At 43.6% G+C, this 144179-nt stretch overlaps 3 protein-coding genes across 12 annotated transcripts in view; 2 read left to right on the plus strand and 1 right to left on the minus strand.

Annotated features, from left to right (window-relative positions):
* Positions 1–30776: 30776 nt before the first annotated feature.
* On the plus strand, positions 30777–81069 carry LOC109864675 (protocadherin Fat 4). 3 transcript variants are annotated; one of them, XR_004204207.1, is made up of 23 exons: positions 30777–31191; positions 32272–32503; positions 32961–33308; positions 57822–58249; positions 58941–59156; positions 60805–61074; positions 61578–61749; positions 62121–62301; positions 62416–62666; positions 62803–63028; positions 63185–67308; positions 67618–67719; positions 68095–68244; positions 68496–68647; positions 68793–68878; positions 70388–70567; positions 70809–70936; positions 71170–71396; positions 76346–76405; positions 76539–76746; positions 77406–77549; positions 77643–80488; positions 80530–81069. XR_004204207.1 is itself a non-coding variant. In XM_031797608.1 (22 exons), the coding sequence occupies exons 1-22, from the start codon at positions 31108–31110 to the stop codon at positions 78986–78988; spliced, it is 9315 nt and encodes a 3104-aa protein (XP_031653468.1). In that variant the 5' UTR covers positions 30777–31107; the 3' UTR covers positions 78989–81069. The 3 variants fall into 3 exon arrangements, 1 of the variants encoding a protein (XP_031653468.1); XR_004204208.1 differs by having other exon boundaries at positions 77643–79820; positions 79991–81069; XM_031797608.1 differs by having other exon boundaries at positions 77643–81069.
* On the minus strand, positions 80783–103874 carry LOC109864451 (ATP-binding cassette sub-family F member 3-like). Of its 2 annotated transcripts, none has more exons than XM_031797609.1 (21): positions 103751–103874; positions 91139–91286; positions 90909–90985; positions 90144–90199; positions 89918–90015; positions 88636–88758; positions 87831–88097; positions 87604–87684; positions 86945–87004; positions 86778–86834; positions 86509–86531; positions 86139–86194; positions 85301–85501; positions 84913–84989; positions 84609–84653; positions 84384–84516; positions 83921–84009; positions 83720–83811; positions 83010–83142; positions 82262–82349; positions 80783–82092 (listed from the first exon to the last, which is right to left on the minus strand). In XM_031797609.1, the coding sequence occupies exons 1-21, from the start codon at positions 103836–103838 to the stop codon at positions 81934–81936; spliced, it is 2151 nt and encodes a 716-aa protein (XP_031653469.1). In that variant the 5' UTR covers positions 103839–103874; the 3' UTR covers positions 80783–81933. The 2 variants fall into 2 exon arrangements, with proteins under 2 accessions (XP_031653469.1, XP_031653470.1); XM_031797610.1 differs by lacking the exon at positions 103751–103874 and adding an exon at positions 93498–93642.
* Positions 103875–114941: 11067 nt separating this feature from the next.
* The window catches only part of LOC109864452 (DISP complex protein LRCH3), an 81910-nt gene continuing 52672 nt past the window's right edge, over positions 114942–144179 (plus strand). For 4 of the 7 annotated variants that reach the window (XM_020452244.2, XM_031798591.1, XM_031798592.1 and 1 more), the window contains exon 1: positions 114944–115334. In XM_020452244.2, the coding sequence (XP_020307833.2) occupies positions 115091–115334 (244 nt within the window). In that variant the 5' untranslated portion in view covers positions 114944–115090. Of the gene's footprint in view, positions 115335–144179 lie in introns of all 7 variants that reach the window. The other 3 variants (XM_031798589.1, XM_031798590.1, XM_031798594.1) reach the window with 2 other exon arrangements.

Raw genomic sequence — 144179 nt, forward strand, 5'->3', positions numbered from 1 at the left:
AAGGCTGTGCCACCAGAGACTCTGGGTTCGATCCTAGGCTCTGTCGCAGACGTCCGCGACCGGGAGGTCCATGGGGCCACGCACAATTGGCCTAGCGTCGTCCAGTTTAGGGAGGGTTTGGCCGGTAGGGATAGCGCACTAGCAACTCCCATGCCGGCCGGGTGCAGTGCACGCTGGTGTTTCCTCTGACACATTGGTGTGGCTGGCTGCCAGGTTGGATGCGTGCATGTCTCTCCTGAGCAGGAGCTGGTCCTTGTTTAAGCTTGATGCCACTAGAGGTGAAAGGAACCCCACACACTTTCCCTTTTTCTCACTTTTGCTGACATTGTAGAGCAATAATGTGCAGTGTAGCCCAAAGCTATTGTTTTTGTTGTGTTGAACTTTACAGACACACGTGTATGTGTGTGTGTGTGTGTATGTGTGTGTGTGTGTGTGTGTGTATGATTATTACGTTTTTTGCTCAGAAAACATTACTTTTGCACACATGTAGCCTTGTGCACTTGATCTATGTCTATCGTGGCCACTATAATAGAGCAAAAATAGAATGACTGTTTGTTTCTATTTCTATTTCTACTTTAATTCTATTTCTACTTTAAGATGTTTTTTTCCCAAGTGCAATATTTAGATGTGTGTGGTCACAAGCGTTCTATTATAAAAGCTGTCATGGCTAACTGCCATATTAGTGTATTGAAGTGTTTGTCTTTTTGTCATTTGCAGTAAAGTCTAGGCAACAAATAACATAGCTTCCTTTACATGTTTTAGCTGTGAGATACAGTGCCTTGCGAAAGTATTCGGCCCCCTTGAACTTTGCGACCTTTTGCCACATTTCAGGCTTCAAACATAAAGATATAAAACTGTATTTTTTGTGAAGATTCAACAACAAGTGGGACACAATCATGAAGTGGAACGACATTTATTGGATATTTCAAACTTTTTTTTTAAATCAAAAACTGAAAAATTGGGTGTGCAAAATTATTCAGCCCCCTTAAGTTAATACTTTGTAGCGCCACCTTTTGCTGCGATTACAGCTGTAAGTCGCTTGGGGTATGTCTCTATCAGTTTTGCACATCGAGAGACTGACATTTTTTCCCATTCCTCCTTGCAAAACAGCTCGAGCTCAGTGAGGTTGGATGGAGAGCATTTGTGAACAGCAGTTTTCAGTTCTTTCCACAGATTCTCGATTGGATTCAGGTCTGGACTTTGACTTGGCCATTCTAACACCTGGATATGTTTATTTTTGAACCATTCCATTGTAGATTTTGCTTTATGTTTTGGATCATTGTCTTGTTGGAAGACAAACCTCCGTCCCAGTCTCAGGTCTTTTGCAGACTCCATCAGGTTTTCTTCCAGAATGGTCCTGTATTTGGCTCCATCCATCTTCCCATCAATTTTAACCATCTTCCCTGTCCCTACTGAAGAAAAGCAGGCCCAAACCATGATGCTGCCACCACCATGTTTGACAGTGGGGATGGTGTGTTCACGGTGATGAGCTGTGTTGCTTTTACGCCAAACATAACGTTTTGCATTGTTGCCAAAAAGTTCCATTTTTGTTTCATCTGACCAGAGCACCTTCTTCCACATGTTTGGTGTGTCTCCCAGGTGGCTTGTGGCAAACTTTAAACAACACTTTTTTTATGGATATCTTTAAGAAATGGCTTTCTTCTTGCCACTCTTCCATAAAGGCCAGATTTGTGCAATATACGACTGATTGTTGTCCTATGGACAGAGTCTCCCACCTCAGCTGTAGATCTCTGCAGTTCATCCAGAGTGATCATGGGCCTCTTGGCTGCATCTCTGATCAGTCTTCTCCTTGTATGAGCTGAAAGTTTAGAGGGACGGCCAGGTCTTGGTAGATTTGCAGTGGTCTGATACTCCTTCCATTTTAATATTATCGCTTGCACAGTGCTCCTTGGGATGTTTAAAGCTTGGGAAATCTTTTTGTATCCAAATCCGGCTTTAAACTTCTTCACAACAGTATTTCGGACCTGCCTGGTGTGTTCCTTGTTCTTCATGATGCTCTCTGCGCTTTTAACGGACCTCTGAGACTATCACAGTGCAGGTGCATTTATACGGAGACTTGATTACACACAGGCGGATTGTATTTATCATCATTAGTCATTTAGGTCAACATTGGATCATTCAGAGATCCTCACTGAACTTCTGGAGAGAGTTTGCTGCACTGAAAGTAAAGGGGTTGAATAATTTTGCACGCCCAATTTTTCAGTTTTTGATTTGTTAAAAAAGTTTGAAATATCCAATAAATGTCGTTCCACTTCATGATTGTGTCCCACTTGTTGTTGATTCTTCACAAAAAAATACAGTTTTATATCTTTATGTTTGAAGCCTGAAATGTGGGAAAAGGTCGCAAAGTTCAAGGGGGCCGAATACTTTCGCAAGGCACTGTAGGTTCACATTAATCACTTTTTATTTCACACACCCAGACTGATCATGTAGATCATATTCTGTTGTTTAATTAGTTAACCTGCATTTCCCCCTAGCAGGGATTTATTATATGTTTCAGAGCAACAACAAAAGTGACCCCTTTTTGGTCCCTCAGCAGTTTGCTGATATCCATAACATGATGCAGCTGCCAACATGCCATGAAAATATGAAGAGTGGAACTCAGTGATATTTTGTGTTGGATTTGCCCCAAACATAACGCTTTGTATTCAGGACAAAACACACATTTTTTGCAGTATTACTTTAGTGTCTTCCTGCAAACAGGATGCATGTTTTGGATTTTTAAAATTCTGTACAGGCTTCCTTCTTTTCATTTAGGTTAGTATTGAAGAGTACCTACAATGTTGTTGATCCACCCTCAGCTGTCTCCTATCACAGCCATTAAACCATGTAACTGTTTTAAAGTCACCATTGGCCTCATGTTGAATTTCCTTCCCCTCCGGCAACTGAGTTAGGAAGGCCGCCTGTATCTTTGTAGTGACTGGGTGTATTGATACACCATACAATGTGTAATCAATAACTTCACCATGCTCAAAGGTATATTCAATGTCTGCTTTTTGTTGTTGTTGACCCATTCACCAATAAAACAGTTGCATAGTTGAATGGCTGTGATAGGGGAAAACTGAGGATGGACCAACAACAGTGTAGATACTCTAAATGATAGCGTGAAAAGAAAGAAGCCTGTACATAAAGAAGCTTTTGCGAGGCAATGGAAAACCTCCCTGGTCTTTGTGGTTGAATCGGTTTTTGAAATTCACTGCTTGACTGAGGGACCTTACAGATAATTGTATGTTCTGGGATACAGGGATGAGGTAGTCATTCAAAAATGATGTTAAACGCTATTATTGCACCCAGAGTGAGTCCGTACAACTTATCTTGTGGCTTGAGAAGAACATTTCTACTCCTGAACTTATTTAGGCTTGCCATAACAAAGGGGTTGAATACTTACTGACTCAAGACATTTCCAATTTTCATTTGTTATTCATTTGTAAACATTTCGAAAAACATAATTTCACCTTAACATTGTGGGGTATTGTGTATAGGCCAGTGACACAAAATCTAAATTAAATGAGTTTAAAAATTCCGCCTGTAAGACAACAAAATGTGAAAAAAGTCAAGGAGTGTGAATAATCTCTGAAGGTAGTGTAGATTTCATATGACCATTTCAAATCATCGGAAATTATTGAATACATTTTATTTTTAAATGCTCTAATAAATATAGTGTTAACCATCTAGCAGGTTATATTCTTGTGATCGAGTTGCACAGTAATGACAGTAGAATACAAGTGTATATTAGTACGATGTAAATCCAGCAGGTGGTGCCATGGAAAGGTAGGTTTGTCAAAGGTAGGTTTGTCGCCCAAAGAAGATTATGGAGAAGGACAAATGAGAAGGAGATGAACATGGCAGGAACCACCTGGAAACCACAGCATTTGCTGGAGATGCACTGTTGAGGCCCATTGCTCCACTATGAGCTGAAATTAAGAAAAAAATAACAGTGTCTGAGGATGGATCAACAACATTGTAGTTACTCCACAATACTAACCTAAATGACACAGTAAGAAGAAGGAAGCCTGTACTGGATAAAAAAATATTCCAAGACATGCATCCTGTTTGAAATAAGGCACTAAAGTAATTCTGAAATTCACCTTTCAGCAAAACAATTACCTAAAACACAAGGCCAAATCTACACTAGAGTTGCGTACCAAGACGTCATTGAATGTTCCTGAGTGGTCCAGTTACAGTTTTGACTTAAATTGTCTTGAAGATCCATGGCAAGACTTGAAAATGCCTGTCTATCAATGATCAACAACCAACTTGAAAGAGCTTGATGAATCTTTTAAAGAATAATGGGCAAATATTGTACAGTCCAGGTATGCAAAGCTCTTAGAGACTTACACAGAAAAACTCACAACTGTTATCGCTGCCAAAGGTGATTCTAACATGTATTTATTATTATTTTTATTGACTCGGGGGGTTTTAATACATATCTAATCATGATATATTGTGTTTTTTAATAATGTTACAATTATTCTTCCGCTTTGACATTACAGTGTAGCTTGTGTAAAGCGTTGACAAAAACATTACAATGAAATCCAGTTTAATCCCACTTTGTAACACAACAAAATGTGGAAAAAGTCAACGGGTGTGAATACTTTCTGAAGGCACTGTAATTGTTCAAGGCTTGTTGGTCTTTCAAAGACAGGAATGAATGTGTCTCTGTCTGTCAGTTTTATATATTTGGTGTGTGGATGACTTTTCATACACACACACATAAAGAAAATACTTTTTGAAAATATTATATTCACACATTTGTCACATTTGTGCTTTTTCATCAGAAGTGAATGCTTACGGTTACCTTTATGTGTGAAAAATATGACTGTCCTCAGATTTTTTATGAATAGATTTTAGATGTGTATTACAATTGGCTTTGCTGCAAAACCCTATATATATCCATTATTTAGCTGGAATCGAATGTTCGTATCCTGTATATCTAACATATAAATTCTACACATCATAAATCTAGCTATAGTCTTTGGTTAGTTAGGTCTCATCCCAAAGGGCACCCTAATCCCGATATAGTGCACTACTTTTGACCAGACTCCAGATCTCACATTATTGTGTTGATAAATGTTTTTTTATACTGTATATATATATATTTAAAATATTGATGCCAAAATGTATCATTTGTACAGTTCTTTATTTAAAAAAAATGTAATTGTTTGTCACATTTGACTGTGTAAAACCTTGCAGTCCTACTACTTTATCTGAGAGTGAGGCGGATATATCTCATTTAGCATCAAAATGTGATCGTTTGTCTTTCTGAAATGAAACCATCTAGTGATTGGTTTCAAACAAATACATGTCTGTCATTAAACAACGCCATGTCATGATTAGATGGGGAAAATCTCTTTAATAAGTTCTTTAAACAAAAAAAAGATTATTTACCAATATTTATGAAAATGTATATTTAGTATTTTGGAATGAAACTCTTCAAATATGCTTCGTATCAGCTTGTATGATATCTGCTTGAAGTGTTGCATTAGTTTACTCATTATGTGGATATCTAAAGAGATTTCGACGATGTCAGGATGGGATAAACAGACTCTTAATATCAGCTCAGTGCAAATGTTTTCTCCCTCTGGCCCTCTGGCCCCCTTGGAAGCTATAGCCTTCAAAGACTGGTGGGTATTTTTTTCTCACCTATTCTTCGCATTCACCATCTGTCTGAGTAAATGCCATTCAGCTGAATGAATTCTCCATCTGACACTGAAAGGCAGGATCACCCTTGGCTGGCATAATAGTAGAGGAAGATATTTAAATAGACCATTGTTTTTCAGGATCACAAAGGATATGGCATGGGTCCAGGTGAGGAAGAAAAACAACTAGACAAGACACAGTGATTCTGGGGTTTTGGCTGCCCTGTTCTTTGCATTCAATAGCCTCTTTCCCTCATTGAAAAAGCAACCTAATAGATGACAATAATTTCAAGTAGGAATAATATGTTTATTTTATGAAAAAGTAGCAATGCATTTATTTCTTCATGAAGAAGTGACAAATCATGGGTGAAAAAACATTACATCCAAGTATAAAACATGAAACAAGCATTAGTAAATTAAATGCATCTCTTTCATCTAATGAAAGTGACGACTGGGTTATGCGGGACGCTCACGGGCAGTGGGTGTGTGCCACTGGACCACAGCGCTGACTCACTGAATTGCTATGGATAAGCTACTATCATGAGTGATTCAGGCCTAAATTAAGCCAAATGACTGGGCCGGTGCTTTGCGGTGGTAATGCCGGGAATGGCCCCCCTAGATAGATTTTATGCCCAGCAGCCCCCACCCACAGTTTTGTTTCCCCATAAAACATTTTTTATTTATTTAATTCTTTCTGTGGCTGTGACCTTGAGCAAGGCATTTACCCCTAATTTCTCCAGGGATGCTGTGGTAGTGGCCTGTGGGTGTCTCAGGGGTGCAGTAGTGCTGTAGTGCAGACCAAGACCAAGGCTATATGCCGGGTGTCCACTGAGGAGTGGGAGGGAGGGTGTAATAATGCAATATTTAGTAGTTAAAATCCAGAAATGCATTCTGATTGGGAACCTAGCCATGCAATGTCATAAGGCATCGCTTCATTACCTGGTTTCGGAAGCTCATTGGATCCCAGGGCAGGGTCAAATTGGCAATTTTCTTCTCACAGAGAGGGAAAAAAGTTGGTCACTTTTTGTAGACAGCTAGCAGGCTACAGCTACTAGGCTAGCTAGCACCTAGCTTCATTAAGTTTTGGTAACGCTGAATAATTATAGCGAGTTAATGGCTAAGCTTTGATGAGCATGGATATCCGAAGTCCACCAAGGACAAAAAAACTGAGGATCACCATGCTGAGAGTGATGCCGAGCTCAAGGAGCATTCTACTAGCCTGACCACCAAGGTTGAGGAGCCTAGCAGTAATACCATCCCCCACGCCACCTGCTGACCAACAAGATCTAAAAGAGACCAGCAGGGTTCCATCACATCAAGCACCTGTTCAGTGGGAGAAAGCTGGCTTTTTGTAGCGCCTGGTTCAATCACAGAGAGTGGCTTGAATGCTAGACTTGAGAGTGGCTTAAATGCTAATTCGGGCAGAGCTTTCCCTAAAACTGGCTACTCAAGTTGAAACCATGACAATGGCAACACTAAAGGACTGGGGAAGCATACCTCTTGTAAAGAGCATTTGAAATGCATGATTTAATGGCAGACAAAACAAACACCAAGTGAAAGAAATGTCCACTCTTGTGAATACAGAGCAGCTAGGAAGAAGTAATCTGCATGTGTCGTTTGGCTGATTTTTTAAATGTAGTGTACATAAATGGGCATTCAGAACGTACTCATACTCTTTGACTTATTCCATATTTAGTTGTGTTACAGCCTGAATTCAAAATTGATTAAATATTTGTTTTTCTCTCATCTATGTACACACAATACCCCATAATGACAAAGTGAAAAGTTTTTAATCCATTTTTGAAAATTCATTCCAAATGAAATACAGAAATATCTCATTTACATAAGTATTCACACCCCTGAGTTAGTACTTTCAAGAAGCACCTTTGTCAGAGATTACAGCTGTGAGTCTTTCAGGGTAATTCTCTAAGAGCTTTCCACACCTGGATTGTGCAACATTTGCCCATTATTCTTTTCAAAATTATTCAAGCTCTGTCAAATTGGTTCTTGATCATGGCTAGACAACCATTTCAGGGCTTGCTATAGATGTTCAAATAGATTTAAGTCAAAATTCTTGGTAAGCAACTCCAGTGTAGATTAGGCCTTCTGGTTTAGGTTTTTGTCCTGCTGAAAGGTGAATTCATCTCCCAGTGTCTGGTGGAAAGCAGACTGAATCAGGTTTTCCTCTAGGAATTTGCCCTTTCCTTAGCTCCAGTATGTTTCTTTTTTATCCTGAAAAACTCCCCAGTCCTTAACAATTACAAGCAAACCCATAACATGATGCAGCCAATGTGCTCGAAAATATGGAGAGTGGTACTCAGTAATGTCTTTTATGATAGTTGCCCCAAACATAACACTTAGCATTCAGTACAAAAAATTAATTGCTTTGACACCATTTTTGCAGTATTACTTTAGTGCCTTTTTGCAAACAGGATGCATGTTTTGGAATATTTTTTATTCTGTACAGGATTCCTTCTTTTCACTCTGTCAATTAAGTTAGTATTGTGGAGTAACTACAATGTTGTCGAACCATCCTCAGTTCTCCTAGCACAGCTTACTCATTGTGTCACAAATTCGACTGAAATGAGGCCTATAGATGTATTTTCTTCAAATGATTGAACGTGAAGTTTTGTAGACTATTTCAATCGAATTTGTCTGCCACCCACATACAGGAAAATGGTTCCATTATATTGTGTTCCACCACCCATGTTATTTACATTATTAAATGTCCATGTGGGCTGTGCTATGTAGGTAAAACCTCTCGTTCTCTCAAACAGATAATTAGTGAACATAAACGTTAAATCAGGAGAAACAACAGGGATTAGCCAGTCGCAGTACAATTTAATGACCTAAAGCATGACATTTCTACCTTTAGATTTTGTGGAATGGAGAACGTTACGATATCAGATAGGGGAGGTGATATAAATAATACTCTGAGTAAAATATCATGTTTTTGGATTTTCACCCTCCAGACATTATTTCCTAAAGGTCTTAATGATGAAATGCCTATGTAAGTTATGTTGTGAATTTGAACATGAATTATGCCCCTATATCAGATTACTCTGATGTTTTTCGTACGATGTACCCAATGATTTATGAAAACTTGCTCGGCAGGTCTATGTCCTCATTGGGGTTTTACAGAAGTGTTTAATACGTCTTATTTACACACTTTATTTGAATATTTATGAAATGCATATTGTTATATTTGGGAGCACTTATTTGTTTTTCCTTCGCCTCCAACCACTTCGATGCGTGGAACGGATGTGGGTGGGGCTAGGTCTACATAAGGGTGTTAATTTGAAAAATTCACAAAGGCTCTGACGAAAGCCGCGAGGCCGATACGTAAGCTTATTAAAGATCAGTGATACAGCTCCTTGTTCCTTCATCTTGTTCAACTCTCACCATGCACCTGCAAAAAAGATTGCTCAGATGTGCGAGTGCCTTTTGAGTTTTACGTTGTGTAGACTTGACATTTGAATAGTAGTAGGACCAATCTACCTTGTATTCTAGGGCTCTAAAGCAGTACTAGTTGTGGTCCCCATTGATTTAAAATAACCCCTCAGGCATTTCATCCTGGAGCCGGGCCTGCCCAATGAAGCTACTGATACCTCTCAGCAAGTCACCTAACATCTTACACTTAGAAAAAAAAAAATCTGGATGCAACTAAAAAGGGAACCCCTAAAGGTTCTATATAGAACCCTTTTGTAGTGTTCTTTGATCAGGTTATTCTTCACTGAACCAATATTGGTTCCATATAAAACCCCTGGGCTCCATATAATAGGGTTCTGTATGGAACCAATTTTGGTTCTATATAGAACCTTCAGTGGTGCCATACACTGAGCGTACAAAACATTAGGAACACGTTCCTAAATTTGAATTGCACCCCCTTTGCCCTCAGAACAGACTAAATTCGTCGGGACATGGACTCTTCAAGGTTTCGAAAGCGTTCCACAGGGATGCTAGCCCATGTTACCTTTAATGCTTCTCCCAGTTGTGTCAATTGGCTCGATGCCCTTTGGGTGGTGGACCATTCTTGATACACATGGGAAACTATTGAGCGTGAAAACCCAGCAGTATTTCAGTTCTTGACACACTCAAACCGGTTCTCCTGGCACGGTGGAGGAAATTCATTAATTAATTAGACATACTATGCTGTTTTTTCATTAAAGAATTGTCCTTTGTTATATGCTAGTATTTTTTACTGATACAAACTTGTCTTGTCATCAGAGCACACGGGTTTATGAGCCATTTGGGTTCGACCACAGTATGTGACCTGCTGTGTATATAATTGGCAGGAATTTAGCTATGTGGGAATTGCAGATGAGATAAAGGACTTTTTACAACTCCGTTCCCTGGCCCTGTTTCTGCACATCGGCTAACTGTCACACAGATAAGAGGATGTACTTTCTATAAAAGGAGAGAGACAAATCTGTTTGTTGAGCTTTCATCTCTGAACCATTTTGAGTGATTGTTGATTACGTCATTTTTGCAAATCTTATATTTAAGTTGTTGTTTGACAGAATCTGCAGTGAACCAATATTGGTTCCATATAAAAGCATGTCTAAGTGTATTTTAGGCTGCATAAAGGGTACATAAATGTTGGATGGTTTAAAACAAAAGTGATTAATGAGTGGAGCAAGGACAGAGGCCTCCCTGTGAACAGAAGTTATCATGTTTTGTTTTGTCTGTAATTTAAAACGTTTTGTACACCTGGTAAAGTAAACGTTAGACGGAAAGACAGAGGTAGAGTATAGTATAGATTGTAGAGGGAAACAAGTGTTGGTGTGGAAGAGAAATGTACTGGGTGATGGTGATTGAGAGGTCTTCTGAGTTAAAGGAAACAGAGATGTAGATTAATTGGAAAGCAAATAGGTTTAAAATTTAGCAAAGTGGAAAATAACCAAATTTTTATTTTCTCTTTTAGGAGAGGATGGGGTGTCCCTTTCTCTCCCCTTGAAATATTTCCAGAGGCTGTTTCCTTAAAAGATTACTTTGTGAAATGCTGCAGTTTTATAAAGTATAAAGGTATCCCGATTTGGGCATAAGTAAGGCCTGGCCATTTGTGTGTTTTTGCTCTATATTTTAACACACACACCAGCACACGCACACACAACCCACCGGTTATGAACATTTGTTAGTGGTTTTAACACCGTGTTTGTTGTAAACTGGGTAAGAAGAATGATGGAAATGTTTGAAATGGTTTTAAATGGTTTCGGAAGTACAGGGAAAGAAAAGGGGAATACTTAATAGTGCTAACTGACCTCTAACCTTTGTTCTGACTTCCTGGTGAGACCTGATCACCCTCACTAGAAAGACTGGAGGCATTGGATGAGATTTAAATGGGCTATGTAAACACTAGGTTTATAATTTAGCAATAGTCCTATGTGTGATTCGGAACCCAAGAAGGAGAGAGAGAGTCTTGCCACTGAATGAGGGACACCTAGTCTCTAGTCTATTTACCTTTACCTTATGGCATACAATTTTCCCTATGGAGTTATCAAGAGTTGTAATTTTAATTTAATTAGTTTTTTTTTTTAACAGGCAATATTGTTGTTGTTTTTTATTGCCACCCTTTGTTAAATATGCATGTGCTATCTTTACATGACTGCCTATAAAATTAAGAAATATATGTTGGTAATGGTTGACAGTTACTCCAAATGGATTTAAGTTTTTCCCTCCTCAAGTGATATACAGTGCATTCGAAAATTATTCTGACCCTTGGACTTTTTCCACATTTTGTTATGTTACAGCCTTATTCTAAAATGTATTAAATAGTTTTTCCCCCTTATCAATCTACACACAATAACGGCAAAGCAATTATATATTTTTATACATTTTTGCAAATTTATTTAAAAAAACCTCAAATGAAATATGACATTTACGTAAGTATTCAGACCCTTACTCAGTACTTTGTTGAAGCACCTTGAGTGGTGATTACAGCCTGAAGTCCTCTTTAGTATGATGCTACAAGCTTGACACACCTGTATTTGGGGAGTTTTTCACATTCTTCTCTACATATTCTCTCAAGCTTGGTCAGGTTGGATGGGGAGAGTCACTGCACAGCTACTTTCAGGTCTCTCTAGAGATGTTTGATTGGGTTCAAGTTCAGGCTCTGGTTGAGCCACTACTCAGAGACCCGAAGCCACACCTGTGTTGTCTTGGCTGGGTGCTTATGGTCATTGTCCTGTTGGAAGGTGAACCTTCGCCCTAGTCTGAGGGCCTGAGCTCTCTTGAGCAGGTTTTCATCAAGGATCTCGCTGTACTTTGCACCGTTCATCTTTCCCTTTCTCTTTTTCATCTTTCCTAGACTCCCAGTCCCTGCTGCTGAAACACATCCCCACAGCATGATGCTGCCACCACCATTCCTCACCGTAGGGATTGTGCCAGGTTTCCTAAGGATGTGACGCTTGGGATTCAGTGTTCGACTTGGTTTCATCAGACCAGAGAATCTTTTCTCATGGTCTGAGAGTCCTTTAGGTGCCTTTTGGCAAACTCCAAAAGGCACTCAATAGAGGAACTCTGGAGCTCTGTCAGAGTGACCATCGGGTTCTTGGTCACCTCCCCCGATTGCTCAGTTTGTGCGGGCGGTCTAGAAGAGCTCTAGAAGAGTCTTGGTGGTTCCAAACTTCTTCCATTTAAGAAGGGCCACTGTGTTCTTGGGTACCTTCAATGCTGCAGAAATGTTTTGGTACCCTTTCCCAGATCTGTGCCTCGACACCAGGGACGTTGCTTGGCCTATAGCCTTGGGACTAAAGCCCCCCTAAAATATGAATTAGCCCCGCCTAAATAAATCAATATCAGTCAATATATGTTTTAAGTGGATGTAAAGAATCTAGCTAAATAAAGCATTTACTGCAAATTGAATGTACAATTTTGTAAGCTTGCCTTGCTGATATCTGCCATGCAATGCAGATAGATGAAGTAACAGAGCTAGCTATGTACTTGGTTATTGTGCAGTGGATGATTAAAATCCCTGTATGCCCATGGATGTGTAGCTAGCTATCTAGACGATTTGTGTATGGACCCAAACGTTTGGTATACATATTAGTTCAGAACCGACCTATGAACCTCCGCTATCATAGCCAGTTGTATCAACTTCAAAACAGCCTGAAAGACATTTATGAAGCCTATGGATTGAGTAGAATATAATATCATGTTGTGCCAAGAATGCAAGTCGTATATACATGTAGTTACAGTGCCTTGCGAAAGTATTCGGCCCCCTTGAACTTTGCGACCTTTTGTCACATTTCAGGCTTCAAACATGAAGATATAAAACTGTACTTTTTTGTGAAGAATCAACAACAAGTGGGACACAATCATGAAGTGGAACGACATTTATTGGATATTTCAAACTTTTTTAACAAATCAAAAACTGAAAAATTGGGCGTGCAAAATTATTCAGCCCCTTTACTTTCAGTGCAGCAAACTCTCTCCAGAAGTTCAGTGAGGATCTCTGAATGATCCAATGTTGACCTAAATGACTAATGATGATAAATACAATCCACCTGTGTGTAATCAAGTCTCCGTATAAATGCACCTGCACTGTGATAGGTCCGCTGTGATAGGTCCTCAGAGGTCCGCTAAAAGCGCAGAGAGCATCATGAAGAACAAGGAACACACCAGGCAGGTCCGAGATACTGTTGTGAAGAAGTTTAAAGCCGGATTTGGATACAAAAAGATTTCCCAAGCTTTAAACATCCCAAGGAGCACTGTGCAAGCGATAATATTGAAATGGAAGGAGTATCAGACCACTGCAAATCTACCAAGACCTGGCTGTCCCTCTAAACTTTCAGCTCATACAAGGAGAAGACTGATCAGAGATGCAGCCAAGAGGCCCATGATCACTCTGGATGAACTGCAGAGATCTACAGCTGAGGTGGGAGACTCTGTCCATAGGACAGCAATCAGTCATATATTGCACAAATCTGGCCTTTTTGGAAGAGTGGCAAGAACAAAGCCATTTCTTAAAGATATCCATAAAAAGTGTCGTTTAAAGTTTGCCACAAGCCACCTGGGAGACACACCAAACATGTGGAAGAAGGTGCTCTGGTCAGATGAAACCAAAATTGAACTTTTTGGCAACAATGCAAAACGTTATGTTTGGCGTAAAAGCAACACAGCTCATCACCGTGAACACACCATCCCCACTGTCAAACATGGTGGTGGCAGCATCATGGTTTGGGCCTGCTTTTCTTCAGCAGGGACAGGGAAGATGGTTAAAATTGATGGGAAGATGGATGGAGCCAAATACAGGACCATTCTGGAAGAAAACCTGATGGAGTCTGCAAAAGACCTGAGACTGGGACGGAGATTTGTCTTCCAACAAGACAATGATCCAAAACATAAAGCAAAATCTACAATGGAATGGTTCAAAAATAAACATATCCAGGTGTTAGAATGGCCAAGTCAAAGTCCAGACCTAAATCCAATCGAGAATCTGTGGAAAGAACCGAAAACTACTGTTCACAAATGCTCTCCATCCAAACTCACTGAGCTCGAGCTGTTTTGCAAGGAGGAATGGGAAAAAATTTCGGTCTCTCGATGTGCAAAACTGATAGAGACATACCCCAAGCTACTTACAGCTGTAATCGCAGCAAAAGGTGGCGCTACAAAGTATTAACTTAAGGGGGCTGAATAATTTTGCACGCCCAATTTTTCAGTTTTTGATTAAAAAAAAAGTTTGAAATATCCAATAAATGTCGTTCCACTTCATGGTTGTGTCCCACTTGTTGTTGAATCTTCACAAAAAAATACAGTTTTATATCTTTATGTTTGAAGCCTGAAATGTGGCAAAAGGTCGCAAAGTTCAAGGGGGCCGAATACTTTCGCAAGGCACTGTATTACCATGCATGAGAGCCCCACATTGTAGCCTGTACATTTAATATATTCACTGATCTTGTACTCTACCTTGGCAAATAAAGGTGGAGTTCAGGTATGAATGTCTTTGAGACAATTTTTCAGTCATATCCAATAGTATCAAATTCCAGTCTGAATGATGCTGTGTCTGCATGTATGTATTACAATTATACACCTCAACAGTGTTTACCAATCTTGGTCCTGGGACATCAATGGTTACACATTGTAACTAATAGACTAGAAACAGGATTTAACTAATTAAAGGCTGATTTGTAATTCATATATACAAGAATAGAATAAAAATAAATAAAAAACTGTACGCTACACATCCTATGTGTCATGTCTAAAACCAATTCATCTCAATATCTAATGCCCTTCATCTGCATTGATCTGATAAACAGGATAGGTGTATTTCATCAAATGAGAGACAAGTGCTATAAATACATAATACATGCATTATAATATTGTAATTGTAATCTGCACTTCACTGCACATTTGGTGTGTATTATAAAAACAGAGGAAGAAAGAGGTGGCGAGAAGTGTTAAAGACAAAAAGGGAAAGAGGTAAGAACAGGAGCAGGGAAGACAGTATATGATTAATGAATCACAGTGCTATACTAATATTCTCTCAGTTCATCACAATTACATCGTATCTAGTCGGCCCGAAGGTTATCTTAAGAGTGGGTGATGTGGCTTTGATGAGACTGGGGGCTGGCATCCTCTCTCACATCAAAACATATCTGCAGACGAGAGACAGATGGAGAGAGAGAGCATGTTTAAGCCTTGTTTTTATGTTTTATTCTAACATTGTTAATCATCATAATGATCAGGTGAAATACAAAACTGATCTTGGATCATTATCTCAAGTGCCCTGAATGTAGCCAGTTCAGATGCGGGAGGGGTTCACCGACACAGCCGACACAACCTAGAGCATTTAGGGAGAAGAGGAGATGAGGATGAAGTGAAGGAGAGAGACTTTTATTGAGAAAATAAGGTAGTTAAAGAGACCGTGTTCAACAGGAATCTGTGTGTGGCCTCACCACACTAAGTGGCTGCAGGGTACTTCATGCTGGAAAAACATCAACGGGTATACGAGGACAGACAATATTGCATAGTTATAGAAATAATGAAGTGTCTCCATGGTTGGCCCTCTTGCCTAGTCTTTGAAGGTGGAAGGAGCCACAGTTATACACTTGAGCCTGCTTACTACAGTTATACACTTGAGCCTGCTACAATCCATCAATCAGATTGATACATGAGTGTGTAGGTGTGTGTTATAGGGTGTCTAATTGTTCTACATTTTTTTCAATATGGGTGACTCTTAAAATAGCCTGTTTAGTTTTTGTACAGACATCACACCCTTACCTAAACAGCACCCTCACCTCACCTGAGAAGTAGAAATCAAAGGGAGAGAAACTGTGAATTGAATAACTGCAGTTGACATAGCTAAATAAATGGAAGAATACTCTTATTGCAATGTGAATGTCTCTTAAAAGAGCCTTTGGTTGTGCATAGTGTAGTCTATGGTGTTGCCAGGGAACAGCATCCTCTTCGAAGAAGTAGGAGGTGAAGATCTCCCGCACACTGATTGCCTCTTGCTGAGTTGTTGGAACCCATCCTTGAAACATCCTGCAGAGCAGCAGACTTCTCCTCTGGCACACGGTGTCGAGCTACAGATCCCCTCCTGGTCCTCGTGTCCATCCTCATGAAGTTATGCAAGACACAGGTAGCCTTCACACACCTGAATGATTTGCAATCATCATTTATTTTCAGAATTATTAAAAGTCCATTTACGAGGATGAATATTCTGCTGTGAATCAAAAATACACTTGCAGATTTTGAATCTGCACGCACTCGGAGTTCTGTCACTCTTGTCACTTTACCAAGAGATGCGTAAACTTGTAGAAAGTTGTGAAAATATGTAAAGAGTTTCGCAGGCAACAGTTTGATTTGAACAGCTCTGGGGGCAGGGCCTTTAACTCCTGACCAATCAGTTCCCGTTGCCAAAGCCACAGCCGCCTAACCATTGGCTGGATTGTTCCATCAATCAAATATCAGGAAGTAGCTACCGACATGAGCAAGAGAGGACAAGGTAAATAAAACCAAAACGACCTACTTGAAGGCAATTGTCTCTTTTATCTGTGAACATATATTTTTTGGTGTGAAAAGGCATGACAGTGGTTTGCCTATCATGTGAAATACACTGCTCAAAAAAATGGGGAAACTAAAATAACACATCCTAGATCTGAATGAATTAAATATTCTTATTAAATACTTTTTTCTTTACATAGTTGAATGTGCCGACAACAAAATCACACAAAAATGATCAATGGAAATCAAATTTATCAACCCATGGAGGTCTGGATTTGGAGTCACACTCAAAATTAAAGTGGAAAACCACACTACAGGCTGATCCAACTTTGATGTAATGTCCTTAAAACAAGTCAAAATGAGGCTCAGTAGTGTGTGTGGCCTCCACGTGCCTCTATGACCTCCCTACAACGCCTGGGCATGCTCCTGATGAGGTGGTGGATGGTCTCCTGAGGGATCTCTTCCCAGACCTGGACTAAAGCATCCGCCAACTCCTGGACAGTCTGTGGTGCAGACATGGACATGGCAGACATGGACAGTCTGTGGTGCAGACATGGACAGTCTGTGGTGCAGACATGGAGCGAGACATGATGTCCCAGATGTGCTCAATTGGATTCAGGTCTGGGGAACGGGCAGGCCAGTCCATAGCATCAATGCCTTCCTCTTGCAGGAACTGCTGACACACTCCAGCCACATGAGGTCTAGCATTGTCTTGCATTAGGAGGAACCCAGGGCCAACTGCACCGGCATATGGTCTCACAAGGGGTCTGAGGATCTCATCTCGGTACCTAATGGCAGTCAGGCTACCTCTGGCGAGCACATGGAGGGCTGTGCGGCCCCCCAAAGAAATGCCACCCCACACCATGACTGACCCACCGCCAAACCGGTCATGCTGGAGGATGTTGCAGGCAGCAGAACGTTCTCCACGGCATCTCCAGACTGTCACGTCTGTCACATGTGCTCAGTGTGAACCTGCTTTCATCTGTGAAGAGCACAGGGCGCCAGTGGCGAATTCAATCTTGGTGTTCTCTGGCAAATGAAAAACGTCCTGCACGGTGTTGGGCTGTAAACACAACCCCCACCTGTGGATGTCGGTCCCTCATACCACCCTCATGGAGTCTGTTTCTGACCGTTTGAGCAGACACATGCACATTTGTGGCCTGCTGGAGGTCATTTTGCAGGGCTCTGGCAGTGCTCCTCCTGCTCCTCCTTGCACAAAGGCGGAGGTAGTGTCCTGCTGCTGGGCTGTTGCCCTCCTACGGCCTCCTCCACATCTCCTGATGTACTGGCCTGTCTCCTGGTAGCGCCTCCATGCTCTGGACACTACGCTGACAGACACAGCAAACCTTCTTGCCACAGCTCGCATTGATGTGCCATTCTGGATGAGCTGCACTACCTGAGCCACTTGTGTGGGTTATAGACTCCATCTCATGCTACCACTAGAGTGAAAGCACCGTCAGTATTCAAAAGTGACCAAAACATCAGCCAGGAAGCATAGGAACTGAGAAGTGGTCTGTGGTCCCCACCTGCAGAACCACTCCTTTATTCGAGGTATCTTGCTAATTGCCTATAATTTCCACCTGTTGTCTATTCCATTTGCACAACAGCATGTGAAATTTATTGTCAATCAAATCAAATCAAATGTATTTATATAGCCCTTCGTACATCAGCTGATATCTCAAAGTGCTGTACAGAAACCCAGCCTAAAACCCCAAACAGCAAGCAATGCAGGTATAGACGCATGGTGGCTAGGAAAAACTCCCTAGAAAGGCCAATACCTAGGAAGAAACCTAGAGAGGAACCAGGCTATGTGGGGTGGCCAGTCCTCTTCTGGCTGTGCCGGGTGGAGATTATAACAGAACATGGCCAAGATGTTCAAATGTTCATAAATGACCAGCATGGTCGAATAATAATAAGGCAGAACAGTTGAAACTGGAGCAGCAGCAGTCAGTTGGAAGTTGAAACTGGAGCAGCAGCATGACCAGGTGGACTGGGGTCAGTGTTGCTTCCTAAGTGGACAGTTTGATTTCACAGAAGTGTGATTGACTTGGAGTTACATTGTGTTGTTTAAGTGTTCCCTTTATTTTTTTGAGCAGTGTATAATGGTACACATCAGACAAACTCCAGACCAGCCATTGCATTGACAGCCGCTATTGCATTAGCCAGTTGGCCTCTTCTGGCTGTGCCAGGTGGAGTACATGGCCTTCTGGCTGTGCCGGGTGGAGTACACAGTACATGGCCAAGATGTTCAAATGTTCATTGATGACCAACTGGGTCAAATAATAATAATCACAGTGGTTGTAGAGGGTGCAACAGGTCAACACCTCAGGAGTAAATATCAGTTGGTTTTTTATAGCCAGGCAATCTGAGTTTGAGACAGCACGTGCGGTAGGGAGAGAGAGTCAAAAACAGCAGATAGATAGCACGTCCGGTGTTCCACAGGTCAGGGTTCCATAGCCGCAGGCAGAACAGTTGAAACTGGAGCAGCAGCACGACCAGGTGGACTGGGGACAGCAAGGAGTCATCAGGCCAGGTAGTCCTGAGGCATGGTCTTAGGGCTCAGGTCTGAGGGGAGGGAGAGAGAGAGAAAATGAGAAGGATCTTAAATTCACACACGACACCGGATAAGACAGGAGAACTACACCAGATATAACAGACTGACCCTAGCCCACCGACACATAAACTACTGCAGCATATATACTGGAGTCTGAGACAAGAGGGGTAAGGAGACACTGTGGCCCCATCCGGCAACCCCCGGACAGGGCCAAAGCACAGCCTCCACACCACTAGCGGGATATCCGCAAACCACCAACTTACTACCCTGAGACAAGGGTGAGTATAGTCCATGAAGATCTTCACACCCTTGGGCCAGACTACACTCAAGCATTGGGCCTACTGAAGAGATGAGTCTTCAATAGACATAAAAGTTGAGACTAAGTCAGCATATCTCACATGGATAGGCAGACCATTACATAAAAATGTAGCTCTATAGGACAAAGCCCTGCCTCCAGCTGCTTGCTTAGAAATTCTAGGGACAATAGGGAGGCCTGCATCTTGTGACCGTGGCATACATGTAGGTATGTATGGCAGGACGAAATCGGAGAGATGGGTAGGAGCAAGCCCATGTAATGCTTTGTAGGTTAGCAGTAAAACCTTGAAATCAGCCCTAGCCTTAACAGGAAGCCAGTGTAGAGAGGCTAGCACTGGAGTAATATGATCAAATGTTTTGGTTCTAGTCAAGATTCTAGCAGCCGTGTTTAGCACTAAATGACGTTTATTTAGTGCTTTATCCAGGTAGCCTGGAAAGTAGAGCATTGCAGTAGTCTAATCTAGAAGTGACAAAAGCATGGATTTTTGCAACATTACGAAGATGGGAAAAAAGCTGTCCTTGAAATATTCTTGATATGTTTGTCAAAAGAGAGATCAAGGTCCAGAGTAACGCTGAGGTCCTTCACAGTTTTTTTATTTGAGACGATTGTACAACCATGAAGATGAATTGTCAGATCCAACAGAAGATCTCTTTGTTTCTTTGGACCTAGAACTAGCATCTCTGGTCCGAGTTTAAAAGTAAAACATTTGCCGCCATCCACCTCCAGGCTTCCAGGGAGGGAAATTTTGGGTCTTCACCATGTTTCATCGAAATGTACAGCTGTGTATCATCTGCATAGCAGTGAAAGTTAATATTATGTTTCCAAATTACATCACCAAGAGGTAAAATATATAGTGAAAACAATAGTGGTCCTAAAACTGAGCCTTGAGGAACACTGAAACTTACAATGGACAAACCATCCACAGAGACAAAGTGATGTATTTTCGACAGATAAGATCTAAACCAGGCCAGAACTTGTCCGTGTACACCAATTAGAGTTTCCAATCTCTCCAAAGAATGTGGTGATCGATGGTGTCAAAAGCAGCACTAAGGTCTAGGAGCACAAAGACAGATGCAGAGCCTTGGGGTCTGACGCCATTAAAAGGCCATTTACCACCTTCAAGAGCGCTATGGTTGGGTCTAAGACCAGACTGAAGTGTTTCGGATACAGTATTTGTCTTCAGGAAGTTGCTGCGCAACAGCTTTTTCAAAAACATTTGAGAGGAATGGGAGATTCGATATAGGCCGATAGTTTTTTATATTTTCTGGGTCAAGGTTTGGCTTTTTCAAGATGCTTTATTACTGCCACTTTTAGGGAGTTTGGTACAAATCCGGTGGATAGAGAGCCGTTTATTATGTTCAACATAGGAGAGCCAAGCACAGGAAGCAGCTCTTTCAGTAGTTTGTTTGGAATAGGGTCCAGTATGCAGCTTGAAGGTTTAGAGGTGATGAATAATTTCATGAAAGCTTCAAGGGATATAGGATTAAAAAACTTGAATGTCTCCATTGATCCTAGGTCCTGGCAGTGTTTTGATATTTTTCGTCAAAGAAGTTAATGAATTCATCACTGCTGAAGTGAAAGCCATCCTCTCCTGGGGAATGCTGCTTTTTAGTTAGCTTTGCGACAGGATCGAAAATCAATTTTGGATTGTTTTTATTCTCCTCAATTAGGTTGGAAAAATAGGATGATCGAGCAGCAGTGAGGGCTCTTCGATACTGCACGGTAATGTCTTTCCAAGCTAGTCGGAAGACTTCCAGTTTGGTGGAGCGCCATTTCCGTTCCAATTTTCTGGAAGCTTGCTTCAGGGCTCTGGTATTTTCTGTACACCAGGGAGCTAGTTTCTTGTGACAAATGGTTTTTGTTTTTAGGGGTGCAACTGCATCTAGGGTATGAAGCAAGGTTAAATGTAGTTTCTCAGTTAGGTGGTTAACTGATTTTTGTACTCTGACATCCTTGGTAGGCGGATGGAGTCTGGAAGGTCATCTAGGAATCTTTGGGTTGTCTGAGAATTTATAGCACGGATTTTGATGATCCATGGTTGGGGTCTAAACAGATTATTTGTTGCGATTGCAAACATAATAAGATGGTGGTCCGATAGTCCAGGATTACGAGGAAAAACATTTAGATCCACAATATTTATTCCACAGGACAAAACTAGGTCCAGGGTATGACTGTAGCAGTGAGTAGGTTAGGAGACTTGTTGGACAAAATCCACTGAGTCGATGATGGCTCCGAAAGCCTTTTGGAGTGGGTCTGTGGACTTTTAAATGTGAAGATTGTGACGAACCTCCCAATCTGTCTGCAGTATTCTTTCTCTTTGCTCTTGTTTTCCTTGTTAGGATGTCGGTGGGTGGAGCTGGGAGGGTTGTCAGCGACATGGGACACACCTGGGCCCGGGTGTGTCCCGGGATAAATACACATCTTCCCCATTCATTGAGGAGACTCTCTCCATGCAGAGACAATGTTAGATTTTGGTTGAGCCATTTTTGTGGCCGTTTTGTTTGTTTGTTTGTTTGTTTGTTTGTTTGTTTGCTTTGGCACCTTTCAACACCCCTCATTATCACATCTATGCACACAACCACTCACTTACACTACTGATTACTGACTACACACACCATTGTAAATTGTATTTAGGTTATTTTAGTTAATAAATATATTTTAGTTATTCCTTATCTCTACGTTGTCTCCCTTTTTGTTACGGACTTCGAGACGGTTCGTGACAATATTAAAGTCACCAAAACTTAGAATATTATCTGCAATGACTGCAAGGTCCGATAGGAATTCAGGGAACTCAGTGAGGAACGCTGTATATGGCCCAGGAGGCCTGTAAACAGTAGCTATAAAAAGGGATTGAGTAGGCTGCATAGATTTCATGACTAGAAGCTCAAAAGACGAAAACGCAGTCTTTTTTTTGTAAATTCAAATTTGCTATCATCAATGTTAGCAACACCTCGTATCACAATCACTTTCAACAATGACAGGAATGGAGGAGGTCTTTATTACAGTGAGATTGCTAAAGCGAACACCACCATGTTTAGTTTTGCTTAACCCAGGTCGAGGCACAGACACGGTCTCAATGGGGATAGCTGAGCTGACTACACTGACTATGCTAGTGTCAGAAACCAGAAAGCTGGCTTACAACCTGCTGCCGGGCCTGCACCCTATCTCATTGTGAAGCTAGGGGAGTTAGAGCCCTGTCTATGTTGATAGTTAAGATGAGAGCACCCCTCCAGCTAGGATGGAGTCCATCACTCCTCAGCAGGCCAGACTTGATCCTGTTGATGGATGAGTCCCAGAAAGAGGCCAGTTATCTACAAATTCTATATTTTGGGAAGGACATAAAACTGTTTTCAACCAGCGATTGAGTTATGAGACTGCTGTAGAGCTCATCACTCCCCATAACTGGGAGGGGGCCAGAGACAATTACTCAATGCCGACACATCTTTCTAGCTGATTTACATGCTGAAGTTATGTTGTGCTTGGTTACCTCTGACTGTTTCATCCTAACATCGTTGGTGCCGACTTAGATAACAAAATCGCACAAAATACTCTACACTCGCCTTAGCCAGCACCCTCTTCAGATTATCCTTTATGTTGGTAGCCCTGCCCCCTGGTAAACAGTGTATGATCGCTGGATGATTCGTTTTAAGTCTAATACTGCAGGTAAAGGAGTCGCCAATGACTAGGGTTTTCAATTTGTCAGAGGTAATGGTGGGAGGCTTCGGTGGCCAGAGACCAGAGAAGGCTCGGCCTCTGACTCCGACTCGATGCTTAATGGGGAGAACCGATTGAACGTTTCTGTCAGCTGAATGAGCGACACCGGTTGAGCATTTCCGACAACATTTCTTTCTAGAAGCCTTGAGAAAATTGTCCAGCTGCGGGGACTGTACGAGGGGATTTATACTACTATCTGTACTTACTGCTGTCACAGACACTGTTTCATCCTTTCCTACACTTAAATTACCATTGTCTAATGATTGCATATGAATCTGGGCTTGCAGCACAGCTATCCTCACCATAAGGCAATAGTTTTCCTGTGTATTATGAGTACAGTGACTGCAATTAGATGGCATCATGTTAATGTTACTACTTACCTTCGGCTGGTGGAGGTCCTGTGGAACCAGATAAAGCATCCGGAGTGAAAAAGTTGAATGAAAAAAAGTTGAGCAAGGGGGGAAAAAATTTAATTAAATGGTTATTAAAAATGGAAAAGTAAAAAACGTAAAGTTGGGAGGTAGCCAATTAGCAACAAACTGCACCGCAGCGCAGGGAGACAAGTCCGGAAGTTGTGACATGACTCAGCATCTTGAAACAGCTCTGAAATTTGAGCAGTGAGGTTTATTTCTTCCCACTCTCTGTTCTTTTCCTCAGGTTGAAGCACAGGAGTACACCACGTTGAGGAGTACACCACATCAGTCACTGGCTTCATCAATAAGTGCATAGATGATGTCGTCCCCACAGTGACTGTACGTACATATCCCAACCAGAAACCATGGATTACAAGCAACATCCGCACTGAGCTAATGGGTAGAGTTGCAGCTTTCAAGGAGTGGGACTCTAATCCGGGCGCTTTAAGAAATCCTGCTATGCCCTCCGACGAACCATCAAACAGGCAAAGCGTCAATACAGGAGTAAGATTGAATTGTACTACACCGGCTCCGACGCTTGTCAGATGTGGCAGGGCTTGCAAACTATTACAGACTTCAAAGAGAAGCACAGCAGAGAGCTGCCTAGTGACACGAGCCTACCAGACGAGCTAAATTACTTCTAAACTCGTTTCGAGGCAAGCAACACTGAAGCATGAATGAGAGCAGAGCATCAGCTGTTCCGGACAACTGTGTGATCACGTTCTCTGTAGCTGATGTGAGTAAGACCTTTTAAACAGGTCAACATTCACAAGGCCACAGGGCCAGACGGATTACCAGGATGTGTACTCAGAGCATGCGCTGACCAACTGGCAAGTGTCTTCACTGACATTTTCAACCTGTCCCTGACTGAATCTGTAATACCAACATGTTTCAAGCATATTACCATAGTCCCTGTGCCCAAGAACACAAAGGTAACCTGCCTAAATGACTGCCGACCCGTAGCACTCACATCTGTAGCCATGAAGTGCTTTGAAAGGCTGGTCATGGCTCATATCAACACCATTATGCCAGAAACCCTTGACCCACTCCAACAGATCCATAGATGATGCAATCTCTATTGCACTCCACACTGCCCTTTCCTACCTGGACAAAAGGAATACCAATGTGAGAATGCTGTTCATTGACTACAGCTCAGCGTTCAACACCATAGTGCCCTCAAAGCTCATTAATAAGCTAAGGACCCTGGGACTGAACACCTCCCTCTGCAACTGGATTCTGGACTTCCTGATAGCCCGCCCCGTAAGGGTAGGTAACAACACATCCGCCACGCTGATCCTCAACACAGGGGCCCCTCAGGGGTGCGTGCTCAGCCCGCTCCTGTACTCCCTGTTCACTCATGACTGCACGGCCAGGCACGACTCCAACACCATCATTACATTTGCAGATGACACAACAGTGGTAGGCCTGACCACCGGCAACAACGAGACAGCCTATAGGGAGGAGGTCTGAGACCTGGCCATGTGGTGGTAGGACAACAACCTCTCCCTCAACGTGATCAAGACAAAGGAGATGATTGTGGACTACAGGAAAAAGAGGGCCGAGCACGCCCCATTCTCATCGACGGGGCTGCAGTGGAGCAGGTTGCTTGGTGTCCACATCACCAACAAACTAACATGGTCCAAGCACACCAAGACATTCGTGAAGCGGGCACGACAAAACCTATTCCCCCACAGGAGACTGAAAAGATTTGGCATGTGTCCTCAGATCCTCAAAAGGTTCTATATGTCACGCCTTGGTCTTAGTATTTTTGTGTTTTCTTTAATTATTTGTTCAGGCCAGGGTGTGACATGGGTTTGTGTGTTGTGTTTCGTATTGGGGTTTGTAGTATTTGGGATCGCGGCTGATTAGGGGTGTTGTATAGGCTTGGCTGCCTGAGGCGGTTCTCAATCAGCAGTCAGGTGCTTCTCGTTGCCTCTGATTGGGAACCGTATTTAGGTAGCCTGAGTTCGCTTTGTCTTTCGTGGGTGATTGTTCCTGTCTCTGTGTAGTGTTCACCAGATAGGCTGTAATAAGTTTCACGTTCCGTTTGTTGCTTTTGTATTTATAAGTTATTTCATGTATCGCCGTTTTCTTTATTAAAGATTATGAATAACCACCACGCTGCATTTCGGTCCTCTCTCTCAACAAACGAAGAACGCCGTTACAGAATCACCCACCACATACGGACCGAGCGGCGTGGTAACAGGCAGGAGCAGCGAAAGGAGGACGTTATGGACAGCAATGGCATGGAGTATACGACGTGGGAAGAAATCGACAGGTGGGCGGCAGACCCAGAGAGAATGCCTGAGCCCGCATGGGATTCGCTAGAGCAGTGCGAAGAAGGCTATAGGCGAATGGAGTTGGAGAAAAGAAAGACACGGCGGCGCAGAGCGAAGCCCGAAAAGCAGCCCCAAAAATGTATTGGGGGGGTGGCTCAGAGGGAGAGTGGCTGAGTCAGGTGTCAAACCTGAGCCAACTCTCCCTGTTAATCGTGAGGAGCAGCGATATAAGGACTTCTGGTCCTGGGAGATGATATTAGACGGAAGAGGACCCTGGGCTCAGCCTGGTGAATATCGCCGCCCCAAGGAGGAAGCAGAGGCAGCAGGAGATAGGAGCCGGCGATACGAGGAAACACGGTTGGCAAGGAAGCCCGAGAAGCAACCCCAAAAAATTATTGGGGGGGGGGGGGGCTTACAGGGAGTATGGCTATGCCAGGTAGGAGACCTGCGCAAACTCCCTGTGCTTTCCGGTGGGCTAGAGAGACCGGGCAGACACCGTGTTATGCTATGGAGCGCACGGTGTTTCCAGTGCGGGTGCATAGCCCGGTACGGTTCATACCAGCCCTTCGTATTTGCAGGGCTAGAGTGGGCATCGAGCCAGGTAAGCTTGGGCAGGCTCGGTGCTCAAGAGCTCCAGTGCGCCTGCACGGTCCGGTCTATCCAGAGCCACCTCCACACACCAGTCCTCCGGTAGCAGCTCCCCGCACCAGGCTTCCTGTGCGTGTCCTCGCTCCAGTATCACCAGTGTCCGCACCACGCATCAGGCCTACAGTGCGCCTCGCCTCTCCTGCTCTGTCGGAGTCTCCTGCCTGTTCAGCGCAGCCAGCGTTTTCCTCCTCTCCTGCGCTGTCGGAGTCTCCCGCCTGTTCAGCGCAGCCAGCGTTTTCCTCCTCTCCTGCGCTGCCGGAGCCTCCTGCCTGTTTGAAGCAGCCTGAACTGCCAGTCTGCAGGGTGCTGTCAGTCTGCAAGGAGCTGCCAGTCTGCAGGGAGCTGTCAGTCTGCAAGGAGCTGCCAGTCTGCAAGGAGCTGCCAGTCTGCAAGGAGCTGCCAGTCTGCAAGGAGCTGCCAGTCTGCAAGGAGCTGTCAGTCTGCAAGGAGCTGTCAGCCTGCATGGAGCAGTCAGAGCTGTCAGCCTGCATGAAGCAGCCAGAGATGTCAGTCTGCAAGGAGCTGCCAGTCTGCAAGGAGCTGCCAGTCTGCAAGGAGCTGTCAGTCTGCAAGGAGCTGTCAGCCTGCATGGAGCAGTCGGAGCTGTCAGTCTGCAAGGAGCTGCCAGTCTGCAAGGAGCTGCCAGTCTGCAAGGAGCTGTCAGTCTGCAAGGAGCTGTCAGCCTGCATGGAGCAGTCAGAGCTGTCAGTCTGCAGGGAGCTGTCAGTCTGCAGGGAGCTGTCAGTCTGCAAGGAGCTGTCAGTCTGCAAGGAGCTGCCAGTCTGCAAGGAGCTGCCAGTTTGCAGGGTGCTGTCAGCCTGCATGGAGCAGTCAGAGCTGTCAGTCTGCATGAAGCAGCCAGAGCTGCCAGTCTGCAAGGAGCTGTCAACCTGCATGGAGCAGTCAGAGCTGTCAGTCTGCATAGAGCAGCTAGATCCGCCAGTCAGCCATGATCTTCTAGATCTGCCAGTCAACCAGATTCTTCCAGATCAGCCTGTCAACCAGAATCTTCCAGATCTGCTAGTCAACCAGAATCTTCCAGATCTGCTAGTCAACCAGAATCTTCCAGATCTGCTAGTCAACCTGAATCTTCCAGATCCGCCAGCCAGCCAGGATCTATCGGAGCCTACTACCTACCTGAGCTTCATCTCAGTACTGGGCTTCCTCTCAGTACTGGGCTTCCTCTCAGTACTGGGCTTCCCCTCAGTTCCGGGCTGCCCCTCAGTTCCGGGCTGCCCCTCAGTCCCGAGCTGCCCCTCAGTCCCGAGCTGCCTCAGTCCCGAGCTGCCCCTCAGTCCCGCGTTGCCCCTCAGTCCCGAGCTGCCCCTCAGTCCCGGGCTGCCCCGCAGTCCCGAGCTGCCCCTCAGTCCCGAGCTGCCCCTCAGTCCCGAGCTGTCCCTCAGTCCCGAGATGCTCCTCAGTCACGAGCTGCTCCTCAGTTCTGTGGGGTTCTGGGTGAGGACTATTAGGCCATGGTCGGGGGCGAGGGTGGATTATCCCAGGATAATCATGGATTATCCCAGGATAATCATGATCTTTATTAAAGACGCTGCATTTCGGTCCTCTCTCTCAACAAACGAAGAACGCCGTTACACTACAGCTGCACCATCGAGAGCATCACTGCCTGGTATGGCAACTGCTCGGCCTCCGACGACAAGGCACTACAGAGGGTAGTGTGAACGGCCCAGTACATCACTGGGGCCAAGCTTCCTGCCATCCAGGACCTCTATACCAGGTGGTGTCAGAGGAAAGCCCTAAAAATGGTCAAAGACTCCAGCCACCCTAGTCATAGACTGTTCTCTCTGCAACCGCATGACAAGCGGTACCTGAGCGCCAGGTCTAGGTCTAAGAGGCTTCGTAACAGCTTCTACCCCCAAGCCATAAGACTCCTGAACATCTAATTTGATTTATTTGATATATTTCACCTTTATTTAACCAGGTAGGCAAGTTGAGAACAAGTTCTCATTTACAATTGCGACCTGGCCAAGATAAAGCAAAGCAGTTCGACACATACAACGACACAGAGTTACACATGGAGTAAAACAAACATACAGTCAATAATACAGTATAAACAAGTCTATATACGATGTGAGCAAATGAGGTGAGATAAGGGAGGTAAAGGCAAAAAAAGGGCATGGTGGCAAAGTAAATACAATATAGAAAGTAAAAACCTGGAATGGTAGATTTGCAATGGAAGAATGTCCAAAGTAGAAATACAAATTATGGGGTGCAAAGGAGCAAAATAAATTAATTAATGAAATACAGTAGGGAAAGAGGTAGTTGTTTGGGCTAAATTATAGGTGGGCTATGTACAGGTGCAGTAATCTGTGAGCTGCTCTGACAGTTGGTGCTTAAAGCTAGTGAGGGAGATAAGTGTTTCCAGTTTCAGAGATTTTTGTAGTTCGTTCCAGTCATTGGCAGCAGAGAACTGGAAGGAGAGGCGGCCAAAGAAAGAATTGGTTTTGGGGGTGACTAGAGAGATATACCTGCTGGAGCGTGTGCTACAGGTGGGAGATGCTATGGTGACCAGCGAGCTGAGATAAGGGGGGAATTTACCTAGCAGGGTCTTGTAGATGACATGGAGCCAGTGGGTTTGGCGACGAGTATGAAGCGAGGGCCAGCCAACGTGAGCGTACAGGTCGCAATGGTGGCTAGTATATGGGGCTTTGGTGACAAAACGGATTGCACTGTGATAGACTGCATCCAATTTGTTGAGTAGGGTATTGGAGGCTATTTTGTAAATGACATCGCCAAAGTCGAGGATTGGTAGGATGGTCAGTTTTACAAGGGTATGTTTGGCAGCATGAGTGAAGGATGCTTTGTTGTGAAATAGGAAGCTAGATTTAACTTTGGATTGGAGATGTTTGATATGGGTCTGGAAGGAGAGTTTACAGTCTATCCAGACACCTAAGTATTTGTAGTTGTCCACGTATTCTAAGTCAGAGCCGTCCAGAGTAGTGATGTTGGACAGGCGGGTAGGTGCAGGTAGCGATCGGTGGAAGTGCATGCATTTAGTTTTACTTGTATTTAAGAGCAATTGGAGGCCACGGAAGGAGAGTTGTATGGCATTGAAGCTTGCCTGGAGGGTTGTTAACACAGTGTCCAAAGAAGGGCCAGAAGTATACAGAATGGTGTCGTCTGCGTAGAGGTGGATCAGAGACTCACCAGCAGCAAGAGCGACCTCATTGATGTATACAGAGAAGAGAGTCGGTCCAAGAATTGAACCCTGTGGCACCCCTGCCAGAGGTCCGGACAGCAGACCCTCCGATTTGACACACTGAACTCTATCAGAGAAGTAGTTGGTGAACCAGGCGAGGCAATCATTTGAGAAACCAAGGCTGTCGAGTCTGCCGATGAGGATGTGGTGATTGACAGAGTCTAAAGCCTTGGCCAGATCAATGAATACGGCTGCACAGTAATGTTTCTTATCGATGGCGGTTAAGATATCGTTTAGGACCTTGAGCGTGGCTGAGGTGCACCCATGACCAGCTCTGAAACCAGATTGCCTAGCAGAGAAGGTATGGTGAGATTCGAAATGGTCGGTAATCTGTTTGTTGACTTGGCTTTCGAAGACCTTAGAAAGGCATGGTAGGATAGATATAGGTCTGTAGCAGTTTGGGTCAAGAGTGTCCCCCCCTTTGAAGAGGGGGATGACCGCAGCTGCTTTCCAATCTTTGGGAATCTCAGACGACACGAAAGAGAGGTTGAACAGGCTAGTAATAGGGGTGGCAACAATTTCGGCAGATAATTTTAGAAAGAAAGGGTCCAGATTGTCTAGCCCGGTTGATTTGTAGGGGTCCAGATTTTGCAGCTCTTTCAGAACATCAGCTGAATGGATTTGGGAGAAGGAGAAATGGGGAAGGCTTGGGCTACCAGACTATTTGCATTGCCCCCCACACCACTGTCACTGTCATCTATGCATAGTCACTTTAATAACTCTACCTACATGTACATACTACCTCAACTAACCGGTGCCCCCGCACATTGACTGTGTACCGGTACCCCCCTGTATATATCTTTATTTTTTACTGCTGCTCTTTAATTACCTGTTACTTTTATCTCTTATTCTTATCCATATATTTTTCTCAACTGCACTGTCGGTTAGGGGCTCCTAAGTAGGCATTTCACTGTTTGGTGAATATTTGTTGTATTCGGTGCATGTGACTAATACAATTTGATTTGGTATGATTTGAAACGCAGCGTTTCATTGGAAATTTATGTAATTCTGTTGTACACAAAATGCAATGAAGCTGTCGGTGTGTTCGAAGCTTAACATATATGTGTAAATTGATTTTGCAACGCTTTGCACGTAACGCGACCGGTGTGGTCAGCATGTTCCGGGAGACGTTCAATTGTAGGTGGCAGTAGCTCATTCGGCTCATTGTTAGCTCTTTTCACCCGCGATAGGCTCCAACAAGTTTCCCCTTGCCTGTGCTGCGACCAACTATTTGACTAGGCTACATGAATGCCGCCAGCACGGACCGTACCCCTGGAAACATTTATGTGATCTAAATGCATGCGGTTCTCACTATCATCACTTGTGTGAAAACACCAATGGAGAGGTAACTGCGCTCAAATGGTTAAGAGTGTGTCTTTGATCACGAAAATGGACACTGCTGGATCATTAATCAAATGGAAAACTTTTCTTTTTTATCTAATGGTAAGTTTCCTCGAATTACGACAATCATTCAGGACTTTCAAGAGCTCCATAGACCTACATGTGATTTTGCATTCTATAACATCTTCTGTTTCATTCAACCTGCTTTCATATGATCTCTATTCTTCACCTGAGGTCCTGAAAGTCTAGTCTTGTATTGCCTAGTTGTAGTCCACTGTAGCTTTGGAGTCAGTTCCAAATTCCAGTCAGTGACCAATAGTGTGCCACAATTTTTCAATTGTTTTGTCTTTTTATTCTTCAATGTATGCGTATTTCTCATGAGGAACAAAAAAAACATGTACCCTAAAGCGGCAGTGCAGTCTAAAATGTGATTTCCTGTACTTTATATATTTCCACATTTATTTTTTACCATTTGAATTGAAAACAATTACAGTAAGGTACTTCATTGTTACCCAGAAGTCATTTGATATTGAGAACTGCTGTGTTGGACTTTTTTAAAGTTGGCTGGCTATGAGCTCCTGTTCAAACAGAAAAGTTTTCCAATTGAAAGACTGAGAAAGCAGCAGACAGAAACAGTTATAGAGTTCTCTCACTCTGTCTGAAGTAATAGAACAGGTTGGCATTATAGGGACTGTCAAAGGCAGGATCCCGGGGGAGGGGACGAATGAAACATTCAAGACTGGTCTCTGGTGCTGTGAACGAGAAATAGAAAGAAGTGGAGCAGCTAAAGTGCAGCGCCTCCAATTCAAAGTATAATGTTACTGCCTTCAGAAAAGGTATGCCACAAAGGCTGTTTTCTCCTCTTTGTGTCAGACTGAGGGACTAAGAAGTGTCTGTTCCGGTTGATGTAGGTTTCAGTTTACCATAGATGTTTTGTCCTTCAAAATGTTACTCAATATCAACATGAATTATATAGTGGTATCCACACTGGAGTAGTTATTATTTTGCTTCTATATAAAATACTGAACCACACATATTGGACATTAATATAATATGTTTTGTAAGATTTTTTTTTATTTTTATAAAGTTAAGTCACACTGTTTTCAATGAACTTTTTTTGTATTGCCACGAATGTTACCACTCTAATGCCTCCATTGGGGTGTGCTTTGTCTGTTTTAACAGGTTGTCAACTTCATGTTTTTATATGGAGTGCCATTTTCCAATATGGCCAACCAGGAGAAGTGGTCCAATATGACCTTGGTGAAGCGGCACCCTCTGTCCTCCTGGTATCAGAGATCTCATTGGCATGGCAACAGCAAGCCAGGCGCTACACATTCTCCACAAAGACGCCTCACACCACTGTCCTTCTCCAAACTTGTCTATTCTTTTCAAGTCAAAGAGGACACACAACCAGGTAGAGCAGTGTTTACCCCTTTCCTTCTGTCAGATATTTAAATGTTGATTAGTTAAGCTTGTTCATACATGTTTGTTCTTAAATCCAGAGTCACATGCCTCAGTTACGAAGTCTTCAGGCTGACTCCTACTGACTGATCGGCTTAGGAAGTTATTGGTAGATGTTAATGCTCAGTATTTCTTTTAAACCTCATGGCTCTAAATGAAATTCCACCAACTCCCCTGCCTACTTCAGTTCGAGGATTACATACCTCCTGGGGTGCTCCACCTTCCTCATGTTAGAGAATGGTGATGATGAAACATTGTGGGGAATGAACGCACAACACTGGTGTTGCCAGCACCATACTTTAACCCCACTGAGCCATTGGAACCAGCATTGGTAATAGTAAGCTACCAAACCATCAGACCATTCAGAGAATGTCATCCTGACTGTACCGTCTAATTCCATGTGTTGACAGGAACGATAGTGGGGAATGTGGAAGCAGGAGAGCACAGCAAAGGATCGACAAACACCATCTTCTCTGTGTTGGAGGACGACGGGGAGGGCCTGTTCCTGCTCAGCCGTCTCTCCGGTGACTTTCTGTTGTCACGCTCCCTGGACTACGAAACCCAGAGACTCTACATCCTGACAGTGGGAGTGAAGCACGGGGACTTAGGGGCCAGCAGAGTCCGGGTCTATTTTAATGTGCTGGATGTCAACGATAACTTTCCAGTGTTCAGACTGGACTCTTACTCCGTCTCTGTACCAGAGGACAGCCCTGTTGGAACCTGTTTCCTCGATCTCAATGTCTCTGATGCGGATGACGGTGAGTGTGGAACAACATGTTTAACATACCACCTGACACAGACAGGTGCTGTATAGACCAAGGTTGTGTTTATTAGGTATCAAACAGACAAGGCATTACCAGTTTCAGTCCTATTTATTTATTTACTAGTCAGCCCCATCACACGATCAAAGCCACATCAAGGCTTGTCTGCTGAAAAGGGGCGCTACTCTATACGTTAAATCAATCACAATTATTATTAACCTGGGCATTTGATCACAGATCTATGATCATTTCAACGGTGGTTGAGCTCATTGCAAATGACTAATAAAACAACTCTCTTGAGTGAGAGAGAACAACACAAATGTTTAAAAATCCATTATTATACTGTATACACAATGTTGATTTAAAAAGAAAGTACACGATACAGGTAATGCTGAACAGAATGTAAAAAGCAACATGTCTGTAAATTCTAAATAGCCCCTGTTATGATACAGTAGGCCTGCAGGTAGTGCATCAGTATATGGGTGTGTTCTGTCACTGTCTGGGGTCTGGTTCAGGCAGTCCCAGAAGGCAGGCTGCAGGCCTGTGTCCTGGGGCAAGTCCAGGTAGGTCCTAACTAGCCTGGTCAGCCAGTAGTAGGCAGGCAGCTGGCAAAATGGGATGTCCTCCAGGAAGACCAGGATGAGAATGTCCCTGTGCTCCACCAGCAGATGGAGGGTTGCCAGTCGCAGCTCCAGGGAACACCAGTTACTGTGCAGGTAGTGACGACTCCGCACACACAGGGTTTGGTGGGTGCCGCAGACAGAGACACAGGAATGGAGGCCCGGCAGCAGCTGCTCCATCACCAAGCGCTCGTTTCTCCCACTGTACAACGCAAAGCCATCGTAGCGGTAGCACCCCCTGGGGTTGCCACTCCTCACAGCCTCCACACAACCTCCTCCAGCTAGCCATGGATGATGTGGCAGAAGGCCAGCAGGTAGTCCCCGGCCAGCTGATGGAGCAGCACCGACAGCATGAAGAGGAGCATGCCCAGGGATAAGCAGAGGAACAGGACAAAGCCCCCACGTCCAGGGAACAGTTGGTCTCCAAGTACCTGGGGATGCCATTTACATTTTTACATGTAATCTCCGGTTCGCCATCATTCCATAAAAAGACCTGGATATGTCTCTGTCCTCTGACCTAGTTGTCCAGCCAGGCTTTGGTCTCTCGAGTGGTGCAGTGGTCTAAGGCACTGCATCTCAGTGTTAAAGGCGTCACTACAGACACCCTGGTTCGATTCCAGGCTGTATCACAACCAGCCATGATTGAGAGTCCCATAGAGAGGCGCACAATTGGCCCAGCGTCGTCTGGTGTTTTGGCCGGTCATTGTAAATAAGAATTTGTTCTTAACTGACTTGCCTAGTTAAATAAAGGTTCAATTTATGACCAAAATTATTTGGATCCTGTTTGTCGAACATCTCATCTCATTAATCATGGCCATTAATATGGAGTTGGTCCCCCTTTTGCTGCTATAATAGCCTCCACTCTTCTGGGAAGGCTTTCCACCAGATGTTGGATCATGGCTGCGGGGACTTGCTTCCATTCAACCACGAGCATTAGTGAGGTCGGGCACTGATGTTGGACGGTTAAGCCTGGCTCGCAGTCGGTGTTCCAATTCATACCAAAGGTGTTCGATGGGGTTGAGGTTAGGGCTCTGTGCAGGCCAGTCAAGTTCTTCCACACAACGATCTCAACAAACCATTTCTGTATGGACCTCACTTCGTACACTGGGCATTGTCATGCTGAAACAGGAAAGGGCCTCCCTCCCACAAAGTTGGAAGCACATAATCATCTAGAATGTCAGTGTATGCTGTAGCGTTAAGATTTCCCTTCATTTGGAACTAAGGGGCCTAGCCCAAACCATGAAAAACAGCCCCAGACCATTATTCCTCCTCCCTCGAACTTTAAAGTTGGCACTGGATTCGGGCAGGTAGCATTTCCAGAGTTGTTCGTCGGACTGCCAGATGGTGAAGCGTGATTCATCAATCCAGAGAACTTGTCTCCACTGCTCTAGAATCCAATGGCGGATGGTAATCTTAGGCTTGTGTGTGACTGCTCAGCCATGGAAACCCATTTCATGAAGCTCCTGATGAACAGTTCTTATGCTGACGTTGCTTCCAGAGGCAGTTTGAAACTCAGTAGTCAGTTTTGCAGGACAGGCAATTTTTACACGCTACACGCTTCAGCAGTCACATTCTGTGAGCTTGTGTGGCCTACCACTTCTCAGCTGAGCCGTTGTTGTTCCTAGACAATTCCACTTCACAATAACAGCACTTACAGTTGACCAGGGGAGCTTTAGCAGGGCAGAAATTTGATGAACTGACTTGGAAAGGTGGCATCCTATGATGGTGCCACATTGAGTCATTGAGCTCTTCAGTAAGGTTGTTCTACTGCCAATGTTTGTCTATAGAGATTGCATGGCTGTGTGCTCAATTTGATCCACCTGTAAGCAACGGATGTGGCTGAAATAGTCGAATCCACTCATTTGAAGGGGTGTCCACATACTTTTGTATATACAGTGATTGGGACCCCTTGACATTTAACACATTTTGTTACGTTACAGCCTTATTCTAAAATGTATTTTTTCTTCATCAATCTGTTGAAACCCCCTCGGCGGGAATACCCAATGTGGTATGGATCTCAATTTAGTCCAAGATGGCATAGTAGTCTTTTGTTTGTCCCGTCCTGTGTATATATCGTATACATTTTTTATATTTTTAATCTCATTTTCCATCTACGGACTGAATATACTCTCCTGTAACCCGCCTCACCCAATGTGGTATGGATCTATTTTTATACTTTAGAACCAGAACCCCCATCAGAAGCTAACTAGCTACTAGTCAGTCAGTTAGCGATCATTACCGTTAACTCGGACATTAGCCAGCCTCAGCCAGGTCAATTCCCGTCGATCCATTGCGACTGGTCTGCCGACTTAACCGTCCGAGGGGGTTTCAACAGGCTCTTCCGCAGCTGGTGTGCGCATGCTCTGAGGGCGCGGCTGGGGATGCCGTCTGGGCCTGCAGCCTTGCGAGGGTTAACACGTTTAAATGTTTTACTCACCTCTGCTGCAGTGAAGGAGAGACCGCATGTTTTCGTTGCAGGCCATGTCAGTGGCACTGTATTGTCCTCAAAGCGGGCAAAAAAGTTATTTAGTCTGCCTGGGAGCAAGACATCCTGGTCCGTGACTGGGCTGGATTTTTTCCTGTAGTCCGTGATTGACTGTAGACCCTGCCACATGCCTCTTGTGTCTGAGCCGTTGAATTGAGATTCTACTTTGTCTCTGTACTGACGCTTAGCTTGTTTGATAGCCTTGCGGAGGGAATAGCTGCACTGTTTGTATTCGGTCATGTTACCAGACACCTTGCCCTGATTAAAAGCAGTGGTTCACGCCTTCAGTTCCACACGAATGCTGCCATCAATCCACGGTTTCTGGTTAGGGAATGTTTTAATCGTCGCTATGGGAATGACATCTTCAACGCACGTTCTAATGAACTCGCACACCGAATCAGCGTATTCGTCAATATTGTTATCTGACGCAATACGAAACATGTCCCAGTCCACGTGATGGAAGCAGTCTTGGAGTGTGGAGTCAGCTTGGTCGGACCAGCGTTGGACAGACCTCAGCGTGGGAGCCTCTTGTTTTAGTTTCTGTCTGTAGGCAGGGATCAACAAAATGGAGTCGTGGTCAGCTTTTCCGAAAGGGGGGCGGGGCAGGGCCTTATATGCGTCGCGGAAGTTAGAATAGCAATGATCCAAGGTTTTTCCATCCCTGGTTGTGCAATCGATATGCTGATAAAATTTAGGGAGTCTTGTTTTCAGATTAGCCTTGTTAAAATCCCCAGCTACAATGAATGCAGCCTCCGGATAAATCGTTTCCAGTTTGCAGAGAGTTAAATAAAGTTAGTTCAGAGCCATCGATGTGTCTGCTTGGGGGGGGATATATACGGCTGTGATTATAATCGAAGATAATTCTCTTGGTAGATAATGCGGTCTACATTTGATTGTGAGGAATTCTAAATCAGGTGAACAGAAGGATTTGAGTTCCTGTATGTTTCTTTCATCACACCATGTCACGTTAGCCATAAGGCATACGCCCCCGCCCCTCTTCTTACCAGAAAGATGTTTGTTTCTGTCGGCGCGATGTGTGGAGAAACCCGTTGGCTGCACCGCCTTGGATAGCGTCTCTCCAGTGAGCCATGTTTCCGTGAAGCAAAGAACGTTGCAGTCTCTGATGTCCCTCTGGAATGCTACCCTTGCTCGGATTTCATCAACCTTGTTGTCAAGAGACTGGACATTGGCAAGAAGAATGCTAGGGAGCGGTGCACGGTGTGCCCGTCTCCGGAGTCTGACCAGAAGATCGCCTCGTTTCCCTCTTTTGCGGAGTCGTTTTTTTGGGTCGCTGCATGGAATCCACTCCGTTGTCCTGTTTGTAAGGCAGAACACAGGATCCGCGTCGCGAAAAACATATTCTTGGTCGTACTGATGGTGAGTTGACGCTGATCTTATATTCAGTAGTTCTTCTCGACTGTATGTAATGAAACCTAAGATGACCTGGTGTACTAATGTAAGAAATAACACGTAAAAAAACAAACTGCATAGTTTCCTAGGAACGCGAAGCGAGGCGGCCATCTCTGTCGGCGCCGGAAGATCTTGGTTTCCACAAATGCGATTCAGCTCAACATTGTTATAGACCCCCTTCAGCCCCCAGCTGTGCCCTGGACACCATATGTGAATTGATCGCCCCTGATTTATCTTCAGAGTTCGTACTGTTAGGTGACCTAAACTTGGACATGCTTGTCAACCCGGCCGACCTACAATCTAAGATAGACGCCCTTAATCACACACAAATGATCAAGGAACCTACCAGGTACAACCCTAAATCCGTAACCATGGGCACCCTCTTAGATATCATCCTGACCAACTTGCCCTCTAAATACACCTCTGCTGTCTTCAACCAGGATCTCAGCGATCACTGCCTCATTTCCTGCGTGCATAATGGATCCGTGGTCAAACGACCACTCCTCATCACTGTCAAACCCTCCCTAAAACACTTCAGCGAGCAGGCCTAATCAACCTGGCCCGGGTATCCTGGAAGGATATTGACCTCATCCCGTCAGTAGAGGTTGCCTGGTTGCTCTTCAAAAGTGTTTTCCTCACCACCTTAAATAAGCATGCCCCATTCAAAAAAAAAAAAAAAAAGTCGAACTAAGAACAGATATAGCCCTTGGTTCACCCCAGAGTTGACTGCCCTTGACCAGCACAAAAACATCATGTGTCGTTCTGCATTAGCATTGAATAGCCCCCGCGATATGCAACTTTTCAGGGAAGTCAGGAACCAATATACCAAGTCAGTCAGGAAAGCTAAGGCTAGCTTTTTCAAGCAGAAATTTGCATTGTGTAGCACTAATAACAAAATGTTTTCGGACACTGTAAAGTCCATGGAGAATAAGAGCACCACCTCCTAGCTGCCCACTGCACTGAGGATAGGAGGCACTGTCACCACTGATAAATCTACGATAATCAATCATTTCAATAAGCATTTTTCTACTGCTGACCAAGCTTTCCACTTGGCTACCTCTAACCCGGCCAACATCTCAGCACCCACTGCAGCAGCTTGTCCAAGGCCCCCGCTTCTCCTTCACCCAAATCCAGACAGCTGATGTTCTGAAAGAGCTGCAAAATCTGGATCCCTACAAATCAGCTAAGCTAGACAATCTGGACCCTCTCTTTCTAAAATGATCAGCCGAAAATGTTGCAACCCTAATTACTAACCTATTCAACCTCTCTTTCGTATCGTCTGAGATCCCTAAAAATTGAAAAGCTGCCGAGGTCATCCCCCTCTTCAAAGGGGGAGACACTCTAGACCCAAACTGTTATAGACCTATATATATATATATATATATATATATATATATATATATATATATATATCCATCCTGCCCTGCCTTTCTAAAATCTTCAAAAGCAAAGTTAACAAACAGATCACTGACCATTTCGAATCACACCGTACCTTCTCCGCTATGCAATCTTGTTTCCGAGCTGGTCATGGGTGCACCTCAGCCACGCTCAAGGACCTAAAGGATATCATAACCGCCATCGATAAAAGACAGTACTGTGCAGCCGTCTTCATTGACCTGGCCGAGGCTTTCGACTCTGTCAATCACAGCATTCGCAATCATCGGCAGACTCCATAGCCTAGGCTTCTCAAATGACTGCCTCGCCTGGTTCACCAACTACTCTCAGACAGTGTTCAGTGTGTCAAATCCGAGTGCCTGTTGTCCGGACCTCTGGCAGTCTCTATATGGGTGCCACAGGGTTCACTTCTCGGGCCGACTCTTTTCTCTGTATATATCAATGATGTCGCTCTTGCTGCTGTTGATTCTCTGATCCACCTCTACGCAGATGACACCATTCTGTATACTTCTGGCCCTTCTTTGGACACTGTGCTAACAAACCTCAGACGAGCTTCAACACCATACAACACTCCTTCCTTGGCCTCCAACTGCTTTTCAATGCTAGTAAAACTAATTACATGCTCTTCAACCGATTGCTGCCCGCATCCTCCCGCCCAACTAGCATCACTACTCTGGACGGTTCTGACCTAGAATATGTGGACAACTACAAATATCTAGGTGTCTGGTTAAACTGTAAACTCTCCTTCCAGGCTCCCATTAAGCATCTCCAATCCAAAATTAAATCTATAATCGGCTTCCTATTTCACAACAAAGCCTCCTTCACTCATGCTGCCAAACATACCCTCGTAAAACTGACTATCCTACCGATCCTTGACTTCGACGATGTAATTTACAAAATAGCCTCCAACACTCTACTCAGCAAATTGGATGTAGTCTATCACAGTGCCAATCGTTTTGTTACCAAAGCCCCATACACTACCCACCACTGCATCCTGTATGCTCTCGTTGGCTGGCCCTCACAACATATTCGTCGCCAAACCCACTGGCTCCAGGTCATGTATATGTCTTTGCGAGGTAAAGCCCCACCTTATCTCAGCTCACTGGTCACCATAGCAACACCCACCCGTAGCAACCGCTCCAGCAGGTATATTTCACTCGTCATCCCCAAAGCCGACACTTACTTTGGCCGCCTTTCCTTCCAGTTCTCTGCTGCCAATGACTGGAACGAATTGCAAAAATCACTGAAGCTGGAGTCTTTTCTCCCTCTAACTTTAAGCATCTGCTGTCAGAGCAGCTTACCAATCACTGTACCTGTACACAGCCCATCTGTAAATAGCACACCCAACTACCTCATCCCCATATTATTACTTACCCTATTGCTCTTTTGCACCCCAGTATCTCTACTTGCACATCAATCACTCCAGTTTTAATGCTAAATTGTAATTTTTTGCCTCTATGGCCTATTTATTACCAACCTCCCTACTCTTTTTCATTTGTACACACTGTACAAATACTTTTTTAAATTTTCTATTGTGTTATTGACTGTACGTTTGTTTGTGTAACTCTGTTGTTTTTGTCGCACTGCTTTGCTTTATCTTGGCCAGATGTAAATGAGACCTTGTTCTCAACTGGCCTACCTGGTTAAATAAAAAAAAATATTTTTAGCAAATGTATTAAAAATACAAAACTATCACATTTACATAAGTATTCAGACCCTTTTCTCAGTACTTTATTGAAACACCTTTGGCATCGATTACATCCTCGAGTCTTCTTGGGTATGACGCTGCAAGCTTGATACATATGTATTTGGAGAGTTTCTCCCATTCCTCTCAATGTTGGATGGGGAGTGTCGCTGCACAGCTATTTTCAGGTCTCTCCAGAGATGTAAAATCGCGTTCAAGTCCGGGCTCTGGCTGGGCCACTCAAGGACATTCAGAGAGTTGTCCAGAAGCCACTCCTGCATTGTCTTGGCTGTGTGCTTGGGGTTGTTGTCCTGGTGCAAGGTGAACCTTCACCCCAGTCTGAGGTCCTGAGCACTCCGGAGCAGGTTTTCATCAAGGATCTCTCTGTACTGCTCTGTTCATCTTTCCCTCGACCCTGACTAGTCTCCCAGTCCCTGCCGCTGAAATACATCCCCACAGCAAGATGCTACCAGGTTTCCTCCAGATGTGACGCTTGGTATTCAGGCCAAAAAGAGGTCAATCTTGGTTTCATCAGACCAGCAAATCTTGTTTCTCATGGTCTGAGAGTCCTTTAGGTGCCTGTCGGTGAACTCAAAATGGGCTGTCAAGTGCCTTTTACTGAGGAGTGGCTTCCGTCTGGCCACTCTACCATAAAGGCCTGATTTAGTAGAGTGTTGCAGAGATGGTTGTCCTTCTGGAAGGTTCTGCCATCTCCACAGAGCAACTGGAGCTCTATCAGAGTGACCTTCAGATGCTTGGTCACCTCCCTCACTAAGGCCTTTCTCCCCCAATTGCCCCGTTTGGCCTGGGGGCCAGTTCTAGGAAGACTCTTGGTTGTTCCAAACTTCTTCCAAGTTTTAAGAATGATGGAGGCCACTGTGTTCTTGGGGACCTTCAATGCTGCAGAAATGTTTTGGTACCCTTCACCAGATCTGTGCCTTCCAAAATATGTCCAATCAATTGAATTTACCACAGGTGGACTCCAATCAAGTTGTAGAAACATCTCAAGGATGATCAATGGAAACAGGATGCACCTAATGTCACGTCCTGACCATAAAGAGCCCTTATTTTCTATGGTAGAGTAGGTCAGGGCATGACTGGGGGGTTTTCTAGTTATTCTTTTCTATGTGGGGTTCTAGTTTAGTTTTTCTATGTTGGTGTTTGCTATCGTTGTCTCTAATCAGGGATCATTTTTAAGTAGCATTGTTTCCACCTGTGTTTTATGGGATATTGTTTGAGTTAGTGTATGTTACACCTCTTTGTTACGGTTCGTTGTTTGTTTTGTTCTTTGTTGTTTTGTGCGTTTCTAATAAATAATATGTGGAAACCATATCGCGCTACAGCTTGGTCCGATAATTATTCCAGCGAACGTGACAGAATATCCCATCACAACGGGACCAAGCAGCATGCCCAGGAGGAGATGGCATCCTGGTCTTTGGAGGAGATCGAGGAGAGAATATCCTGGACTTGGTAGGAAGCCTTGGCAAGACACGAAAGCCAGACGACAGGAGAGAAGGGAGGACAGCGACGACGCCGGGGTTCGCGGCCAAAGAGAGAGCCCAAAAGACAGCCCGTTTTTGGGGGGGGTGGGCACATGGGGTGGTCGGCGGAACCGGGAAGTGAGCCAGAGCCTGTGTGGGAGTCGATTAGAAGAAGGTAATGAGAGATACCGGAGAGAGGTTGTGAAAGGAGTATGCTGCAGCGGAGGCGCGTTGAAAAGCACCATCTGTGTCAGCTCTACGCACCAAGTCTCCAGTGCGCCTTCACTGCCCAGTACGACCTGTGCCAGCTCCTCACACTTGCCGTGCGAGGTCTGTCATCTAACCAGTACCATTGATGCCGGCTATACGCACCAGGTCTCCAGTACGCCTCCACAGCCCAGTACGACCTGTGCCAGCTCCACTCACCAGGCCTCCAGGGCGCCTCCCCAGTCCGGTACGTCCTGTGCCTGCTCCACGCACTCACCCTGAAGTCCATCTCCAAGGCAGGAGCCTTCCTCTGCTCCGATGCCCAGTTCAAACACGGCGTCCAGTCCAGCTCCAAGGCAGGAGCCTTCCTCTGCATCTAGGTCCAAGCACAGTGTTCAGCCTGGGTCCATGGCTGGATAAGCAGGTTCTTCAGCCCGCACCAGAGACGCCCCCGATGCTGGCGGGATGAGCGGGTACTTCGCCCCGCACCAGAGCCGACACTAGACCCCCCCCCCCACCAACCCTCCCTTTTGGTTTCAGGTTTTGCGGCCGGAGTTCGCACCTCTGGGGGGGGGGGGGGGGGTTCTGTCACGTCCTGACACGTCCTGACCATAGAGAGCCCTTATTTTCTATGGTAGAGTAGGTCAGGGTGTGACTGGGGGGGTTTTCTAGTTATTCTTTTCTATGTGGGGTTCTAGTTTAGTTTTTCTATGTTGGTGTTTGGTATGATTCCAATTAGAGCCGATAATTATTCCAGCGAACGTGACACCTGAGGTCAATTTCAAGTCTCATAGCAAAGGGTCTGAATACTTATGTAATAAAGGTATTTTTGTTTTGTATTTTTTTTAAATTAGCTCAAATAAATTAAACCTGTTTTCACTTTGTCATTATGGGTTATTGTGTGTAGACTCATAGTCTTATTCTCAAATGGATTAAATAAATAACACATCTAACGTAACAAAATTTGGAAAAAGTCCAGGTGTCTGGAATGCATTGTATAGTGTATAGTGTAGTGTATAGTGGGGATATCATTCACATCTAATTCCATCTGTTCCAGATTAATCAAGCAATAGAATAGTCATAGGAAGTCTCTTCAGCCATGTGACATGACTCTTTAGAAAGTCAGAAAGCAAATGGAACTCCGGGTAAACATCGGAATGAACAGAAACTGATGTCTGTGAGATCCTACAACTGAATCAAGCTAAGATTAATGCTGGAATTAACACCAGGACAAACTTACCAGTGACCCCCTGACAGTTTCTCAATAATGACGTTGAGTACTTTTCATGTTTTTATGGTGACTTACATCAAGTTGTGTGATCAATAGGTCAAATATAATTTCACAGACACAAAATAAATGCTTTTCTTGTCGAGAGAAATGATCCAATCTGCTGATACCATATTGCAGCAGCTGTGTCTGTGGCTCATCAATACCAGCCAAATAGGGAAGTGATATGTTATCAAAGCATTTAAATCCATCATTATCCAAACAACATGCATTAGGGAAGTAAAGAAACACCTTGGAGACAAGAACAGTTCCATTTGTGTCAGAGCAGTTTTGGTGTTTCAAAATGACTATACCCCCTGATTCAAAGTCCAGGGTCATCAATGACTGACATATTTACTATCCTACAAAGCAAATCCTGTGTACAGCTTTCAACTTTGTGTTTCTTTAAAAGAGGGATCCCTCCCAATGTGCCGCGTACCATGACTGAAAGCCTATAGTTCATAATGGACAGTTCCTCCAGATTAATCTGGTCATTGAAGGTGTTAGAAGTGATGAATTGTAACACATATAGCAGGACAGAGAGTGTTTCCTCACACTGGACAGCCACTTGAAGGTGCCAGAGACAGCCCTTTAGGTCAAGTTGCTATAGGGCGTACAATGGAGAGAGAGCGGCACAGATCCTAATTGCTGTTCCTGATGACTGTGTGATCACGCTCTCCGTAGCCAATGTGAGTAAGACCTTTAAACAGGTCAACATTCAGAAGGCCGCAGGGCCAGACGGATTACCTGGACGTGTAACTCAGAGCATGTGATGACCAACTGGCAAGCGTCTTCACTGACATTTTCAACCTGTCCCTGACTGAGTCTGTAATACCAACATGTTTCAAGCAGACCACCATAGTCGCTGTTTCCAAGAACCCTAAGGTAACCTGCCTAAATGACTACTGACCCGGCACAATGACATCTGTAGCCATGAAGTGCTTTGAAAGGCTGGTCATGGCTCACATCAATACCATTATCCCAGAGACCCTTGACCGACTGCAATTTGAATACCGCAGTAACATATCCACAGATGATGCAATCTCTATTGCACTCCACACTGCCCTTTCACACCTGAACAAAAATAACAATTACATGAGAATGCTATTCATTGACTACAGCTCAGTTCAACACCACAGTGCCCTCAAAACTCATCACTACTTTTTTATTTAACGAGGCAAGTCAGTTAAGAACAATTTCTTATTTGCAATGAAGGCCTACCCCGGCCAAACCCTAACGGCGCTGGGCCAATTGTGCGCTGCCCTATGGAACTCCCAATTACGGGCGGTTGTGATACAGCATGGAATTGAACCAGGGTCTATAGTGACACCTCTAGCACTGTTACGTTCTTAAACTGAGACGCAGTGCCTTAGACCGCTGCACCACTCGGGAGGACCCTGGGACTAAACACCTACAGTTGAAGTCGGAAGTTTACATACACTTATGTTGGAGTCATTAAAACTTGTTTTTCAACCACTCTGCAAATTCCTTGTTAACAAACTATAGTTTTGGCAAGTCAGTTAGGACATTTACTTTGTACATGACACAAGTCATTTTTCCAACAATTGTTTGCAGATACAGTGCCTTGCGAAAGTATTCGGCCCCCTTGAACTTTGCGACCTTTTGCCACATTTCAGGCTTCAAACATAAAGATATAAAACTGTATTTTTTTGTGAAGAATCAACAACAAGTGGGACACAATCATGAAGTGGAATGACATTTATTGGATATTTCAAACTTTTTTAACAAATCAAAAACTGAAAAATTGGGCGTGCAAAATTGCTGCTTACAGCTGTAAGTCGCTTGGGGTATGTCTCTATCAGTTTTGCACATCGAGAGACTGAAAATGTTTCCCATTCCTCCTTGCAAAACAGCTCGAGCTCAGTGAGGTTGGATGGAGAGCATTTGCGAACAGTAGTTTTCAGTTCTTTCCACAGATTCTCGATTGGATTCAGGTCTGGACTTTGACTTGGCCATTCTAACACCTGGATATGTTTATTTTTGAACCATTCCATTGTAGATTTTGCTTTATGTTTTGGATCATTGTCTTGTTGGAAGACAAATCTCCGTCCCAGTCTCAGGTCTTTTGCAGACTCCATCAGGTTTTCTTCCAGAATGGTCCTGTATTTGGCTCCATCCATCTTCCCATCAATTTTAACCATCTTCCCTGTCCCTGCTGAAGAAAAGTAGGCCCAAACCATGATGCTGCCACCACAATGTTTGACAGTGGGGATGGTGTGTGTTCAGGGTGATGAGCTGTGTTGCTTTTACGCCAAACATAACGTTTTGCATTGTTGCCAAAAAGTTCAATTTTGGTTTCATCTGACCAGAGCACCTTCTTCCACATGTTTGGTGTGTCTCCCAGGTGGCTTGTGGCAAACTTTAAACAACACTTTTTATGGATATCTTTAAGAAATGGCTTTCTTCTTGCCACTCTTCCATAAAGGCCAGATTTGTGCAATATACAACTGATTGTTGTCCTATGGACAGAGTCTCCCACCTCAGCTGTAGATCTCTGCAGTTCATCCAGAGTGATCATGGGCCTCTTGGCTGCATCTCTGATCAGTCTTCTCCTTGTATGAGCTGAAAGTTTAGAGGGATGGCCAGGTCTTGGTAGATTTGCAGTGGTCTGATACTCCTTCCATTTCAATATTATCGCTTGCACAGTGCTCCTTGGGATGTTTAAAGCTTGGGAAATCTTTTTGTATCCAAATCCGGCTTTAAACTTCTTCACAACAGTATCTCGGACCTGCCTGGTGTGTTCCTTGTTCTTCATGATGCTCTCTGCGCTTTTAACGGACCTCTGAGACTATCACAGTGCAGGTGCATTTATACGGAGACTTGATTACACACAGGTGGATAGTATTTATCATCATAAGTCATTTAGGTCAACATTGGATCATTCAGAGATCCTCACTGAACTTCTGGAGAGAGTTTGCTGCACTGAAAGTAAAGGGGCTGAATAATTTTGCACGCCCAATTTTTCAGTTTTTGATTTGTTAAAAAAGTTTGAAATATCCAATAAATGTCGTTCCACTTCATGATTGTGTCCCACTTTTTGTTGATTCTTCACCAAAAAATACAGTTTTATATCTTTATGTTTGAAGCCTGAAATGTGGCAAAAGGTCGCAAAGTTCAAGGGGGCCGAATACTTTCGCAAGGCACTGTATATACCAGGCAGTGTCAGAGGAAGACTCTAAAATTTTCCAAGGACTCCAGCCACCCTAACCATAAACTGTTCTCCTTGCTCCCGCACGGCAAGCGGTCCCAGAGCGCCAAGTCTAGGCCCAAAAGGCTTCTTAACAGCTTCTACCCCATGAACAGTTAATCAAATGGCTACCCGGGCTATTTGCATTGTCCCCACCATCCCATTTTTACAGTGCTGCCACTCTCTGTTTATTACCCATGCATTGTCAATTTACTTACATGTACATATTACCTCAATTACCTCAACTAACCGGTGCCCCACACATTCCCTCTGTACTGGTACCCCCTGTTTATAGCCTCGCTACTGTTATTTTATTGTTGCTCCTTAATTATTTGTTATTTCAACAACAACAAAAATCTTAAAACTGCATTGTTGGTTAATTAAGGACTTGTAAGTAAGCCCTTCTGGTCTACACCTGTTGTATTCGCATCATGTGACAAATACAATTTGATATAATTTTAGATCCATTCCTAATCTCGAGACAGAGTTTGAGGGAACAATAGAGTAGTTGAGTTTGGGGAATGCGCTTCCAGTACCGGATGGACTGATCCTAGAGGATGCATTTTTATTCAACCAACCCCAGGATCCAAAAGATCCAAACAAACCGCGAATAGTCCCAATTGAACAAAGACCAGCCTCATTTTTATTGTGAAATAGAGACACTGACCAGTTAGAAGGTAATGGTGATGCTGGTCCTGGAGTTTGTCCAAGGGAATTACGTTCAGTCTTGTCCAGTTGAGTTCTGTTTTATCCAGTGAACGTGAATTGATCCAATGAGATAAATGACTGAGAAGCAGAATGATGCACTATCCATGATGTTGGTGGGATTACTTTTCCAGTGGATTGAATTCCTGGAGTAGTTCCACTGCTTTCTCTGTGAACTGTGTTGTCTGTGTACAGCTTCTTTTAGTATGGTCACATATTTTACTATATGTGTAATCCCTTTCATACATGAAGGGCACATTTTGGCATTTGCTGAATGATCAATGAGAAACTCCATATTGCAAATGTACGGTCCATTACTAGATGTCTGTGAATGTTTGTAAAATAAGCCAATGGCGGCTGGCCATGCACCGGGGCCAGATCTTCCGGGAAGTCATCGAACAAAGTCTCTCTGACATTCGGTTTCCGTTTTATAAAATGTTCACATTTTGGTCATTTTTCCGCTGTCCCGGTAAATTCCACCAGATGGCGAATGGAATCTTATTGCAAATGTACAAAACATCACCAATCACGACATGGCCATTTCTCCTAAACGGAAAAGACTTCGAAGACAAAACTTAGTGAGCATAGGTTTGGACTAATGGGCTGTCAGCCCTGAAAAAGATGGCGTCAAGGTCTCAACGCTTTTTGAGTTATGGCCATTTTTCTGGGATTAAAGGTCAAAAACGAAAATAGAGCACTAATTTGACCACTTCACATCAAAGTAGTTGAACCTACAGTGTCAGGAAAAAAAGAACCAGCCATTTATCTATCGTAATTTAAGAGAAATCGTACAATGTACAATTGGTGATGCTCAAAGAAATGTGTTTTTTCCCCCAAAAAGTTACAGATCCAGTTTCAGTGTGTTCAGACAAATCTGTTAAGGTGGGTTTCGGAGCTCTGCGAGATCTGTGATTTTTTTAAATCACACACACTCATTCAACCCTCTGTAAATCAGTCAGTTCTTAATGTAAAGACTTAAAACTCAATATTCTATAAGAGCCTATGCCAAGGAGGATATTTATTCACTTCCTGTGTCAACCGGAAGTGCCTTAAATTGGGGTCATAGGGGCTGTTTCGAAGAGTTAAAAAGGTCAGATCTTTCCAAAACTTCATGTGTTTGATTAGGCAACCCTCATGAACTGTAAATCAGTCATTTCTCCCATCAGATTTCCAAGAAAAACTCACACACACAGCAAGGATGGAGTGACACAGTGTGGGGCTTACAGCCACACAGAGCCTGCAATAGTTTGAACTATCAAAGAACCGTCAGACCTAGAGTTCTGAAACTTTAGAAACCTGTTCAAGTCAATAGTGCACGGTGAGTTATGTGGCTCTAGAAGGTTTTCAGACCGAGAAACAGCCTTGTACATTTGCAATAGCTTCAATTCATTTTGACCATCACGAAAATGACTACATTTAGAAATGTCCCAGAGTCGCAAGACTAGGTGCATTGAAACCGCCTCGGCCCACAGAAATGGACCCCAACGTTTCTGTCCGATAGCTCATTCAAGGACCCCATAGTAACACCCGGAAAATATGGATTTTCAGCACCAATTAAGGTCGCTGCTCGGGTTCCAAATGACCTATCGAGCCTAAACTTGGGATTCGAGGTCGCCTCAGCTAGACCTACACATTATGTCAGAACTGAACCCGCAGCTAGAATGTAACTACGTGTTTTATGTATTTATTATGGTTTAAACAGAAGGCGCTGTGAATTTTGGGCCTGCTCTGAAATATGTGATAGTTGGCTTCTAAACGAGTTGGAAAAAGTGGGTGTGGTGTCAGTTTGGTGTCAGAATGATATCTAATTGACTGATGGATGGTGACTTGCTGGCTGACTTTTGTCAGCCAGCAAAACTTCTCAAAACTTCTTAAAACTTCTTGGCGCTACCCATCCCGTTAGCGGGATCATTTGTCAGCAACCGCTGAATAGCATAGCGCCAAAGTTGAATAATATTACAAAAAAATATTCATATTCATGAAATCACAAGTGCAATATTGCAAAACACAGTTTAGCCTTTTGTTAATTCAGATTTTTAAATTATGCTTTACAGCGAAAGCAATCCAAGCGTTTGTGTAAATTTATCGATAGCAAGCTTAACATTATGTACACTTAGCGTCAGGAAGCTTGATCACGAAAATCAGAAAAGCAATCAAATTAACCGTTTACCTTTGATGATCTTTGGATGTTTTCACTCACGAGACACCAGTTACACAACAAGATTATTTTTATACCCAAAATACCTCCATTTTTTTGTCGCGTTATGTTCAGAAATCCACAGGAAAGAGCGGTCACGACAACACAGACGAAAATTCCAAATATTTATATATTATAATCAATCCTCAGGTTGTTTTGAAAATATATTTTCGATAATATATCAACTGGGTGTGTAGGTTTTTCAGTAACACCGGGAGAAACAAATGGCTGCTTTACTCTGTAGTGCAAAACTCACTCTGAGAGCCCCCACCTATCCACTTACGCAATGTGATCTTTCATGCTCATTTTTCTAAATAAAAGCCTGAAACTGTCTAAAGACTGTTGACACCTTAGGGAAGCCATAGAAAAAGGAATCTGGTTGATATCCCTTTAAATGGAGGATTGGCATGCATAGGAACAGAAGGGTTTCAAAATAAGAGGCACTTCCTGATTGGATTTTCCTCAGGTTTTCGCCTGCAATATCAGTTCTGTTATACTCACAGACAATATTTTTACAGTTTTGGAAACTTTAAGGTGTTTTCTATCCTAATCTGACAATTATATACATATTCTAGTTTCTGGGGCTGAGAAATAGGCCGTTTCAAATGGGTACGTTTTTTAGCGAAAAACAAAAATACTGCCCCCTACACGCAAAAGGTTAAACAGTGATGAACCATCACCAAAATGACATTCTGAAATCAACACCAACGAGCGATGGAGAGGAACCAGAATCACTCCCCGGCCAACCCGAGTTCAGTCAATTTCGCATTCCTGCAGTTTTTTTGAGCATGTCAAATTCGGGATGGTAAATGCCCATTGAAACATTTTGCAAATGGACAGCCGGGCGCCTGGTAATTGGAACGGGTTACCAGGAGCACATTTTTTTATAGTTTAAAAAAAGCCTTTAGGGGGGAGCAAGGGGTCCATGGTTGGGTAGGGAGCAACCCCCGCCCGTGCCCATCCAATAGGGGGTGCCCCTGGTCATTTTGGATGTTTTTCAAAAAATCGTCCCACTTCTCTCATGTCACCATCGAGCGATGGAGAGGAACCACTATCACTGCCCGGCCATCCCGAGTTCATCGGGCCAGTCAATTTTGCATTTCTGCAGTATTTTTGAGCATTTCAAATTTGTGATGATAAATGCCCATTGAAACATATTGCAAATGGACAGTACATTTGCAATAAGATTCAACATTGAAAAAACATCACCAAATTGACTTTTTTATTTATTTTTTATTTCACCTTTATGTAACCAGGTAGGCTAGTTGAGAACAAGTTCTCATTCACAACTGCGACCTGTCCAAGATAAAGCAAAGCAGTGTGACACAGACAACAGAGTTACATATCTAGTAAACAATAAACAAGCCAATAACACAATAAACAAGTCAATGACACAGTAGAAAAAAATGAACGTCTATATACAGTGTGTGCAAAAGGCATGAGGAGGTAGGCAATAAATAGGCCATAGGAGTGAATAATTACAATTTAGCAGATTAACCCTGGAGTGATAAATGAGCAGATGATGATGCGCAAGTAGAGATACTGGTGTGCAAAAGAGCAGAAAAGTAAATCAAATAAAAACAGTATGGAGATAAGGTAGGTAGATTGGGTGGGCTAATTACAGATGGGACTATGTACAGCTGCAGTGATCAGTGAGTTGCTCAGATAGCTGATGTTTAAAGTTGGTGAGGGAAATAAAAGTATCCAACTACAGCGATTTTTGCAATTCGTTCCAGTCACTGGTAGCAGAGAACTGGTAGGAAAGGCAGCCAAATGAGGTGTTGGCTTTGGGGATGATCAGTCAGATATACCTTCTGGAACGTGTGCTACGGGTGGGTGTTGTTATCGTGACCAGTGAACTGAGGTAAGGCGGAGATTTACCTAGCATAGACTTATATATGACCTGGAGCCCGTGGGTCTGGCGATGAATATGTAGTGAGGGCCAGCCGACTAGAGCATACAGGTCGCAGTGGTGTGATAGACTGCATCCAGTTTGCTGAGTAGTGTATTGGAAGCTATTTTGTAGATGACATCGCCGAAGTCGAGGATCGGTAGGATAGTCAGTTTTACTAGGGTAAGTTTGGCGGCATGAGTGAAGGAGGCTTTATTGTGAAATAGAAAAACGTTTCTAGATTTGATTTTGGAATGGAGATGTTTAATATGAGTCTGGAAGGAGAGTTTACAGTTTAACCAGACACCTAGGTATTTATAGTTGTCCACATATTCTAGGTCGGAACCATCCAGGGTGGTGATGCTAGTCGGGCGGGCGGGTGCGGGCAGCGAACGGTTGAAAAGCATGCATTTGGATTTATTAGTGTTTAAGAGCAGTTGGAGGCCACAGAAGGAGTTTTGTATGGCATTGAAGCTCTTTTGGAGGTTAGTTAGCACAGTGTCCAAGGAAGGGCCAGAAGTATACCGAATGGTGTTGTCTGCGTAGAGGTGGATCAGGGTATCGGCCGCAGCAAGAGCGACATCATTGATATATACAGAGTAAAGAGTCGGCCCGAGAATTCAACCCTGTAGTACCCCCATAGAGACTGCCAGAGGTCCGGACAACATGCCCTCCGATTTGACACACTGAACTCTGTCTGCAAAGTAGTTGTTGAACCAGGTGAGGCGGTCATTAGAAAAATCAAGGCTACTGTTGAGTCTGCCGATAAGAATCCGGTGATTGACAGAGTCGAAAGCCTTGGCCAGGTCGATGAAGACGGCTGCACAGTACTGTCTTTTATCGATGGCGGTTATGATATCGTTTAGTACCTTGAGCGTGGCTGAGGTGCACCCATGACCGGCTCGGAAACCGGATTGCACAGCGGAGAAGGTACGGTGGGATTCGAAATGGTCAGTGATCTGTTTGTTAACTTGGCTTTCGCAGACTTTAGATATGCATGGCTTGATGGATATAGGTCTGTAACAGTTTGGGTCTAGGGTGTCACCCCCTTTGAAGAGGGGGATGACCGCGGCAGCTTTCCAATCTTTAGGGATCCCGGACGATACGAAAAAGAGGTTGAAGAGGCTGGTAATAGGGGTTGCAACAATGGCGGCGGATAGTTTTAGAAAGAGAGGATCCAGATTGTCTAGCCCAGCTGATGTGTATGGGTCCAGGTTTTGCTGCTCTTTCAGAACATCTGATATCTGGATTTGGGTGAAGGAGAAGGAGAAGCTGGGAAGGCTTGGGCGAGTAGCTGCGGGGGGGCGAAGCTGTTGGCCAGGGTTAGAGTAGCCAGGAGGAAGGCATGGCCAGCCGTTGAGAAATGCTTATTGAAATTTTTGATAATCATGGATTTATCAGTGAGTTAGAGCTTCAGGATGCAAATTTCTGCTTGATAAAGCTAGCCTTTGCTTTCCTGACTGACTGCGTGTATTGGTTCCTGACTTTCCTGAACAGTTGCATATGGCGAGGACTATTCGATGCTATTGCAGTCCGCCACAGGATGTTTTTGTGCTGGTCAAGGGCAGGCGGGTCTGGAGTGAACCAAGGGCTATATATGTTCTTAGTTCTGCATTTTTTGAACGGGGCATGCTTATCTAAGATGGTGAGGAAATTACTTTCAAAGAATGACCAGGCATCCTCGACTGACGGGATGAGGTCAATATCCTTCCAGGATACCTGTGCCAGGTCGATTAGAAAGGCCTGCTCGCAGAAGTGTTTTAGGGAGGGTTTGACAGTGATGAGGGGTGGTCGTCTGACCACGGACCCATAGCGGATACAGGCAATGAGCCTGTGATCGCTGAGATCCTGATTGAAAACAGCGGAGGTGTATTTGGAGGGCAAGTTGGTCAGGATAATGTCTATGAGGGTGCCCATGTTTATAGATTTATGGTTGTACCTGGTGGCTTCCCTGATGATTTGTGTGAGATTGAGGGCATCTAGCTTAGATTGTAGGACTGCCGGGGTGTTAACATATCCCAGTTTAGGTCACCTAACAGAACGAACTCTGAAGCTAGATGGGGGGCGATCAATTCACAAATGGTGTCCAGGGCACAGCTGGGAGTGGAAGGGGGGGGGGGTGATAGCAGGTGGCAACAGTGAGAGACTTATTTCTGGAGAGATACATTTTTTAAATTAGAAGTTCGAACTGTTTGGGTATAGACCTGGAAAGTACGACAGAACTTTGCAGGCTATCTCTGCAGTAGATTGCAACTCCTCATCCCTTTGGCAGTTCTATCTTGACGGAAAATGTTGTAGTTGGGTATGGAAATCGCAGAATTTTTGCTGGCTTTCCTAAGCCAGGATTTAGACACAGCAAGGACATCAGGGTTGGCGGAGTGTGCCAAAGCAGTGAGTAAAACAAACATAGGGAGGAGGCCTCTGATGTTGACATGCATGAAACCAAGGCTTTTTCGATCACAGAAGTCAACAAATGAGGGTGGCTGGGGACACGCAGGGCCTGGATTTACCTCTACATCACCCGAGGAACAGAAGAGGAGTAGGATGAGGGTATGGCTAAAGGCTATCAAAACTGGTCGCCCAGAGCTTTGGGGACAGAGAATAAAAGGAGCAGATTTCTGGGTGTGGTAGAATAGATTCAGGGCATAATGTGCAGACGGGTATGGTGGGGTGCGGGTACAGCGGAGGTAAGCCCAGGCACTGAGTGATGATAAGAGAGGTTGTATCCCTGGACATGCTGGTTATAATGGGTGAGGTCACCGTATGTGTGGGAGGTGGGACAAAGGAGGAATCTGAGGCATGATGAGTGGAACTAGGGGCTCCATTGTAAACTAAAACAATGCTAACTAACCTAAACAGCAGTATGAAAGGCATATTGACATTTGAGAGAGACATACAGGGAGGCATAAAGTAATCACAGGTGTTGATTGGGAGAGTTAGCTAAGACAACAACAGGTGAGACAACAACAGCTAATCAGCTAAAACAACAACAACAGATAAAATGGCGATGACTGGGCAGAGCGGGTCGGTTAACTACACACAGAGCTTGAGTTCGCAACTGGGGCCAAGAGATAAACGTAAAAATAAACAGAATGGAGTACCGTGATGTAGCCAAGTGATCATAGAGTCCAGGGTGTAGCCGCGGTGTAGCCGCGGTGAAGTCGCTACTACGCTAGCAGGCGGGTGACACAACGTTTAAAGTTAGTAGCCCGGGGCTAGTAGAAGCTTCTGCTCCGACGTCCAATGGATGCCGGTTGAAGGCACAGCGGATGGAGTATTTGTCGGCAGACCAGTCGTGGTGGTGCGGCGGGAGTCGTGTTGACAAAGGATCCAAGCCAGGTGGCGAAATCAACACAATGAGCGATGGAGAGGAACGACCATCACTGCCCGGCTATCTCGAGTTTATCGGGCCAGTCAATTTTGCATTTCTGCAGTATTTTTGAGCATGTCAAATTCGTTATGGTAAATGCCCATTGAAACATATTGCAAATGGACAGCCGTAAGCCTGGTGATTGGAATGGGTTACCAGGAGCACATTTAAAAAAATTTTTTTAATAACTTTACGTTCGGGTAGGGAGCACCCCTTGTTTATTTTATTTTATTTATTTTACCTTTATTTAACCAGGCAAGTCAGTTAAGAACACATTCTTATTTTCAATGACGGCCTGGGAACAGTGGGTTAACTGCCTGTTCAGGGGCAGAACGACAGATTTGTACCTTGTCAGCTCGGGGGTTTGAACTCACAACCTTCCGGTTACTAGTCCAACGCTCTAACCACTAGGCTACCCTGCCACGGTTTTAATTTTTCTTTTTAAATAACAGGAGTCCCACTTCTCCCTCATCATACATGATAAATAGACCATCTAGGTTGATTCATGGCTTAACATAGTGCTATATATCATTTGGGCAGTATAAATGCCATTTGGACATGGTTCACTGACTTTTGGGTTTGGAAACCGACTTCCTATGATCGTACATGGCAAATGGACATAACATCCTGATTTGGCACTTTCAATACTTTCATATTGCATTTGGACATTTCTTATGGCATTTGGCAATGGTTCACTGACTTTTGACTTCTTATGAAATCATATTGCAAATGGACAAAACATATGCCTTATGGAAATTTTTTTTTTTATGACAAAATATGACAGAAGTATGTTCATACAGTTCTTATACATGTATAATTGACCCCAAAAATGGAAAGATTTTTTTTTAAACGGTCCAGAAAGCACTTTTTTTAAGGGGGTGATACGATTTTGAAAACAATTTCAAATGTTGTAAATTTGACCCTTGGGTCTTGACTTGATGTGCCTTTACAGTATGAACATTTACTGTGGAGCGCACTCGCCATCTATTGGATTTTTGCTGTGTGACACTTGGCATTTGCCATATGGCATTTGCAATAAGTTTTGAATTAAACAACGTCCATTTGAGTGGTATTGTACATCGTGTGTATGTTTCATACGGTGCCAATAAGTTCTCTTTAATTTTTGTCCATTGCAGGGGTCTATTCCCTTTCATATAAGTGTCGTTTTAACAAGACACTTTAGGTTCATTTTATTTGAACTCTTCTTCACTTCCTCTTAGCCTCTATGTGAGAGTAAGTGGTTTGCAGTGTCTATATGCAATACAAAGATGCCAGACAATCATAGTCTAAAGGCAGATCACACACAACATACAGTGCATTTGAAAAGTATTCAGACCCCTTGACTTTTTCCACATTTTGTTACGTTACAGCCTTATTCTAAAATGGATTAAATACAAATAAATCCTCAACGACAAAGCAAAAACAAGATTTTCGAAATTTTTGTAAATGTATTAAAAAGAAAAAACAACTTATTTACATAAGTATTCAGACACTTTGCTGAGACTCATTTGAGCTCAGGTGCATCCTGTTTCCATTGATCATCCTTGATTGGACTCCACCTGTGGAAAATTCAATTGATTGGACATATTTTGGAAAGGCACACACCTGTCTATATAAGGTCCCTTCAATGCTACATTTCTGTAGCATTGAAGGTCCCCAAGAACACAGTGGCCTCCGTCATTCTAAATGGAAGAAGTTTGGATCCCACCAAGAATCTTCCTAAAGCTGACAGCCCGCTTGGAGTTTGGCAAAAGGCACCTGAAGGACTCTCCGACCATGAGAAACAAGATTCTCTGGTCTGATGAAACCGAGATTGAACTCTTTGGCCTGAATGCCAATCTGGAGGAAACCTGGCACCATACGTACGGTGAAGCATGGTGGTTGCAGCATCATACTGTGGGGATGTTTTTCAGCGGCAGACTAGTCAAACTAGTCAAGATCGAGAGAACGATGAACGTCCTGTTGGACGGTGAACCTTCCAACAAGGACAACGACCCTAGGCACACAGCAAAGACAACGCAGGAGTGGCTTTGGGACAAATTGTCCCCAGCCAGAGCCCGGACTTGAACCCGATCAAACATCTCTGGAGAGACCTGAAAATAGCTGTGCTGTGACACTCCCCATCCAACCTGACAGAGCTTGAGAAGGTCTGCAGAGAAAAATGGGAGAAACTCCCCAAATATAGGTGTGTCAAGCTTGTAGTGTCATACCCTAGAAGCCTTGAGGCTGTACTCGCTGCCAAAGGTGCTTCAACAAAGTACTGAGTGAAGGGTCTGAATACTTGTGTAAATGTTATGTTTTTTTTTTCGTTTTTAATACCTTTGCAAAAGTCTAAAAACCTGTTTTTGCTTTGTCATTATGGATTATTGTGTGTAGATTGATGAAGATTTTTTTTTTAAATTATATTTTAGAATAAGAAGATGGGGTCTGAATACTTTGCGAATACACTGTACTTTACACATTTGTATTCAAATTATGATAGTTATCCATCCATCCATTTTATTGGTAGACTACATGATATTATAGATGATGTATCTTTCAGATATCCTATCCTTAGTATTGAATAATCCTCCTTGATGTTGTCTGTCAGGTATGAACGGAGAGGTGGACATAGAAGTGACAGGCGAAGATGGCGACACTACATTCTCGGTCAATCCAGACGGTGCTCTCTGCCTAAACATAGAGTTAGACAGAGAGAGCAGCTCAGACCACCGTCTGACAGTCCAGGCTACCGATCGTGCTCTGTCCATTTCTAGACGCCTGACTGCCACAGCACGTGTTGTCGTCAATGTAGACGATATAAATGACAACATGCCGTCTTTCACGTCAGCCGGTAGTGTCACCATCCCAGAAGACACTGCTATCCAGGCTGTTGTCATGGTGATACAGGCAGTGGATGTGGACTCAGGATCCAACGGGGACGTCATCTACACCCTGGAGGACACGTCAGTCAGTGTGTTCAGTATCAACAGTACTAATGGTCGTCTGTACCTGCAGCAGCCTCTGGACAGAGAGCAGGTAAATTGACTACTTTTACATTTTTTACTCTTTCTAGCACTGATTTTGCTGATAGTGGCATGGTTTCACTTTCATTGATCATTATTATGTGGTAGTGTTACCTACTTAAGTAGGTTTCTTTCTATTTAGAATCTATTTATTGGGATAGGGGATGTGATACATCTGAGACAGATAGAGGACATACAAGTGGTAGACCTAGGGATCAAACCCCCACTGCTAGAGGCCATGCATAGTACAGGGTTGGCAACACTACCACTAGACTAGACCCCAGTACCTTACCTCTTTTAGTTGAATATCTGCTAATAAACTGAACTCACTTTATATTTTCCTCACCCCGAAAATTGTTTATGGGTCAAGAGAAACCGTAATCCATGGTTTGGTTTTCTTTAAAAATCCATTACTAACTTCAGTTAACTTTAGCCATCACTAGCTAAAAATCTATGGAAGTGATAGGGTCAGGCACTGAAACCTACTAAAATCAACGCAATTACTCGGTTTGATGTTACTTGTCACCTGTGTGCCCCATGCCCCTATCACTCCCACAGATTTTTTGCTAGTTAAAGTTAGCTGAAGTTTAAACTGGCTATTTAAAGTAAACCAACCATCTAACATTATATAGTAAAATAGTAAACTTCCCCTTTAACGTAATGATCTGCTAAATGACTGAAATGTAAATGTCATGTAAATTCAGTTGGATACGCTGACTGTCACTGTGACAGCCACAGACAGAGGCTCTCCTCCGCTGGCCTCCTCTATGAACCTAGCAGTGCATGTAGAGGACGTCAACGATCACAACCCAGAGTTCACACACAACTACTACAGCCTGGCAGTCCGAGAGGATACCCCCAGAGGAACCAGCCTGTTGCAGCTCCGTGCTCTGGATGAGGACATTGGCTTTAATGGACAGGTGTGGTACAATGAGCTGTCCCAGGGTCACAAGAAAGACAATGGGTCTAATGGACAGGTGCAGCAATGAGCTGTCCCAGGGTCAGACAAGAGATATTGGGATTACATTTAATGTACACTATATATACAAAAGTATGTGGACACCCCTTCAAATTAGTGGATTTGGCTCTTTCAGCAACACCTGTTGCTGACAAGTGTATGAAATCGAGCACACAGCCCTGCAATCTCCATAGACAAACATTGGCAGTGGAATGGCCTCACTGAAGCCTCCCGAGGGCACTGCATTGACGTGTTGCGGCGTCACTACAGCCTGGGGTTCGATCCCAGGCTGTCTCATTGCCGACCGTGACCAGGAGTCCCATAGGGGTTTGGCCGGGAGGGCTTTACTTGGCTCATCGTGCTCGATCGACTCCTTGTGGCAGGCCGGGCGCCTGCAGGCTGACTTTGGTCATCAGTTGAACAGTGTTTCCATCGACACATTGGTGCTTCTAAATTAAGAAAGCAGGTGTTTAGAAGCGCAGCTTGGTGGGTCATGTTGCAGAGGTGAGACAAGATTCTAATCATGAAATTGGGGAGAGAAAGGGGGTATCATTTTTTTTTTAAATAACGAATGGCCTCAGTGACGCGCTCAGTGACTATCAACATGACACCGTCATAGGATACCACCTTTCCAACAAGTCAATTCGTAAGTGCTGCTATTGGCAAGTGGAAGCCGCAAAGTAGTAGGCCACACAAGCTCACAGAACGGGACCGCCGAGTGCTGAAGCGCGTAGAGCCTGAAAATCGTCTGTCTTCAGTTCCAAACTGTCTCTGGAAGCAACGTCAGCACAGGAACTGTTCGTCGGGAGCTTCATGAAATGGGTTTCCATGGTCGAGCAGCCACACACAAGCCTAAGATCACCATGTGCAATGCCACGCTGTAGTGGTGTAAAGCTCACCACTATTAGACTCTAGCAGTGGAAACGCATTCTCTGGAGTGATGAATCAAGCTTCACCATCTTGCAGTCCGACAGACGAATCTGGGTTTGGCGGATGCCAGTAGTACACTACCTGCCCGAATGCATAGTGCCAACTGCAAAGTTTGGTGGAGGAGGAATAATGGTCTGGGGCTGTTTTTCATGGTTCCAGTCTAGGCCTCTTGGCTCCAGTGAAGGGAGATTCTGTGCTTCCAACTTTGTGGAAACAGTTTGGGAAGGCCCTTTCCAGTTTCAGCATGCCAATGCCACCATGCACAAAGCGAGGTCCATACAGAAATGCTTTGTCGAGATCGGTGTGGAATAACTTGACTGGCCTGCACAGAGCCCTGACCTCAACCACATTGAAGACCTTTGGGATGAATTGGAACGCTGACTGCGAACCAGGCCTAATCGCCCGTCATCAGTGCCTGACCTCACTAATGCTTTTGTGGCTGAACAGAAGCAAGTCCCCGCAACAATGTTCCAACTTCTAGTGGAAAGCCTTCCCAGAAGAGTGGAGGCTGTTGTATAGGGGGCGGATCAACTCCATATTAATGCCTATGATTTTGGAATGAGATGTTCGACCAGCAGGTGTCCACATACTTCTGGTCATGTATTTGTTTTTAATGTTCTGAAAGGTCTGTCTGTTTTTGCAAACATGACCAATAAGAACTCTAAACTCTAAATTGACAGGTGCGCTATCAGCTGTCTCAGGGGAGTCCGTTCCTGGTGGACTCAGTCCGAGGTGTCATCTCCCTGATAGACAGGCTGGACAGAGAGAGAGACCCCTTTCACCTGCTAGCCGTCACAGCCATGGACCAGGGCAGCATGCCCAGGTCAGCCACTGCTGTGGTCAACATCACTGTCCTAGATGTCAATGACTGCAGCCCGTTGTTCTCTCCAGACACACTGACGCTCCATGTGTTGGAGAACGGCGGAGACCCGTCTCAGCTCACCCACCAGGTAACTGCTGTGGTAGGGTTATTGGTTTATTATTAAACCCTTATTTAGTTAGGTAAGTCATTATAATAAGGACCTGGTTAGGACCTGGAGTAATCTGACTGAACTACCCTCCAGCTTCATATGAACAAACAGATGATGTGGCAGCTCATCTCAGAACACAGAACCAAATCTTCCATCATGCATTGGCCAGCTCCTCAATATGTCTGTCACGAGAGGCTATGATTGATGTTATGACAGGAGACAATCACATCATGTTACCAATATAATTTTGATGCGGCCATAATGCATTGTAAGATTTGTCATTTAGTGTAATCTCATAATGATGATTGAGTTATTATTAGCCATTTTGAGTCTGTTAAACAATTGCCACATGACATACAGTAGGACATGGCATACAGTAGTATCATGAGTTGAATACAATACAAGTAATACATTAGTAATATATTATACCTGTTGCCTTTCAGTAATATCTTAACCCCCTCCCCCTCCCCAATTGTGACCAGGTGTCAGCTAGGGATGATGATCTAGGGGTGAACAGCCAGATGAGGTACTTCATAGATAGAGACTGGGAGGGTCTCTTCTCTCTGTCGCCAAACGGCACCTTTCACATACTACAGAGCCTGGACAGGGAGGTGACATCTCTCTACAAGTTAGACATCATGGCTGTCGACTCAGGTGATCAGGATCTCTGCTTCCGTATGACAAAAACATGTTGTTCCTTTAAGAAATATCAGAACTCAGTTTTTTCTGCTTTACAAGTATAATGTATACACATGAGAGCTGTACCTAAATTGTACACTGTATGTCACATTGTGAAATCCGGCTGCAGTTATTTGTGTGTGATGTAGGATTTAGCTAAGCTATCTCTGAGCAGTAATGAATATGGAATAAGATGTTATTTTATGTTTGTCGAGACATCACCAAATAATAAAATAATAATAAAATAAAAAATCATACATGCTTATAGCAAGTAATAAAGCATAATACCTGCAGGCTGTTTATCTTTTTGTTGCTGTTGATATTGTTCTTTTGTTTGCTCTCTTCAGGTTTGCCACCTCTGACAGGGACTGTGACAGTCCATGTTGTAGTGGATGATATGAATGACAACCAGCCAGTGTTTAGTGAGGAGGTCTACACCACCATTGTCTATGAGGATAGCCCTGCAGGCACAGTGTTTGCCATGGTCACTGCCTATGATGCGGATGAAGGTGTCAATGGACAAATAAGGTACAGTTCCCTTGACTGAAGTCCTGTGGATCCTCATCACTGGAGTTGAGAAAGAATATATGGTCAGATCCTGTTTGATTCACTGCTGTAATGTGATGGTTACCTATATTCCAGGTACTCCATAGAGAGTGCTGATGGACCCTTCTCTATTGAGGACACGTCTGGGGAGCTGTTGACCACTGGCGTGCTGGACAGGGAGGCGGTGGCAATCTACAGACTGACTGTGGTGGCCAGGGACACACACCCCACACAGCAGCTGTCCAGCTCTGTACAGGTGTCTGTCCTGGTTGCGGATGTCAACGACCACTGGCCTCAGTTCCTCTACAGCCCCTATGTGGCTAACATGCCGGCTGGATCTGCTCCGGGTGAGGGGGTTTAGTACCAGCAGCCATTTAAATAATAAATAATATTATTACAAATGCCCTTTATTAATGCGATTATGATAGGTGTACAATGTGTTTATGATTTGTTTCAATGCTGTTTTGTGCCCGTGTTCTGCAGGGTCTGTTGTGTGTATGGTGAGAGCAGTGGATGGGGACTCAGGGATCAATGCACAGCTTCACTTCTTCTTATACGGGCAGAACACTGGCCAGTTCTTCATCAGCCCACACAGGGGAACCATTTTCACCACTGGTGCCCTCGCAGGGACAAACGACTTCACTATCAACGTGCACGTGGAAGACGGGGGAGACCATCCTAAATTTGACACAACAACTGTTACCATCAGGTTCAAAGTTCTAATCTGTATTTGTCTGCTTTGGGAGTTGTGGGGAAGGTCTGTATAAAGGGGGGGTTGCTCTTTAACTGTGGTGATGACCTGCCAGCCGGCACATCACCAACTCATCTCTGCATTTTCCTCTTCTTCTTTTTCTCTCCTTACCAGATTCCAGAATGCCTCAGAGTTCCCCACAGTTGGTGTAGATGTTCTCAGACCATCTCTCTCTGAAGAGGACCCAGAGGGAACCTTGGTAGCTCTGGTCTCAGCCGGGACTTCCAGAGCAGGTCCAGTCTCCTTCTACCTGGTGTCTGGAGACTCTGACCACCTGTTCCGCCTCCACCAAGCCACTGGCCAGTTGACCATCCACCACCCTCTGGACTATGAGACCAACAAAGAGTTTCTACTGCTGGTGGAGGCCAGAGATGCAGGCTCCCCACCGTTCTCTTCTTATGCAGAGATTCACGTGAATGTCACTGATGTGAACGATAACGCACCGCAATTCACTCAGCGTGAATATAGGTGTGAGGTACTGGAGAACTCTCCAGCGACGTGGGTGTGTGACGTGCTCGCCATCGATGCGGACTCTGGGAGTTATGGAAAGGTGCAGTACAGCATTTTAGAGCGGAACAACATTGACCTTGTTTTTACCATCGACTCAGAAAATGGCATGCTGAGCACAACAACGAGTTTAGACCGCGAAGAAATACCTGAGTACAATTTAACCATCGTAGCGGCAGACAAAAACAACAGTTTCTATAAAGACATTGCAGTCATGCTAGTGGTGGTTGTGGACACAAACGACCACGCACCTCGGTTTACACAGATCTTCTTCACTGAGGTAACTGAGGATTCTCCTATCGGACACACCATTTTACAGATCGTCTCAACAGACGACGACATCGGTGCCAATGCTGTGATGACTTATTCCATAATTCACCAGAGGGATGACGTTCTTCCCTTCAGTATTGATAAGACTAGTGGGTGTATAACAGTGTTGCTGTCCCTGGACAGGGAGACCCAGGACCATTATGTGGTGAAAGTCAATGCCAACGACTCAGCTTGGACCATTAGTACAGACGTGACAATAGACGTAACCGATGTTAATGACAACAAACCTGTCTTTACTAAACAGGTCTACACCGCTACTGTCACTGAGACCAGGGCCCAGGAAGTATTTGTTATGCGAGTTCTCGCTATGGATGCTGACCTGGGACAAAACAGTCAGATTGTGTATCTGATCGACCCTCCCAGTGAGCACTTCTGGGTCAATGCGTCTACTGGGGATATTCTCACCAAGCAACCCATATCTTTACTACATCAGTCTGCCTCTCTGAGCTTTAGTATTACGGTTGTAGCCTCTGACTGTGGCAATGTTCGTTCATACAGTAACTCCATGGTCATTGTAACCATTGTTCAGTATAACCACTTCCCTCCCAGCTTCCTGCCTTTCCCGCCTCTCCTGTCCATCCCCTTTAACATCACCATGGGAACTGAGGTGGTGCGGCTAACAGCCGTGGACCGGGACTCCAATCGCAGCAAAAGCAGTACTACTATAGAATACAGTCTCGCCGGAGGTAACGCATCAGATTTTTTTGTAATAAACATGGACGATGGGAGACTGATGCTTAATAGGACATTGAGGCAAAACATTAACTCACTGTTGATGCTCATAGTTACAGCAAAGGACCAGGGGTTCCCTCCTCTCTCATCACAGGCTGTTGTTCAATTTGATGTTACAGGAGAGAATCAGTTTTCCCCGCAGTTTTCAGAGATGTATGTTACATTCTCCGTCCCTGAGGATCTGCTAGTGGGGTCAGTCATTGGGAAAGTCCAGGCCGAAGACGGAGACGATGGTGTCAATGGTGTGCTCTCATACTCTATAACGTCAGGAAACAAATATTCACCGTTCTCTTTAGGACAGAGGTCAGGGTTGATTACCCTAGTCGAAAGGCTGGACTATGAGAAACAAGGAGTTTATCGTATTCAGATCACCGCCAAAGACGGAGGCTGGATCTCTAAGACTGGGACGGTAATCATGACCGTGAATGTCAGTGACGTGAATGACAACCCTCCGGTCTTCACATTGTCACAGTACACAGCCTCAGTGCTGGAGAACTCTGCGGTTGGGACACCGGTCCTCCAGGTCGGTGCTACCGATGCAGACTCAAGCGCCAATGCATATATCACCTACTCACTGATGGCCAGTGGACACTCTGGCCAGTTTGCCATCGACTCCAGGAACGGCACTGTCACCACTCTGGATATCTTTGACTTTGAGCTCAAGCGGTCCTTCGAAATAACTGTCAAGGCCTCAGACGCAGAAAACCGCCATTCATTCAGCATCGCGCACGTTAATATCCAAGTCTCAGGAGTCAACGAGTTCAGCCCAGCGTTCCTGCAGCACAAGTTCAACCTGTCAGTCTCCGAGAATGTATCTATTGGAACTAGAGTTGGCAAGGTAACCGCCACTGATTCTGACGAAGGCCTGGACGGACTGGTCTTCTACCTGCTCATTGGACAAAGCCGATGGACAGGCTTCGACGTAGATGAACAGAGCGGAGAGATCTACATCACCGCTGATCTGAGGAAGCAGGGCTACAGCCATGTCACCCTGAGAATCCTAGCTAAGAACCGAGGCGTCATCACAGGGCTAGACGTGGACGAAGCCTTGGTCCACATCAATATAGTGGACACTAACGACCCACCAGAGTTCTCCTCGGGGCTCTACAGTGCGGAGATCAGGGAGGACAGCCTTGTGGGGAATTCTGTTATCAGAGTGGTTGCCCTGGACCAGGACTCTGTCCCAGAGTGGAGCCGCTTCTCCTACAGCATCCCGGATGGAAATGTCAACTCATCCTTCTTTGTAGACCCTGTCAGTGGACTTGTGTCTGTCAGTGCCCCCCTGGACAGAGAACTGTGGCCCCTATACAACCTGACTGTGACAGCCACAGACCAGGGTTCTCCGCCAGCCACTGGGACTGCTCAAATTGTGGTGACCATTACTGACGTTAATGACAACGCCCCCACATTAGTCAACATACATGGACAGGTGAAGGAGAACCAGCCTGCTGGTACCATAGTGGCCAGGCTCAACACCTCTGATGCTGATCTACCTCCCAACCAGGGGCCATTCTCCTACTGGATCGTCCAGCCTGCCTCAGGGAGGAGCTTCACCCTAACTTCTGATGGAGTCCTTTCCACCTCCAGACCTCTGGACCGGGAGGTCAACTCTGTGTTTCATCTGTCGGTGGTAATCAGTGACGCAGGGACTCCTCCGCTGTCCTCCACCACGATGTTTAACGTCAGAGTCGAGGATGAGAACGATAACCCATCGGTCCCGAGGAACGTCTACATCGAGGTGAAGTACTATGGCAGTGCCTTCCCCGGTGGCTTCATCGGCGACGTCAGACCCGAGGACCAGGATGTGGTGGACACGTTTAACTGCAGCATCAGAAACGGACCTCTTAACATGTTCACGATCCCTGACGGCACCTGCGATATCTGGTCTTCTCCATACCAGGGAGAAGCTACGTACAACATCACAATTGAGGCCACCGACCACCTCCACCCTCCCGTTAACAACAGTATCTACGTGAACTACAAAGGCTTCACCAACGCTTCCATGGACAGCTGTATACTGTTCTATGTGGCGTCCACCTCGGTCGAAGACTTTTTGTCTCTCAATTATTTGAAGTTTGTCAAAGCCCTGGACAGCCTGTTCAACCTGCAGGCCTCCAAGACTCACATGTTTGGGATTAAGCCTACAGGTGATAAAGTCCTGCTCCTGGCTGCGGTGAAGAGTTACAATGGTCAGTACCTGAATGGAGAGGTCGCCAGCAGTATCTCTGCTGTGCACCAGAAACTCCTGGAGGCTCAGAGCAACATCACTCTGTCCTACATCACCAGCGACCCCTGCCTCGTCAACCCCTGTCTGAACGGCGCCACCTGCAACAAAAATGTCCACATCGGCTCAGAGGTGTTCGTCCTGGAGAGCCCGTCGGTCATCTTTGTGTCGCCGCAGAATGAGATCTTTAATTGTTTGTGTTCAGCGGGCTTCGCCGGCACCCTGTGTGAACTAGACGTGGATGAGTGTGACGAGAGACCCTGCGAGAAACAGAGCGTGTGTGTTAATAACCCAGGAGGGTTCCGTTGCCACTGTAGGAGGGGCTTCTCTGGCCTGTACTGCTCAGCTGACCTGGATGTTTGCCTAGGGGTTCACTGTCAACATGGAGGGACGTGCCTGAACACGGAGGATGGGGTTCACTGTGACTGTAGTCCTGGATATGAGGGTAAGTCATATTGAACCTGAATCTCAACATTGACTCTATAATGCATGTAATCCAGTCACGGCAAATTCATGTTAAAACTGAGGGTTGAGAATTGGAGGTTCCAATTCTCAGATCAACTTACTAATAGACAAATTGTTATCACAACACTAAGATGTCAGATGAACACCGGCATTCTACAATGGCTTTACACACAAACAGTACTGTAGCAATTCCAAATACTGTACGGGATTATTTTTGACATTTGTCTGAAAACAGAGAGAGAGAGAGAGGATTTGGAGTGTTAACTCTTTGACCCGTTGTTCTTTTCAGGAGACTTTTGTGAGCATTCCGTTAACCACTGCGCATCAGCACCTTGTTTCCAAGGCAACTGCACCAATGGTCTGACAGGATACACATGTCATTGCCCTTTTGGTGAGAAATAATACAAGCTGTTAACGTACACACTTCTTGTCCAGGCTGGGCAGCACATTGGTTAAGTCACTCATATGATTGTATTTGTGGTTATTATGTCGACCTGGCATTAAACTAGCTGTAAACGCTTGTCACACCAACATACATACACTTGACTTAATTGTTGTGCTACACTGTGTAGCGAACCATTAATGTAAACTCGTGAGATCAGGCGGCTTGCGAGGCTACTGAATGGGTGCTCAGTCCTTAAAATGTGTCATCAGAATGCTGAAAGGATTTCTTTGAATCCCTACAAAATGTCAGTCCTGATCCTCCTCTCACAATGATTTTCAGGTTTCTTGTTAGTTCTAGATTTGCCTTTGTCTTCTCCCTCAGGTGTGAGTGGCATCCACTGCGAAGAGGACAGCTATGGCTTTGAGGAGTTGTCCTATATGGAGTTTCCTCCTCTAGATCCCAGGAGTAACTTCATCTCCCTGGAGCTGGCCACGTTGCAGCAGAACAGCCTGCTGCTGTATAACCCTGCAGGTAGATGGATTGGTTTATTGGACTTATTTTCTATTAATAAAAAACTAAGTGTAAAAACTACACAGTGAAACACTGCATTTAAAAACTCTGTGTTTGATGTGTGCTGTCTGGGGGGGATTGAGAATGGAGCAGAATTTTTTTGTTGTTGTTTGGTGTAATTAATGGACAATAACGTTGTATTGTTGTAAAATTATTGAGGATAACACCAACAAAAATAAATGTTCCTTTATGGTCCTTGACCATGGTATCAGGCGCGGGCAGTGTAGAGTACCTGGCACTGGAGGTTGTGAAGGGGAGGGTCCGTCTCTCATACGACCTGGGCTCTGGAGCTGTCCGTCTGCAGACGGAAAGGCAGGTGGCTGATGGACGCTTTCACAGCATCACTGTCAGGAGGATAGGAAATGTGAGTCCCAAGGGCATGCATGTGCGCGGCCCACACACGCACACACACGTTAATAGTGCATGCAGACATAAACACATATGGTACATGCAGACATAAACGCACACACATATGCACGCACACACTTATTTTTGTTTTCATCTTACAGATAGGCTCTCTACAAGTGGACCACTGTCCTGATGTGAAGGCTACTGGATTTTGTTTCTCTCAAAGTAATGGCATTGGCTCCAAAAGGTACTCGTCTACTCATTATTACATTATAAACTCAGGAGAAAAAAAAGAAACGTCCTCTCACTGTCAACTGCGTTTATTTTCAGCAAACTTAACATTGTGTAAATATTTTTATGAACATAACAAGATTCAACAACTGAGACATACACTGAACAAGTTCCACAGACATGTGACTAACAGGAATTGAATAATAATGTGTCCCTGTGGCCACCAGCTGCATTAAGCAGTGCATCTCCACCTCATGGACTGCACCAGATTTGCCAGTTCTTACTGTGAGATATTAAACCCACCTCCCTAGCCCTCACCCTCTGATCCAACAGGTCCCAGACATGCTCAATGGGATTGAGATCCGGGCTCTTCGCTGACCATGGCAGAACACTGATATTCCTGTCTTGCAAGAAATCACGCACAGAACAAGCAGTATGGCTGGTGGTATTGTCATGCTGGAGGGTCATGTCAGGATGAGCCTGTAGGAAGGGTACCACATGAGGGAGGAGGATGTCTTCCCTGTAACGCACAGCGTTGAGATTGCCTGCAATGACAACAAGTTCAGTCCGATGATGCTGTGAACATACCGCCCCAGACCATGACGGACCCTCCACCTCCAAATCGATCCCGCTCCAGAGTACAGGCCTCGGTGTAACGCTCATTCCTTCGACGATAAACGCAAATCTGATCATCACCCCTGGTTAGACAAAACCACAACTCGTCAGTGAAGAGCACTTTTTTCCAGTCCTGTCTGGTCCAGCGACGGTGGGTTTGTGCGCATAGGCGACGTTGTTGCCGGTGATGTCTGGTGAGGACCTGCCTTACAACAGGCCTACAAGCCCTCAGTCCAGCCTCTCTCAGCCTATTGCGGACAGTCAGCACTGATGGAGGGATTGTGCGTTCCTGGTGTAACTCGGGCAGTTGTTGTTGCCATCCTGTACCTGTCCGGCAGGTGTGATGTTCGGATGTACCTATCCTGTGCAGGTGTTGTTACACGTGGTCTGCCACTGCGAGGACGATCAGCTGTCCGTCCTGTCTCCCTGTAGAGCTGTCTTAGGCGTCTCACAGTACGGACATTGCAATTTATTGCCCTAGCCACATCTGCAGTCCTCATGCCTCCTTGCAGCATGCCTAAGGCACATTCACACAGATGAGCAGGGACCCCTGGGCATCTTTCTTTTGATGTTTTTCAGAGTCAGTAGAAAGGCCTCTTTAGTGTCCTAAGTTTTCATAACTGTGACCTTAATTGCCTACTGTCTGTAAGCTGTTAGTGTCTTAACGACCGTTCCACAGGTGCATTTTCATTGAACAAGCATGGGAAACAGTGTTTAAACCCATTACAATGAAGATCTGTGAAGTTATTTGGATTTTTAAGAATTATCTTTGAAAGACAGGGTCCTGAAAAAGGGACGTTTCTATTTTTGCCGAGTTTATTTGGGTTGTGTTTAATTTAATGTCATATCAATGTGTTTTATTCATTCTCACTTACAACACTGTGTTCTTGGTCCCCGCTGTCCCTCCCAGGACCCTGAACGTTGGCGGCAGTAACATGACGTTTGGGGGAGTCAGGTCTATTGAGTCTGTTCTGCTGCGTCCTGGTCAAGTCCAGACTCATGACTTTGTTGGCTGTGTGAGAAACATGAAAGTAAATGGTATACCTTTAGGGCTTACCAAAGCTCTGGCGGCCTACAACTTCTTGGAGAGGTATGAGCTCAGATTTACATCCTCTGTGGGACCAAAATAAGTGTACTATATAGGTAAAGGGTGCCATTCAGGATTTAGCCTAAAATGGTGGGATGTAACAGTTGTCGTAGCTGTAGAGGAGCCACCTGTTGTTGTCAAAATCTTAAGTCAGATGAGGGAATCCATACAGTACAACAGATAGATGGTATAGTCCTATTGACAGTTAACATACAGTATAACCAATGGATGGTATGGTCACTAGGTGTCCTCGAGCAGCAGTGTCTCCGTGTCTCAGTGGTCCGTGTCTGAACGGAGGAGTGTGCCAGGACCTCTGGTCTCACTACATCTGTCAGTGTACACACCACTACACTGGAACCACCTGTAACACAGGTACTGGCCTACACACATGGGGACAATTCCGCTTTCAATTCAAGAAAACATTTATCAAAAACAATGGGCAATTTACACAATTTACTCCCTGAATTGACTGAATTAAAAACCAAATTAACCCCAGCCTTCCTGGTACGACAGTACCACTAAACCTGACTGTGCTTCTGTTCATGGTGTGACCAACCTGTTCAATGACTCGCAGCTCCACTGACTAAGTATTTTATTTCGGACAGAGATTTCAGAGGAGCATGTGTTACGGCTGGGCAGTAGCGGCTACATAGAATATGTGGTCAGAGAGAGCTACAGGAGAGAGCAGCAGCTGAGAGACCTGCTGGACGAAGACAGAGGACAGACAGAGACCAGCAGAGATCTCTCTGAGATAGAAGTCAAGGTGAAGACTGTGGAGAGAGACGCAGTGTTGCTGTTCGTTTTGGGAAGGAAAGGACGCTTTGAGCTCAGGGTGAGCTGAACATTTATTATTTTTTTTTTAACCTTTATTTAACACGGCAAGTCAGTTAAGAACAAATTCTTATTTTCAATGACAGCCTAGTGGATTAACTGCCTTCTTCAGCGGCAGAACGACAGCTGGGGGATTCGATCTTGAAACTGTTCGGTTACTAGTCCAACGGTCTAATCACTAGGCTACCTGCCGCACATGAGACTTTCATGTGAGATTAGAGATATTTCTCAGTGAAATACCGATAATGTTTACACCGGTATGTGTTCAGAGAATGTGCAGGGGCAAGAAAAAGTATGTGAACCCTTTGGAAATACCTGGATTTCATCAAATTTGATCCGATCTTCATCTAGGTCACAACAATAGATAAACACAGTCTGCTTAAATAAATAACACACACAATTATATGTTTTCATGTCTTTATTGAACACACCGTGTAAACATTCACAGTGCAGGGTGGGAAAAGTATGTGAACCCTTGGATTCAATAACTGGTTGACCCTCCTTTGGCAGTAATAACCTGATCCAAACATTTTCTGTAGTTGCGGATCAGACCTGCACAACGGTCAGGAGGAATTTTGGACCATTCCTCTTTACAAAACTGTTTCAGTTCAGAACTGCTCTCTTGAGATCATGCCACAGCATCTCAATCGGGTTGAGGTCAGGACTCTGACTGGGCCACTCCAGAAGGCGTATTTTCTTCGGTTGAAGCCATTCTGTTGTTGATTTACTTCTGTGTTTTGGATCGTTGTCCTGTTGCGTCACCCAACTTCTGTTGAGCTTCAATTGGCGGACAGATAGCCTAACCATCTCCTGCAAAATGTCTTGATAAACTTGGGAATTTATTTTTCCCTCGATGATAGCAAGCTGTCCAGGCCCTGAAGCAGCAAAACAGCCCCAAACCACGATGCTCCCTCCACCATACTTTCCAGTTGGGATGAGGTTTTGATGTTGGTGTGCTGTGCCTTTTTTTCTCCACACATAGTGTTTCATGTTCCTTCCAAACAACTAAACTGTAGTTTCATCTGTCTACAGAATATTTTGCCAGTAGCCCTGTGGAACATCCAGGTGCTCTTTTGTAAACTTCAGACTTGCAGCAATGTTTTTTTGGACAGCAGTGGCTTCTTCCGCGGTGTCCTCCCATGAACACCATTCTTGTTTAGTGTTTTACGTATCGTAGACACGTCAACAGAGATGTTAGCGTGTTCCAGAGATTTCTGTAAGTCTTTAGCTGACACTCTACGATTCTTAAGTTCATTGAGCATTCTGCGCTGTGCTCTTGCAGTCATCTTTGCAGGATGGCCACTCCTAGGGAAAGTAGCAACAGTGCTGAACTTTTTCAATTTATAGGCAATTTGTCTTACCGTGAACTGATGAATATCAAGGCTATTAGAGATACTTTTGTAACCCTTTCCAGCTTTATGCAACTCAAAAAGTATTCATCTTAAGTCTTCTGAGATCTCTTTTGTTCGAGGCATGGTTCACATCAGGCAATGCTTCTTGTGAATAGAAAACTCAAAAATTTTTATAGGGAAAGGCAGCGCTATCCAACATCTCCAATCTCGTCTCATTGGTTGGACTCCAGGTTAGCTGACTCCTGACTCCAATAAGCTTTTGGAGGTCATTAGCCTAGGGGTTCACATACTTTTTACAACCTACACAGTGAATGTTTATATGATTTATTCAAAATAGACAAGAAAAATACAATATCTGTATTGTTAGTTTAAGCACACCGTTTGTCTATTGTTGTGACTTAGATGAAGATCAGATCAAATTTGATGACCAATTTATGCAGAAATCCAGGTAAATCCAAAGGGTTCACATACTTTTTCTTGCCACTGTAGACAGTTTAGTTATAGGACACGGAAAATTGAGTTTGCAATGGAGGGGAGGAGCTTCTTAAATGACATTCTTTGGGTGATCTGTGGTTCCAAATGGCACCCTATTCTGTAGTGCACTACTTTTGACAGAGCACTATGAGCCATGGTCAAAAGTAGTGCACTATAAAGTCAATAGGGTGCCATTTGGGATGAATCCTATACACTGTATTCGGAAATTATTCAGACCCCTTCACTTTTTCCACATTTTATGTTACAGACTTATTCTAAAATTGATTAGTTTTTTTCCCTCATCAATCTACACACAATACCCATAATGACAAAGCAAAAACTGTTGTTTAGAAACTACTGCAAATTTGTAAAAAAAACAAAAAACAGATCACATTTACATAATCATTCAGATCCTTTACTCAGTATTATGTTGAAACACCTTTGGCAGTGATTACAACCTCGCGTATTCTTCGGTATAATGCTAGAAGCTTGGCACACCTGTATTTGGGGAGTTTCTCCCATTCTACTCTACAGATCCTCTCAAGCTCTGTCAGTTTGGATGGGGAGCTTAGCTGCACAGCTATTTTCAGGTCTCTCCAGAGATGTTAGATATGGTTCAAGTACGGGCTCTGGCCGGGCCACTCAAGGACATTCAGAGACTTGTCTCGAAGCCTTTCCTGCGTTGTCTTGACTGTGTCCTTACGGCGCTGTCTTGACTGTGTCCTTACGGTCGTTGTCCTGTTGGAAGCTTAACCTTCGCCCCGAATCAAATCAAACTTTATTTGCCACATGCGCCGAATACAACAAGTGTAGACTTTACCGTGAAATGCTTACTTACAAGCCCTTAACCAACAGTGCAGTTCAAGAGGAAAATATTTACCAAGTAGACTAAAATAAAAAGTAACACAATAACGAGGCTATATACAGGGGGCGCTGGTACTGAGTCAATGTGCAGGGGTACAGGCTAGTTGAGGTAATCTGTACATGTAGGTGGGGGTGAAGTGACTATGCATAGGTAACAAACAAACAGCGAGTAGCAACAGTGTACAAGAGGGGGGGTGTCAATGTAAATTGTCCGGTGGCGATTTTTATGAATTGTTCGGCAGTCTAATGGCTGTTGAGAAGCCTTTTGGTCCTAGACTTGGCGCTCCAGTACCGCTTGCCGTGCGGTAGCAGAGAAAACAGCCATGCGTCCCCCGAAACACAACCCAACCAAGCCGCACTGCTTCTTAACACAGCGCGCATCCAACCCGGAAGCCAGCCGCACCAATGTGTCGGAGGAAACACTGTGCGCCTGGCGACCTGGTTAGCGCGCACTGCACCCAGCCCGCCACAGGGGTCGCTAGTGCGGCCAAACCCTCCCTAACCCCGGACGACGCTAGGCCAATTGTGTGTCGCCCCATGGACCTCCCGGACGCGGCCGGCTGAGACAGTGCCTGGGCTCGAACCCAGAGTCTCTAGTGGCACAGCTAGCACTTCGATGCAGTGCCCTAGACCACTGTGCCACCCGGGAGGCCTAGCCGTAGAACCTTTTGAGGATTTTGGTACCCATGCCAATTCTTTTCAGTCTCCTGAGGGGGAAAATATTTTGTAGTGCCCTTTTCATGACTGTCTTGGTGTGTTTGGACCATGATTGTTTGCTGGTGATGCACAACAGCCCGTCGATATTAATGAGGGCCTGTTACACCCACCTTTTCCTGTAGTCCACGATCAGCTCCTTTGTCTTGCTCACATTGAGGGAGAGAGCGGTCTTAGTGCCAGCTTCGCTTTGTGGTGGTAAAAAGACGGCTATGAATAATACAGATGAGAAGTCTCTTGGTAGATAGTGTGGTTTACAGCTTATCATAAGGTACTTTACCACAGACGGACAATACCTTGAGACTTCTTTAATATTAGACATCGGGCACCAGCTGTTATTAACAAAAAGACACACACCTCCACCCCTCATCTTACCAGAGGTAGCATCTCGGTTCTGCCGGTGCATAGAAAATCCCGCCAGCTCTATATGGTCTGTTTCTTCGTTCAGCCACGTCTCAGTGAAACATAGGATGTTACAGTTTTTAATGTCCCGTTGGTAGGATAATCTTAATAGTAGGTCATCAACTTTATTTTCCCCAGTCAGAGGGCCTGAGTGCTCTGGAGCAGGTTTTCATCAAGGATCTTTCTGTACTTTGCTACATTTATCTTTCCCTCGATCCTGACTAGTCTCCCAGTCCCTGCCGCTGAAATACACACCCACAGCATGATGCTGCCACCAAAATGCTTCATCAGAGCAGAGAATCTTGCTTCTCATGGTCAGAGTCCTTTAGGTGCCTTTTGGCAAACTCCAAGCGGGCTGTCATGTGCCTTTTACTGAGTAGTGGCTTCCGTCTGGCTACTCTACCATAAAGGCCTAATTGGTGGAGTGCTGCAGATATGGGAGAACCTTCCAGAAGGACAATCATCTCCACAGAGGAACTCTGTCAGAGTTACCATCGGTCACCTTCTTGGTCACCTCCCTGACAAAGGCTCTGCTCCCCCGAATGCTCAGTTTGCCTAGCTCTAGGAAGAGCCTTGGTGCTTCCAAACTTCTTCCATTTAAGAATGATGGAGGTTCTTGGGGACCTTCAATGCTGCAGAAATGTTTTCGGTACCCTTCCCCAGATCTGTGCCTCCTATCTCGAAGCTCTACAGACAATTCCTTTGACCTTATATACACTGCCTTATATAGACAGGTGTGTGCCTTTCCAAATCATGCCCAATCAATTGAATTGACCACAGCTGGACTTCAATCAAGTTGTAGAAACATCAAGGATGATCAATGGAAACAGGATGCACCTGAGCTCAATTTTGAGTCTCATAGCAAATAGTCTAAATATTTATGTTTAATAAAATTGCAAACATTTCTAAAAAACTGTTTTTGCTTTGTCATTGTGGGGTATTGTGTGTAGATTGAGGGAAAAAAACAATTTAATCCATTTTAGAATAAGGCTGTAACATAACAAAATGTGTAAAAAGTCAAGTGGTCTGAATACTTTCCAAATGTACTGTACATTCAGAGTTCTGTTGGAGTCTGCACTTCCGGAGTAAAGTGTTAACTCTTAGCTGTCCGTATTCTAAACCAAGTTTCCGTTGACACGTTCAGGTGATGGATGGAAACCTTCTGTACGTCTCCAGAGACAGAAGGTCAGACGTCCTCTCAGAGGTAACCACCAGCGTTGGAGCATGGTGCTGCTGACAACACCAGAGTTGGGGTTCAATTCCTGCATGGGCCTCTTTCTCAATATATGTGTTAGCTGTCGGTGCTTTAACCTAAATATCATTATTTATCATGCTAGATAGCCTCAGAGACCAGCATTGCAGACGGGGACTGGCATGTCCTCCATCTTTCCACAGTTGGACAGAGCACTGTCCTTCTGATGGACGGCCAGACAGTCACGAACACCAGCAATGACGGAGCTCTGGACCTAAGTGCTGTCAATGTGGAGAAGATCATCCTTGGAGCAACTCCACCACCACCCCGAGACACGAGAATCAAGCGCCCAGGTTGGAAGAAATGGTGTAGGATGAAGTTGCCCGTAGATGATGATCTTCAGTCAGTTTAGCATTTTCCCAACTAATGGTTAAGGTTAGAATTAGGAAGGGAAATCCTAGACTTCACCCCGGATCGGAATACCTTTCAGTTTGTCAGTCAATGACATACTGCTGAGCTGTGTATTCATTAACAGTGTATTACTGTAATCGTGTTCTCAGGGTATTAAGTGTTCATGTGTCGTGACCTGCAGTGTGAAGATGTACAGCCAATCCCAAATCCTACCTCCTATGTAGTTTAATAGATCCGAGTGGATTGGATAGGTGTTGCAATATGGTCAAAAATGCACATTATTGTGCTGGAGTGTCTGGTGTAGCAGTCTAAGCTCCCGACTCTGAACTTGTTTCCCCCTTAGCGACGGGGGTTCAAGCCCCGGGTCTGCCAACTGTCTGCGCTTCACTCAATCTTTACTTATATCTGTCTTGTCAAAAATAAATAAAGTGATGAACTCCCATCTCAGAAATACACTTGACCTCTTTGAAGGCAAAGTGGAGCAATCATACCATATTGATTTACGTTCAGTTTAAAAAACATCTACAAAGCTACCTAGGGGGTTAGCAGTTAGGGGCATGTTTTGGGATCAGGCAAGTATGTTTCCTCTGTCTCCCCTCAGTAGGGTTCTCTGGTTGTGTGGAGTATGTCCGATACAATGGCCATTTCCTGCCAGTCAGCGGCTACAGTCTGATAGTGGAGGTTAGGCCCAGTTCTACCCTGCTTCAGTCCAGCTGTGAGTCACCAGGCTCATGTGTTCCCTCATGTGAGTCACTGACGCACACACATTAAATCTAACAGATAGGCTCCTCCTCTTACCTGTCCATACTGTAACACACATTTCCTCTGGTACATCCAGGCTCCTGTGTTTCCACCACTTGCCCTGAGGATGTCCCCACCAACGCCATACTACCTTGCCTCTCTCTGCCCTGTCCCACTGCTCCTGCCTGCGGTGGCTCGCCTGGCACTAGGAACAGCTCCTGTATCTGCCTCACGGCTGGCTCCTGTGAGCTCTGCTCCTCCCCTCCACCAGAGGACTTCCGTGGAGGAGCAGGAGTGTGTTCTGATAAGGAGGCCCTCAGGGGCCCCTCCGCACCTTTGTGGGTCATCGGCGTGGTTCTCCCCATCACCTCCTTCCTCCTCTGCCTGGGCCTGGGTGTGTTCCTCTGCCTGGGGAGACGCAATGCTAACGCCTGCTGCCACCGGCCACAGAAGCGTCAGGCTGAGAGTGGCTCACCGCAACGTGGAGAGGAAGGGACGGACAACGGAGCGTTTTGTTTTGAAGGCCCGAGGACCACTAGTTCTGTACCTGCGGTGAGAGGGAAGCCACCTGACGGGATCCGGGCGGACAAACCGAGGGAGGCTGTCCAGGACGGCTACAGTACAGCCAGGCCAGGTGTGGAGGCTGGTGGACACAGTGAGGAGCTGGAATACTACGAGATAGACAGTGTCTACAGTGTGTTCCAATCTGACACTGGCTCTCTAAGGCTCACTGGGTCTCTCCACAACACAGATTGGGAGAGGACAGAGACTGGAGTGAGGGGAGGATTGAGGGGATGTCAGAAGAAAACGCCAGATTCCCCAAATCCAGATGACCAAGAGAGGCCAGTGGAGCTGTGGCAGAGGCCCCTGACACACCCTGACCAAAGAGTCTCCAGAGACGGAGGATGTGGTATGGCCAGTGGGCCGCTGAGCCAGGTAGCTGATGAAGAGCAGCGCTTCCCCGGGAGGTTGGTAGTGCCAGGGCTGAGGGGTCCTCCTCACTGTCTCTCTGTGGAGGAGGTGAGGAAGCTGAACAGCCCTGTGGGTGTTCAGTTACATCAGCTGGCTCAATGGCCCAGGCCTGGCAGACCTACCAGAGGGATAAACAGAGGGATGGACAGCAACACCCACAGCTCCTTTACCTGCTCAGAGGTCGACTTTGACAGGGACTTCGCTCTACTAAGCGCCCAGGGCTTGTTACAGGAGCGGACACTGATCACCACCCCCAGAGAACCAGTGGAGAGCCTGCCTGTGGCCCCCTCTCAGGCCCAGTACAGGACTAGGATGGCCGACTCTGAAGATTCCCCTCAACACTGGGAGCAGCTCCTGAACATGTGTGTGTGTTTCCACACCTACGCCCCAGTGTTTGAGGACATAGCAGGGCTGCCAATGGAACAACCACCTGACTGGGACAGGCAAAGCGATCTGGAGGAGATCATATGACAGGTCATGAAAAGAAATGTACAAGAACTATGGTAAAGATTGTTTCATTGTAAGAGCTCTGCCAGGGAATGAGTTTGCTTTTATTCATGCAGGTGTTTGCATCGTAATTGAGGGTAAAGTACATCCCTGGCAATGTGTGTTGACAGTATTGCGGACAGCAGAATGTACTGTATGCAGAATGACTATTTATATTGTAATGCAATGCTCTCAAACATCCTATCCCACCCATTTATTTTCACTGACTGTTGCATTGAAATAGTCTCATGTTTTACTCATGTCACTTAAAGCTGTGCATCATTGTGTTGTTTACCTTCCATTTGGTTAGTGTTTTGGATTTAGATCACTTTTGTCTCACTTTAATAGGCAACAGTACAGTTGAACGCAGAAACAGTTCAGCACCAGGGCTACTGTTCTTTACATTGAGGGAGTTTTATTACGCTGGCCCGGGTTGAACCGGGCAACGGCCCGTCACATCATCGGGCGAAAGCTGGGAGGGAGGAGCACCCTTCTCAGATCTAACAGTAATCTGCGCAGCTCGGTCATGTTGTCAACAAGGCAGCATGGTGCATCGTCCAGAAACATACATCTCTTTGCCAGAAAATGAACTAGTTTTAATTTGGATAAAGCATTAAGAAATCCTACGCATCACTCCATGTGCTTAATTACATCACTTTTGTTTTGAGCCGACTTTGCCATTGGCCATAGCGGGGTACCTTGCTCAAGCCCGGGGGGCAGTCACTTTTCACCCAATTTAAACTCCTCCCACCGGGGTAACCCGGGCCAGATAAACAACCACCCCCCAGTGTCAAATGACTAGCTCCACTTTCTATAGGTATGCGCCAATCTGTAGAGCTGACTAGCTCTACTTTCTATAGGTACGCCAATCTGTAGAGCTGACTAGCTCTACTTTCTATAGGTACGCCAATCTGTAGAGAGCTGACTAGCTCCACTTTCTATAGGTACGCCAATCCGTAGAGAGCTGACTAGCTCTACTTTCTATAGGTATGCGCCAATCTGTAGAGCTGACTAGCTCTACTTTCTATAGGTACGCCAATCTGTAGAGCTGACTAGCTCTACTTTCTATAGGTACGCCAATCTGTAGAGCTGACTAGCTCTACTTTCTATAGGTACGCCAATCTGTAGAGAGCTGACTAGCTCTACTTTCTATAGGTACGCCAATCTGTAGAGCTGACTAGCTCTACTTTCTATAGGTACACCAATCTGTAGAGCTGACTAGCTCTACTTTCTATAGGTACGCCAATCTGTAGAGCTGACTAGCTCTACTTTCTATAGGTACGCCAATCTGTAGAGCTGACTAGCTCTACTTTCTATAGGTATGCCAATCTGTAGAGCTGACTAGCTCTACTTTCTATAGGTACGCCAATCTGTAGAGAGCTGACTAGCTCTACTTTCTATAGGTACGCCAATCTGTAGAGCTGACTAGCTCTACTTTCTATAGGTACGCCAATCTGTAGAGCTGACTAGCTCTACTTTCTATAGGTACGCCAATCTGTAGAGCTGACTAGCTCTACTTTCTATAGGTACACCAATCTGTAGAGAGCTCTGAAGTAATTGACAATTCTGTATGGCACCATATACACACGCACAGTCCACTCCTTTATGAACTCAACCTGTGAATGATTAAGCATCCATTTACAATTTTCACAAAACATTTATATTATTTGAGTGTTTTCTGTCGCTTGTATATGGACTCTATCCATAGATCTTCTCTAGATTGTTATGAAACGGGGTCCACTTTGTCAAAATAATAAAGTCACGAACATCAGACCTGGCGAATGGATGATTAAAGCTTTTTATTTAGCATGGTGTTATGATTGAATAGTTCTTTAAACAGCTATTTATAAGTTAGTGATATAACATTGAAGCAGAAGGAATTTCGTTTTTTATTCTGATAATTGTCTTTAAGATGTATATATAATATAATACCCCTCTTTACTTGGAGATACTGCTGCTTCTTCCCAAAAGACCTGGAGCCAGCTGCTGCTGTTGTACAAGTTGTTGTTGTGCTGGTGGGTTCCCATGCTAACACATATGGATGTTTCCAGGATCGCGTTCATTAGGGAACGCAACAGAAAACATTTGGAACAGAAAAGGAGCGTTTCTTATTGAACAAGTCCACGTAGTCCCCCCGTTTCAGACTGTTTTCTTCTGTTTGGTGCCCAGTGAACACGACCAGGGGTGTCTGAAATGACGCTATGGTGCACTTTTGGCTTGTTCCCAAAATACTGCACTATGTAGGGAACAGGGTGCCATTTCAGCTCAGCCCCAGGTTCCACTGATTAAGAGATGATCCCTCTCCATCACGAGCACACATGTTCAGGAGAAACATCATCCCATATCACTTGAAATGTATCCTCTCTCGCACTCAATCACACACATATTCAACATGGATGAAGAAATGGAGACATTCATCCCTTCACTGATATTAATGAGAGCTAAAAGGATGTAGCGTTATTCCAAGATGGCTGCCCACATGGGGTTAACAGTTAGAGGGTACAGCACCCCCACCTTCACAGGATGGAATATCCTCCTTGATGTTAAGTGAACCAAACCAGCTCCAACTATTATGATCAGAAAGGTTTAGTGGTGAGGCCGGAGCAGTTTCGGAGTACGCACACAATCGACATTCCATGTGGACAGATTTTGTACCCTCCATGTACCCTAAAACGTGTTTGCTTCAGGACAATGGACAAGAGTACGCCACTTTGAACTGGCGGGCCGAACTAAATCACAAACAAAACAAAAACGGTAGTGTGGGGGAGTAGAGAGGATGCCGGGACAGTTAAACTCAGTTCTCCCCCCGGGGATGATGATTGGCAGTCAGGGAGTGAAGAGTGTGGGGGGGGGGGGGGGGCTTTAGGTTATTGAAGTCAATTGGCAACTTGGCATGCCTGTCATAGTTGGCGTAATGGGTGAGTTACCACTCACAGGTAGCCCTCTTTGCGGAACTGTTCTTGCAAGATATCCCGGTACTCGTCGAAGCCCCCCTCCACTCGCCGCACGTTCCCGTGCTCACAGACCCACAGCTCTCTGCACACGAGCCGGATCAGACGCTCGTCGTGAGAGACAAGGACCACTCCACCCTGAGGAGAGGATAGAGTTGTTAAGTGTATGAACGCAGATTAAAACTGTTTAAGAGCTATAATTTCCATTGATTGATAGCTAGAGGCCAAAGTGAGCTTATAAAGAAAAGCCATCCATGATTTACTCTACTGATAAAGGACATTTTCTCTTCTAGTTTAACAAGCTTACTTTGAATTTGTTGAGCGCTTTCGCTAGAGCCTCGATCGTTTCCATGTCCAGGTGATTGGTTGGCTCATCAAGGATATAGAAGTTGGGGCTGAGAGAGAAAGAGAAAAAGTGAGTAAGAGATAAAACTGTAGCTACAAGCAGCAATGAAACGGGGGGCAGTTGCTGGCTTATGAGCAGGCTGAAACAGATGAACGCATTGAAGCATTACTATGTACTATATGCAAGTGTTTACAAAATCTAATAGTACATTATTTATAGCGCCATGCAGTGGCTGTTTGACGTAGCAATTATTCCCTTGCAGATTTGTAGGGACGAACAAACACTGTAGTCGCCAAATCTCTAGATTTAGTGAAGATTTTTTAAAATCGTTTTAGCATTAGCATAAATGCTAGCTGTTTGAGGTTCACAACTGAATTGCATGCTGCTTCCATTTTTTAAATATATATCAACACCTGTTTTTAAATACAACTTCCGACTAGTGTCAGTCAAGACCCTTAATCAGTTATAAGGTGATAGAGCGAAGATAAGAACCGACCAGAGTCGGTTTAACATCTGAAGGATAGAGAAATGTAACCCAGCGGGCTAAGCTGGTCACAATGCCATTATTAAAAGTCATGGTCGGTAGGCTATACACTGCTCGTACAACTTACGAGCTCGTTTTTCCAACTTAACTAAAACCAGTTTACTACTACAATATGACAATCCTGTGTACAATTTTGCGGCCATGGAGTGTAATAAAAGGCATTACCAAGGCATTGTCATCTGAGCGAAGGCAACCCGGCTCTTCTGCCCTCCTGACAAACTGGCCACAGGCCGAGTTGCCAGCTCCCCTGTTATTCCATAGCCACCCAGCTGGTGTCTGTACTCCTCCTCGTTACGACCTGGGAGGGACAAAAAGGGTTACAGATGACAAAGACTGCAGGCTATAGATGGGTTGGTTGTTAAGCAACATGGGCCAAAACAGACAGGGTTGGCTTAGACGGTTGCCAGAATGTAAATTATAATTAGTCCCCAACGTTTATTGAAAACCTAAATAGCACTTGTCTCAAATACATCTTTACAGTTCTTGGTTAGCTAGCTAGCTAATCTTAGCCACATCAGCATCAGTTAAAACACCTCAAAACAAGACATGGTATCAAGAACAAGATAAAACTAGCTGAAACGATTCACCAACGATTCCTCACATGGCAGCTTTCTTGTCATTGTTGCTAGCCACCTGGTCATCCAGAATCACAACACACTGCCTTTTGCCCCATTGTTTTCGTGACGTTGTCATCTAAGCCGCCATAGGGACTCGTAACAACCACCTGGGTCGTGTTCATTAGTGCACGCAACGGGTATTGGGTCAAGTCCAGGTAGTGCTGTTCCAATCAGTTTCCTTTGCATTTGGTGCCTAATGAACACAGCCCAGGCTTTGATAATGATCAGTATTGATATGTTTTGGTGGTGGGTGGTCACCTGGGAATTTGTTGAGTAGCAGCTCAATTGAACACACGTTAAGGTCCAGTTGATCCACGTGGTGCTGACTGAAATAACCGATCTTCAGGTTCCTGAGCGAGAAAGGGAAATAAAGCTGTCGTTTACTTCCCTGCACGCACACCCACCGAGACACACACTAGCAGCAAAGGAACATGGCTAACGTCAAGCATAGAACCTCACCGATGGGCGTGTCTGATGCCGTTGACAGGCGTTAACTCTCCCATCAGTAGCTTGAGCATGGTGGATTTACCCGCCCCGTTCTCACCCACCTGAGAGAGAGAGAGAGAGAGAGAGACTGTAGGTACTACTTTAGCAGTTGGAAGGTTGCACAGAGCGTTGTCTGTGGAAGTGTTTCACAGGTTTAAAGTACAATATTAATGGAGGCACAATATATCAGTGACGATGTGGGGGCGAAGATATGTTCTTACTAGCCTTATGAACATAGGAAGTGCAACAACGGTTCTATCTGTGCTAGGACATTTAAACGGGCCATAAAATGAAAAAAATATCTAAATCAGTTGAAATCGCAAAGAAAATATTGGCATCAGCCCAGAATGATCACATCGGTGCATCCCTAATTATTAGCAGTGCATGTGATTTAGAACTAGTCATCGGGATTGAGAGCAGTGTGATTAATACGTACGATGCAGATGCGAGACTCCAGGTCTGCAGACACAGACAGCTGTGTGAAGAGGCGCTGGTCAGTGTTATAGTAGAACTCCACCTCATCCAACTGGAGCACCGGGGGAGACAGCTTCTCAAAGTTATCAGGGAACCTGTGGACAGACGCACGTACGCACGTTAGCGCTCAGATTAATATGAGAATTGAAACCTGACTTCATTCGGGACAGGAGGAGCGGTCTCTTACTTTAAGGTGACTTCGGTTTCCTTCTCCAGAGGTTTGAGTTCAGGCCTGCAGGAGACAAGAGAAGAGCAGCGGGGGAATGGATGACAGATGACAATAGATATATTCTTTACACTGACCATTCATTCCCCTGTGCACCTGTTCTGTTTGCACAGGCAAACAAACATGCAGAGGTCATCATGCATGTGCAAGACGGAAGTTATCCTTTACAATTAATTGGACTTTCAGGCTGTAATTCCCAGGGAGCCCTACATGAGAGAAAGCAGGGTGGGGTGCGTGTAACATTTTGAAATAGATGGTTACTCACAGTTTTTCTAAGAGCTTCAGTTTGCTCTGCACCTGTGCCGCTCTGTTGGCGTTGTATCTGAACCGGTCGATAAACACCTGGCACACAGAGGGAGGGGATCAATCCACGATAATAATGTATAGTAATAAGATACTATAATATATCATCTAGTATTTAGCAGGATGTTGATACGTTTGGCATTTCAAGATCAAATAAAATAAACATACTAATCAGCAAAGACAAATGCTTAGAGAGTGCATTGTTATCACACTTGCCATAGGCTTTTTAGTTTGTATGTGCATAACTCAATGTGAGAGAAAATGTGTGTGTGCAGGACAGTGTGTGTGTGTGTGTGTGTGTGTGTGTGTGTGTGTGTGTGTGTGTGTGTGTGTGTGTGTGGGCTCCTAACCTGGATGTGCTCTCTGTACTGAAACTGGGCCTCGTACTCCCTCTGCTGGTTCTTCAGGCGGTCCTCTTTGGTCTTGACAAAGTTCTCGTAGTCACCGCGGTAACTCTCCAGCCGCTGCGAGTGCAGGTGGATGATGTCAGTCACCACGGCATTGAGGAAGTTCCGGTCGTGGGACACCACCAGGATGGTGGTCTGCCAGGTCTGTGGGGGGCGGAGGAGTTAAACGGGCCATATGGAAGTTGAACAAGTTGCTCTTGATTTAGTTATGTCACAATTATCTCTCCTTCCACCCAAAGTGTGCATTCATTCACTTCCATTCAGTGATTTGGATGGAAATAAGTGGTAGAAGAAATATGGTGGTAACTCCAGCTAGCCCATGCCTCCATTAATCCAATGTCTTTAGACTTGTAGAAGTACTAAATGAGTGCACACTTCAGGAGAAGGGAAATATTATTGGGACACAACCTTAAAGTCACATTTTGGCTTGAGTGTTGTTCGCAATTTCCTAACTTGTGATACAACACAATCCATTTGAGAATAACCATGTATGCTTGGCTCATGAGCGTGAGCAGGTGTGTCCCTTGCCAATGTAGAGGACCCCTCTTGTCTCAAGGACACCCAGAGGCAAAATTTGAATTACCCAGCACGTTCTGGAAATTAAAACAATTTAACGTATGCTCTCCTATTTTCTACCCTTCTCCCTGAAATGTACACCCATTCACACCCATTGACCTGGACTCGGGTAAGGAATATGGTAGAAAGTCCCTATTGTCCCACGCTTGCCTGTGCTTTCACCAATCGGGGACTGAATTTGATTCGGTAAGCAGGAGTAACCTACCTGCAGGTAATTCTCCAGCCAAAGAATGGCTCGGACATCCAACATGTTGGTGGGCTCTGAGAAACAAACAGACAGACCAACAGTCAGTCAGAGGGCTCTGAGAAACAAACAGACAGACCAACAGTCAGTCAGAGGGCTCTGAGAAACAAACAGACAGACCAACAGTCAGTCAGAGGGCTCTGAGAAACAAACAGACAGACCAACAGTCAGTCAGAGGGCTCTGAGAAACAAACAGACAGACCAACAGTCAGTCAGAGGGCTCTGAGAAACAAACAGACAGACCAACAGTCAGTCAGAGGGCCTTTGCACTGACTGCTGGACACCATTGAACTGATCAAACAAAAATACTTCATGTGGTTTAATCACTCACCATCAAGTAACAAAAGATCAGGCCTAAAAAGAGACAATACAAATATACACATTACTTAGAGGCTTGAAGCTAGCTTTAGAATATTTAGCAGAGCCACATTTATGTCTTGATAATCTGTCTATGGAATTGATGGTCTATAATACATTGAGATTCAGGAAATAGCTCATTGGAGATTTATAAATGTACAGAAATATTCTAATATAATCTCTGTCCTTGTATTTTAATTGGGAAGACTGTCCTCAGGATAAAAGCGACAAGCAGAGACTCACTTGGCGAAGAGCGCTCTAGCCAGAGCTAATCTCATTCGCCACCCTCCAGAAAACTCCCTGTGAAGAGAACACAGAGAGAGATCAGTTAATTGTGCACACACACACAGACACACAGACACACAGACACACAGACACACAGACACACAGACACACACACAGCAACTTACTTGGTTGTCAGCGTTTGCATTTTGGGAGAAAAACCTAAACCACATAGGATGATTGAAGCACTGTATAAAAGAGAGGAAAAGAGGGGGAGGGGGGGGGGGGAGAGAAACAGAAAACAATTATCAAACCAGAACATGCATCGGTTGTCATCTGTTGTACAGTATACACACAGATATGACATTATGTACATATCTAAATACACTGCTAATGTAAGGTACACCGATATGACATTATGTACATACCTAAATACACTGCTAATGTAAGGTACACAGATATGACATTATGTACATATCTAAATACACTGCTAATGTAAGGTACACAGATATGACATTATGTACATACCTAAATACACTGCTAATGTAAGGTACACAGATATGACATTATGTACATACCTAAATACACTGCTAATGTAAGGTACACACAGATATGACATGTACATACCTAAATACAATGCTAATGTAAGGTACATACAGATATGACATGTACATACCTAAATACACTGCTAATGTAAGGTACACACAGATATGACATGTACATATCTAAATACACTGCTAATGTAAGGTACACACAGATATGACATGTACATACCTAAATACACTGCTAATGTAAGGTACACACAGATATGACATTATGTACAGACATGTTTAGTGTGGCTCTTTACCGGGCAGGTGCCTTGTCTGCTTCAATCTCCTCCAGTTTAGCATAGATCTCCGATAGTCGAACAGTCTCCATTCCTTCAGCACTAACATGGAATAGAATAAACTGCAGGTTTAGTGACTGTTGCAGTTTCAAACCCAAAAGTGTAAAAATCCTGCAAAAACATTTAAATCTGCCAAGGCTGCCAGTATTGACTCCTTCCAATGTAAGGAGTAAGTAAGACTGACGTACGTTCCGTTGGCTATGCGCGCATTCAGCAGGCGTTCCTCCGTGAGGAGCCCCTCCCGGACCATGTCGCTCTCAAGCACGCTCTGCAGCGCCCCTGTGTCGTCGCCAGCGACCTCCTGCTCCACGTGCAGGATCGTGATGTGGGCGGGGACGCGCAGGCTGCGGCTCGCCAGCATCTTCAGTAGCGTGGTCTTCCCAAGGCCGTTGCGGCCAATCAGGCCGTAGCGGCGACCTGTCGACAGCGACAGCTCCGCCCCCTGCAGCAAGGACCTGGAAAATCAGAGAGAGACAATTTGCTTGCATATTGCTTTACGGTTCAGACTTAAATGCCTCTGTCTCTCTCCTACTCTCTTTGTCGCTCTCTCGCTGTCTGGTATTAAATAAGAAATAACAATAAAAGGGTAATTACACAGGAATAACCTATGATTTACTCATTTAGTTGTTTGCCATTCATTTAAACAAGCACTCCTTCGCACCATTTGATATCAGGTAGTTGTGTTGAAATTCTTTAAAGTAATTTGCAGAAAGTAACTATCATAACCACATCAACTCATTTGAAATAGCAGGTAAATACTGGTGGAAACGGTGTCTAGCAAACACAGCATTGAATGATAATGATTAGAATGAACCATCTGCTCCAGTGCTGGATATAGTAGGAGAATGAGTGGGTATGGCTTCATCCCAAATGGAACTGTATTCCCTATATAGCGCGGTACTTTGGACCAGATCCCTATTGGCCCTGGTCAGAAGTACTGCACTTAAGAGACATGGTGCCATTTGGGACGCAGCTTAAGAGTGAACCCCTCACCGCTCGCCAAACGACACGTCAAAGTTCTCGATGCGGATGTCGTAGGTGCGATTCTTCCCGGACAAGTCGACGCGACTGTCCTTTTTGCTACTGGCCTGGCTGGCTGATGCCTCCTCCAGTACCCTGAGACAAACAGCGGTAGGCAGAGCGGACGAGAACAGAGTGAGACAGACACAGAGGGAACCAGAAGGAGACAAATTAGATAGAAGTAGAGAGAATGAGTACAGGAAGGAAGACAGTGGAAGAGAGACAGAGGAATGACAGACAGGCAGAGGTGAAACATCAGTCCAAATCATATCACTCTGACACGGTAACCGAACTTCATCATACATCGGTGAATAGAAATCTGTATTTTTGCTGTCACAATACCAAACCAATGATCAGTGGTGTAAAGTACTGAAGAAAACATACTTTTAAGTACTACTTAAGTTATTTTTGGGGGGGTATTTTATACTTTTGTACTACCAGTAAAAGGTTTGGACACCTACTCATTGCAGGGTTTTTCTTTATTTGTACTATTTTCTAAATTCTAGAATAACATCAAAACTATGAAATAACACATAAGTAATCATGTAGTAACCCCAAAAAATGTTAAAGAAATCAAAATATATTTTATATTTGAAATTCTTCAAAGTAACCACCCTTTGCCTTGATGACAGCTTTGCATACTCTTGGCATTCTCTCAACCAGCTTCATGAGGTAGTCACCTGGAATCTATTTCAATTAACAGGTGTGCCTTGTTAAAAGTGAATTTGTGGAATTTCTTTCCTTCTTAATGCATTTGAGCAAATTAGTTGTGTTGTGACAAGGTAGGGGTGGTATACAGAAGGTAGCCCTATTTGGTAAAAGACCACGTCCATATTATGGCAAGAACAGCTCCAATAAGCAATGAGACACGACAATCCATCAATAAGACAGGAAGGTCAGTCAATACGGAACAATTCAAGAACTTTGAACATTTCTTCAAGTACTGTCGCAAAAACCATCAAGCGCTATGATGAAACTGTCTCTCATGAGGACCACCACAGGAAAGGAAGAGTTACCTCTGCTGTAGAGGATAAGTTCATTAGAGTTATCAGCCTCACAAATTGCAGCCCAAATAAATGCTTCACAGAGTTCAAGTAGCATTTTACGGGGTGGTTTTCAATTTTACTTGATTCATTTTCAATTAACGTATCTTTACTTTTACTCATGTATGACAATTGGGTACTTTTTCCACCACTGCCAATGATAAACTGTTTGCATGGTCTTCGGGTGTAGATGAAAAGCATATGAAACTCACAGTGGACTAGTTGTTTTTTGCGAATCCCGTTCATTCCTCCTCCCTTGTTTTTGCTTCAGCTTGGCTTCGGCCTTCTCTAGCTTCCTCGCGTCCACCGTCTGAGGTGGTGTGTGGAAGAAAAAGTGGATGAAGTTGACAGGAGAAAAACATAGGTCCAAGTCAGGCCTGTAGCTTAGACAAAGAACATAATACACAAGAAGATACGATGCAACAAAAAATACTTTACTGTATTCTGGCCCCTCTTCATCATCCAGATCCCTTGGACATCGTTAGTGACAGATACTGAGACAAGAAAGACAGAAGGAGTGGAATGAGACGAAACAATAAGTCAGGGAGGATATTAAAAAGACATGGGAGAGGTGGTAGGAATGGTAGAGAAAATAGAAAGTACGAGCAGTAGAGGACGGGAAAGACAGAAGGAGTGGAATGAGACGAAACAATAAGTCAGGGTGGATATTAAAAAGACATGGGAGAGGTGGTAGGAAGGGTAGAGAAAATAGGAAGTACGAGCAGTAGAGGACGGGAAAGACAGAAGGAGTGGAATGAGACGAAACAATAAGTCAGGGTGGATATTAAAAAGACATGGGAGAGGTGGTAGGAAGGGTAGAGAAAATAGGAAGTACGAGCAGTAGAGGACGGGAAAGACAGAAGGAGTGGAATGAGACGCAACAATAAGTCAGTGAGGATATTAAAAAGACATGGGAGAGGTGGTAGGAAGGGTAGAGAAAATAGGAAGTACGAGCAGTAGGGGATGGGAAAGACAGAAGGAGTGGAATGAGACGCAACAATAAGTCAGGGAGGATATTAAAAAGACATGGGAGAGGTGGTAGGAAGGGTAGAGAAAATAGGAAGAAAGGCTAAAATCAGTAGATAGAAAATTACAGGCTACCAGAATGAATATCAAACGTATACATCTCTACATATACACCTCTGTATACTGGACCGTAAAGCTGACAACAAAGAGCAAGACCTAAGTCCCCTGCAGACGTACCACATTCTGCAGATATCTGAGACAACTGCACCGGAGTGTCGAGCAACACTTGCTTTGAAGCGGCATGGCCGTTACTCCTGATGGAGAAGACATGAGTATATTTTTGATGAATCAGCAAGCGAATTACATAAATTATTAGCCTTTGGTGTGTGGCAGTTAGTTAATGTTTGTGTTGGACGCTGGTTGTGAAAGAGGTGGGTGTTAAGGTTTTGTGTGTTTGTTGCACTTACAGTTTAAGAGTGTTGAACATCTGCTGACAGATGTCCCGGATGTCATCCTCGTTTTTACAGTCAGCCGATGACCCCTGCAGCAGCCCACCAATCGCATCATACACCTCCTCTCCATCCTCAAACTCTGCCCCTCCACAGTCCAACACACCTATCACACAGGATAGAAATATAGCTTAGAAATGTCCATTTCCAGTTGCAGGTGGTTCTACAGAAACCATAGAGAATTCAGAAAGATATTCAATTCATGTTTTTGCGGGGTGGGGGGGGTTGGGTATCCCTTGAAGTATCAAAAAAATATATACAAACATTATTTGATGAAAAAATGTATTTTGGGACTGAGTGCGATAAGCCCACACAAACAGATTCACTACATGGAACAACAAAAATCTAAACAAAGCTTGTTCTTAAGTGTCTATCCTATATCTGAGAGATAGAAGATCAGGAAACACTATATTTTTTATTTTAACAAGTATTTGTCACTAAACAGTCTCCTTGTATACAGTATTTCCATAAATTGTTTTCAGCTGGTTCCAGGGGACCTCCAGACGAGTCTTGTGAGGCCTGTTGGAGTCCTAGAGTAAAACACAGTTTCACTTTTGCACAGATGGGTCATATTAGTGTGTTGACCAAACTGTTTGGAGGTTTCAGACAGAAGTTCCCAGATTGTCTGTACCGACTTTAGACGTGTCCCAAGACGCTTGAGTTCGTGAGTGTCATATTTTGTGATTAAACCTAATTTCGGGACATCTCATGGACTGACAGACACCTCTCTAGCGCTGTCATCTTTCACTGCAGATGCAGAAGTGCGACATAGGCAGATGCGGTGGATTGAGACGCATCCATTGCAAAAACAGATGCACTACATGACCAAAAGTATGTGGACACCTGCTAATCGAACATCTCATTCCAAAATCATGGGCATTAATACAGAGTTAGTCCGCCCCCTTGCTGCTATAACAGACTTTACTTTTCTGGGAAGGCTTTCCACTAGATGTTGGGAACATTGCTGTGAGGACTTGCTAGCTCCATTCCGATACAAGAGCATCAGTGAGGTCGGGAACTGATGTTGGGCAATTAGGCGTTCCAATTCATCCCAAAGGTGTTCAATGAGGTGGAACTATGAACAGCTCCAGACCATTATTCCCCCTCCAACAAACTTTACAGTTGGCACTCTGCATTGAGGCAGGTAGCATTGTCCTGGCATTCGCCAAAACAAGATTCATCCGTTGGTCTGCCACATGTTGAAGCATGATTCATCACACCAGAGAACGCGTTTCCTCCAACACATTGGTGTGGTTGGATTACGGGTTAAACTAGCAGTGTGTCAAGAAGCAGTGCGGCAGGATCTCTCTCTCTCAAAAATGTTTTGGTACCTACTGGAGAGCTTTGTCTACACCCATTGAGCATCGTTCACACCCTCCTAAGCTTTAGCCCCACCCATCTCTTTAAGGATTCACATGTGAGTCTATATACTAAACAACCAAAACAACCAAAGATTTAAAGACTAAAGGCTGGCTTATACTACAGGTGTGTTCGAACATTTAATCTGCAGTGCCAGAATGTGCTCAGGGCGTTCGTAAACTCAGAGTGGTCAGATTGAATTTACAAACGGACAATCTGACCACTCTGAATTTACAAACGGACAGAGCGTTCTGACCTAACAACAGCAGGCAAGCACCCAAGCTAATTGGCTAACTTATGCTAGCTACTTCCAGACACAAATGACAGCTCACTGACCATTTTACTCTCCCTAGCAGAGCTGGATAGGCTGTTTTGATGTTATCCAGAGCGTTGGTGACTGCAACTGTGCTGCTGGCAAAAATGTGATTACGCTTTTTTTCTCCAAAGTTTACTGACACCTGCCATGTTCAACGGGTGTTGAGCGTTCGTAAATTCATAAAATATTCTGCTCTCTGGCACACTCAAACGAGTGTTTCTGAAATCAGAGTAGATAGCCAGAATGAATTTACCAGCTACCTCTATCGACAATTGTCACAATGACATCATAGACATATTCTATTGAAATAGTTACTTGCATTGTGTAGTCTTTTGTTTAGACATGTAGCTAGCTAAACAATTAATCATAATCCCAGCTCATAACGTTACTACCCTGCATGAATCTGCAGGTAGCTAACCAACCAGGTTCAATGTTAGCTAGTTAACATTAGGCTCTTTAACTGGCAATGCAAATGGCTCTGAGATACTAATAATATTACTACACAGATCAAACATGTAACATTAACTAGCTAGTCAGCTAACGTTAGCTAGCTAGCAGTACACTTCAACTTAAAATGAAAACGATTTTGACAACATTAGAAAGGTGTAATATCTGAAAATGTAGCTAGCTAGACTCTTTTACCCGTATACATGGATGGACGCTTTCTCCCTCTCCGTCACGGATGTCATGGTCACCCTTAGTTTTAAGATGTAATCCGGAGAGGTGTTTTATACATCAGCCTTCTGTTCTCTTTCCGACTCCGTCTGCATATTTGCAATCAAACGCCAGAATTTTCTCCATCTCCTTAGCTATCATACTCTAATCCCACTGATTTCAAAACTCGGTCCTCTAGAAAGTGGAGAGTAACTCTATTGCAGTTCAACTACCTGATATCTTTCATAAAAGCCACGTTAGAAAGGATTATCTACACATACTGACAGCTCATATTATAGACAGAAGCATGCTAGCATCTACAAGTCCATGCTAGGTAAAGCTCCGCCTTATCTCAGCTCACTGGTCACGATGGCAACACCCATCCGTAGCACGCGCTCCAGCAGGTGTATCTCACTGATCATCCCTAAAGCCAACACCTCATTTGGCCGCCTTTCGTTCCAGTACTCTGCTGCCTGTAACTGGAACGAATTGCAAAAATCGCTGAAGTTGGAGACTTTTATCTCCCTCACCAACTTCAAACATCAGCTATCTGAGCGGCTAACCGATCGCTGCAGCTGTACATAGTCTATTGGTAAATAGCCCACCCTTTCTCACCTACCTCATCCCCATACTGTTTTATTTATTTACTTTTCTGCTCTTTTGCACACCAATATCTCTACCTGTACATGACCATCTGATCATTCATCACTCCAGTGTTAATCTGCAAAATTGTAATTATTTGCCTACCTCCTCATGCCTTTTGCACACATTGTATATAGACTCCCCCTTTGGTTTCTACTGTGTTATTGACTTGTTAATTGTTTACTCCATGTGTAACTCTTTGTTGTCTGCTCACACTGCTATGCTTTATCTTGGCCAGGTCGCAGTTGCAAATGAGAACTTGTTCTCAACTAGCCTACCTGGTTAAATAAAGGTGAAATAAAATAAAAATAAAAAACATGGCAGACCAATCCGACCTCATCTCTCGGCATGTCCATCACACTCATTAACTCAGCCAATCATGGCTAGCGGGAACATTAACGTCTTTTTCCTTGGCTAAACCAACTAGGCTAGTAATTCAACAACTGCATTCATATTTACAGATGGCATACAAGTTTGTTATTAAGGCAAATGAAAGTTCACATGTTCCAGAAGGCATTTCTGCCAAAAACCACCTTTTGATCAACAACAAAAAGTTTACGTTCAAATGCCTCTCCTGTAAAGTAGTAACACAAAACATACGCCTAGTTTCCCGAAACGAGTCACACACAATTCGATATCACGAAAAAGGGGTAAAAAGTCACAAAGAACCTGCTACATTTTCTCTTACCCTCATGACAAAATGTGTAGAATACCATTATAAAACTGCAAATGTCTCTTTCTGCACCAGGCAAAATGTCTTGAAATACAATAAGTTAATTGATGTCCAAAAATAAATAAAAATACCCCCCCAGTGGTTTTTTTTGGGGGGGGGGGGTGGGGGGGGCCCTGAAGGTCAGTGCCCAGGGGCCCAAAATGTGGTAGAGCAGCCCTGCCCTTATTACCCCAATGGTACGTTTTGACCAGAACCAGCACCTCCTCTTGACAAGATTGGCCGCGTCGTAGGCATGAACCTATTCAAGTAAGTAAATAAATAGATTTTTCAAAATGTATGTATTATTAGCTAGCTACAGCAGGCCACTCTGTGCAGGCTAATAAGCTACTAGCTAGCCAACTCCACATACTACAGCTAGCTAAATTCATATTGACATTAGCTTGATGTAAGCCTATTAATTAAAAACTCATGCTCCAAATGCATTTGTAGATAACAGCAATGGAAGAGGTTGAAAGGATTTGCTGCTCCAGCCATCAGTACTAGTTAGATAGGGCGGGTTGTGGGAGGACATTATGAAAAGATTCTCCAGTTCAAGTCCCTAGAAAGGAAAACCATTGTCTGTCCTCATATATAAAGCTGCGAAAGCCTGTCTGCAGATGAAGAGGGCCCAGTGAATGTCCCAAGAGACTGCACATCAGGGTTTCTGATGGCTTTTGTAAAAAAAAAAAAAATATATATATATACTATTTAAAAAAAAATTTTTTTTAAAAGGCAGGCTACCTGCACGTCACCCACCACTTTACAATTTGAGCTGGAGGCCGTATACATTTTGAAAACATACTTAACCCTTGTGTAGTGTTCATGTTTTTGTTATTCACCCAATGTTTGTGGGTCTGATGGACCCACAACATTATTGGGTTTTTTAAACAATACAAACATAACAAGTTACGCAAAAATACTTAAGAATTACAGTTGAAGTCGGAAGTTCACATACACCTTAACCAAATACATTTAAGCTCAGTTTTTCCACAATTTCTGACATTTAATCATAGTAAAAAATTCCCTGTCTTCGGTCAATTAGGATCACCACTTTATTTTAAGAATGTGAAATGTCAGAATAATAGTAGAGAAGGATTTATTTCAGCTTTCATCACATTCCCAGTGGGTCAAGAAGTTTACATACACTCAATTAGTATTTGGTAGCATTGCCTTTAAATGGTTTAACTTGGGTCAAACATTTCAGGTAGCCTTCCACAAGCTTCCCACAATAAGTTGGGTGAATTTTGGCCCATTCCTCCTGACAGAGCTGGTGTAACTGAGTCAGGTTTGTAGGCCTCCTTGCTCGCATACGCTTTTTCAATTTTCTATAGGAGTGAGGTCAGGGCTTTGTGAGGGCCACTCCAATACCTTGACTTTGTTGTCCTTAAGACATTTTGCCACAATTTTGGAAGAACGCGTCAGGTCATTGTCCATTTGGAAACCCATTTGCGACCAAGCTTTAACTTCCTGACTGATGTTGCTTCAATATATCCACACAATTTTCCTACTTCATGATGACATCTATTTTGTGAAGTGCACCAGACCCTCCTGCAGCAAAGCACCCCCACAACATGATGCTGCCACCCCCATGCTTCACAGTTGGGATGGTAATCTTTGGCTTGCAAGCCTCCCCCTTTTCCTCCAAACATAACAACAGTCATGATGGCCAATCAGTTCGATTTTTGTTTCATCAGATCAGAGGACATTTCTCCAAAAATGTACAAACTTTGTCCCCATGTGCAGTTGAAAACCGTAGTCTGGCTTTTTTAATGGTGGTTTTGGAGGAGTGGCTTCTTTCTTGCTGAGCGGCCTTTCAGGTTATGTCGATATAGGACTTGTTTTACTGTGGATATAGATACTTTTGTACCCGTTTCCTCTGGCATCTTCACATGGTTCTTTGCTGCTGTTCTGGGATTGATTTGCACTTTTCGCACCAAAATACGTTAATCTCTAGGAGACAGAATGCATCTCCTTCCTGAGCGGTATGAAGCCTGCGTGGTCGCATGGTGTTTATACTTGCGTACTATTGTTTGTACAGATGAAAGTGGTGCCTTCAGGCATTTGGAAATTGCTCCCAAGGATGAACCAGATTGAAGGTCTACAATGGTTTTTTCTGAAGTCTAGGCTGATTTCTTTTGAATTTCCCATGTGAAGCAAAGAGGCACTGAGTTTGAAGGTAGGCCTTGAAATACATCCACAGGTACACCTCCAATTGACTCAAATTATGTCAATAGCCTATCAGAAGCTTCTAAAGCCATGACATTATTCTGGAATTTCCCAAGTTGTTTAAAGGCACAACTTAGTGTATGTAAACTTCTGACCCACTGAAATTGTGATACAGTGAATTATAAGTGAAATAATATGTCTGTAAACAATTGTTAGAAAAATTACGTGTCATGCACAAAGTAGACGTCCTAACCGACTTGCCAAAACTATAGTTTGTTAACAAGAAATTTGTGGAGTGTTTGAAAAACTAGTTTCAATGACTCCAACCTAAGTGTAATGTAAACTTACGACTTCAACTGTTGATGTTGACTTATATAAATTACAAGCCGTATTGACAGCATACATGGTTAATATTTGCTCACACACACACTACCGTTCAAAAGTTTGGGGTCACTCCTTGTTTTTGAAAGAATCACATTTTTTGTCCATTAAAACGACATCAACATTTTCAGAAATACAGTGTAGATATTGTTAATGTTGTACATGACTATCGTACCAGGAAATGGCTGATATTTAATATCTACATAGGTGTACAGAGGCCCATTATCAGCAACCATCACTCCTGTGTTCCAATGGCACGTTGTGTTAGCTAATCCAAGTTGATCATTTTAAAAGACCATTTTAAAAACCCTTTTGCAATTATGTTAGCACAGCTGAAAACTGTTGTTCTGATTAAAGAAGCAATAAAACTGGCCTTCTTTAGACTAGTTGAGTATCTAGAGCATCAACATTTGTGGGTTTGATTAGACTCAAAATGGCCAGAAACAAAGCACTTTCTTCTGAAATTCGTCAGTCTATTCTTGTTAATCGGAATGGCCGATCAATTAGGGCCAATTTCAAGTTTTCATAACAATAGGAAATCTGTATTTTTGGACACCGATTTGGCCAATTTTTCCCCCCACCTTTATTTAACTAGGCAAGTCAGTTAAGAACACATTCTTATTTTCAATGATGGCCTAGGAACGGTGGGTTAACTGCCTCGTTCAGGGGCAGAAAGACAGAAAGACCTTGTGAGCTCGGGGGATCCAATCTTGCAACGTACAGGTAACTAGTCCAATGCTATAACCAACTGCCTTTCGTTACACTCCACAAGGAGACTGCCTGTTACGCGAATGCAGTAAGCCAAGGTAAGTGGCTGTTGTCGTTGTGTTCCTGGTTTGAGCCCAGGCAGGAGTGAGGAGAGGGACAGAAGCTATACTGTTACACTGGCAATGCTAAAGTGCCTATAAGAACATCCAATAATCAAAAGGTTAATGAAATACAAATGGTATAGAAGGAAATAGTCCTATAATAACTACAACCTAAAACTTCTTACCCGGGAATATTGAAGACTCATGTTAAAAGGAACCACCAGCTTTCATATGTTCTCATGTTCTGAGCAAGGAACTGAAACGTTAGCTTTCTTACATGGCACATATTGCACTTTTACTTTCTTCTCCAACACTTTGTTTTTACATTATTTTAACCAAATTGAACTTGTTTCATTATTTATTTGAGGCTAAATTGATATTATTGATGTATTATATTAAGTTAAAATAAATAAATATTCAGTATTGTTGTAATTGTTATTATTACAAATAAATAAAAATCAGCCGATTAATTGGTATCAGCTTTTTTTGGTCCTCCAATAATTGGTATCGGTGTTGAAAAATCATTAATCGGTCGACCTCTAGTATGTACTGCCTGAAGGGGGACCGGCCCCTAAATGGCCTAAGCTGTTCATCAACAGTAACGTTATGCACAGGGTTGTAAAACAGGGGAAGGCGGTCCACCCACATGTCTCACATTGACCTGATTGCAGCTAGCTTGTCTATCTGCCGCAGAGCTGGTCTGGTGTCTTGCTTATCGAAGCGGATAATCCTGGAAATAAATGTGGAAGTTTTCCCAGAGACATTGTTGCACTGAAAAGTTCTCTGCATCCCACAAGGATTCTGTGGATCTGAAAACACCAGCAATGATAAGAACCCCAAAGTATGCATGCAAACGAGTTTGGTCCATCTCCCTCCAAAAACACGCCTTCCCTCCAAATGAATGCCGTCCAGAATGAATTTCTGGATGGTGTCTGGGATAAACAGTTCAAAGGAAGACTATGTCCTGCAGATGAGTAACCGCACTCCTAGTTGGCCCTGGTTGCATCTTTATCACATTGGCAGCCATGCTCATTCCTTGGGAAATAAGTTTTCCCATCCATATTTATCCAGCTCATCAGCAGCCTGCAGAAGGTTGCTGACATGCTGGTCCTAGGGCTGGTTGAGGGTCAATCTCATCCTCTTCTTACAACTCACTGAGACATTATCCTCATATTCGGAAAATTATTCATCTTCCAAAGTGGAAGACGCTCTTTCCACACTAGCTTCTCTCTCTGCAAAAATTATTTATAAGGCCCTCTGAGCAGAGATAATTCTTGCCATACGATTGATATGATTGATTGTGTAAGGAGCCAGACATGCAAAGCTATTTATTTGTTGTGTCCCTCCCCCAATTTGCGCTCATTTAAGATATTTAGCATCCAATGATCACGGTTTAACAGTGTCCATATGGCAGACGCTGGTGCTCCTGCAGTTAGTTGAACTTTTACTTTGATTTTTATATCATTTTAATTAAGATTTTTATGATTAACCATGTGATAATGATTTTGAGAAACAAAGACATTTGAAAAACTGTTCCATGAAAATGCACCTAGCTGGGGTAGTGTGAGAAAACTGAATTCTTTACAATGTATCGAAATAATGTATTGCAATAACATTGTGCAGGTTCCCGCAAGACATTGTGTAGTTTCACACACTACAAAGGATAAAGAAAAAAGCGGGAGACAGACAGGTTCTTGGTGCGGTCTCCCTGTCTATGTTGAAACAGCAGGCCCAAAGGAGGAAGAAGACAGAATGAAGGCACACAGCAAACCTTTTTGTTAATTTTTACCTGTTTTCACCTACACACACTTTTATTACCCCCAAGGTAAGACCCTCGGGTCTTACCTTGCTTGAAAATAGAAACAGAGGCAATTATTTTATAGACTTCATAGGATGTGCATGAGTTTCCAGTTTGGGAATACATACAATTTATCCTACCATTTCTACCTATCTGCGTGCCAGTTATGATTTTCATATGCGTATTTTCATGGAACAGTTTTTCAAATGTCTTTGTTTCTCAAAATCATTATCACATGGTTAATCATAAAAATCTTAATTAAAATTATATAAAAATCAAAGTAAAAGTTCAACTAACTGCAGGAGCACCAGCGTCTGCCATATGGACACTGTTAAACGGTGATCATTGGATGCTAAATATCTTAAATGAGCGCATGGAACTCGGAGACGGACAATGCAACCGTTGGCCTATAACGTCCATTGTCAACTAAGTTAAAATACATAAAGCCGACAAATAAAAAAGGTCGAAAATAAAAGGATGAAAATAAAATTTATTTCAATCATATTCATCTCTCTACAGCCAGTCTGCCCTGACCTATTGCTAGTGAAGTGCAACATTGTATCAAATCAATCAACTGGATCAGGCCTGAAGCCGTCTCTATCAACTAGCCTATTCCGCCCCCAGAGTTTTCTGTGCAAGGGAAAGGTGATTTAGAATGTTTTCACTGGATATATGGGATAATCAGCAATGTTCACGCTAAACTGCGCACCTCCTCCGGGACTGCTGTGCAACAGAAATGCCAGGCCACGCAGACTCAAGACTGAACTTCACTGAGTTCACCCCATTAATTTGCACTGTGTGTATAATTCTATTGGTGGGGTAGCCCGTGAGCAGCCTTTCCATCACCCAAGAGTGAATGCACTTTTCAGATCAGTTCAGAGTGAAGAGTCGCAAATGTGTACATTTGTTGACATTCTTTGCTAGTTACCGAGTTATTAGTCCAGTAAGTAATAAGTATAGGTCAGCAATCAAATCAAATTGTATTTGACCCATGCGTAAATAGCCCACCCAACTACCTCATCCCCATATTGTTATTTATTTTTTTGCTCCTTTGCACCCCGGTATCTCTACTTGCACATTCATCTTCTGCACATCTATCACTCCAGCATTTAATTGCTAAATTGTAATTATTTCACCACTATGGCCTATTTATTGCCTTACCTCCCTAATCTTACTACATTTGCACACACTGTATATAGATTTTTGTATTGTGTTATTGACTGTACGTTTGTTTATCCCAGGTGTAACTTTGTTCTTTGTGTCGCACTGCTTTGCTTTATCTTGGCCAGGTCGCAGTTGTAAATGAGAACTTGTTCTCAACTGGCCTACCTGGTTAAATAAATAAAATCTAAATAAAATTGTCCCGAGCACAAGGTGCACCTGTGTAATGATCATGTTGTTTAATCAGCTTCTTGATTTGCCACATGTGTCAAAAGGATAGATTATCTTGGCAAAGGAGAAATGCTCATTTACAAGGACGTAAACAAATTTGTGCACAACATTTTAGAGAAATAAGCTTTTTGTGCGTATGGAAGGTTCCTGGGATCTTTAAACATGGGACCAACACTTTGCCTATTGCGTTCATATTTCTGTTCAGTATGTGAGAATCATAATGTTAACCTAAGATGCCCTCATCCACTAGGTAGCATTATACATGGGAAATGAATGCTTTGTGTATCATTTACAATGTGTGTGTTACTTGTGATTTCTATCCTTTGGTGGGCCAATTTAATTGTCAATACAGTCATAAATGGTGGCTTTGATCACAATTTTGAGGTTTAGGTTGATCAATGTTCATAGCTAGCTAGCAGCACAAGTAAACATTGTTGTTAGTGTTCAGCGATTAGTGTTTTGAGGTCAGGTTGGTTTCGGTTCAATTATTTTTTTAAATTTAGGTTGAATGCTGTAACAGAATAAAACAACTAATACAAAAGTCACATTATGGTAGTGACTGCCCATTACTGCTTATCAACCATAATTTATTCACATTACTTTAATTAAATATTTCAGTTGTGTATATTATATTAGTTTTATTTGATGACTATTACTTCATTCCAAGTCATCATCCCATCTCAGAGCTACTACCTGTTGTCTGGAAAAAAAACTATTTGAATAGTTCTTCAAAGTAAATAAAGCAACCTTTTATGACTGCTGAATACCAACTATCAATCACTTTGAGCAGGTATTTTCAGGTAGAGATACCTTATGAAATAACAGCTGCTCTCTATAATCCCCTCACAATCACACATTATTTTGTCTCTTCAATGGCAGGCCTAAAAGAAACACTGACCAGACAAGTAGATGCGCAATGGATTATGGTCATTGTAGGAAATGATGCACTTAAACTATGTAGAATATTGGCCTGTTGGAAACTTCAACTCCCTACTACGGTGCACAGTTTGGCTGGATCTGATTTATCAAGAGAAACCGTGCAATTTGCACATTGAAATCACAGAAAAAAACATTTACGAAATAGAATTCAAATAATTGAACCAACATTGGTCAATTCGTTATTTAAAAAAACTAAAAATAACCGGAATTTAGGGTAATCACTAGTTTCTAATTGTTTGTGCAAATCTCTCTTCACTCACAATCCTCCTCCATGCCACTTACCTTCCGATTTTGTCTCTGTATTCTATCTAACAAAGTGACATAACATAGAATTGAAAAACCAGACACTGCGATGATTGGCCGTCCTCCATGTTTTTTAGTTTTGCTTGCCCAAAACAAATGGTGGGAAACGGTTTCATGAACTGAAGATTTTCAAGCAAACATTCGCTCCTCGCCTGATTGGTTAACGGCAGCAGTGGCAGCGTGCAATTTGCATAAAGTAGAGCAGAGCTTAAGGCCTTCATCACACCGACAGTGAAATTGTTTATTTAACTTTTGTTTATTATCTACTTCACTTGCTTTGGTAATGTGAACATATGTTTCCCATGCCAATAAAGCCCTTGAATTGATAGCGCAAAATGGTCACGCAAATTCACCTTCTGCGACCATTTATGTCAAGCAGTTTATATGAACGCTCTGCAACGCTTCAAGGCAAACTCAGCGTGTCCTTTGGAAATGAATGCACTTCCGGTGTACCAAAATGCATTCCCTGTCGGTGTGATCGAGGCGTAACTTTTTTTATAGCGCTTGGCTTGTAAGGGTTCTCGCCGCACACCTTCCCACAATCCCCAGCACCGCGTGCCCCCAAAATGAATACGGGAGGAACTTCGTCTGACGAATTCGGAAGTAGTGAAAACTATGTAAGCCGGATTCATACCCAAAACCCAAACTTCCCATACATAGATAAGATTACGCGTTCCCTTCCTTGAGCCCCCCCCCCCCCACTCTTTGTTCATGTTTAGGTTGATGTTTTGTGACTTTGGGTCCTTAAAGCGCTATATAAAACGAATTCCCATGTACTACTACATGCCGGTAAATCCACACAGAAGCAGCTGATTGGCTAGTAATTCAAGGCAATAAATTAGCTAGTCTAGCTCACCCGGTTATAGTTAGTTGTTCAACCGGGCCGATAAGTTAACTAATGGCATCTTACTTGTTAGCTACAAGCTAACGTTAGCTAGTCTCCCCTAACTTGGCTTGACTGAGCGTCAACGCTGTGGGACGGCTATGCTAGCTAACGTTACTTCACGTGGAGAAGAAGCCGTCCGCCACTCATCTAGCCGCTGGCATTTTAAAGTGTACGAGATCCACACACCCTCTCCATTCATTTACAGTCTCTTACCCGTGATATATTCGAACACTTCGGTGTCAATTTCGGGAAACTCGCTCTTCAGAATATCCACGTATGTCGCCATGATACACCGGCTCATCCACAAGAACAGCGCATGTGCCCACAATATGCGACAAGGTATGTCCTCAAACTATGAATTATGGGTATTGTAGTATTTTCTATGTGATATTTTGCTTCCATTTTTATCTCTCTTGTGTATTCACATTACATCCCCCCAAATAAGAGTTGTTGTTTTGGGCTGTTATTGCATCCCACGATTAAATTGGGGAAGGGACTGTGGGATCATTATCTGTTTTAAATTATGTAATATGCCAGGGAGATATGTATACTGTAGTTGAGAAGTATGTTGTGTAGTAAGCTGTTAGTATCCCATGTGCCTCACCTTAATCATTTGGTCCCTTTCCCCCTCATAACTTAGCCTACTGTTCTAACTTGGTGTTGCCTGTAGCCTGTTTTAGAGAAATGTCATCATCAAATATTGTAAGAGCTTTCATTGTCTGCTTATATACCCCTTTATTTAATATATGGTTCTTACTTAGTGTACAGGGAGAACACTGTAAGAACGGCTCATGTTCTGAATTCTGTTGCTGTACATTTCAAAAGTGCTAAACAAATGTTGTTTTTTTACTATGTCCATCTTAGCTCGCTCATTAATGTTTTAATCGAAATTACGGATTGCCTCTTATCTGCTCATCTTTCCCTTATGGCATAGTTTGTAGATCTCAATTGTCAGTAGAAATCACATTTATTTAAGCTAGTCAGCTATGTTTTTGTTTTTTTAAAGGCAGTAAATGAGGCACTAAATGAGGCCGAATGAACTGTTTCTCTGCCAGACAAGGCTCTGCTGATAGGCCGGTGTAGTGGTGATAAGGAATCACTCCATGGTGCTGAAAAGAAAGCTCTGCTGTTGGGACAGAGCTGCTCTGACAGCTGGTGCTTAAAGTTTGTGAGGAAGATATGAGTCTCCAGCTTCAGTGATTTTTGCAGTTCATTCCAGTCATTGGCAGCAGAGAACATGGAAGGAAAGGTGGCCAAAGGAGGAATTGGCTTTGGGGGTGACCAGGGAAATATACCTGCTGGAGCGCGTGCTACAGGTTGGGTGCTGCTATGGTGACCAGTGAGCTGACATAAGGTGGGGCTTTACCTAGCAAAGACTTATAGGTTACCTTGAGCCAGTGGGTTTGGTGACGAATATGAAACAAGGGCCAGCCAACGAGAGCATACAGGTCGCAGTGGTGGGTAGTATATGGGGCTTTGGTGACAAAACAGATGGCACTGTGATAGACTGCATCAAATTTGCTGTGTAGATTGTTGGAGGCTATTTTGTAAATGACATCGCCGAAGTCAAGGATCGGTAGGATAGTCAGTTTTACGAGGGTATGTTTGGCAGCATGAGTGAAGGATGCTTTGTTGTGAAATAGGAAGCCGATTCTAGATTTAATTTTGAATTGGAGATGCTTAATGTGAGTCTGGAAGGAGAGTTTACAGTTTAGCCAGACACCTAGGTGTTTATAGTTGTCCACATGTCAGAACAGTCCAGAGTAGTGATGCTAGATGGGCAGGCAGGTGTGGGCAGCGATTGGTTGAAGAGCATGCATTTAGTTTTACTTGCATTTAAGAACAGTTGGAGGCCACGGAAGGAGTGTTGTATGGCATTGAAGCTCGTCTGGAGGATAGTTAACACAGTGTCCACAACTTGCAGGCTTGTTTTCGAGTTGCTGTGCGTTTTGTTGCTAACCTGTTTTGCTACCTGACAACTTTACGGTTTTCACTTTTTAATTACCGTTCATATATTTATTTATTTTTTCCTCAACTTTTTCACTCCGGACGCTTTATCTGGACACGATTCGTCAGGACCTCCAACAGCCGAAGCTAAGTAGTAACATTAACATGATGCCTTCTAATTGCAGCCGCTGTACTCGCCTTCCGGCGAGGATAGCTGTGCTGCAAGCCCAGCTTCAGACGCAATCGTTAGGCAAGGGTAATTTCAGTGTAGGAAAGGATGAAACAGCGTCTGTGGCACCAGTAAGTACAGATAGTAGTGTAAATCCCCTGGCACAGTTCCCGCAGCCGGACAACTTTCTCACGGTTTCTGGAAGGAAATGCTGTAGGAACGCTCAACCGGTGTCGCTCATTCAGCCGACAGAAACTTTCAACCGGTTTTCCCCATTAAGCAGCGGGTCGGAGTCAGAGGCCGATTCTTCTCTGGTCTCTACTCCTCCCGTTACGGGGTCTGAGACGCCGAAGCTTCCCACCATTAGCTCTGACAAATTGAAAACTCTAGTCATTGGCGACTCCATTACCCGCAGTATTAGACTTAAAGCGAATCATCCAGCGATCATACACTGTTTACCCGGGGGCAGGGCTACCGACGTTAAGGCTAATCTGAAGATGGTGCTGGCTAAAGCTAAAACTGGCGAGTGTAGAGAGTATAGAGATATTGTTATCCACGTCGGCACCAACGATGTTAGGATGAAACAGTCAGAAATCACTAAGCGCAACATAGCTTCTGCGTGCATATCAGCTAGAAAGATGTGTCGGCATCGAGTAATTGTCTCTGGCCCCCTCCCAGTTAGGGGGAGTGATGAGCTCTACAGCAGAGTCTCACAACTCAATCGCTGGTTGAAAACTGTTTTCTGCCCCTCCCAAAAGTTAGAATTTGTAGATAATTGGCCCTCTTTCTGGGACTCACCCACAAACAGGACCAAGCCTGACCTGCTGAGGAGTGACGGACTCCATCCTAGCTGGAGGGGTGCTCTCATCTTATCTACCAACATAGACAGGGCTCTAACTCCTCTAGCTCCACAATGAAATAGGGTGCAGGCCAGGCAGCAGGCTGTTAGCCAGCCTGCCAGCATAGTGGAGTCTGCCATTAGCACAGTCAGTGTAGTCAGCTCAGCTATCACCATTGAGACCGTGTCTGTGCCTCGACCTAGGTTGGGCAAAACTAAACATGGCGGTGTTCGCCTTAGCAATCTCACTAGGATAAAGACCACCTCCATTCCTGTCATTACTGAAAGAGATCATGATACCTCACATCTCAAAATAGGGCTACTTAATGTTAGATCCCTTACTTCAAAGGCAATTATAGTCAATGAACTAATCACTGATCATAATCTTGATGTGATTGGCCTGACTGAAACATGGCTTAAGCCTGATGAATTTACTGTTTTAAATGAGGCCTCACCTCCTGGCTACACTAGTGACCATATCCCCCGTGCATCCCGCAAAGGCGGAGGTGTTGCTAACATTTACGATAGCAAATTTCAATTTACAAAAAAAAAATGACATTTTCGTCTTTTGAGCTTCTAGTCATAAAATCTATGCAGCCTACTCAATCACTTTTTATAGCTACTGTTTACAGGCCTCCTGGGCCATATACAGCGTTTCTCACTGAGTTCCCTGAATTCCTATCGGACCTTGTAGTCATAGCAGATAATAGTCTAATCTTTGGTGACTTTAATATTCACATGGAAAAGTCCACAGACCCACTCCAAAAGGCTTTCGGAGCCATCATCGACTCAGTGGGTTTTGTCCAACATGTCTCTGGACCCACTCACTGTCACAGTCATACGCTGGACCTAGTTTTGTCCCATGGAATAAATGTGGTGGATCTTAATGTTTTTCCTCATAATCCTGGACTATCGGACCACCATTTTATTACGTTTGCAATTGCAACAAATAATCTGCTTAGACCCCAACCAAGGAACATCAAAAGTCGTGCTATAAATTCACAGACAACACAAAGATTCCTTGATGCCCTTCCAGACTCCCTCTGCCTACCCAAGGACGCCAGAGGACAAAAATCAGTTAACCACCTAACTGAGGATCTCAATCTAACCTTGCGCAATACCCTAGATGCAGTTGCACCCCTAAAAACTAAAAAAAATTCTCATAAGAAACTAGCTCCCTGGTACACAGAAAATACCCGAGCTCTGAAGCAAGCTTCCAGAAAATTGGAACGGAAATGGCGCCACACCAAACTGGAAGTCTTCCGACTAGCTTGGAAGGACAGTACCGTGCAGTACCGTAGAGCCCTTACTGCTGCTCGATCATCCTATTTTTCTAACTTAATTGAGGAAAATAAGAACAATCCGAAATTCCTTTTTAATACTGTCGCAAAGCTAACTAAAAAGCAGCATTCCCCAAGAGAGGATGACTTTCACTTTAGCAGTGATAAATTCATGAACTTCTTTGAGGAAAAGATTATGATTATTAGAAAGCAAATTACGGACTCCTCTTTAAACCTGCGTATTCCTCCAAACCTCAGTTGTCCTGAGTCTGCACAACTCTGCCAGGACCTAGGATCAAGAGAGACGCTCAAGTGTTTTAGTACTATATCTCTTGACACAATGATGAAAATAATCATGGCCTCTAAACCTTCAAGCTGCATACTGGACCCTATTCCAACTAAACTACTGAAAGAGCTGCTTCCTGTGCTTGGCCCTCCTATGTTGAACATAATAAACGGCTCTCTATCCACTGGATGTGTACCAAACTCACTAAAAGTGGCAGTAATAAAGCCTCTCTTGAAAAAGCCAAACCTTGACCCAGAAAATATAAAAAACTATCGGCCTATATCGAATCTTCCATTCCTCTCAAAAATTTTAGAGAAGGCTGTTGCGCAGCAACTCACTGCCTTCCTGAAGACAAACAATGTATACGAAATGCTTCAGTCTGGTTTTAGACCCCATCATAGCACTGAGACGGCACTTGTGAAGGTGGTAAATGACATTTTAATGGCATCGGACCGAGGCTCTGCATCTGTCCTCGTGCTCCTAGACCTTAGTGCTGCTTTTGATACCATCGATCACCACATTCTTTTGGAGAGATTGGAAACCCAAATTGGTCTACACGGACATGTTCTGGCCTGGTTTAGATCTTATCTGTCGGAAAGATATCAGTTTGTCTCTGTGAATGGTTTGTCCTCTGACAAATCAACTGTAAATTTCGGTGTTCCTCAAGGTTCCGTTTTAGGACCACTATTGTTTTCACTATATATTTTACCTCTTGGGGATGTTATTCGAAAACATAATGTAAACTTTCACTGCTATGCGGATGACACACAGCTGTACATTTCAATGAAACATGGTGAAGCCCCAAAATTGCCCTCGCTAGAAGCATGTGTTTCAGACATAAGGAAGTGGCTGGCTGCAAACTTTCTACTATTAAACTCGGACAAAACAGAGATGCTTGTTCTAGGTCCCAAGAAACAAAGAGATCTTCTGTTGAATCTGACAATTAATCTTAATGGTTGTACAGTCGTCTCAAATAAAACTGTGAAGGACCTCGGCGTTACTCTGGACCCTGATCTCTCTTTTGAAGAACATATCAAGACCATTTCGAGGACAGCTTTTTCCATCTACGTAACATTGCAAAAATCAGAAACTTTCTGTCCAAAAATGATGCAGAAAAATTAATCCATGCTTTTGTCACTTCTAGGTTAGACTACTGCAATGCTCTATTTTCCGGCTACCCGGATAAAGCACTAAATAAACTTCAGTTAGTGCTAAATACGGCTGCTAGAATCCTGACTAGAACCAAAAAATTTGATCATATTACTCCAGTGCTAGCCTCTCTACACTGGCTTCCTGTCAAAGCAAGGGCTGATTTCAAGGTTTTACTGCTAACCTACAAAGCATTACATGGGCTTGCTCCTACCTATCTCTCTGATTTGGTCCTGCCGTACATACCTACACGTACGCTACGGTCACAAGACGCAGGCCTCCTAATTGTCCCTAGAATTTCTAAGCAAACAGCTGGAGGCAGGGCTTTCTCCTATAGAGCTCCATTTTTATGGAACGGTCTGCCTACCCATGTCAGAGACGCAAACTCGGTCTCAACCTTTAAGTCTTTACTGAAGACTCATCTCTTCAGTGGGTCATATGATTGAGTGTAGTCTGGCCCAGGAGTGGGAAGGTGAACGGAAAGGCTCTGGAGCAACGAACCGCCCTTGCTGTCTCTGCCTGGCCGGTTCCCCTCTTTCCACTGGGATTCTCTGCCTCTAACCCTATTACAGGGGCTGAGTCACTGGCTTGCTGGGGCTCTCTCATGCCGTCCCTGGAGGGGGTGCGTCACCTGAGTGGGTTGATTCACTGTTGTGGTCATCCTGTCTGGGTTGGCGCCCCCCCCTTGGGTTGTGCCGTGGCGGAGATCTTTGTGGGCTATACTCAGCCTTGTCTCAGGATGGTAAGTTGGTGGTTGAAGATATCCCTCTAGTGGTGTGGGGGCTGTGCTTTGGCAAAGTGGGTGGGGTTATATCCTTCCTGTTTGGCCCTGTCCGGGGGTGTCCTCGGATGGGGCCACAGTGTCTCCTGACCCCTCCTGTCTCAGCCTCCAGTATTTATGCTGCAGTAGTTTATGTGTCGGGGGGCTGGGGTCAGTTTGTTATATCTGGAGTACTTCTCCTGTCCTATTCGGTGTCCTGTGTGAATCTAAGTGTGCGTTCTCTAATTCTCTCCTTCTCTCTTTCTTTCTCTCTCTCGGAGGACCTGAGCCCTAGGACCATGCCCCAGGACTACCTGACATGATGACTCCTTGCTGTCCCCAGTCCACCTGGCCATGCTGCTGCTCCAGTTTCAACTTCCACCTGACTGTGCTGCTGCTCTAGTTTCAACTGTTCTGCCTTATTATTATTCGACCATGCTGGTCATTTATGAACATTTGAACATCTTGGCCATGTTCTGTTATAATCTCCACCCGGCACAGCCAGAAGAGGACTGGCCACCCCACATAGCCTGGTTCCTCTCTAGGTTTCTTCCTAGGTATTGGCCTTTCTAGGGAGTTTTTCCTAGCCACCGTGCTTCTACACCTGCATTGCTTGCTGTTTGGGGTTTTAGGCTGGGTTTCTGTACAGCACTTTGAGATATCAGCTGATGTACGAAGGGCTATATAAATAAATTTGATTTGATTTGTCCAAAGAAGGGCCAGAAGTATACAGAATGGTGTCTGCGTAGAGGTGGATCAGAGAATCACCAGCAGCAAGAGCGACATCATTGATGATCATTTCTCTGTATACACCATAATTTGCAAATAAATTCATTAACAATCCTACAATGTGATTTTCTGGATTCTTTTTCTCATTTTGTCTGTCATAGCTGAAGTGTACCTTTGATGAAAATGACAGGCCTCTCTCATATTTTTAAGTGGGAGAACTTGCACAATTGGTGGCTGACTAAATACTTTTTTTGCCCCACTGTATGTAAGGTGCCTCAGTCGAGCAGTGAATTTCAAACACAGATTCCACCACCAAGACCAGGGAGGTTTTCCAATGCCTTGCAAAGAAGGGCACCTATTGGTAGATGGGTAAAAATAAAACAAGCAGACATTAATAACTTCACCATGTTCAAAAGGATATCAATTACACTGTGGATGGTGTAGCCTAGCCGTTAAAAGCATTGGGCCAGTAACGAAATTCCCTAGCCAAGGTGGAAATATCTGGCGTTCTGCTCTTGAGAAAGGCAGTTAAGCCCCAAAAACAACTGCTTCCCGGGTGAAACAACTGCTTCCCTGCCAAAACATGAACGTTTTGGCAGAAGACACATTTCGGTTGAATGCATTCAGTTGTGCAACTGACTAGGTATTCCCTTCCCTTTCCCAATAAACCCAGTCCCTACAAACATACAGGCGTCCTTCCTAACTCAGTTGACGGAGAGGAAGGAAACCGCTCAGGGATTTCACCATGAGGTGACTTTAAAAACAGGCTGTGATTGGAGAAAACTGAGGATGGATCAACAACATTGTTCGTTACTCCACAATACTAACCTAATTGGACAGTGAAAAGAAGGAAGCTCGTACAGAATAAAAATATTCACATACATACATCACATTTGCAACAAGGCACTAAATTAATACTGCAAAAAATGTGGCAAAGCAATTAACTTTTTTTCGCCCCCTGAATACAACGTGTTATGTTTGGGGCAAATTCAATACAACACATTACTTTGTACCACTCTCCATATTTTCATGCATAGTGGTGGCTGCATCATGTTATGGGTATGCTTGTAATCATTAAGGACTCTGGAGTTTATCAGGATAAAAATTAAACGGAATGGTGCTAAGCACAGGCAAAATCCTAGAGGAAAATCTTTTTGTCTGCGTTCCACCAGACACTGGGAGGAATTCACCTTTCAGCAGGACAATAACCTAAAACACAAGGCCTAATCTAATAAATAATCCACTGGAGTTGCTTACCAAGAAGAAAGATCCTGAGTGACAGAGTTACAGTTTTGACAGATTTACTGGAAAATCTATGGCAACTCCTGAAAATGGTTGTCCAGCAATGATCAACAGCACATTTGACAGAACTTGAAGAATTTAAGTAGAAGAATTGGCAAATATTGCACAATCCAGGTGTGGAAACACAGCTGTAATCGCAACTAACGGTTATTTTACAAAGTATTGACTCAGGGGTGTGAATACTTATGTAAATGAGATATTTCTGTATTTCATTTTCAATACATTTCAAAAAATGTCTAAACATGTTTTCACTTTTTTATTATGGGTATTGTATGTTGATGGGTGAGGAAAAACATATTGAATCAATTTTGAATTCAGGCTGTAAGTCAAGACATATGAATTAATACTTTCTGAAGGCACTGTATGTGGCATCTATGGATCTAAGATCTCTGAACACAATCATTTCCAGACTTGTACCTAAAACAACATGGCCGCTACTGACCAATTTTTATTTTACCTTTATTTAACCAGGCAAGTCAGTTAAGAACAAATTCTTATTTTCAATGACGGCCTAGGAACAGTGGGTGTTCAGGGGCAGAACGACAGATTTGTACCTTGTCAGCTCGGGGGTTTGAACTTGCAACCTTCCGGTTACTAGTCCAACGCTCTAACCACTAGGCTACCCTGCCGCCCCAATACAAATTCATATGGACATGGTCTGCCACATAGATACATAACAACATTTGGTACACGTTACAAACACTGTCAAGACTCAACATATCCAAGAATGGTAAGAGGGTGCCGGAGAAGAAGGCAGACGTTTTACTTGACCCCAACCGAATGTGGTTTTTTTTTGTGTTTATTTGCATGGTTTTGTGACTTATTTTTGTACTTATTTTGTACATAATGTTGCGGCTACCGTCTCTTATGACCGAAAAATAACTTCTGGACATCAGAACTGTGATTACTCACCACGGACTGGCAGAATCATTTTTTTCCTTTAACGAGTCTGACGAGGCCAATGCGAACGATATACTGACTAAACACCTCCCTCTGCAACTGGATCCTGGACTTCCTGATGGGCTGTCCCCAAGTGGTAAGGGTAGGTAACAACACATCCGCCACGTTGATCGTCAACACAGGGGCCCCTCGGGTGCGTGCTCAGTCCCCTCCTGTACTCCCTGTTCACTCATGACTGTACGGCCAGGCACGACTCCAACACCATCATTAAGTTTGCAGATGACACAACAGTGGTAAGCCTGACCACTGGCAACAATGAGACAGCCTATAGGGAGAAGGTCAGAGACCTGGCCATGTGGTGCCAGGACAACAACATCTCCCGAAAACGTGAAAAAGACAAAGGAGATGATTGTGGACTACAGGAAAAAGATGACCGAGCACGCCCCCATTCTCATTGACGGGGCTGCATTGGATCAGGTTGAGAGCTTCAAGTTCCTTGGTGTCCACATCACCAACAAACTAACATGGTCCAAGCACACCTAGACAGTCGTGAAGAGGGTACGACAAAACCTATTCCCCATCAGGAGACTGAAAAGATTTGGCATGGGTCCTCAGATCCTCAAAAGGTTCTACAGCTGCACCATCGAGAGCATGGTTGCATCACTGCCTGGTATGGCAACTGCTCGGCATCCGACCGCAAGGCACTACAGAGGGTAGTGCGAACGGCCCAGTACATCACTGGGGCCAAGCTTCCTGCCATCCAGGACCTCTATAACAGGTGGTGTCAGAGGAAGGCCCTAAAATGGTCAGTCACCCTAGTCATAGACTGTTCTCTCTGCTACAGCACGGCAAGCAGTACCGGAGCGCCGAGTCTAGGTCCAAGAGGCTTCAAAAACAACTTCTAGCCCCCAAGCCATAAGATTCCTGAACACCTAATGAAATGGCTACCCGGGCTATTTGCATTGAGCCCCCCCCCCCCCCTCTCTTTTACACCGCCTGTTGTTATCATCTATGCATAGTCACTTTAATAACTCTACCGACATGTACATATTACCTCAACTAACCGGTGCCCCCGCACATTGACACTGTACTGGTGTCCCCCTGTATATAGTCTCACTATTGTTATTTTACTGCTGCTCTTTAATTACTTGTTACTTTCACTCTTCTTATCTGTATTTTTGGTTGCATTGTTGGTTAGGAGCGTGTAAGTAAGCAATTCACAGTAAGGTTTACACCTGTTGTATTCGGCACATGTGACAATTACGATTTGATTTGAACATTCGTATCGAACCCCAAACGGTGGTGCTATAACGGGCACATGTTTATATCTCTTGATCTATTTGACTCAAGAGTGTTGAAATTTGGCTAACATGCTCACAATGAAATTGGGGAGGGGACTGTGGATCTATCCTGGTCCGTTAGTAGGTTAGTCACACGCAACATCTGACGGCACTGGCGAAAACTTTGGTGAAGTAAGCGTTTTGCCAAGGAGATCTGGCATTTACAAAATTACCCTGATTGGCAGGAGCTATACTAGTTAACTGATATGTAATACACGCAATATTTCAATTGGGCCAATTTGTTTGTATTATTCTTCAATTTGATTTGATCTAGTTACCTTTGGGATTAAAAAAGTTTAAACCAATCAAGCTGTTTTCAATAGTGGTCAGGCAGACACACTTGCATTCTTGGGCTATAGTATCATTATAGGACACTACCTAAGTACTATTGTTGGTGTTCTCAAAAGTTTCCTTTCTGAGACCCACCAGTTCGTTTGTTCTATATTATGGTTCTTCTGTTTCATCTCTGCTTTTTCAGGGACCCCTGTAATCAACTTCCTGGGGCTCCTATGCCCCCTATTGAGGACCACTATCTGTCGTTTTTAGGCTTTAAAATGCCTAATAATTGTGACAAAGTTCAAAGTAACACAAAATGATTTTGAGAAGAAAATCCAAAACAGCCAGGAACGTCATACCAGCAGATGGATGACGTCATTCATATCTCGTTGCTTTGAAAGTATGTACGGCTCGGGTGGGGAAATCTTTCTTCTTTATCATCACTGCGCATGACGAATTCCCAAACTAGCCTCTCCCTTCCTCAACGCTTTCAGTCTGCCCTCACATTATGCGCCTGCGTACTACTATCTAGGGGCTCCAGAATAGGGAGAATCGGTGGGAGTTAGCAAGCTGTGTAATGGCGGCCTCGGTGTTGCTGTCTGCGGAGAACACCGGACTTACTTTTGCGGTCGGTAATTCTGGAACTGTAGGGGCTCCCGGGAATGGAGTAGGGGTACCGGTTCCTGTACCTTGGAATCGGTCACTGGACAGGGCATTAGACGAAGCCTCGGCAACTGGTTGCCTCAACCTCAGCGGCAGGAAACTGAAGGAGTTCCCGAGGAGCGCCGCAAACCACGACCTTACAGACACAACTCGGGCCGGTGAGTGGGGATCGAGACTCGCGCAGCAGAATAGATGGAACTTGTCTTTAAAATGTTGATAATACAATTACATGGAACAACCCCAAAAAGACACCTCGACGGTGGGTGGGTAACTAGCCAGCCAGCCAGCGGCTCGAAAAATAAACTTGTTTTGACTTGGAGTACCAAGTTATCCTGCTAGCTAACGCCAGGACACTGCCTGGCCAACAACATTAGCAAGCGAGCTAAGGCTAGCCAGCGTCCAGACCTTTCCAGAGACAGTAGACACGGGTGTGACTGAACGAGAATTACGGTTTGGCTACTAGCAAACTAACTAGCTAATTTAGTTACAGTTAACTATTTGCTTTGGGAAGTGAGCAAATTATCGCTCAACTAGCGCCATGTTAAATAAGTTAGCTATATGGCAATGTTCCTGTTTATTTGTAGCGTTAGCTAACGTATGAGGTTATAGTTAACTGACTAGCTTGAAAGCAACGTTTATTTGACTGGTGGCTTGTTGACGCTATCTAGCTACGCCCAACTTTCGTCAGTTCATATTTTCATATGGATGTAGCTAGCTAGTTATAAAATTGTACATGTGTCTGCTGCAAGTACATTCCCAGACACTCAACGTTATAATACGTTGAGCGAGAACTGGCAAATCGGGACGCCTATTGGATGTGTAAGGATTTGAATCAACAACCAGTGTTGTCGCCATTACCTGTTTTTGCCGTCAATTTGTGGTTTTGAAAATGACAGAGGGAATACTGTACGGGGATTTATTTTTGTTTGTGATGCGATGCTCATTTTTAGGCATGGTACGCTGCACCGTCGTGACTGTTTATGTGCGGTGGACAGTCAGTGCAGATGTTGAGGGATTGTGGTTGCCTGGGGGGGTTGGGCTTTGACACCATGTGGCAATTTCATGAACCCTGCTCCAGACGGTCACAAACGGCCACTAAACACACGTATAGTTTGGATGGCTCATGACATAACAGTACTTCTCTCTTCTATAGTTTTCCCCTTCTTTCACCAATTTCACGTTTCTTCTCAGTCTCCTATAGGCCTATTGAATGCAGGAATTAACCTCTTATGAGTTTTTTTTGCCCTGGACCCTGACCCCTAGGGCAGGTTGACTCATAACCTGCAGTTATATCTGCAGGGCAGGTGGGTTTAGGGTCATTAAGCAACATGTAATCTTATTAAAATCTATTCATATACACCCCAGGAAGAATATGACACCTTTGAAAAAAAAAACTGCAAATTCTGACAAGCGAACAATTATGGCCATTTTACATTTTCATAAATTCTTAGTATATGTAATTCCCAAATATTCTAAGGGATTTGTGAAAATTCTATAGCAATATAGAGTGGGAATGCAGCTGTGCGTTTTAACAATTTATAGGCACTGCAGTAGATAAATGTTTTTATCTCGTACAGGAGCGGAATCTGGCTATGGCGCACCAGTCTGCATAATCAGAGCTACAATAGGTCTTTATGAAAACAAGTCAGTTGCCACATGGGCCTGTCATCATTCACTTTGAACAGGACTGTGTGTTTACAGTCAGTAGCAACAGCGCGACTTTAGATCATTAGAATGCATTCGCCAAAAGCCACAAAATACACCTGAATGGATTTCTACAAATACCACCGGAGTCCTCTTCCATTTGGGAACTCTACAGTCCTATTGATGAAACAAACATGAAAAGGCTGGCTCTTTCTCCCTGAGTTATGCACATCAACAAGATCAAGATCAACAACTAATGCCAGCCAGAGAAAGATGTGCTAAAATCTAATGAAGGACCATTAGATAAACCCCCTCAAACTTTTTCAGCTAGTTGACCATGAAAATTACACTGATAAATGTTGGGGAATTCTATTCGTCCTTCTGCAGCTGACCTGCCAATCCATGCTTGTCTCAACCAAGCACCCAAGCTAACTGGCTAAACTTGGCTAGCTTGCTAGCTTTTTCCTGACACAAATGAGAGAGAACCTCATTGACCATCTTACTCGCACTATGAGAGTTGGTTAGGCTGTTTACATGTTATCTAGAGCATTCGTGACGTACTTTTTTTGCCTACTTTATTGACACCGGTCATATTCAGTGGGTGTTATGTGTTTGTAGCAGCTAGCTATCTGGCGAGTATTAGGCTCCATGTTTTTAGCTTGCTACATGAATAGATACACTAGCCTATGTACCAGGCCAGCTGTGATTTACAACCTGATAGCAATATTTTTGGGGACTACCCAGAAATGTATTGGTGAATTATATTATTCATGCATTGAACTGCATCCATCTTTTCTGACAATAATGCCTTAGTGTAGGTCATGGAATGTTGAGTCAGTTATAATCCGTGAAGTTGGTTTTGGAGCATAAACTGGGAATTTTATATTTTTGGCTGATATTATTTTTGTCTGTTTCATATCTGCAAAGTAGTTAATGCTGTCAGTTCCACTTTAAATATTGTGTGGATGAAGGGCAGGTGTGTGGCGGCTGGGTTGAATAGCCTAAAGACAAAACAATCATGTGCCTTTTATTGAGGAGAGGCTTCTGTCTGAGCACTCTACCATAAAGGCCTAATTGGTGGAGAGCTGCAGAGATGGTTGTCCTTTTGGGTGGTTCTCCCATCTCCACAGAGGAACTCTGGAGCTTGGTCGGAGTGACCATCGGGTTCTTGGTCACCTCCCTGACCAAGGCCTTTCTCCCCCTGTTGCTCAATTTTGCCAAATGGCCAGCTCTAGGACGAGTCTTGGTGGTTCCAAGCTTCTTCCATTTAAGAATGATGGAGGCCAATGTGTTCTTGGGGACCTTCAATGCGGCATACATTTTTTGGTACACTTCCCCAGATCTATGCCTCAACACAATCCGGTCTGCAAGTTTTACGGACAATTCCTTTGGGCCTCATGGCTTGGATTTTGCTCGGACATGCACCTTAAATAGACAAGTGTGTGTCTATCCAAATCATTTGAAATTATCACAGGTGGACTCCAATCAAGTTGTAGAAACATCTCAAGGATGACCAATGGAAACAGGATGCACTTATGCACTGAAAACTTATGTAAAGGTATTTCTGTTTTTTATTTGTAATACATTTGCAAAACATTTCTAAAAACATTTTAACTTTAACTATGGGTTATTTGTTGTGTGTAGATTGAGGATTATATATCTTTTTAATCCGTTTTAGAATAAGTCTGTAACAAAATGTAGAAAAGGACAACAACTAACCGAGCCACTGCCTGTTAACCCCGCTACGTCCAGAAGGCGAGGTCAGTACAGGTGCATCAAAGCTGGGACCGAGAGACTGAAAAACAGCTTCTATCTCAAGGCCATCAGACTGTTAAACAGCCATCACTAGCACATTAGAGGCTGCTCCCTATAGTCATAGACTAGAAATCACTGGCCACTTTAAGGAATGGAACACTAGTCACATTAATAATATTTACATATCTGGCATTACTCATCTCATATGTATATACTGTTTTCTATACTATTCTACTGTATCTTAGTTTTTTTTTTTTTTTTTTAATTTTTAATTTCACCTTTATTTAACCAGGTAGGCTAGTTGAGAACAAGTTCTCATTTACAACTGCGACCTGGCCAAGATAAAGCATAGCAGTGTGAGCATACAACAAAGAGTTACACATGGAGTAAACAAATTAACAAGTCAATAACACAGTAGAAAACAAAGGGGGAGTCTATATACAATGTGTGCAGAAGGCATGAGTAGGTAGGCAAATAATTACAATTTTGCAGATTAACACTGGAGTGATGAATGATCAGATGGTCATGTACAGGTAGAGATATTGGTGTGCAAAAGAGCAGAAAAGTAAATAAATAAAACAGTATGGGGATGAGGTAGGTGAAAAAGGGTGGGCTATTTACCAATGGACTATGTACAGCTGCAGCGATCGGTTAGCTGCTCAGATAGCTGATGTTTGAAGTTGGTGAGGGAGATAAAAGTCTCCAACTTCAGCGATTTTTGCAATTCGTTCCAGTCACAGGCAGCAGAGTACTGGAACGAAAGGCGGCCAAATGAGGTGTTGGCTTTAGGGATAATCAGTGAGATACACCTGCTGGAGCGCGTGCTACGGATGGGTGTTGCCATCGTGACCAGTGAGCTGAGATAAGGCGGAGCTTTACCTAGCATGGACTTGTAGATGACCTGGAGCCAGTGGGTCTGGCGACGAATATGTAGCGAGGGCCAGCCGACTAGAGCATACAAGTCGCAGTGGTGGGTGGTATAAGGTGCTTTAGTGACAAAACGGATGGCACTGTGATAAACTGCATCCAGTTTGCTGAGTAGAGTGTTGGAAGCCATTTTGTAGATGACATCGCCAAAGTCGAGGATCGGTAGGATAGTCAGTTTTACTAGGGTAAGCTTGGCGGCGTGAGTGAAGGAGGCTTTGTTGCGGAATAGAAAGCCGACTCTTGATTTAATTTTCGATTGGAGATGTTTGATATGAGTCTGGAAGGAGAGTTTGCAGTCTAGCCAGACACCTAGGTACTTATAGACGTCCACATATTCTAGGTCGGAACCATCCAGGGTGGTGATGCTAGTCGGGTGCAGGCAGCGACCGGTTGAAAAGCATGCATTTGGTTTTACTAGCGTTTAAGAGCAGTTGGAGGCCACGGAAGGAGTGTTGAATGGCATTGAAGCTTGTTTGGAGGTTAGATAGCAGTGTCCAAAGACGGGCCGAAAGTATATAGAATGGTGTCGTCTGCGTAGAGGTGGATCAGGGAATCGCCCGCAGCAAGAGCAACATCATTGATATACACAGAGAAAAGAGTCGGCCCATGAATTGAACCCTGTGGCACCCCCATAGAGACTGCCAGAGGACCAGACAGCATGCCCTCCGATTTGACGCACTGAACTCTGTCTGCAAAGTAATTGGTGAACCAGGCAAGGCAGTCATCCGAAAAACCGAGGCTCCTGAGTCTGCCGATAAGAATATGGTGATTGACAGAGTCGAAAGCCTTGGCAAGGTCGATGAAGACGGCTGCACAGTACTGTCTTTTAGTACCTTGAGTGTGGCTGAGGTGCACCCATGACCGGCTCGGAAACCAGATTGCACAGCGGAGAAGGTACGGTGGGATTCGAGATGGTCAGTGACCTGTTTGTTGACTTGGCTTTCGAAGACCTTAGATAGGCAGGGCAGGATGGATATAGGTCTGTAACAGTTTGGGTCCAGGGTGTCTCCCCCTTTGAAGAGGGGGATGACTGCGGCAGCTTTCCAATCCTTGGGGATCTCAGACGATATGAAAGAGAGGTTGAACAGGCTGGTAATAGGGGTTGCGACAATGGTGGCAGATAGTTTCAGAAATAGAGGGTCCAGATTGTCAAGCCCAGCTGATTTGTACGGGTCCAGGTTTTGCAGCTCTTTCAGAACATCTGCTATCTGGATTTGGTTAAAGGAGAACCTGGAGAGGCTTGGGCGAGGAGCTGCGGGGGGGGCGGAGCTGTTGGCCGAGGTTGAAGTAGCCAGGCGGAAGGCATGGCCAGCCGTTGAGAAATGCTTATTGAAGTTTTCGATAATCATGGATTTATCAGTGGTGACCGTGTTACCTAGCCTCAGTGCAGTGGGCAGCTGGGAGGAGGTGCTCTTGTTCTCCATGGACTTCACAGTGTCCCAGAACTTTTTGGAGTTGGAGCTACAGGATGCAAACTTCTGCCTGAAGAAGCTGGCCTTAGCTTTCCTGACTGACTGCGTGTATTGGTTCCGGACTTCCCTGAACAGTTGCATATCACGGGGACTATTCGATGCTATTGCAGTCCGCCACAGGATGTTTTTGTGCTGGTCGAGGGCAGTCAGGTCTGGGGTGAACCAAGGGCTGTATCTGTTCTTAGTTCTGCATTTTTTGAACGGAGCATGCTTATCTAAAATGGTGAGGAAGTTACTTTTAAAGAATGACCAGGCATCCTCAACTGACGGGATGAGGTCAATGTCCTTCCAGGATACCCGGGCCAGGTCGATTAGAAAGGCCTGCTCACAGAAGTGTTTTAGGGAGCGTTTGACAGTGATGAGGGGTGGTCGTTTGACTGCGGCTCCGTAGCGGATACAGGCAATGAGGCAGTGATCGCTGAGATCCTGGTTGAAGACAGCGGAGGTGTATTTGGAGGGCCAGTTGGTCAGGATGACGTCTATGAGGGTGCCCTTGTTTACAGAGTTAGGGTTGTACCTGGTGGGTTCCTTGATGATTTGTGTGAGATTGAGGGCATCTAGCTTAGATTGTAGGACTGGCGGGGTGTTAAGCATATCCCAGTTTAGGTCACCTAACAGAACAAACTCTGAAGCTAGATGGGGGGCGATCAATTCACAAATGGTGAATGTATTACTCATCTCATATGTATATACTGTATTCTATTCTACTGTATCTTAGTCTGTGCTGCTCTGACATTGCTTGCCCAAATATTTATATATTCATAATTCATTCCTTTACTTTAGATTTGTGTGTTGTGAAATATGTTTAATATTACGACACTGTTAGAGATAGAAACTCAAGCGTTTCGCTACATCCGCAATAACATCTGCTAAACATGTGTATGTGACAAATACAATTTGATTTTTATGTGAAAAGGGTTTAGGGGTCTGAAAACTCTCAGAATGCACTCTAGGCCCACCCATTTGGGAGCCATACCAACAGATACTCCTGTGTACCCCCACCCTTTTCCCCCTTTTGACTATCCCGCAGGTAAAGAAGCCAGATATGGAGGTCCGGTCGGTTGGATGTACTGCCAAGTATGGTACAGAAATTAACATTAAATTATATGGCAACAGCTCTGGTGGACATTCCTGCAGTCAGCATGCCAATTGTGTGCTCCCTCACCTTGAGACATGTAGCATTGTGTTGCATGACAAACTGCACAGTGACCTTTTATTTCCCCCCAGCACAAGGTGCACCTGTGTAATGATCGTGCTGTTTAATCAGCATCTTGATATACCACACCTGTCAGGTGGATGGATTGTCTTGACAAAGGATAAATAAATGCTCACTAACAGATGTAAACACATTTGTGCACAACATTTTAAAGAAATAAAGTTTTTTGTGCATATGGAACATTTCTGTGGTCTTTTATTTCAACTCATGAAAGATGGGACCAGCACTTTACATGTTGTTTCATATCTTTGTTCAGTATATATTACAGACAAGTGGACTAACACAAATCCGGCACCCCTGTTACAATTCTTGCCATTACTGACTGTAGCCTACAGCGCATTCTCTGTATTAGCTGGTTAGGGTTCTGTGCAGGCCTCAGATTTTTACTTATAGTCAGGCTGTTGCTAATAGGTTATTAGCAATTGCGGGCGGGTGCGGATGACCCTTGCACAACTAACACACACTCAGTCTCACACTGAGTGTGTGTTGGGATGTATCTGGGTCAATATCGATTGTCTGGAATGGCGGAAGTGACCTCTAAGTTCAATTGTTTCTCTTCTGCTCTACTGGGTACCAATTAGTGGCATGGCCGTGGAGGTGTGCTGTATGTTGTTCAGACAACCATGTTCATAATAAGTTACCTTTCATAAAACCTGAAGGCTCACGTGGCTTGCTCCTTCTTTCTAATGCCTAGGCCATAGTTCAGCAGGCAAACTAAAATAGTATTTTGGCAGACAACCTGGGTTTAATTACCAATCTGTAACAGTCTGGGGGGTGATTTTGGGAGATGGAATCAGGGGCAATGGTAGACAGACTGATATGAGGTCTGAAAAGTGATGTTAAATGATGAAGAGTAAAGAGATGTTTGGGAGGCAAGGGCCATTCTTTTCTCCCTAGCAGGGACCTATAGAAGAATAACTGATGGCTCTCTTAGTGGAAGTGTGATGCTTGGGAGGAGGAGGATGATAGGGCAGGGAGAGGAAGACTGACAGGGCCAGTGTTGTTATGATACCTCTTCCTCCTGTTTGTCACATGAAGATATTGAGTAATCCCATCAATTCTGGGCCAAACAACAACAGAGCCAACTTGTTTGGCCGGCCTGGCAGCACACACACAGCTTCAAGCTGTTGAGCCCCATACAGCAAAAACCCACACGCACAGCAACAATTTATAGGTTAACAAAACACTGGGGGAATGGGGAATTTACCTAAGACTGATAGTCAATGTTTTGACATAGATCTTCTGTTATAGTTTGGCTATCCATTTCTGTATGAGTCATTCCACCTCAAAGTGCACAAGGAAGAGGATTTAGACGCACACCATCTCAGATTGTTTTAAAATAGTCTGGAGTTAGAAACCCTTGAGATTAGCATTCCTGAAACATTATTTTGTTTAAATATAATTTGATCTCTGAGAAATTAAGCTAATTGATTGCACCCAAATTGGCCATTTTTAATTTATAGGATTCATGTCTTCAATAAATATAGTACCTAACATCTGATTTGTAATATAACATGATTTTGAGCATAATTCTTCCTAATAATGTATTAGACATGAGGAATCGAATAAAATGATCAATAGCCACCTACAAGCCCTCCACACACATCCCACCCCAACAACCAGTATACGATATTAGTTCTGTCTGACAACCTAATGTAATGTTCTCTCTGTGAGTCTGGTGATGGTTATTTTCCCCTGTTCAGACAAATTAGACATTGAAGTTACTGGCATTCTTAGTGTGAAAGTTTTGCTCATTAGATGCTGCTGTTCCTACTACCACCACACCCTTTTTATGAATTTAATGTCTCTTGTTTCTTAAATGGATCACATTTTCTTTAACTTTGGGTAGAAAACTCATTGCTTTTACCGAAATCCCAACCAATTAAATATATATTTTTTTGTAATTTTTAATTGTACAATTTTTTTAACCCCTTCGTCTCCCCTATTTTGTCATCCAATTACGATCTTGTCTCATCGCTGCAACTCCCCAACGGGCTCAGGAAAGGGAAAGTTTGAGTCATGCGTCCTCTGAAACATGAGAATGCAAATAGTACCTGCAAAACACCAGTCTCAATGTCAACAGCGAAGAGGTGTCTCTGGGAAACTGGTGTTTTGTGGGTACTGTTTAATGAAGCTGCCAGTTGAGGACTTGTGAGGTGTCTGGTTCTCAAACTAGACACACTAAAATACTTGTTATCTTGCTCAGTTGTGCACCGGGGCCTCCCACTCTTTCTATTCTGGTTAGAGACAGTTTGCTCTGTGCTGTGAAGGGAGTAGTACACAGCGTTGTACGAGATCTTCAGTTTCTTGGCAATTTCTCACATGGAATAGCTTTCCTTTCTCAGAACAAGAATAGACTGAGTTTCAGAAGAAAGTGCTTTGTTTCTGGACATTTTGAGCCGGTAATCGAACCCACAAATTCTGATGCTCTAGATACTCAACTACTCTAAAGAAGGCCAGTTTTATTGCTTCTTTAATCAGAACAACAGTTTTCAGCTGTGCTAACATAATTGGAAAAGGTTTTAATAATGATCAATTATCCTTTTAAAATTATTAGCTAACACAACGTGCTATTGGAACACAGGAGTGATGGTTGCTGATAATGGGCCTCTGCACACCTATGTAGATATTCCATTAAATATCAGCCATTTCCAGGTACGATAGTCATTTACAACATTAACAATGTCTACACTGTATTTCGGGTCAGTTTGTTATTTTAATGGATAAAAAATGGTCTTTCCTTTCTAAATCAAGGACATATGTAAGTAACCCCAAACTTTGAACGGTAATGTATAAAAGCAGCAAATGCCATTTAATAAGAAGGGGCTAGAGGCGTCTTATATGGTGAACAATGATGGGGGGAAAAGGCCCCAAAAAACTATACAGACAATGCCTTCATCAAACAACACTGTTTCATGATGCATCAGTAACATGGCAGGCAATGTTTTGAAACAATTACTGCTTCGCATACAAGCCAGTGAATTCTATGCATTACAGCTGGATGAGTCAACAGACATGGGGGGGCCTGGCACAGCTCCTGGTAAATGTCCGTTAGGTTTATGGGGGGTCAATTAAGAAAGACATCCTCTTCTGCGAACCACTGGAAACCAGGACAACATGAGTGGATCTTTTTTAAGTACTGGGCAGCTTTGTGACATCAAATGGACTTCAGTGGTCAAGATGTGTTATCTGTACTGATGGCGCAAACGCCATGACAGGGAGACGTGGTAGAGTGGTAATGCGCTTGCAAGCAGTTGCTCCCGACGCCACTTAGGTACACTGCAGCATCCACCGAGAGGCTCTTGCTGCCAAGGGAATGCCTGACAGCTTGAAAGACGTTTTGGACACTACAGTGAAAATGATTAACTTTGTTAAAGCAAGGCCCCTGAACTCTCGTGTATTTTCTGCACTATGCAATGATATGGGCAGCGACCATGTAACACTTTTACAACATACTGAAGTACGCTGGTTATCAAGGGGCAAAGTATTGACATGTTGTTTTTAATTGAGAGACAAGCTTAAAGTTTACTTTACTGACTGTTATTTTCACTTGTCTGACCGCTTGCATGATGACGAGTTTCTTATAGTAAAAAGCACAACCCAACATTGCAGAGTTATGTGCATCCTTTCAAGCACACCCTTCTCATTAACCTGTGGTGAGTTATTCACCAATTTCTTTATGAACAAATAAGGTTCTATATGTAAGATGGTTAAATAAAGAGCAAATTGATTGATTATTATATTATATTGTGCCCTGGTCCTATAAGAGCTCTGGTTGTGACGACAACTCACTCATTCTTATGTTTAATAAATGTATCATACAGTGTGTGGCAGGCTTACAATGATGGCAAAAAACAACATTGGAGATTGCGCTCATCCTGGTGCTAGAGGGGGTACGCAGCTGGAGGTTGAGTGTTTAAAGGGGTATGGGTCTATAAAAAGTTTGGGGACCCCTGGAACCACCACTACATATTTCCGTTAGTAGCCTGCATTTACTGTTAATTTCCATAATTTCTAATCAGCCATGTTTGTTTGGTTATGGTAATTTTTGTTAGTTCTGTTGTTATTATTACTATTATTATTACAGTCGTTTACTGTTCTTATTGTTGGAGTTCACACATTGTTTGCAGAGCTCACAAACCTATATGCTACAGGTTTTGGTTATTTTATTACATTTATGAGTTTTGTCAATTGATTCATTGTCTTTTGTTTGGAGCGCTCTTGTCAATGTTGAATCAGGACGTACACCTGATTACGCATATCGAAGTAGGCCTAGGCTACCTGTCCTGCACGCAAATGTAGGCCTATAAATGTTACCATTTGGGGATGTCTGATTAGTATTTCTGTCACCACCACTAATGTGCTGTGGCGCTTCTCAAAAACATATTTCACCTCAAACAGCAAGTAAAGAATGTCTGTTTTTACATCCATTTGAGAATGACAGTAGTTCCTCAATGTATTTGAAAAATATTTCCAGCTCTCCCTTTCGATAACCACTTGGCATGAAAGGGAGAAATGTAATACTCTGATACAGTGGAAACTTCATAAAATACCTGATTTACTTGTTATCTCTTGCACAAATAGCCTACAGCTGTGACTGTCCCGAGCTCATGAAACTGAGGGCCCAGAATATTTTATAAACTGTTGCAAGTTTGCTAGCACAAGCTTCAGCTGGACACAGTTGATACAATGTTTCAAAATTGTTGCAGACATGCCATGAGTAGACTGAGGATATATATATATATTTTTTTTTTATCAAGACATTTTCTTCCTTGCAGGCTGCAATGTTTTTATTTGTTGGCTTTATGTAGGCAATTTTTTTCCATACAGTTGAAGTCGGAAGTTTACATACACTTTACATTTCTTGTTAACCAACTATAGTTTTGGCAAGTCGGTTAGGACATCTACTAGTAATTTTTCCATCAATTGTTTTAGAGACAGATTATTTCACTTATAATTTACTGTATCACATTTCCAGTAGGTCAGAAGTTTACATACACTAAATTGACTGTGCCTTTAAACTGTGCCATTGTATATAGACTTGTTTATACTGTATTATTGACTGTATGTTTGTTTTACTCCATGTGTAACTCTGTGTCGTTGTATCTGTCGAACTGCTTTGCTTTATCTTGGCCAGGTCGCAATTGTAAATGAGAACTTGTTCTCAACTTGCCTACCTGGTTAAATTAAGGTAAAATAAAATAAATTAAACCGCTTGGAAAATTCTAGAAAATTATTTCATGGCTTTAGAAGCTTCTGATAGGCTAATTGACATCATTTGAGTCAATTGGAGGTGTACCTGTGGATGTATTTCAAGGCCTCTTTGCTTGACCTCATGGGAAATTCAAAATAAATCACCCAAGACCTCAGGGGAAAAAATGTAAACCTCCAAGTCTGGTTCATCCTTGGGAGCAATTTCCAAACTCCTGAAGGTACCACGTTAATCTGTACAAACAATAGTACCCAAGTATAAACACCATGGGACCACGCAGCCGTCATACCGCTCAGGAAGGAGACGCGTTCTGTCTCCTAGAGATTAATGTACTTTTGTGCGAAAAGTGCAAATCAATCCCAGAACAACAGCAAAGAACCGTGTGAAGATGCTGGAGGAAACCGGTAAAAAAGTATCTATATTGATAGTAAAATGAGTCCTATATCGACATTAAGAAGCCACTGCTCCAAAACCGCCATAAAAAACAGTCTACGGTTTGCAACTGCACATGGGGACAAAGATCGTACTTTCTGGAGAAATGTCGTCTGGTCTGGTGAAACAAAAATACAACTTTTTGGCTGTAATGACCATCATAACGATGGTCATTACAGCCATCGTGGTGAGGCTTGCAAGCTGAAGAACACCATCCCAACCGTGAAGCCTGGGGGTGGCAGCATCATGTTGTGGGGGTGCTTTGCTGCAGGAGGGACTGGTGCACTACACAAAATAGATGGCATCATAAGGCAGGGAAATTGTGGATATATTGAAACAACATCTCAAGACATCAGTCAGGAAGTTAAAGCTTGGTCGCAAATGGGTCTTCCAAATGGACAATGACCTGACGCGTTCTTCCAAAATTGTGGCAAAATGTCTTAAGGACAACAAAGTCAAGGTATTGGAGTGGCCATCACAAAGCCCTGACCTCACTCCTGTAGAAAATGTGTGGGCAGAACTGAAAAGCGTGTGTGAGCAAGGAGGCCTACAAACCTGACTCAGTTACACCAGCTCTGTCAGGAGGAATGGGCCAAAATTCACCCAATTTATTGTGGGAAGCTTGTGAAAGGTTACCTGAAATGTTTGACCCAAGTTAAACAATTTAAAGGCAATGCAACCAAATACTAATTGAGTGTATGTAAACTTCTGACCCACTGGGAATGTGATGAAAGAAATGAAATCTGAAAAATCATTCTCACTACTATTATTCTGACATTTCACGTTCTTAAAATAGTGGTGATCCTAACTGACCTTAGACAGGGAGTTTCTGCTAGGATTAAATGTCAGGAATTGCGAAACAGAATCTAAATGTATTTGGCTAATGTGTATGTCAACTTCTGACTTCCGCTGTAGTTGTAATGGCAACAGAAGTAACTTTTTAGATTTGTCATTTTTTTTAGATACAATTATATTAACCACATGACAATGATTTTGACATACAAAGACTATTATAAATTAAATGAGCGTAACGGCAGAATCTGTGAAGGCCAGCAGTAGCGGGAGGAGGCTCGGGCACAGGTTTTTCTTCTTCTGGTTAGGCTAGATTGATCTCTGGCTCCCTCTTGAGACATTTGTGTTTAAATTATTTAATCAAACAGTGTGCTTAAAACATTAGACAAGCTCTGTACATCTACACTGAACAAAAATATAAACACAACATGTAAAGTGCTCATCCCATGTTTAATGAACTGAAATAAAAGATCCCAGAAATGTTCCATATGCATCAAAAGCTTATTTCTTTACATTTTGTGCTAAAATTAGTTTACATCGCTGTTAATGAGCATTTCTCCTTTGCCAATATAAACCATCCATCTGGCAGGTGTGGTTTATCAAGAACCTGATTAAACAGCATGATCATTACACAGGTGCTGGGGACAAAATCCACTCTAAAATGTGCAGTTTTGTCACAACCCAGTGCCACAGATGTCTCATGTTTTTGAGGGTGTGTGCAATTGGCATGCTGACTGCAGGAATGTCCTCTAAAGCTGTTGCCAGATAATTGAATGTTACTTTCTCTATCACAAGCCGCATCCAACTTCGTCTTAGTGAATTTGGCAGTACATCCAACCAGGCTCACAACCGCTGACCATGTGTAACCATACCAGCTCAGGACCTCCAAATCTGGCTTCCTCACCTGTGGAATCATCAGAGGGAGGAAAGTTGAGTTGCGGAGGTATATTTCTGTCTGTAATAAAGCCCTTTTGTGAGTACAAACTTATTCAGAGTGGCTCGGCCCTACCCCCTCACTGTGCCACTGCCCAGTCATGTGAAATCCATTGATTTGTGCCTAATGAATTAATTTTAATTGACTCATTTCTTTATATGAGCTGTAACTCGGCAAAATCTTTAATTGTTACGTTTTCCATTTTATAGTTTTCTTTCAGTATAGAGAATTGTATTAAAAAGCATAGGGTGTGTTCTATAAATGGAAAAATACATGTTTTAAAATGTCGGCCAATTGATTGGTCAGAAGAAAAGACTCGGTAGACCAAGATTTTTTCAGCTTAATATCTACGTTTTTTAAATAAATGTATAGTTTATTTTTTAAACTTGGCTAGTCAGTTAAGAACAAATTCTTATTTACAATGACTGCCTACCCTGACCAAACCCTAACCCAGATGACCCTGGGCCAATTGTGCGCTGCCCTATGGGACTCCCAATTTATGGCCGGTTCTGATACAGCCTGGAATCGAACCAGAGTCTGTAGTAAAGCCTCTAGCACTTGAGATGCAGTGCCTAACATGCTAACCAGATCGGACACATCGCGTCCACAAGCGTTGCAAAATAAATGTACACGTGTTATTCAATCATTGCACCCACACTGCTCGCCCACGTCAGCGAGCGTCTGTGTGGCCAGGCTCTAAAATATAAATCGATTATATTTGTGACACTCCACACGTTGCAAATCCGGCCTTTCCCACCATTGGTTTTTAGGAGCATATACCCACATGGTGGTGAATTTAGGTCCACACTCCAGTCGGAAACTAATTTGGTTTACTGTTTTATCGTCGGAGTAGAGGACCTAGTGTATTTCAGGATAAATAACAACCCTATGTTTATAGCCCAGGACAAATGACCTAGCAACTGCTAGCTAGCTAAATTACCATTCATGTTTTAAAAACTTACCATAAATGTTTAATGCTTTTCGACCTTTCTTCAAATTAATATAAATGGATCAGTTTGTTTTGATATTTCAAGCTGCGTGTCCTGATAGCGTCTGGTGTGGGGGTACAAAATCATCATGTACGTGATGGTTAGACTGCTGCGCCACTCAGGAGCCCAGAGCTGTTTGCAGGGCGATATGGCCTACATATCTCAATGTTTTATTTTTTATTTTCTAACTTATTAGTGATTCACAATATATACCTCCCTTTTAAAATGTTCTCAATTATTTTTCAATAATCACTCACTGATCTGGCTTTCCAAGTCTGTCTTTGCCATTTTTGTTAATAAAAATGACCAGAACCATGGGCAATGCAATCCCCAATAATGATCAACTTATTGTAGCAGTCTTTATAGAAAATGAAGCACCAGCCCATGTTCAAGTAAGTAGCCACCTAATCTTTATATTTCAAGACTTGCCAATTTGTATGCACTGAGTGGACAAAACATTATGAACACCTGCTCTTTCCATGACATAGACCAATGAGGTGAATCCAGGTGAAAGCTATGATCCCTTATCGATGTCACTTGTTAAATCCACTTCAATCAGAGTAGATGAAGAGGAGTCAGGTTAAAGAAGGATTTTTTAAACCTTAAGACAATTGAGACATGGATTGTGTATATGTGCCATTCAGAGGGTGAATGAGCAAGTGTGCCTATTTACAGGGTATGGTAGTAGGTGCCAGGTGCACCGGTTTGTGTCAAGAACTGCAACCCTGCCGGGGTTTTCACGCTTAACAGTTCCCGTTTGTATCAAAAATGGTTCACCACCCAAAGGACATTAAGCCAACTTGATATAACTGTGGGAAGCAATGGAGTCAACATGGGCCAGCATCCCTGTGGAATGCTTTCAGCACCTTGCAGAGTCCAGGCCCTGATGAATTGAGTCTGTTCTGATTTGGGTGGGGGGGCAACTCACTTTTAGGTGGAACAGTTGAACTGTTATGGATACACCCTCCTGTCCGTCTTCAACTGTTTGAATAACAGCCTGTTCACTTGGTTTAGATGTTGAAATCAAGTGGCCTATCTGGATAAAAACTGCTTATTTCTCAAAATGAGAACGAGTTGACAATGCCTTATAAATGCATCTTTTTATGCTCATTGCACATGTGTAAAACAGACTAGACAGCTTGCACATAAGTCTGTGGCTAAAATGCTGCTAGCAGTATCCCGTTGTTGCGCGTGACAAACAGATCATGACATTTCCACAGACATGTTTATTGACTTTCCCAGTTTGGCTTGGGCGGTGTGTATGTGTATATATGTATAGATAGGTCTGTCTGTCTAAAAACCATATCAATATGCTGATTAAACAGCATGATCATTACACAGATGCATCTTGTGCTGTGGACAATAAAAGGCCACTCTAAAATGTGCAGTTTTGTCACATAACACAGATGCCTCAAATTTTGAGGGAGCTTGCAATTGGCTTGCAACTGACTGCAGGAATGTCTACCAGAGTTGTTGCCAGAGAATGTCATGTTAATTTCTCTACCATAAGCTGCCTCCCAATGTCGTTTTAGAGATTTTGCTTGTACGTCCAACCGGCCTCCACCGCAGGCCACGTGTATATGGCATCGTGTGGGCGAGTGGTTTGCTGATGTTAACGTTGTGAACAGAGTGCCCCATGGTGGCGGTGGGGTTATGGTATGGCCAGGCATAAGCTACGGACAACACAATTACATTTTATCTATGGCAATTGAATGTACAGAGATACCGTGAGGAGATCCTGAGGCCCAATGTCGTGCCATTCATCTGCCTTTATTACCTCATATTTCTGCATGGTCCCATGTTGCAAGCATTTGTACAACATTTCTGAAAGCTGAACATTTTTCAGTACTTTTTCGCCAGTGCGTTGAAGTCATGAATTTATTTAAATTGACAGATTTCCTTTTATATGAACTGTAATTCAGTAAAATCGTTGTAATATTTCCCTGTTGCGTTTTATTTTTGTTCAGTATAGATACATACAATGCATTCGGAAAGTATTCAGCCCCTTTTTCCACATTATTTTCCACAGACCTTATTCTAAAATGGATTAACCCTTGTGTAGTCTTACATTTCTGTATACTCCAGTTGTCCTAAGGGTAAAAAAAAAAAGACCCGTCTTCACTAAACTCCTCAAATAAAGCAGCTTAATTGAATTGTAAACCCCAAATCTATTTTGCATGGAGAAACAACCTGTAATTCATCACAAACTTTGAGTATCTGGGTTTTCCCTCTTCACAATGCAGAAAGACTGCATTTAATCAGTGGACACCACTTGTTTTTATTACAACACACCTGTCATTATAGTTTTTCCCCCTAAAGTATAGGATTATTATTGCAAAAGGTACTGCATAGGTGAATTATTATTTTTTAGCAAGTGATAGCACTTGTATACCAATAGAAAGTCGTTTTGAATGCATTTTATTGAAGTGAAACAATAATAATCTTGGACTTTTTTTTGGCAAATAGTGATTTCTTATACTGTACAATGAGGAATTCAACTACAAAATACTAGTTTACTCCCATTTTTTTTAAACAATTGCCCCCACCCACAAGGGTGTTTAAACAACAACAATAAGAATACAATTAGATAATAGATACAAAACAAAAACGTGAAGAACATAAATCAATCAACTCTAATTAGCAGATGTAAGACAGAATGCAACTGTGTGTGCGTGGACTTTGCAGATGAATTTCTCACATGTGCAGCACATAGTATTTGTTTTACAGTCCTTCTTTGGGGCAGAATTGGCATCTCCTCCTCTTGCCTGCCCCAGCTGCAGCCTCAAGTGGGCCAGGACAAGATTCAGCCCCCTGAACAGCTTTCACAAGCGCTGCAGAGGCTGCTGTGCGGGGGAGGCGCTCCCTTCTTTGAATGTGGTCGGTGACAAGTGCCTTTCCCAGCTGCTCCAGGAACACCCTCATCTTGTTCCGCTTAACAAGGTATCCAGGTAGGGTTGATCTTGTTCTATATCCCGAATGCATTGTATGAGGACACATCAATGATGTTATGGAAGATGACCAGGGGCCAGCGGGCAGTCATCCTCCTGCAGCTGTATGTTCCAATCACATTGTCCAGGTTGTCCATGCCTCCTTTGTTGTTGTAGTCCTGTATGATGGCTGGCTTCATGTCCATATGGTTACTGATCTCAGCCGTTTTGTGCAGTGTGCTCAGGAGGACCACATTCTTGCTCCTCTTTGGGATGTCAGAAACTAGAGTGGTGGTGCGGGTGAAGGCAAACTTTGATGAGACCTCTCTCCCCCTTGTTGTGAGGAGTGCAGGGGGGAGCTCAGGCTTGTTCTTTCCAACTGTGCCAACCATGGTGATCTTCCTCTTCAGGAGCAGCTGGCTGAGTTCAATCAGTAGCACACAGAATCTCAATTTCTCATTGTTTGTGTGTGTGTGTGTGTCTCTTTGTGGTTTTTGTGGTGTTTAAATTATCTTATAACTGCCGGGTCAAAAATGACCCTACGACAATCATTGTACCCTGGTGGTGTACAGCTTTCATGGAAATATTAACAAAGGCAATGTTTCACTTTTTCTAATGTTGGGGTCACTCTGGGAAAAGTAATTAAATTTCAAGTTGAAAAAATCTCATTTAGGGTTTTTTCTCTGCTGTTAAACATAGTTGCGTGTTATTTTTGACCCTTAAGGCAACACAAGGGTTAAGTAAATAAATAAATCCTCATTCTACACACAATACTCCATAATGAAATTGAGCTTCGGTGCATCCTGTTTCAACTGATCATCCTTGAGCTGTTACTACAACTTGATTGTAGTCCTCTTGTGATAATTTCAAATGATTGGACATGATTTGGAAAGGCGCACACACCTGTCTATATAATGTCCCACAGTTGACAGTGCATGTCAGAGCAAAATCCAAGCCGTGAGGTCGAAGGAATTGTCCGTATAGCTCCGAGACGGGATTGTGTCGAGGCACAGATCTAGGGAAGGGTACCAAAAAATGTCTGCTGCATTGAAGGTCCCCAAGAACACCGTGGCCTCCATCATTCTTAAATGGAAGAAGCTTGGAACCACCAAGACTCTTCCTAGAGCTGGCTGCCTGGCCAAACTGAGCAATCAGGGGAGAAGGGTCTTGGTCAGGGTGATTACCAAGAGCCCAATGGTCACTCTGATAGAGCTCTGAAGTTCCTCTATGGAAATGGGAGAACCTTCCAGAAGGATAACCTTCTCTGCAGCACTCCACTATTCAAACCTTAATGGTAGAGTGGCCAGACGGAAGCCACTCCTCAGTAAAGGCACACGACAGCCCGCTTAGTTTTCCAAAAGTCACATAAAGGACTCTCGGACCATGAGAAACAAGATTATCTGGTCTGATGAAACCAAGATTGAACTCTTTGGCCTGAATGACAAGCAGTGTGTCTGGAGGAAACCTGGCACCATCCCTATGGTGAAGCATGGTGGTGGCAGCATCATGCTGTGGGAATGTTTTTCAGCGGCAGGGACTGGGAGACTAGTCGGGATCGAGGGAAAGATGAACAGAGCAAAGTACAGAGATCCTTGATGAAAACCTGCTCCAGAGCACTCGGGACTGGGGTGAAGGTTCACCTTCCAACAGGACAATGACCCCAAGGACTGTATTCTGGACAAATCTCTGAATGTCCTTGAGGGGCCCAGCCAGAGCCAAGATGTGCAGCCAGACTTATTAGCCACTCCTTTTCTAACAGCCAGTTTCTTAACAGGTGCATGTTTATCAATAATTAGAAGAAGCAATTTCGTAAATTCATTAAGTGCAGGGTCTGGATGCTCCTCATTAATCACATCAGACCAACAAATATTTTGAACAACATCCAGATAAGAGTCACAGCGAAATATTTGTATGATCTCTTATACACTATTTTAGGTCCAGCTGTTGGAACTTTGGCTCTCCTGGATATACAGTGGGGCAAAAAATGCATTTAGTCAGCCACCGATTGTGCAAGTTCTCCCACTTAAAAAGACGAGAGAGGCCTGTAATTTTCATCATAGGTACACTTCAACTATGACAGACAAAATGAGAAAAGAAATCCAGAAATGAATTTATTTGCAAATTATGGTGGAAAATACGTATTTGTTCAATAACAAAAGTTTATCTCAATACTTTGTCATTGCCAACAAAGGGTATATAACAGAGGTCAAACGTTTTCTGTATGTCTTCACAAGGTTTTCACACACTGTTGCTGGTATTTTGGCCCATTCCTCCATGCAGATCTCCTCTAGAGCAGTGATGTTTTGGGGCTGTTGCTGGGCAACACGGACTTTCAACTCCCTCCAAAGATTTTCTATGGTGTTGAGATCTGGAGACTGGCTAGGCCACTCCAAGACCTTGAAATGCTTCTTACGAAGCCACTCCTTCTTTACCCGGGCGGTGTGTTTGGGATCATTGTCATGCTGAAAGACCCAGCCACGTTTCATCTTCAATGCCCTTGCTGATGGTAGGCTTTGTTACTTTGGTCCCAGCTCTCTGCAGGTCATTCACTAGGTCCCCCCGTGTGGTTCTGGTATTTTTGCTCACCGTTCTTGTGATCATTTTGACCCCACGGGGTGAGATCTTGCGTGGAGCCCCAGATCGAGGGAGATTATCAGTGGTCTTGTATGTCTTCCATTTCCTAATAATTGCTCCCACAGTTGATTTCTTCAAACCAAGCTGCTTACCTATTGCAGATTCAGTTTCCCCAGCCTGGTGCAGGTCTAAAATTTTGTTTCTGGTGTCCTTTGGCAGCTCTTTGGTCTTGGCCATAGTGGAGTTTGGAGTGTGACTGTTTGAGGTTGTGGACAGGTGTCTTTTATACTGATAACAAGTTCAAACAGTTGCCATTAATACAGGTAACGAGTGGTTGACAGAGGAGCCTCTTAAAGAAGTTACAGGTCTGTGAGGGCTGGAAATCTTGTTTTTAGAGAGCCAGAAAGCTTGTTTTTAGGTGACTGACCAAATACTTATTTTTCCACCATAATTTTCAAATAAATTCATTAAAAATCCTACAATGTGATTTTCTGGATTTTTTTTCTCATTTTGTCTGTCATAGTTGAAGTGTACCTATGATGAAAATTACAGGTCTCATCTTTTTAAGTGGGAGAACTTGCACAATTGGTGGCTGACTAAATGTGTGTGTGAGTGAGGGGGGGAGTATTACATTTTTTATTCTGTGAATGTTATTTTTGCACACATGTAGCCTTGTGCACTTGATCGATGTTTTACTAAAGTTTCCACTAAAATAGAATGCCTGTTTCATTCTTTTTTGACTTAAGATGTTTTTTTCCCAAATACAATAGCTTCCTTTATATGTATTAGCTGTGTGTTAAGTTCACATTAACCACTTTTTATTTCACACACCCTCTCTCCATCCAACCTCACTGAGCTCGAGCTGTTTTGCAAATTTCAGTCTCTCGATGTGCAAAACTGATAGAGACATACCCCAAGCGACTTACAGCTGTAATCGCAGCAAAAGGTGGCGCAACAAAGTATTAACTTCAGGGGGCTGAATAATTTTGCACGCCCAATTTTTCAGTTTTTGATTTGTTAAAAAAGTTTGAAATATCCAATAAATGTCGTTCCACTTCATGATTGTGTCCCACTTGTTGTTGATTCTTCACAAAAAAATACAGTTTTATATCTTTATGTTTGAAGCCTGAAATGTGGCAAAAGGTCGCAAAGTTCAAGGGGGCCGAATACTTTCGCAAGGCACTGTAGATCATATTCTGTTGTTTAATTAGTTAACCTGCATTTCCCCCTAGCAGGGATTTATTACATGTTTCAGAGCAACAACAAAAGTGTCCCCTTTTTGGTCCCTCAGCAGTTTCCATCCCTGATATGTGTACATATAGCTAGGAACAAAGTGACAGATAATTAACAGTAACAGCAGCGTATGTGATGAATCAAAAAAAGTTGGTGCAATAAGGGTCAATGCAGATAGTCCGAGTAGCTATTTAATTTTTTTTTTTTTAAATACTAATTTACAGGCTTATGGCTTGAAGGTAGAAGCTGTTCAGGGTCCTGTTGGTTTCAGACTTGGTGCTGCTTGCTGTGCGTTATGCAATCATTTCCATGGTAATGTAGAAGTTTCATTCAAATGATGCTAACTGATTCAATGGAATTTGAGTTCATTCAACAATTCACAGAACAGATTGATGGGTACTCTTCCTGCTGTTACTTCCTGCTTTTCTTCTATGGGTACACTCAATGACCGGCAGGCCACCCATTATGCCATCAATTCCATCCATACATTTTCAACCGGTCTCTGACTGTCTGTTATACCCAAATGTTTTAAGCAGACCACCGTAGTGCCTGTGCCCAAGAACACGAAGGTAACCTGCCAAAACGACTACTGACCCGTAGCACTCACGTCTGTAGCCATGAACTGCTTTGAAAGGCTGGTCATGGCTCACATCAACACCATTTCCCAGAAACCCTAGACCCACTCCAATTTGCATACCGCCCCAACAGCCCCCCAGGTGGTAAGGGTAGGTAACAACACATCCGCCACACTGATCCTCAACACAGGGGCCCCTCAGGTGTGCGTGCTCAGTCACCTCCTGTACTCCCTGTTCACTCATGATTTGCATGGCCATGCACGACTCCAACACCATCGTTAAGTCTTCAGAGTATTCAGCAGTGGTAAGCCTGATAGCCTATAGGAAGGGGGTCAGAGATCTAGCCGTGTGGTACCAGGACAACAACCTTGCCCTCAACGTGATCAGGCCTCCGACCCCAAGGCACCACAGAGGTACTGGGCCGTTCGCACTACCATCACTGGTCCTTTCTTCCTGCCATCCAGAACCTCTATACCAGGCCATGTCAGAGGAAGGCCCTAAAAATTGTCAGACTCCAGCCGCCCAAGTCATAGACTATTCTCTACCGCACGGCAAGCGGTACCGGAGCGCCAAGTCTAGGTCCAAGAGGCAATAAGACCCCTGAACACTTCTGAACACCTAATCAAATGGCTACCCAGACTATTTGCATTGCATTTTTTTTACACCGTTGCTATTCTGTTGTTATCATCTATGCATAGTCACTTTAACTCTACCTGCACGTACATATTACCTCAACTAACCGGTGACACTGACTCTGTACCGGTACCCCCCCCGTATATAGTCTCACTATTGTTATTTTACTGCTGCTATTTAATTACTTGTTACTTTTATTTCTTATTCTTATCCATCTATTTTAAACTGCATTGTTCACTGTACCTGTTGTATTCGGTGCATGTGACAATACAATTTGATTTGGTTTTGTACATAATGTTGCTGCTAACATAGCTTATGACCAAAGAGAGCTTCTGGATATCAGTACAGCGACTATTCACCTCGAACTGGACAGATTAGTTTTTTTATGAGTCCGACGCGAAGGATATACTGCTTCCCCAAGCCCAAGCCCAGGCCCAAATCCCCGTCATTCTAGTGAAGAAAAATACCTTAATACAGGGGGCGGAGATCAGGGTGGTATTGCTCGCCTGAGGTAGAGTACCTCATGATAAGCTGAAGACCACACTATCTACCAATAGACTTTTATTTATATTCTTCGTAGCTGTCTATTTACCTCCACAAATTGATGCTGGCAGTACGACCGAAACTCAACAAGCTGAATAAGGCAAATAAGACAATGCTCATCCAGAAGCGTCACTCCTAGTTGCTGGGGACTTTTTAGTACGTTCAAACTTAAATATGTTTCATCTAATTTCTTCCAGCATGTCACGTGCAACCAGAGAGAAAAAAAATCTAGACCACCCTTACTCCATACACAGAGAGAGAGAGAGACGCACTCGTACAAAGCTCTCCCTTGCCCTCCATTTGGCAAATCTGGCCATAATTCCGTTCTCCTGGTTCTTGCTTACAATCAAAAACTGAAGCAGGAAGTACCAGTGACTTGCTCAATATGGAAGTGGTCTGATGATGCGGATGCCATGCTACATGACTGATTTGCGAGCGCAGAATGGAATATGTTCTGGGATTCATCCAATGGCATTGAGGAGTATTCCACCTCAGCCACCGGCTTCATCAATACAGTGCATTTGGAAAGTATTCAGACCCCTTGACTTTTTCCACATTTTGTTACGTTACAGCCTTAATCTAAAATTGATTAAATAAAACATTTTCCTCATCAATCTTGAGGCTTTAGTCGCTGCCAAAAGTACTTCCAACAAAGCACTGAGTAAAGGGACTTAACCTGGAAATATCACATTTACACACGTTTTTATTTTGTTTTTACATTTGCAAACATTTCTAGCCTGTTTTTCCTTCGTCATAATGGGGTATTGTGTGTAGATTGAGAATGATTTGTTATTTTTATCCACTTTTAGAATAAGGCTATAAGGTAACAAAATGTGGATAAACTCAAGGGACCTGAATACTTTCCGAATGTACTGTGTGTATGTGTATATCTATATACTACCGTTCAAAAGTTTGGGGTCACTTAGAAATGTCCTTGTTTTTGAAAGAAAATCACTTTTTTTTGCAAATTGATCAGAAATACAGTGCAGATGTTGTAAATAACTATTATAGCTGGAAACTGCAGATTTTTTATGGAATATCTACATAGGTGTACAGAGGCCCATTATCAGCAACCATCACTCCTGTGTTCCAATGGCCTGTTGTTTTAGCTAATCCAAGTTTATAATTTTAAAAGGCTAATTGATCATTAGAAAACCCTTTTGCAATTATGTTAGCACAGCTGAAAACTGTTGTTCTGATTAAAGAAGCAATAAAACTGGCCTTCTTTAGACTAGTTGAGTATCTGGAGCATCAGCATTTGTGGGTTTGATAACAGGCTCAAAATGGCCAGAAACAAAGCACTTTCTTATGAAACTCGTCAGTCTATTCTTGTTCTGAGAAAGGAAGGCTATTCCATGCGAGAAATTGCCAAGAAACTGAAGATCTCGTACAACGCTGTGTACTACTCCCTTCAGAGAACAGCGCAAACTGGCCCTAACCAGAATAGAAAGAGGAGTGGGAGGCCCCGGTGCACAACTGAGCAAGAGTACAAGTACATTAGTGTCTAGTTTGAGAAACAGACTCCTCGCAAGTCCTCAACTGGCAGCTTCATTAAATAGTACCCACAAAACACCAGTCTCAACATCAACAGTGAAGAGGCGACTCCGGGATGCTGGCCTTCTAGGCAGAGTTGCAAAGAAAAAGCCATATCTCAGACTGGCCAATAAAAATAAAAGATTAAGATGGGCAAATGAACACAGACAATGGACGGAGGAACTCTACCTAGAAGGCCAGCATCCCAGGAGTTGACTGGAGTCAGATATATCCTACAGTTAAGAAGTCGACCACAAAGTTGTACAATAACAAAGCACAATGAGGCCCAAAACTACGTTTTTGAATGATGATTCATTGAATGCTCCATTGAAACACGAGAGATGTTATACAGAAAACCGATGACACGCATGACTGCACGCACTTAGCAAAGTCAGATGACCTATCCAAAACAACGTTTAGGCCTACAACCAGAAAACAAGATGCACATGACTGATTTAGACCTCATGGTTTTTAGCGGCTAGCATGCTATATTCTTCAGCCTACAGCACCAATAGCTTCAAAGGATTTCCTTATATTTGCAGGCTGGGTGACATCAGACTGTTTTTGTATTAGCGTTTGCATTTATTTTTAGTTATGTTATTATTAGGCAGGAATGTCTGACACACAGTTAGGACCACCACATGAAATTTAGGAGCACCATACTTTTTGGGGGTTTGTGACACAGCCTATATTTGGCCTATCTGAATTCTAGATACTTCTGAAGCACATGTTGTGCCCTGGAAACTAATATGTAACCCTGTAAATACATTTGATTATTAAAAGCAGTCATATGTAGTAATGACGCTAACGAATCTGCACTCGCTTTTTCTCTAGTGCACTGGGACACAACAGTACAGTGAAGCCTTATCATTACAACAATTATTATCTGGGAGATTTCTTTCCTAGGCGCAATATGCTCCTAAAATGAAAGTCCTGGTCACACAGCAAAATATCTGTGTGACCAGGACACACCAAATAAAACACATTGTCAGAATGAGTGGTTTATTAAAAGAACTGTGTAATGACTACTGCTGTCGATGAGAACTAGAGGTGAATGCTGGAGATCTTATCACAGCATTACTTCACAATTAGCAGTGCAGAAAATAAAGGCATACGCTTGGGAATGGGATAGCAAAATCCCCATTCCCTATTTCCCACCCTCAATCGCCAAAACAATAGCTGGTCTACCCCGTACAGTGACTAGATGCAAGCCAATTCTTGGAACCGTTTATGTATAAACTGCATGATAATATGGTGAAGTGGTCACAATAACCGTGTGTTTCCCCTATATGCATTTACCGGCGGTGACGTCGAAGCTGCCACTGAAAAAAAAAAAAAAAAAAAACATGTATGTTTTGGGGACATGTATGTTTTCCCCTCCTTTTAATGCATTTGAGCCAATCAGTTGTGTTGTGACAAGATAGGGGTGGTATACGGAAGATAGCCGTATAACTCAAATAAGCAAAGAACTCAAATAAGCAAAGAGAAACGACAGTCCATCATTACTTTAAGACATGAAGGCCAATCAATGTGGAGCGTTTCAAGAACTTTGAAAGTTTCAAATATACTTCTGTGAATTGATTTTAAGAAAGGCATTGATGTTGATAGTTAGGTACATTCGTGCAACGATTGCGAATGCGCTTTTGTTATATCATCCCCCGTTTGGCAAGGTTGGCTGTGATTTGATGATAAATTAACAGGCACCGCATTGATTATATGCAACGCAGGACAAGCTAGTTAACCTAGTAATATCATCAACCATGTGTAGTTAACTAGTGATTATGTGAAGATTGATTGTTTTTTATAAGATAAGTTTTATGCTAGCCAGCAACTTACCTTGGCTCCTTGCTACACTCTCATAATAGGTAGTCAGCCTGCCACGCAGTCTCGTGGAATGCAATGTAATCGCAGATTTGTTATGAAAACTTGAAATTGGCCCTAATTAATCGGCCATTCCAATTAATCGTCCGACTTAAAGTCTATATAAGTCCCACAGTTGACAGTACATGTCAGAGCAAAAACCAAACCATGAGGTTGAGGGAATTGTCCGTAGAGCTCCGAGACAGGATTGTGTCGAGGCACAGGTCTAGAGAAGGGTACCAAATAATGTCTGCCGCATTGAAGGTCCCCAAGAACACAGTGGCCTCTATTGTTCTTAAATGGAAGAAGTTTGGAACCACCAAGACTCTTCCTAGAGCTGACCGCCTCGCCGAACTGAGCAATCGGTGAAGGTCCTTGGTCAGGGAGGTTACCAAGAGCCTGATGGTCACTCTGACAGGGCTCTTGAGTTCCTCTGTGGAGATGGGAGGACCTTCCAGAAGGACAACCATCTCTGCAGCACTCCATCAATCAGGCCTTTACGGTATCGTGGCCAGACGGAAGACACCCCTCAGTAAAAGGCACATGACAGCCCGCTTTGAGTTTGCCAAAAGGCACCCAAAGGAGTCTGACCATGAGAAACAAGATTCTATGCTCTGATGAAACCAAGATTGAACTCTTTAGTCTGAATACCAAGCGTCATGTCTGGAGGAAACCTGGCACCATCTCTACGGTGAAGCATTGTGGTGGTGGCATCATGCTGTGGGGATGTTTTTCAGTGCCAGGGACTGGGAGACGAGTCAGGATCGAGGGAAAGATGAACAGAGCAAAGTACAGAGATCCTTGATGAAAACCTGCTCCAGAGTGCTCAGGACCTCAGACTGTGAGAGAGGTTCACCTTTCAACAGGACAACAACCCTAAGCACACAACCAAGACAGCGCAGGAGTGGCTTCAGGACACGTCTCTGAATGTCCTTGAGGGGCCCATCCAGAGCCCTGATTTGAACCCGATCCAACATCTCTGGAGAGACCTGAAAATATCTGTGCAGCGATGCTCCCCGTCGAACCTGACAGAGCTTAAGAGGATCTGCAGAGAACAATGGGAGAAACTCCCCAAATACAGGTGTGCCAGGCTTGTAGTGTCATATCCAAAAAGACTTGATGCTGTAATCGCTGCCAAGGGTGCTTCAACAAAGTACTGAGTAAAGGGTCTGAATACTTACATAAATGTGATATTATTATAATTGTTTTTATCTAAATATATTTTTGTGCCTAGGTTGTTGAGGGAAAAACACTTCATTAGGGACCATTTAGGCCTACAGAACACACGGTAATAATGTAGGTGCTGTGTAGGGTTTCCCCAAGACAGTCACTGGGAATACTGCCCTGTAAATGGTGCCATCCTTCAGTTGAGAATACAACCAATGTTCTTACATATCCCTTGGCACATGTTGTAGGGGTTGGGCCCTGATGTCCTTTGTTTTATTCATTAGTTCAAGTAATCACTCCGTTTCAGTACGCTTTCTTCCTAGTGAATAAAACCCTGGCCACATCCCCAACACAGCCTTTCTTGCCATCCTGGCCAGAAGCCAACCTTGCCAGCCCCCAAGATGGCAGTAAATTTAGAATGTCTCAACCAACTTGGTAAAATAAGGGTTGCAATAGAAAATGTCTGTCAAACTGCCCCAACGTGAGGACACCTAAAGGTTTGAACACAAAACAACTCACGTGATTAAATAAAGGGTGAAATAAATGAATGAAATAAACAGTGGCATGACATCTACGTCTCTCTCT

This window comes from Oncorhynchus kisutch, linkage group LG19 (assembly GCF_002021735.2).
Source record: "Oncorhynchus kisutch isolate 150728-3 linkage group LG19, Okis_V2, whole genome shotgun sequence".
Lineage (NCBI taxonomy): Eukaryota > Metazoa > Chordata > Actinopteri > Salmoniformes > Salmonidae > Oncorhynchus > Oncorhynchus kisutch.

What these genes read in the sequence shown, in the direction of transcription:
- LOC109864675 (XM_031797608.1), top strand. Translation starts at nt 31,108, where the DNA reads ATGGTTAAGAGTGTGTCTTTGATCACGAAAATGGACACTGCTGGATCA. An exon ending in GGTCAGACGTCCTCTCAGAG is followed by an intron (nt 76,406 to 76,538) that starts GTAACCACCAGC and finishes TTATCATGCTAG; the next exon opens with ATAGCCTCAGAGACCAGCAT. An exon ending in CACGAGAATCAAGCGCCCAG is followed by an intron (nt 76,747 to 77,405) that starts GTTGGAAGAAAT and finishes GTCTCCCCTCAG; the next exon opens with TAGGGTTCTCTGGTTGTGTG.
- LOC109864451 (XM_031797609.1), bottom strand. Translation starts at nt 103,838, where the DNA reads ATGAGCCGGTGTATCATGGCGACATACGTGGATATTCTGAAGAGCGAG. An exon ending in CTGAAGCTCTTAGAAAAACT is followed by an intron (nt 84,654 to 84,912) that starts GTGAGTAACCAT and finishes TGTCTCCTGCAG; the next exon opens with GCCTGAACTCAAACCTCTGG. An exon ending in AAGCGCTCAACAAATTCAAA is followed by an intron (nt 82,093 to 82,261) that starts GTAAGCTTGTTA and finishes TCCTCTCCTCAG; the next exon opens with GGTGGAGTGGTCCTTGTCTC.